The sequence below is a fragment of the Anser cygnoides genome, chromosome 2 (genome assembly GCF_040182565.1).
Source record: "Anser cygnoides isolate HZ-2024a breed goose chromosome 2, Taihu_goose_T2T_genome, whole genome shotgun sequence".
Lineage (NCBI taxonomy): Eukaryota > Metazoa > Chordata > Aves > Anseriformes > Anatidae > Anser > Anser cygnoides.
Window position 1 is genome coordinate 25,976,913 of NC_089874.1, and position 123,161 is coordinate 26,100,073.

Genomic DNA, 123,161 nt, shown 5'->3' on the forward strand with positions numbered 1-123,161 from the left:
GCTGAAATTCTTTGTGGCTGAAAATAAAGAGATTAAGGCAGTTACCTCAAAAGAAGGTGCAATTTATACAAGGCACAATAGTGTTCCTAAGAGACTGAAAGGAGCTTCTATGGCCTCTGCCCTGGTCTTCTCCCCAAGTCCTCCAGAATGCTCTACAGCCTGCCCATCAGGAAACCCTGCAAGAATAAAACCTTAGGTTTTAGGTTAAATTCCTGTCTGACACTGGTTGGATAAGGGATTCAAACCCAAGCCTCTGATATTTCACTGAGTATCCTAGAAAAGGGACCTTAGACTTTGAACTATGTTTTTATGCAAGAAAAGAAAGAGCGTGTGCAGCAGCCGCACAACAGAAGACTGCAGCTGCCTCTGACATGGTGGGGATGGAGCCCAGCCCATCAAGTCAGCTCTTGCTAAGCCCTTTATTTGGCCACAAGCAGAAGAATATCAGCCTCTCGGATCCCTGCCAGGATGAGACACCACCTGGGTGTCACCTTGTCCGGGACATGTTGTATCTGACCAGGCACTGACATCAAGAAATAAGCTGAGATGGAGCAGTTCTCGACTTTGGGGCTTCAGTTCCCACATTTTCCTCAACAACCTCTTTATATCCCAGGTCCACTTTTGCATTTGACCTTAAGATATTTCCAAGTGATAAAGAGGATTAGTCCATTTCTCAAACATGTATCCCAGAGTCATGCTGTTAAAAGACAGTCGTCCTCTTCAGCTAAAAAGTGTTTAAACAGAACTGCAACTTCTGAAAAGGGCTGCTGTTTCTACCCCAGTCCACAAGCTCCAATAAATGCAGGTGGTGTTTCCCAAATGACAGTGCCAAGCATCTAGAAATATTTCAGAGGGACACTCTGGGTTGCTGCTCTATCAGCACCACTGAAATTCACAGCCCGAGGGAAGGGACGGGGGCAGTGTCCGCAGTTAGCATGCCTTGTGTTCCCCAGGGAGCACCAAAGCCTTAGCAGCCTCCTGGGGCTCAGCAAGCAGCCCTAGCCCTAGCCAAAATCCTGGCGGTGTTAGGCCAGCATGCCCCTGGCATTGCCTCCTCCTCAGGGCTGAGTCACAGGACAGGGTTAGGCTGAGGGATTCATTGAAGTAAGGTGGGGTTTGTTTCTGAGGTCAAGAACCAGAAACAGACTGGTAGGAGCACTACAGCTGACTGCTTCCATCGCAAGTCCAGGGCTGAGAGAAAAATCAGTAAGAAAACCAAATCTTGACTAGTTTTGCCAGCATGTTCCCTTTCTGAAATGGGGATAAAGCACACTCCTGAAACTTTCTAACCAAATGCCGACGTAATTTCATGCAAATAGCCTGCTACCCTCACAAAAGCTATTCAGGTAGCGCAATGTCTTACAGGACACCCAGCAGCAGATTGTCTCAGCTAGGCACGCTTTTGACAGCAGCTCCTTATGCAGCCAACTGAGCCATAAAAACTGCTGCGGATGAATGACATCAGTGCAACTTGCAGGCTTCCTTCACATGAAAACCTCAGCGTAAGGAAATGATTTCAGAGACAACTAAACTCTGCTAGTCATAATTAGTAAATAGTAGGTTCCATTACACTTATTGGTGTATGCAACTAATTCACAGTAATTAACAGAATGATGTGACAGGACAAGCTCTTATTTTTCCAAAAAAAAAGATTTTATTAACAATACTTATGGATTCATATTAGAAAACACTGTAGGTGAAATTAATCAAAATTCAGACGTGGCTCAAGTATAAAACATACAAGAAGGTGCAATAATATCACCACAGGCATAATGTAACAAAATAAATGCAATAGTTCCTCAAAATAGGGATTGCACGAGATTTGCAGAAGCTTCTGTTTTTCTCTTTTAACAGCCGCCACATAAACACAAATAACAAGACCCTCATAACGTAAGCAGTGTGGCCCCGTAAAAAAATCAATAGAAATATGCTGATTTATTCCTTAAGAGGATCTGGAGCACAACATAGTTGAAATTTCAAATGTCATGAAAAAGCAATGGCTACGTTTTCATTTTAATATCCACGTAGCTTATTCATTGCCTTTGTCAGAGTACTTGTCAAAGTATCCCTATTCCCAATTTTCTTCCATGGGATGAACCAGACTTAAAGTTTATACTTCCACCATTATGAAAGCTTCTGAAAGCTTTGACTACCAAAGTGACTGTGAAGGCTAGTCTACTGAAATGATAGTGCCAAAGTATGTAAAATGGCAGGGCTACTAGCCTCTGAATACTCTTGTGAAAAATTCCTTTTCTTTAGCAAGCAGAATATGCCAAAAAAAAAAAAATCCACTGCAGAGATTTAGCTTTGCATTCTCCTTAGTTATACTAAGAGACAATCGATTTTTTCAAATCTTAATTAATTTGTAACTGCTGAAATATTCTCCCAAGGCAGTAGTAACATTCCCCCATAAAAACATGGAAATCTAAATACGTGGCTTTACCAAAGTATTACTGTGAATACAACAGAGTAGAAGAACCAAACCTAGGTTCATTCTGCTTCTATTAAATGCAGTCCTTTATAAAAAGTAAGTTGGAAAAAAATGCAGTTCTGAAAGACAGAACTACATGTCAACGTATAAAACAGTGTGGAAACTATGTTACAAAAGAGGAAAGTGGAGTCAAGAAAGTGTTTCAAACATTCAAGTGCGCATTTAGGTTTAAGACTTCAGGTTACGTGTCTGAGGCTTTTTAATCAGTTTTCTCATCATCTTTCTGCGGAATACATCTGTTGTCTTTTTCATGGTTGGTTTCTGACTCCCTGCTAAGAAAATAAAGAAAGTAGTTAGTGAAGCAGTATGACAAAATTGTTACTACTGTTCATTTTTTGGATTTATTTATTTATTTATTGTATTGTGCTGTTAAACCTGTTCACCTGATAATAACAGCCATGTCAGAAACTGCAAAATGTATTCTCAACACCCTATTCTCACACATTGCAAGGTTTAGAATGCCTCCATTTTGGCACTGGGCCCCTGTTTTGCTGTTCTTTTTCCTGTTCTAGCTGCCCTGTGGTAACACCAGAATGGGATTAAACACCTTTCTAAATTGGGGAAAAAAAAAAAATAAAATAAAATAAAACAAACAAAAAAACCACCACCAACAACAAACTATTACTACATTTCTTTGGGCAAAAACAGGGCAAAGTCTAAAATATAACCAGTGCTTGTGGGGGGTGAAAATGTAAAATAATTTGGGTTCCTGCACTGAATGACGTTTCACACAGATGCTGTGGAGCGGTCAAAGGCAGCAGTCGGGTTATTTCCAGAAGAGCTTATGCAACTGTTTTCTTTTCTCCTATAATCTTCTAAAATGAAATTAATCAGATAGTTTTTCTCTCCTAAAGCTATAGATCAATGTAAACAGCAGCTGCATGTTTGCACAAGGAAGGTTAACTGATCTCATCTTTAGACTCAAGAAGGTAACAGGAAAGATACTGGGGAGGGGAACTATAGGAGCAGGAGAGAAGTGGATAAAGTTGCCTTAAAGATTTGGTTAATGTTGCTGTACACTCCCAAGCTATACAAATTAATATGTATAGCTCAGCATTAATTAGTACTAATTATGGCCTCAACTATGACCTTTGGGTGACCACGCCTTCCTGAATTTTGAAATACCCAAGTTAGTGAAAAAGCTTATAACCGATCCTCTGGGCTTTGCAATCTGTTGCACCAGGAATGAGGTGGATAACATTTTTTTAATGTCTTTCCTCCATAAGGAGAGGGAGCGAGGGAGAACCCCCAGAGCAAACCTGGCTGGGTGTGTGCAGGATGCTGAAGAGGCATTTTCCTGCCTCCTCTCTCTTTGCACGCTTAGGCTGGAGCCTGGCCCTGCCATTCCCCAGGTAGTAATAGGTGCAAATTAGGTAATCGCTGGCATCTCTGATAGACCTAGCACGCTATTAAAGCCTGCCTTGTAACGCCAGAATGGCAGAGACACACTCAGACTTGTCAACCACAGAAATATTACTGCCATGAGTAACTGGCAGACAGCATTTTCAGTTCTGAGGACTGTGCTCAGGGTAAAACCCCTGCCCTGCTGGAGCTCCATGGCCACTAGCTTCAACAGCCATGGATTTCAAAGCCCAGAACTAGAGGATCTTCTCCTGACTTAAGCCTTCTACACATCTTAAATACAGCAATACTTGGACACTGTAAATATCTCATGTTTAAAAAAGAGCTGGGATTGGTGTTTTATTTTTTTCTAAGGCTAGATATGTGCTAGATACAGCCTTAATTTTTTTTCCCCACTAGTATCATTTTTTAAATATTGTGCTCTGTCTGCTTGACTGCTCTGGGAAACAACATATAATTATGCTTTTCTCTCTGTTGTTGATTTACATATCAAATTAATTAAACTAGAGTATTAAGACTTGTAATAGCTGGTATGAACATATTACTGCAGGTAAAAGCACAACTGTTTTGACTTAAAAGCACAACCAGCAGCTGATCTGAATAAACCAATATAAAAAAAAAAAAAAAGTCAATCATCTTTCCCAGCCCTTCCCCCCACACAGAAACAGTTGATTCAGCACAAGTGATGAAGCAGGAATCTTTAGTAATGGGAATGGGAAATGGGAACGGGAAATGGGAACAGGCAGCAGGGAATCGAGAGGATGGTGACTGCTGAAAATGCTAAGAAAAAAAAAAAAAAGTAAATTGATTTCACATCTCATTTTAATCCTACTTTAAAGTATCCAGAAGAAAGTGAGACCTTAGTTTTCTCACTGGTACTGACCAGTTTAAAGACTGATACCTTGTGTGGTCTAGTAAATTAATTAGTCTTTTTGAGAACCTTTCTCCACATCTCATTCAACAATGGTTTAATGACCTCACATCATACTTTTCTTGTCAGAAGGATTTAGTGTTGCATCTCAGTTTTCCCTTCCTTTGAAAATACTGAATTCCAAATTCCAAAAAGCATACATTTATAAAAAAAGAAAAAAACAACAAGGTGAGTAAAAGAACACTCCGGACACCTGTTACTGAGATCTGGATTGGTTTATCTGCTTTCGTCTGATAAAATACAAAAAAAGAAAAAAAAAAAACTTACCTTTTCCACAGACATTGTAGCAATCTGTTTCAGTAACAAAGTTATTGGCATTTCCACCACAGCCAGTGTATTTGAACTCCTTACATGATTTACTCTTGGTGTCATAGTAATAGCGAGGCACAGAAGAAGAACACAATCCTTCATCCTTTGGGCTATAGCATAGCAATGGACCAGCTTGAAAAAGGGGAAAAAAGAAATAAAATTTTGCAACTTTTATGCCTGGTATATTAAAATTTACCCCGCAATTAATTTGTTGGCTAAACACCTATTACTCCCATTGAAGTGACACAAGCATTACCAATGACTTCAGAGACTTACTGCATCTTATTCCTGTGAGTTGTGAGTTTGAGAAAGCACCAGACAGTCCCAGAAAATAGGTTTACTAATCCACAAGTGAAATTCATCAGCTTTCCCTACATGCAGTGCTACACATGGGAGAGCTGTGATGTTCACATAGTCTAGACAGCAGGCTGATTCCACATCTATATACAGGAAAATAACAATGATTCCAGTGGAATTACCTCTGTAGATGAGATAGGCACTATTTTGTCTACCCTTGCTATGCTTTTGCCAGCAAACCCTGCCCACTTTCTGCAAAAAGTACAAAAACACTCCATCTTTCTCACAAGAATCATGTTTCATAATGCCTCAGCAAAATCTTCCTTCTGTTGCTGGAGTCCTTTTACCAATTTATTAGATGTTCAACAGAGAAATCAAAAATAATTCAGCATTCACCTAAGAAAATGGTGACAATCTGTCACCAGCCAAAAATAACTTTCTCATCAAGCACTGATGAAGCATAGGCAGCAACAGTTTTGATCCATTCTGGTAGCTCTCTCTTCTTCAAAGATACTGTCAAAGATAAACCAGATGTTAATCTGGTGATTAGGAAAACATTTGCCTATAGTCACCTGCAGATAACTACTCTCTTTCCTCTTTATGGTTCGTACAGAGAGACAGTGGTCAGATGAGGCAAAAAACTTCTATCAGGAGTTGAACTGGCAAGTGCCAAAAATCACAAGCCACCTAACAGCATCTCTCAGGCTTGAATGTATAAAGGCACTGCTCCTATATATTGGGATATCAGTTCCCTGCCCATGGCAGCCACAGTGTCCCAGACACCTGCCCAACACCGATCTCCAACCTTGCTGCCCTTCAGGTTACACAGGCACAGCACTCTGGAAGGAAAGAGACCCGCTGGGTGTTGCTGTGGGCAAATTTAAGGTCACAGTACTACACTAACACAGCATTTTTGTTCTCTCAGTAGCAGGCAGCCGAGACCAGTGACACACAAAAGCCTGCAGAAAATTATAAGCATCTGTTTCCCAGAAGTCTTCAAAAACACTGCTGTACGGGTATCCAGAGGAAAATACCAAATAAAGTATCGTCTTCGTATCGCTTTCAAACCATCTAGTTTATTAAAAACTTGGAACAACCATTACTTTTCTCTGGCAGACAGTGGTCCACACATGACTGCAAATCTCTGAAGTTGTTGCCGTTCCCGTAACAGCCACCATAGATGAACTCCTCACACCTCATCGAGCTCAAGTTAAAGGCGTATCTTTTTAGATGACCTCTGCAAGGTCCTCCGTCAGCCTCCATCCGGCATAATTTGGGCACTTCTGCAACGAAAACAGTTTCACCCTCAGTGAAAGCCGACCCTTTGCGCTCCCCGTCCCGAGCAGCGATGGGTGCAGGTTGACACCAGATGAGACGCTGCTATCCTGGTTGTGGCCAAGTCCCCAAGCCTGCAGTCTTAATAAAGCGGAACAAACTTTGCAGGAGGAATCAGCCGCGTTCATCAGCTGCTAGTTATAAAACTAAATTGTATTTTAAAAAAATAACACGTAAATCCCTCGCGTCTCCTCTGACACAACTCCCTCCGGCCCCTCAGCAGCAGCAGCAGCAGTTACTCGGCTCGGGAGGGGTGGATGTGTGGGGAGGAAGGCTCCGCTCCCTCCAGCCCCCGGCCACCCCGGCGCTGCCCCGCAGCCCCCCGCCGCCCCCCGGGGTGCCGTCGGGCCGTCCCCCGGACTCACTCTTGATGGTCCAGCAGCTCTTCTCGCAGTCGTCGAGGGTGAGGAAGTTGTTGGCGTTGCCGTGGCAGCCCCCGTAGGTGAACTCCTGGCAGCTCTGCGTGTACCTGTCGTAGTACCAGCGCGGCACCAGGGCGCGGCAGGGGCCGTCGTCGGGGGGCAGCAGGCAGGCTCGCTGCTTCTCTGCGGGAGACACGAGCGCCCGGGGCTGAGGCCACCTCGGCGGCGACCCCGGCCCCTCGGCAGCCGCCCCCGGGGCCCGCTCCTTCCCCTACCTGTGAGGCTGCGAGGCGCCAGGGCGGCGCAGGCCAGCGGCAGCAGCAGCGCGGGCAGCGGGAGGCGGCGGCCGGCGGCCATGTCGCGACAGCGGGCGGCGGAGAGAGACGGGCAGACAGACAGAGAGACAGGCGGGCGGACAGACAGACAGACAGACAGACACAGGGCGGCGGGGTCCCGCGAGCGCTCGGCGCTGCCCGGCCCGACGGCAGCGCTTTATATGCGCCCAGACGGCTTCCCCGGGCCGCCTCCCTCCTTGCGCGTGTGGTGGGAGGGGAAGGGCTGATTCAGCGGGGCAGCGGGGCCCCGAGCACCCGGCCGTCACCGGGCGCGGCGGGATGCGCCCCTGCCCCAGCCCCGGCGCCCAGGGACGCCCCCCGACCCGCCTTCGGGGGGGGGCCGGGAAGGAAACAAGGGGGCTGGGGGGGCTGGGGGGGGTGGGGGGGGTGTGGGGGGTGTGGGGGGCCGTCCCCGGGCTGCTCCAGCCGCCGTCGGGGGGCGGCGGGGAGCTGGCCGGGGTCCACGGCTGTGTCCCGATTCCCTCCCCCTGCCGTGCCCCGCACGTTACGGGATGATGCTGGGAGAGGATTTCCTGTTAATCACGGAATCCGGGACGGGGCTCGCAGCCAAGGTCCGCGCTCGGCCCCGCCGCGGCGGCTCCCGGTGGAGGGCGGCAGGGCCCCGGGGGTCCCTCTCCGGGGGGGCCTCCCCCCGCCGGGCCGGGCACGGGCTTAGCCGGTGCCACCGGACACAGCGCCCACGGGTGCCGCTCTTTTAACGCTGCTTTAACTCGTGAATCCCCCCAGAAACGAGGCGCTGTCCTGGAAAACCCGTGGTGCTGAGCGGGTGAAACCCCTGGGTAGGTCAAAAAGAGCTGGATTTCAGGAAATATCGCAGCTGGGGTTATTCTGAAGATTTTTAACCCCAGCAGGCAAGCCGGTGTGATGTGGCAGAGGAAGGGGTGAGCAGCGAGCAGCACGCGTTCCTTCTCTGATCTATGAGAGCCATTACATTAATTAGTGCTTACTCCAGATTTAATACAGTATCAGAGATAAGAGTGCCTGCAAATTAGTCACCGTGCTCTCCGTGGATAGCAAGAAGCTAATCTGATCTCCTGTTAGTCTCCTCTCCCCGCACAGCCACAGTGCTGGACCTCCAGGCGGGCGCTGCCGTGGCCGAGTTGCGATACGGGGCCCTGGAAATCCACGGCCTGCGGGGACAAAGGCACAGTCCTTTGGAGTGTGAGGAGGAGGGCTTCACCGCACCCTGCTTATCTCAGGAACTCACTTTCTCTCAGAGTTTTCCTTATATCATGCGGGATTACCGCCTAGTTTTCGGACAAGATTTTGTTTTCCAGAAAGGCAAGAAAGAGGAGCAAATTCAACCCCCCAAACCTAAGGGGAAGGTCTAAATGGCACCTCTCTCAGTACTCTTTCAGAACTGTTCCTTTTCTCAAAAATCTCCAATTGCCAAAGGATAAGTGCCTGTTTTAGCTCAAAAACAAAAAGAAACACAAAAAAGCACAACAAACAAACAAAACCCTAGTACGCTTTGAGGCTTCACCACAGGACACATCTGCCATGTTTTATATATATAACATACATATATATGTTCTAACATGTCCTCATTTTTTTTTTTGTTAAGCTTATTATGCACAGTGACTGTAATAAAGCTTAGGTGCCTTCAGTAGGAAATTAAATAAATAAAGTGCACGTTTCCTATTTCCAGAGAAACTCAAAAGGGCATCTTTCTAATATTAGGGAACTCTCAAGTGATTTTAATATGACTAGACTAACATCCTTTAGCTTTCACCGGATTCTGTTGGAATTGCAAAAGAAGCCATCGAAATACCACTTTAAACAATAGCAGCAAAATGAATGCTGTCATGCTAATACCGTTTTCCATTTCCTCAGTGAATGCACACACACAAATCAAAGTTTGAACTAAACTCACTTATCCATCAATACCGCAGCACAGTGTAGCATTTACTCAGTTGCTCCTTTGCTGTAGCAGCAATCGGGTTCACTTAGATTAGGAAAGTATTTGTAAAAATATATGAACTAGAGAAACAGTTAATGTAGCGAGTGGTAGAAAGTCCTTTACTAATCGTAGTTAGCAGAGTCAGTAGATAGAGCCGGCAGACAGCTCGCTGTAGGCTTTCCACCACAGGGTTATTGATGGCAAGCTGCAACTTTCCTGTTCCCACTGCCAGCCCCTGTTCCCCTGCGTCCCCTGCAGCCCACCACCCTGTATAGCCACCCCGCAGTGTGGGCAAAGGCTGTGCTGGGGAAGGCCAAACAGCTCCTTCCAGCTGTTTTGGCTGGCACGAGGACCAGCAGCTGCTGGGCTTTGGGCATGCAGCTGCCAGTGGGGGTTGTGGGGGTGTAGAAATTGCCTACCAGCAGCTGGGGATAACAGCCAGAGGGATGGACGGGCAGAGGAACTGATTTAATAGACTGGCTAAAATAAAACAGATACAAACCCTGGCGGTACTATAGGAGCAGCAGTGGAGGAGGAGGAGGTAAATGTTGCACTGCTGGCAGCTGTTTACATCTGGTGGGTGGGGAGAGGACAAAGGAGTGTCCCTATTGCCATAGGCAGAGGTGGAAAGGAGGAAGAACTGCCTGCAGGGGCCTTTGCAGTGCCCCAAACCCAGAAGGATTCATACAGGCCCCATTTTAACAGCTGCATCCAGGCCTGCAGCTTTGTTCAGTGTGAAGGGTCGTGGCTGTGCAGATTCAGCCTCTGCTGGTTTCATAGGAAAGCGGCTGCTAGGATCAGAGATGCCAGGTGCTGTACAAACTGGGTGGAGGGACCAGCCTGTTCAAGAGCAATCCCCCTGTTTGGGGTCTAGACCTCATCGGTATATGAAAGTACAGGAGAATTTCTCAGTTCCTTCTTGTGCTTTCTGAACCCATCAGATCTCTCACAGAGCATCCCCAGTCCTCAGCATCCACCACAGCTGCACAACCCGAGATGCTCTGTGCAGGCCGGGCATGGCAGCCCTCTCACGCAGAGCTGCAGCTCTGCCTTGCAGACAAACCTACCGGCCTGGCCTGGACACCCGACCCGGGAGCAGTTCCTTCCCCTCTCAGCCTTTTAGTCCACTCCACTTTCAGGTTTAATGCACGAATACTGGGGAATGCGCCCAAGCAAAACACCTGCTGCTGCCTCGCCTCCCGGACCAGGAGATGCAGGAGCCCAGGGATGCGGGCGGCATCACCGTGCGGGACGGGAGGAGCGGAGGGAAGGGAGCTCAGCGCTGGGACTGCGCACCCGGCCGCATGAGCCCCCCGGCCGGAGGGGGACACCCTTCCCGGAGCCCTCCCCGTGCACGCAGCCCCGGTGTGAACGCCCCGGCGCCCCGGGAGCGGGGCCGGGCCGGACGGCTGGCCCTAATCCGGTGAAGGGAGGATTAGCCCGGCGGTTTAAAGGCCGGAGCGGCTCGGGGAAGGGGTGCGAGGAGCGGCGGGGAGGAAGCGGCGGCCGCGGAGCAGCGGGACGGGCCGGGACAGCCCGGCGGCACCCTGTGAGTGAGCCCGGGGGCGGGCCGGGGGCGGCCGCCCCATAGCCCCGCCGCCCCATAGCCCCGCCGCCCCGCAGCCCGCCCGGGGGCTCCGGCCCCGGCCGGCCTCGCTGCCCAGCGGTAACCTTTTGTCCTCCCTCCGGGCTTCGGCAGCGTAAACCATGCCGGCCATCAACATCGAGGACCTGAGCGAGAAGGACAAACTGAAAATGGAAGTGGAGCAGCTGCGGAAAGAAGTCAAGCTGGAGAGGCAGCCGGTGAGGCAGCGGCCGCGGGGGGCCCCGGGGCCGGGGGGCGAGGAGCCCGGCACCCCCCGGGAGCGGTGCCCGGGGCAGGTCGGGCGAAGCCGGGCGGTGCGGAGCGGGAGAGCCCGGTCCTGCGAGGGGCAGGGGCGCTGGGGGCCGCTCTGCCCCCGTGTCGCCCCCAGCGACCCCCGGCCGTCGGGAGGCGGCCGCCGCCCCGACGTGCGGCTGGCACCGGGCTCGCAGGGGGAGGCTGCGAGGAGAGGGGGAGGCCCCGAGGGACCGGCACCCGCCGTTCCCGTGGCCTTGGGTGCGGCACGGCACGGCACGGCACGGCACGGCCCCCAGCAATGCGGGGGGAGCAGGAGAAGCAGAGCCCGTCCTCGCCCTGCCCGAGCGAGGGGCAGAGGGCAGAGGGGTGCCGCTGCAGAGCCGCGCTCCGTCCTGCCGTGCCCGGCGGAAAACACCGCGCTCTTCTCCGTCCTCGACGCTTCTTCCCACGGGCGAACTGGTTTTCCAGTGATCTTTGTTGTTATTGTAGTATTTCTGCACGGTTTCTATACGTGGAAGAGCAGAACTGATCTCGCTCCATGATAAAACTTTTTTCTTTTTTTTCTTATTCTGCATTCCAGCAGAAGCAAACTCATCTAAGTAAACACTTCTATTTAGGACTAATGCGCATTTATGTTAGGGGATCAGTGGAATTATTCATGCGAATTAGCTCTAGGTACTTAGCCCAGAAAACAAGAAAGCCACAATTACGTTTTAGGTGCCAGTTAGCTATGAGTGGGTGTACACGTTAGGTGTGGTACGGGTGACAGCTCCAGCAGTGCTGAGGGCCGCACATGCAAGTACTACAGACACCTAGATTATCCCTCAGAGAGTTCCCAAGCAACCGAAATATATGCTGTAGGACGTATAGATTTTGATTTTCATAACAACAATTTTAAAACCCTACCTAAATATTCCAAATAACCCAAAAGACTTTAGGGAAATAGGTATTTTCAAACCATCTGTAGTAAAGCACAGACGATGTCCTCAATTTTACCAATGCTCTATACAAAGTTTCACTGTGAGAATGCAATTTGTGTAGTAGTTGTCTCAGTCCCCTGGTAGCTCCGTTACAGGTGTTACAGGGACATGGAAGTGCAGAACCCACGCTTCGTGTTGCCAAAAGTGCAAATGTTTACCGAAATTCTTCTTGACCTCTTCCTATACCTTTACAGCTACACCATGGCATAAGGTGCCCTGACTCAAAGGAATGGGTTTGCAAGGCACAGCAGAGCAAGGCACAAGTGTAATGGGATTTGCAGGTCCACATTCTTCTCTGCCGTGAGAGAGCTAGAGGTAGTTAGGTCTTATTCCATGCATGGTTTGGTGTGGAATTAACCATGAGTTATTTCTGACAGCTTAGAGCCAGTGATACTGCAAGTAAATTCACCGTTTCTGTTGCCATCATTTTGCCTTTGCAGTAATATACAATTTACAAGGAAGGCAACAAACGGGCCTTAAATTAGAATTTAATGAATTCTAATTTAATTAAGTGCTGACTGACTGCTGTCTGCACAGGGACTGTGGGCAGAAGCAGGGCACATCTGGGAGCGTGTCCTTAGAAATGTCCCACATTCAGGCACCTGAGGACAGTTTCTGCCGCCACAGGGAAGGGAAATGGCAGGAGCGTGTGGTCAGGGATCCTCTGGAGCTGGTGGGACTCGCTTGCGTGCCCTCAGGCTCCACACCCACTGTGGCTGCACCTGATGCATGCGCTGCCTTCTGAGAACAAAAATAAACCTGTTCCTTCTTCACAGGCGGGTGTCTGTGCAGGCCTGCCCCACTGGGTGCTGCTTTGCTGTGAATGGCATGCAACGTGTCACGTGTGTTATGCCCTTTCTTAACGCGGAAGGGTATTTTATTAACCGCTGTTTCAATTAACCCCAGGTCACCTGTAAGTACATTCTTTCCTAGCTAGTTCTTGACCACCATTTAAAATGTGTGGTTGCTCCCATAGAACTGCAGGGTGGGGATTTGAGTTGCCACCGAAAAATCATTGTTGGATGTTTTGTTTGAGAAAAACATGTGAAGTTACGTATACTTGGAAAACAGATACCACCACATTGTAGAACTGAGATTTTGCTGTGCCTGAACACGTTGACTATAAGACATGCTGGGGGGAAAAGCATGTGGTCCTCAGCTTAATAAAACTATACTGGCTATTTAAAAAATGTAAGTTTAACTACGAGGCAACTGCTGTTCCAAGCAGCATACACATTTCCAGTGATGCTCATGCCTTCAGTGAGTATCAAGCCGTGAAAAAGTGGAAGGAGGCAGAGTACACACGCTTAGTGCTGGCTCTGTGGTCAGATCACCTCTGTTCAATGGGCAGGTAAATAGGGAAAGATGCGAATTCACCGTGGCGCGGCTGGGATGCGCCCCACCAGCTCTGGCCATAGCCCTGCCATGTGTTTGTTCCCCGCTCCAGGTGTCCAAGTGCTCCGAGGAGATCAAGAACTACATCGAGGAGCGGTCGGGCGAGGACCCGCTGGTGAAGGGCGTCCCGGAGGACAAGAACCCCTTCAAGGAGAAAGGAGGCTGTGTCATCGCCTGAGGCTGCCGGTCCCCAGCTCCGCCGCTCCTTGTCCTCCACGCTCAGGAGCAGATCTTCTTCTCTCTCTCTTTTTTTTTTTTTTCTTTCTTTTTCGTACAAAAAAATAAATAAATCTGAAAGCAGCCTAGCTCGCCTCGCTCCCTCCGCACGGCCGGGTCCTTTCGCTTTCGCCACCTGTTTACCGGGGGCACGCCGGTCGGCACTAAAAAAACCTGCCTGCCCCTCGACGGCCTGCCCCGGCCGGGCAGGGGAGCCTGCGGGGGGCCGAGCCGAGCCGTGCCGGGGCGGTGCAGGGCCCCCCGCAGCAGGCAGCGGCCCTCCGCGGGGCGGAGCGGGGCAGGCGGCGGCGGCCATGGCGCTGCGGGGCTGCGGGCGTTGGGCGCTCCGGGCCTCGGCCCTGCGCGGCGGCGGCTCCGGGCGGCGGCACCGCGGGCACGGCACCGACACGCCGCAGCACGGCGCCTTGCGGGCGGCCCTCAGGAAGGTACCGGGGGCGGCGAGGGGCACGGCCGGTGCCGCGGCCCCCTCCGGACGGAGCTTCCCCCCCCCCTCGCCCCGGGCCGCCGTCAGGGGCGGGCGGCGGCAGCGCGGAGGCTTCCTCGGCTGAGCGCCCGGGGGCCCGGCTGCCGCCCGCCGGAGGGACGGGGGGAAGGGAGGAGGGAAGGGAGGAGGGAAGGGAGGAGAGCGGGCAGGGCACGAAACGGCAGCCCGGGACGGGACATGGAGGCTCCGTGCCCCCACTGCTGTGTTCGGGAATGCCGAGTGCCGGGACAGAGCCCGTTTGCCACGGTGGTGTTTCTAGAGGGGTGCTAAGGGGAGTAAGAGTTAGTTTTCTTGTGAAATTAAGTCAGGGATCGAGGGGAAAGGAGGCACGTTGGGTAAGGGGAAATGGGAGTTGAATGCCAAATGCAGCTCTGGAAGTGGTGGTGGCACTGGTGAACTCTGTTTGTTCCCAACAGTGAGGACACTGACACCTGCAGAAGGCCAAAGTGTGATGAAGCACACCTGTCAAAGTTAGATAATTAGGTGCATTTATTTATTTTATTTATTTATTTGGTAGAAAGTGCTGTGTTGGGGCAGACGGGGAGGGCTTGCTGGGGGAAGTCAGATGGGATGGGATGGGATGGGATGGGACGGGACGAGCTGCATGTATGTGAGAAATCTGCCTGTGAACTATGGTGAGTGAAGTGCTGAAGTTCAGTACCTACCACAAGGAGTAAGCACCATTATCATAATAACAGCCATATGCAAGCAAGCCTGATGTGCGCTCAGAGGTGGGCATGATGAAGTGTAAGGGGTTGTCCCTGATGTGCCTGGAGATAAACTTTCAGCTCCTGCCGGGTCTTGCTCCGTAGCTTTTTAAAAACAGGGCACGCTGGATTGCCTGATGTCAGCTCCCTGTGACTTGGGAGCTGTGCTGTTATGAATTTGATGGAAGCTTTTAAAAATGACATGAAGAATCTTACACTTTCATGGATAAATTGATCATTTTTCAACTTTCTCCTCTTTCCCAGTGCACTGTGGAGAAAAAATAGTGCGGCTACTTCTGATTCATGCGATTCTTACTTCAGATTTCTCTTTCTTTTGAACTGACTTTCATACTTCCAGTGTTGAAACAGGATATTGCAAAGGCCATTTAATTCATGAAGCTTTCTATGACTAAAACTAGGCCTCTCGGCCTTGAACTTTTGCAGTTGTCTGTTCATTTTCTGTATAATACAAAGAAACCTGGTGCACAACCAGTCTGCTCCCTAACAAATTAGTTTCATTAATCTAAACTCCTGGACCTTGTTCAAAGCAGGAATAAGCTGGCAGAGGAAGGATCAGTAAAAATGTTGCAAGTGAATCCTGTCACCTGGATGCCGAGTACAGGCTTGTGTTGCAAATACCACAGCGTCAGGCTTGTGCTGAGGCTGTCTGTCTGTCTGTCTGTCAGTCAGCAGAGTCACCTGCCTTCCTGTGACCTGTGTCACTCAGCTGTACCTCTTCTTTTGCTGTGGTCTTCCTGCATGTGCAGGGAGGACAGCAAATACCGCTCATCGTTGCACTTTGCCTTATCTCAGATCCGTGGCATTCCGAAATAGAAGGAGGCCAAGGCTTTAGTGAAGGCAGTCGTCTAGATCTGGGGGGTTTGGAAGGTCCTCTTTTGTCAGGAAAGGATTAAGCTGCACATTTTGCATCTCAGGCGTTGGCAACTTGGCGGTCGGATGAAAACGGGGAGGAAAAGTGGCAGCATTGGTATCTGCTGGTGTGAGGTTTGCTGCTCTGTCATGTGCTACAAATACGTGGACTTTTTTTTTTCGCATGCTTTTATTTTATGGCTGTCCACAAGTTTCTTGGGGTGCAGCTAACGGTATGCCCTGCCCTTCTGGGTTTAGTGCAGAGAACTGCAGAGCAGGCTGAGAGGGAAGCTGATGCTGCGTCACTGCATGCGTGCCCATGATGCACGTATTGGAAAAAAACTTACAATCAGCATCGTAAAACCAGTTTCATCCTTGTCCTGTATTTTACAAAGTGGTTATATAACCCTTATTTCAGTTTTTGTCTGATCATATAGGGAAAAAAACCACCACACTAGTTTATGTCAAATCCAGTCTAATGTTGTTTACCCCAAAGCTTCTAGCAATCAGTGTTTATTTTGGCTTAAGTTAAACCTGTCCCCTGTGAATTTAAGATAAACTGAAAAGTAAACTCTTTGGGAGAGGATGACCACTCAGGATCTGTAATGCATTTTAAATTTAATGGTTATGTAATTTGGGCCACTCTTTCCACTAGACAAATCCAGATGCAACTACCAGAGAAATTAAAGAAATGAGCAGTGCAATTCCATTAGTGAGAACTGTTATTTTTTTGTCTCAATTTATTTTATTTTATTTTTTAATCTATTGAATTAATGTATTTTAAATGATCTGTACTTTTCCAATTGTTCTGAGCAGGATGAGGAAGAGACTCCTGTAATTCCAGGGAGCTGTTTTTAGCAAGGGTATTGAAATAACCTTGTGAGTGGTTTCCTTTACTACTTTATAGGTCACCACCCTTCCTCTTGGAAATTGAAAATGTAACTTTTCCTTACCTTGTTGAACAATGCTTACAGTGCACTGGTATCCTACAGTTTAGTGCAGTAATATAATATAACTGGCTTGAAGTAAAAAGGTTTAAGCTACTTTAGGTGTATGCATAACTGTGCATATATGTATATGATATGTGCATGCACATATCCATTTTTGTTTTCCTCTGGCATTAGTAGTAAGAAGCTTTGGGAAATAGGTTTGAAAAGGATTGACATATATTTCGAATGAGGTGCATCTAATATAAATGAGATTTCATTTTGCATCTGGTGCTGGCTTGGTCTATTTACGCTGTGTTACATGTCTGTAGGATAAGAGGGATTCAGGTGAAAGTGAGACTTCACCAAAGGGCACCATTGGCCTTATTAGCCACACTTGGGTTGTATGTCTGGCCCAAGTCATTAACAGCATCATGAGCTTCTGTCCGTTAATACAGATATTTTTACAGGAATTAAGGCCTCTTCATATTAGAACATGCAAGAGCTGAATTAAATATTGATTTTCACTATAACTTCCTAGTAAAATTGCAGTAAACTTTATAATTTTTGTAAAATCATATGTCTACTTCTGACATTCTACAAAATACTGAAGAGTATTGGATGGAGTTGGCTTGTTCATCTTTTATAGCAGATCACAAAAATACAGTAAGGAACAGCCAGGTAGTTTGCTGCTGGTATTACAAATAAATCACTTAAAATTACTTTCTCACTAAATTGAGAGGGAGAAAAGGAGAGAAGAAAGACACAAAAGAAGCTGCAAAATACCTGACTGGGACCTCTAATTTTAAAACACTATTTATCATGCATTTGAGGTAGAAGGTTAAGCAAGGAGACAGTTAAAAATGTGACATTAGTAAGCCTCACAGCTTTTGCACTGAGTGCCCTTCTATCCAAGGCAAACAATATGGAGCCCCAGATTCTGGGGTCTTTGCAGTAGCCTGTGTCATCTTGTGCCGGACAGAAACATGTTGTAAACATTTTGGGGATAGATCCCTTGCTGGTATAAATAAACACAGAAATATCATTCCCTCCTGCCAAGAATTTTTGGCTGAAATTTAACAGAGAGGAAATTTTCGCAATTGATTTTTGTCGCTATCGGAAGGGGCAGCTGGGATATGCCAGTGCGATAAGAGGTACCACCGACGCATTCAGGAGTGCCATACCAAAGAGTTGGTTTTAAATCAGAGTTTGGGAGAATAAGAGAAGGAAAACACGAGCTTCAGCACAGTCGAGCAGATCCTGAAGAAAGCTTTTTCCAATCACCAGAAGAATGTCTTTTAATATACAAATACTTCATTGTGTAGCAAAAATGCAGTAAAGGCAGTTTAATAAGCAACGTGTTTACTTGTTGCACAGTGCCAGAGCAGTGCGTGCATGTGAGATTGCAGTTGCTTTGTCCCCCTCAACATAATTCGTGTGAGAACAAATTTCCACTGCGTATACTTAGTCCTCAATGAGCATCTTCTAGCAGGAGAACTGGGCCTGAGGGATATTTTTGTGGTTCAACTCCAGCTATTATTATCCTGTATTGTTGTCACACCAGATTGGAGTAGGCAATGCAGGTATGCACTTCAGACAACTAAAATCCTGTCTTAATAAGCAGTTTATGACTGAGCAAATGTCTGTGTTTTACATAGGTTGTGCCATGACCATTCAGAAAGTAGAACCTTGTTTAAATCTTTTTAGGTCCCATTTGCGTGGAAATGTGTGATTAAATCTCTTCCCCCTGCCCTGTGGGCACACTGATGAACATAGCAGCTCCCAGCCAGGTATCATAGTGCTCTGAAAGCCGTTCTTTCAGCTTGTGTTGTTCTGGACTTTGACTTTCTGGCAGATTTTTTTTTCCTGTTAAGGCTCAAAGGGAGTGTGAAAACCTGCCTCTGGCTCCAGTCCCTGAAGATCAAGTTTGATAGGTGAGCACTGATGGATTATGCGAGGACACTTCCAAGATACTTGGTGTGCTGCTTAAAGTTACTTTCTGTCCTACAGCCAGGCTTGTGCATCTAGTCAACAATTGTTGTATTACCAACCTACTTTAAGAACAAACGATCTCAGGTCACTTGCTGTGATGACATCTCCTGAGGTTTGTGTTCCCTCAGATGGGTTTCGATGATTAGTTTTTAACTTCTCATAAAAAATTAGAGCCTTAGTTAGTCTGTAAGAGTAAGTCAGGGCAAGCTTAATGATTTTAAGTATTTCCAGAAATATCATTTTAGCTGCAATCTGCCATTTTATGTACTGCAGGCTTCAAAATATGCCATGTAAACTTGAGGTTGGGCAAACTAGTACGGGTGGCATGCTGTATTCCTGAAAGTGCCAGAAACATCTGAAATGACAAGGTACAGACAGTTATGCTGGGCTTTGAGGAGAAGGAAGCAATGGGGAAGCCAAACTGTCCAACCTGAAGCTGCTCTTGGTGGATGGTCTGCTCCTGGGAACCTGGGGAGAGTAAGCTTGATGAAAGCTAAAGGACTGAAAGGCTGGAGTGTGGTAGGAGAGGTGCTCTGATGCGCCCTTGACCACACCTGCTGGTCTTTGGTCTCCGGCACACTGCAGAACCAACAGGATTTTGTCAGGAGTCCTCTTCCTCCTCTGCCAGCACCCCCAAAACTGGCTGTGGGCAGGAGGCTGGATTGGAGCAGTGCTACAGTGTTTGAGAGGGAGCTTCTCAGGCAGATTTGGTGGGGTCACAAGTGTTGCTGTTAGGAGTTTGCAGTGGGATGGGCACTAGGATGTATGTCATGATTGCATTTTCAAAGACAGAAGTGAAAATCAGGAACACCTCCCTTATTCTTGAGAAGAAACCAACCTTCCCAAGGGTAAGCTGTAGATCACCTCATCTGGAGAGAAATGTGGAATGTTTTATTTCAATTTAGCTTTATCCCAGCCACAAAGCAAACGATAAATGGAAAGTAGATGGAACAGGCACACGCTGAGTAAAAATGTTTCCCATGGTGCTGGAGCAATGTGGTAAGTAGATTCTGTGTAAGCTTCTTGTGGTTGAGACGACAGTCCAAACCTCTTGTTGATGAATCAGTATTAAGAACTAGCAGTCCTTCAAGTGAGGTCAGCTGTTTTAATCTGTGAGGATACCCCAGCTCAGCTGATACGGTGATGAGCATAGTTTAAGTGCCAGCACATTTATAAAATGGCATAAGTTGTGAGTCTCTGGTGGGTTTCCATTATTTCCATCTGCAATTTGGCATGTGCGGAGCCATGCTTTGAATAGCTCCACAGAACACTTTTCTTCTTTGATGCAAGATTAAGAGAAGGTAAAGGCAAAAGGGGAGTTAGTATCAGTTCTGAATATATTCTCTTTTATCTAAGGATTCATGATGTGGGTCACCTGGGTGCAGTCAGTAAACCTTGTTATGCCCAGGGCTGTTTCTCTGGGTGCAGGTGTAACAGCACAGATACTTCTGCCTGAACGTGGCCCAGTGATGCACTAAGAAGTCCTGGAAGTACTACAGGAGATGCTGCTCACCACTTCTGGTCCTGACTGATGAAGAAGCACCATGAACACCTGGAAGCTCTGCTAATGGAGGTCTCCTGAAGAAGGAAGTCCGTCAGTCTGGACAAACTGTATAGCCAGCCAGCACTTCATACAGTGTTGCTCAAAACAACCAGTCTCTCCAAGAGCTACCCAGTTTTCACATTGCACTTCTACCTAGGTACAGCGTTAAGTTCTGGGCCCTGTCATGGGGAGCAGTGTGGGTGGCAAAGATGGATAAAATCCAGGGGTACACCTCTTTCAGGTTGGAACCCATCGTTGGAAACCCACATTTTCATGATGTCCTAATGCTTTTCAGTGGAGAGGTGGCCTGATAATGTGTTTTGTTCATGCAGGGGTGTAATCCAGAGCCAAATATGAATAATCACAGTTCTTAGGAACAGCATTTGTGGTCACTGTGGCTGAGTCTGAATCTAGTCAAGTGCTGGCTGTTTGGAGGTGGAAAAGGGAGTTTCTTTGATCTAGTTTTTCACCATAATGATACCACATGTGCACAAAAAGTCCCTCTGACTGAAAGAGAGGGAACAAAAATGAGCTTTATGCATTCACATTAATAACTATGTAAGTCGCAGGGATAGCACAGCAGTGGGTTTGGAACAAGTAGCTGTATGGATAAAAGTTCTGATATTTTAAGTATTCTCCTCAAATCTTCTTGTGTTTCATAACCAAGAAACTCTGTTTCTGCTAAGTAGAGTTCCATTTTCAAAACTCAGAGATTCAGAGAAGCCTGACTTGTCTCTGGCTGTGGACAGACATGAGGAAAATACTGTGGCAGTAATGAGGAAAAAGCATTATTCTCTGCCCAGGTAGAAATTATATTTTTATATGCCTCTCCTTGGATGCTATACATGATTATGTTTTTGTATACAGGGTATATATGTCCATGAATATCATGGAACTGGAAGTGTGAATATATTGTCTAGATCCCTGGGAGAGTTTACAGTTTTTGCAAAAAGGTCATGGTAAAAAGGAACATAATTTATTGTCCGAGAAGAACACAGAGTCCATCATAGCTTAAACCCGATGATGCTGAGTATCAGGGGTAAGAAATGCTCCTTTTGATGGCATATTGCATTGCCCATTATGTTGAATGATGGTTGAATGGAGGATGGAGCAGATGCTACAAATGAGACAGAGGAATAAATTAAATAAATAAATAAATAAAACCTGAATGGGTTCAAAGGAAAGAAGTTGAGAAATTCGCTGGAACATACACACATAAGCACTTTCCTGATCTCAGGAGGTTTTGCAGATGTATTCCTTTTCCTACTTTTGCTGGAGAACAGGATTCAGCATGGTAGTTGCAGGTCTTGGAGTCCAGAAAGGGAGGCAATTTTGAGATCCTCCCATTTTCTACCATATTGCTGAATAAGGTTGTTGGAGTGTTGTGGTTGGGAGTATGCAGGGACTGCAAAAACTCTCAGGTGTGTGCAGGAGGGGTTTGTCAGTGTGCGCGTCCTTTTGGGTTGGGGAAGGACACAAGGAAGGAGGAGGGTCAGCTAGGATCATGTAGGTTCCTCCCCAGCTAGAGCTGGTCTTTCAGCATCTTATTCTTCAGGAGAGGTTAAGCTGGACTGGGCTCCCAGGTTTTAGACTGGACCTTTCAATTTCTTCACAGGGTGACAGCATGTGCCAGGGTTACAAAAGCTACCTTCTCCATACAGGGTAGAGGGATAGCACTGCTCAGCCCTGCACTCCTTGGAGGACTCGTAGGCTTTTAAGTTTTAGGTAAGCAGTGGCAAAAGCTTTATGGTTGTTTCAGGGTTGATTTTTGTTGTTGATTTAGTTATTTATTTATTTGCCTCCTGAACTAAAAACTGTAGCCAGATGTGTCGAACCAAAAGATCTGCAGTATTCAAATTTCTGAAACAATAATCAGCTTTGCTTTATGTATTATGTATGCGGTAGGGAATTGTATCACAGTGAAAGCGAAGAAATGCAGTGATTTAAACAGAAGTGTGTCCAATTACAGCCAAATGAATAGAGCAGAAGAAATTGCATTATACTCATAATGTTCTTGCTTTTTTTGCTGGAAATAAAATAGATAGGGACAGGTATGTTTTATTATATAATAAAATGCTGCCAAGTCTTATGTTATAGGGCTTTTCCCTCTGCTGATTTTTTTTCCCTTTGGGAAAGGGAAAATTTAATTTAGTAGCAATTTGTTCCTGTATTGGCTGATCTCTGCAGTCTTTAGTACCCAGTGCTGTAGCAGATTGCATGATTCCTTGTTGCCTGTGGCATGGCTTAATTGAAGGTACAAAAAGGAATTACAGTGCTATAATTAATCAAGTTTAAACACGTCTCCCCATTTCTGTCTTACGTTTTCGAGCACTCAGGATTTTTTTCTGCTTTCCTTTTCTCTGAGTCTACTGAGTATTGGTTTTGAACCCGCTGGATGTCCTCTGGAAGCTGAGCTCTGGCCACAGCTATGTCTAAAGGCAGAGGAGAAGGGCGAACGTGAGCCAGGCCTGTTCACCCTCACTGTGCCGTAACGGACCAAAAGTAAAAGTATCCTAACATACCTGAGGTGCTAGCAATGACGTGTTATCTGCCCTTTTCAACCACCTTCACAGCAATGAGCTGGAGTGACTTTTTCTCCTTAACTTTTAATGTCTTGAGCTCAAATGCTGCCCATTGGGAAGGGGAAAAGGGGAAAGCTGAATGATCTGAAGTGTGTGTACTTATGATTAAATGTACCCACATGCACAGGAGGGGGTATATATAACGTGTCTGATGAGCGTGATTGATGTGCTGTTTTATTCTGTCAAGCACTTGGTACATCTACAGGCAGAATAAAAGCGAAGCAACGCAGGCCACAGACAGCACGGTGAGCAGAATCGCAGGCCCAGCGCAGGGGCTGCGGTGTGGGCCTAACCTTGGCTCTGTGCACTGACACCAAGTCGGGTGGTTCCACTAGCAGGGGTCAAACCAGTGAAGTGTTTAAACGTCTATGGAAGGCTTTTTAGATAAGGAATTAAATATATATACGCACAGTCTATATGGCTTGGCTTTCCTTTTCCTTCTCAGTGGTATCTTCTGGCTCGTTTCAAGGGTTGTTTTCATCCAGCGTTTTTTTTCTCGCCTGGCTGATCACATCTTGTCCTGCAGATGTCATTCAGAACGGTTGGTTCTGCACATGAAACGCGCAGAAAGCTGCGGAGACCAAACTGAACTGAAAGGCCAAGACATCATGGTATGGGCCTTTAGACCCTCCCAGGTCTGGATGTTTTCAGGGGGTGGCTGTTGGCGGACGTCCTGCCTGGTGTATGAATGTCTGGCACGTTCTTCAAAGTTGGTGGATAAAGTACAAAGTTTTGAGAGCAACTTTCCTGCCTTCCCTTTCAAAGTTGTCCTCCAGCCACTCATTTCTTGCTCACAATTGTTCATTTAGTGTTCAAAAAGCTGCTGATAAGAACAGCCCATCCTGCTGTTTACTACAGCTTATTTTTGCAGGGTTTCTGTTTGATTACTTTTTAGGTCATGAATTTCAGTCTGTGCATCTCTCCTTTATTGAATGTGCTTGTTGTTTTATCAGTGAGCTTGTTTACGAGGGCTAAATCAGTCACATTTCATATTAGGCATGTAAATCCTCGACTATAATGGGGCGGGGGGGGGGGGAGGTGTAACAAAAAGAGAAGGAAAATAAAACAGTGATGAAACTTGGGGGAATTTCTTAATTTCTTTCCTTTAAGTTCAGTAAAGGCTTTTTAAAAGGATGTGGATATGTATGGTAATTCCTCGTTTATTTTTGTTTTTGACAAGGGGAAAACAAGATTGAAAATTCTAAGTACAATAATTAAATGTCCTGAAAAAATATTTTTAGGAATTATAGAGAAAAATACAGAAAGAAATCAAAGCATTCTTTTTTAAACATTTATGTGAATGTTTAAACCACTCCCTCTAGATTCATTGCTAGTGCCTGTAAAGTTTTGGGTTAGATGGATACTTAATTACTGTGTTTTTTTCCTGCTCTTTCCCCCATACTCTTTGCTACACTTATGTCATGATTTAATATCTTGGTGATGGCTTGAAAGTATTCTGAAAGACTTTAAAAGTAACTGCCTTCTAAATTATAATTTTAGAACTTGTTGGTTTTGGGTTTGTAAAATGAGTCATGCTGCTTAAAAAAGCTGAAGTCAGAATTGCTTCATTTTTGTTCTTTATTTTAATTATCTAGCTATTCTGCTTCTAGGACTTTTTTTTTTTTTTTTAAATCCAAGTGTTTTTCACAGGGTCATGAAACGGATGGCTGCATTTAAATTGAACTTTTCCAGTTCAACCCTGTATTATTGTGGAAAACATTTTCTTGGTTTGTTCCCAGCAAGAGTCTGATGGTAGCTCCGAGTACAGAAATTTCCATGTTGCTGTTGAGGCCTGGTCCCAAATCCCATACTCAAATAGGGCAAATTCTTCAGTGACAACTCTATAGGCAGTCATTTGCTTGGATGTTAAATTGTACATTTAGCTGAATAGCCCAGTGTGAATACAGAGTAAGATCTGCAGATTGTATTTGAATGCCAGGTCTCCCATGATGTGAGCACAAGGGAGTCTGGCCTTCTTCCACATGCAAGGAGGGGGAAGTATTTTGGCAGCCTCTAGGACTAGTACCACCTTGACAGGACCACTTGTATAGTGGTGGGTTACTTTTTACGTAGGTCTCCTAGGTAAGTACTGAGATACACCAAGAAAAACATGTACATTTTTATAAGACAGGGAGTGTGGGCCAGAGGCTGAGAGAGAAATCCCATAGTTTTGGGTGGCTAGCCCCATTATTTCAATCAGTGATTTAAAAAAAAAATAAAAAAAATCCCCAGATAAAAGTCCTGCAAAACTTCCTGGAAATCTTCAGTGAATCAGCCTGTACTGGTTGTGTATCCTGAAAGAGGAAGCGGTAGGTTGCAGCCTTGCTGTTGAGATTACTTCAAACCTCAGACAGACTCGTAATATTGGATTTTGTTTTACCAGAAGAAAGTGCACTAAATAAGTTGGTGTGAGCAGGCAAGGCTCACACCGCAGGGAATGATTTCTGCCCGCTGTACGGTTCAGTCGTCTGTTGTGTGATGGGGTTATTTGTAACCTCCTGTGGTCTGCTACATCCCACCCAGCCTCTGCTTCTGCATCTGATCTTGTCAGAGACCGAGTGATGGCCTCTTCCTTCTGGGCACCGACCACCACAGACCCAGGCTCATCATGTCCAGGTTGGGTGATCCAGGCCCCCTGGCAGCTCATAGCTCCTGCCGTGTTCAGGAAGAAGACAAACAGCAGCTATTAAACTGGAAAGCACGTTCTGGTGCTGCTGTTGCATCCTATAGTTAATTTACGTGGGCTTGCTCTGGTAGCACATATGGGCACCGCGGTGGATTTGGCTGCCTCAACTCTTTGAGTTCTTAGTTGTGGGAAAATACTGCCTGTCCTCACACCAGCATCTGTACCGTGCTGCGTTGTCTTGCAGTGCAGTCATTGCCGCCAGAGGTTATGAATAAAATTACCAGGAGAAATGTCTTATCGTGTGCTGTTCATTATTTTCATTAATTATTGCTGGTGTCAAAGGCAAAGGTCTCTCTAGTCTGTTAACTCCTTTCTTTCAAGTCAGTGTTTTGCTAATTGTCCTGATATAATCAAGGAAGAAATGTCATTAGCGGTTTCTTATTTGTTTTTGTTGTTATTTTTGTTGCTTTAAAGATCCCATTAATTGTGTTATCTTTAGTTGTTATATTAATAGAGCTCAGTTCAATTACTATAGCTTGATTTAAAAGAAAAAATGCTCCTCTTAACCTGGTATGATATGACACCCCTACATCCGTTTAATTTTCTTGATAGAAAAGTATCTTTTCTCAAACTTGTGCTTCGCTAGTAAGACAGTCTAATTTCAGCTTAGGTATAAATCACATGAAGCTGTAGTAAAAATTTCTATCCCTTTGTAAGAATTCAGATTAATGGTTGTTGGTTTTTTTTGCAAGATTAAGGCCATACATCATCCTGTTTAACAGTGTGCTGAAATATTGTACTAGCACTGTACAGTATTGTAAGGGACAGATATGAGAAACTGTGTGTTGAAATGTTACGGTCTTTAATTTCTAATTTGAATTGCTTGACAGAAGGTAAACTCACTGGTGAATGATGGAAAAAAATCTTCAATTGCTGTAAAGGACATTTGTATACACTCTTAGTATCCAAATTAATTAAACTACAGTTTTCACCTTTGTAGAAATAGCATGTTTTGGAACACGTGGAGAATTTAGTGACAATCGCTAATGTTTCTGCTGGTACAGTATCGGCACAAAATACTGAGCACTACGTGAAGGAAAATCCCCAGATGTGTGGTTTTGTTTCTTTTCTCATTTAAATAGTACAGTAACTTCCAGGGGTAAATAATGAAAGCATGCAACTATCTGGCAGTATTCTGGGAAGATATTTTCATTACTCTGTTTTAAACAGAGACCAGAATAATCAAGAACAGAAAATTCAAATTTCTGTCTTCCCCCTCAGCCCTCCCAGCTCCATTTCCCCTTTCCTGAGCAGGAAGCTACAGGTGTTGTTTTCACAAAGCTTTGTAAAGACTGCATTAAATAAAAAACACTTTTATTTTTCTTACTGTCATTCAGCATGAAATGAACCTGTTGTCTTGATCAGTTTCCGACTGGGCAAATAGCCAGTGTTTTTTAAAATAAATCATGGTTGATTCCACCCACAGTAGTGATCATAGTAGTGATGCAGACTAAACCAAGGCTGAATTCTTTAGTTTTACATCTTTATGGGTTGAATGAAGCAGCCTAAAAAAACACCAGTCCTATACATGAGAATTACCATGTCCTCACAGTCAGGAAAATAACAGAATTTATGTTGTGGTTTACTTTACTTTATCAGCAGGCTGAAAAGATACATGGCTCCTAAATAGATGTTAAATCCCAAAAGCCACTAAAATTTGGCCAGCTAGATTAAGTAAAAAGATTTCCTTTGTGGTTGGTAATATCTGGTGGACAGCATTTATGGCATGCAGTGTCAAGATATTTCTACAGAGAGGAGTTTTAGATCTTACTGTAGTCAGTATCCAAGTGATGCATGTCTGAATGTCACCGCCCATGGTTTCCACATTTCTCCTGATAAAGCATATAAAATTAAACAGACCTGGTGCTTGGCTTCTGCCAAAAGTTTGTTTCTGTGTATTTGTCAAACATGGCATGTATAACTTATGATTTAGTTTAAGGCGCCTGCAGCAGTTAGTGCTTGCTTCTGAAAGCTGTCTGCACTGAAAAAATGTAGGTTAATTCAAAATTAATTGCTTAACATTTAAATTGATTAAAGCTTGAAATATTTCTCCGAGGGCATAGCTATGACATTTTGGCAAAATCCAAAGGAAGGGGCAAGTCAAATGGCTAGGTATGCAGAGTGTTTGACCTACATCCAAATACAACCATTTTAACAATGTTTTTAGCACATGTTCTGTGAGTGCACGGGTTCCTCTGGTCATTCCTGATTTGACCCTATAAAACCTCTCTCTGTTTCAGTATATGAAGGGGTGATAATATCCAATAATCAGTACTAAAGCATTAGCTGGCTGACCAGCACTGCAGTTCTCCAGCAATGTGGTTAACGTTGTATGTGGTAGCACAACAGGAGAGGTTCTCCAAATCCCATCCACAGTCTCTGATTGCCCCATGGCTTCCTCCTTCCCTCAGATTCAGTGTAAATTACCTGAGGATGTGTGTTTTCTGGAGCCTTATTTTAATGAATATTACTTTTAAAGGAATGAGTTTTCTCGCCTGAAAGTAGGTTAGTTTGTTTAAAGTCTTATTTATGATTGTAAATAGCACGTGTAATTTTTGTGAGCAATTTGTGTCTAGAGTATAAAAGCTTTTGACAGAACCTGATTCACTGCTTTTCAAAAATGCGGTTACAAGTGGATGGTCGAGTGGCTAAGAAATGACTGTGAATGTTGGTATCTGGACTGTGATGTTCATTTTTTCTTGAACTAGGGGACCCAAACCATTTACAATTTGTGCAGCGAGGTTGTCTTCATCTTTTTGTTGTGTCGTGCGAGGTAGATCTTGTTTTACTAGACGTGACAAACTTTACCTGGTAATAATTAAACTCTGGCTCTGTCAGGCAACTTGAGTTCTGCTCAAAGGCACAGAAGCGAGCAGTTTATAATCTGCAGGAATGATGTAAAAGAACTTCTCTAATGCCTTAGTCATTCTTCTGACTCCATTGAACTTCAAAGGTAGCTTTGTGTGTAGACTGTGAAACGCTTGGCCCAGTACCAGCCATAACAAACACAAAATGATGTTAGTATATTCACTGCAGACTTTTGCCAAGTTCCATCAAAACACAGGGGTAACTTTCTGTACAGGCTTCATAACGACTTTGAGGGACTTCCCTGGATGTTATCAAATCAGCATTACTGGATGATATTACAAAGAGTACAACCAAAAGCTGCTTCACAGCCCTCCATGTGAAGGGTCCGCACACTAAAATCTGAACATTTAGGATATGGCAATACAGACGGCTGAACGTGGGCTGTCCTAGGTAGTGTCCTGCTGAGTATTTTGTTAGCGTTGGTCATGAGGCCTATGTTATTCAGTATAAAAGAGGGAGAGAGAGGTTGTAATTACCGAACAAGTTGAACACTCAGTGTATATGCTTCTCAGAATTTGGTAAGAGAAGTGCAAAAGTAATTTCATGTTACCAACAGTGAAGTATCCTTATTTCTGCGGCCAACTGGGAAGCAGAAAGCAGCCATATAAGGGCTGAAATTCTCCGAAGAATGTGCAATAAATAGGCAGCTGAGAAGAGCACTCCACAGGGTCTCATAAGCACAGCACTTCAAGAGGAAGAGGGATCTATTTCCAGCTTAAGGAATAGTTAGCACCACAGGACTTGTTTATTTAGTGTGGGGAAAAGACAAAAAGTTATTAAAATAATAAATTCTCTCTTTGTAAAACAGCATAGCAGTAAAATTGCGTTCATGGGCTAGAGACATCATATTGGGGATTGGTGTATGGTTTGGTTTGGGGAACATGGGTGACTGTTTTGTTCTGCTTTTGGACGCCCTTGTGCATGCTGACCCAGGTGTGTAGAGCACTCAGAGGCCCAGCAGAAGCACGTGCCAACCCCCAGCTTGGCTTGTGGAGGTAGGCAGAGGTGGGCCCCTGTGCCACTAACACCTTTTGAGAACTACTGGAAACGCTTCTGCCTTGTGACCAGTTGGTGGGCAAGAGGAGTCATGCCATGCCGTAGGGGACTGTGAGGCATAGAGCGCCATGCAACAGTTCTTCCAGGCCTTAGAGCTCGCCTGCAAGACTGCAGGTTACACATTTGGCTCCCTTTTCATGGCCATGAAAATCTGGGTCTTCATGGGATAAAACATCCAACCCTTGTGCTCTGAAACCCCCAAGTGTTCCTGAACATACTGGCCATGTGCTCCAGATGTGTTTTGTTCGCAACAGCTTGAAGGAAAGACAGCAGCCTGAATAGAGCAAGTGCAGTAGCCCAGCAGCTTAGGGTATTGACATATGGAAAGTATGCAGCAGTAGCCCAGCTGAGAGTTGCCAGCCTTGGTGTTGAGAGTTGTCCAATTTCCAGTCTTGAGAATGCCATAAAATCTGGAAGAAGGCCAGATTTTTCCAGTGTATGTGTTGTCAGACACTGTTGCAGACTGGACACAAGGGCCTTGAAGAACTCCAATGCCCCTGAGAGCATTTCAGGCAAAGGGAAGGGAGCTGAAGCCCGTTGTAATTGTTTGTCTTGTGTGCCCTGTGTGGTTGTCATGAAAAAGGCCATCAACCCTCTGTGTCAGGGTCCCTCTGAGGACAATACAGGTTTCTATTCCTGTCACATTTTAGAAGCAGTACCGAAAAAGGTAACAAATGTTGAGAGACAATTGTCATTTTCGTAGGTCTTGGATAGGCTTAAACCAGCCCCGATGGCTTCCTGTTGCAATAGGTCCAATTGCTAAAAGAACTACTTATATTTACCCCATTGCATCTGTGGTAATTGTTGTGAGTGGGTGGAGAATAAGGGCATCCAACAGAAAGTAAACAAATTGTTGTGCTTTCAAAATGTTCTCTGCACATTTTTTTGCTTTTTAAATTATTTAGACAAAAGTAGTCAAAGGTGTTTCAGCAGGAATGTCTAACTTTTAATTTATTTTTCAAATCTAGATCATCGACAGGGAGATTAATCCCTTTGTGGACAAATGGGAAGAAGAAGGACAGTTCCCAGCACATAAAGTATTTAAAACCCTGGGACAGGCTGGATTCCTTGGTGTGGATAAGCCAACAGGTAGGAGAGTGTACAGCTCCTGAGTATTCATGCTGACGGGGATAGACGCATTGCACCATCTCAGATAGCTTTTGCCAAAGAATGAAAAATGTACTTTTATTCCCAAGTCACAGGCATGCTGCTTACCAACTATGCAGATACAGAAAAAGACGTTGCTAAGTGCTCGTTGATATTCTCCTAAATATAAATGTTTAAAAAAATTAGTAATTGTTATTTTAAAGCCAGTGAAATAAATGTCACTTCAATTCTCAACATACAAGCTGTCTAGTGACTTCACTTTCTTCTGGATCAGGACGCATGGAATAATCTCAGTCTTCATGAAAGAAATCACAGTCTGAGTGCATTGAAAGTGCTGTAAGATTTGGCCTGTTACTTAAATTTAACTTGTAACATCTACATCATTGTAATGTATTATGTCTCACCATGAAGATGAGGTTTGTTTGGGTTTTAGACTATTATATCCTAAACTGTCCTTGAAGTGCACTATTCCAGACAGCAGCATGTACAGAACAAGAAGCTGATGATAACCTGTCAAAGAACAAGGTTCACATTGCTGTTCCTATATTTGTGAGGAAAAAGTCAAGAAGTCTAGAGGCATAGTTGGTATTTCAACTCTTCAGCTAAAATACATGTTGCAAGTTTTTTCATTTGCAAGCAATGCAATATATATTTTTTTCAAGTACTACTGATAAATGTGCCTGTCAGAATTCTGGTTTTTCCCCCCTTTTTTATTCATGGTTTGAAAGTCTAAAACAAAAACAAGTTTGCATCCTGAAGTGGCAATGTTTGAACAGTTAACTGCAAATAATCATAGAATGGCTTGGGTTAGAAGGGACCTTAAAGACCATTCGGTTCCAACCCTCCTGCCATAGGCAGGGATGTCAACCACTAGATCAGGTTGGCCAAGGCCCCATCCAACCTGGCCTTGATCAGAGCAGCTCACACAACCTTAGCTATGCCACACCACATCATTATGTTGCTAAGGGACAGGGTTTGAACTGTGGAAAAAATTATGCCTTTTTACCAGTTACTTTCAGAGGAAATTTTTCTTCTTGAAATGAACTTTCATATTTTTATACGTTCCAACTTGGAAGATTTTTCTCTAGCTGTTCAGCCACTGGAGCTCGCAGAACTGGTTAGCTGTGATCATCTGACAAATCCAATTAGGTCTGAGCTGGTACTTTTCTACAAAAATGCTGACAGTTTGAGATTACATTTAAGATTTATTTAAAGGACAAATAGGATTATTGGAGGAAGGAGAAGAATAACACCTCCACCTTCTGCTATAATTGTTTGATAGGCATATCTGAAATATGTCTCAGTGGGGTCTGCTTCAGACTGCTAATATCCATGTTGATTGTAGTAACGCCGCCTTGCATTGCTGACAGATTACAGCTCTGTCTTTGTTGTTATATGCATCTCAGGACATGCAGAGGCCTCCTCTGGGGTAAGGAACCTCAACTGCCAAGCATGCTGTGCATAAAACATTGTAGAGGTAGGAACTTTGTATAATACTCACAAAATAGCTAGAACAAGAAATAAATTGAATAAAATCTAGTGAAGAAGGAGCATGCAAACGCAAAGATGGGCACGGAAGGCTGACTGCACTGACTACACTTGTTATACTTGTGGTTAAAAATATTTTATCCTTGGTTTTGACACTAGGTGTTAATCAAATTTGTTGGGTCTCTGCAGCTGCATTTTAACAAAACTTTTGAAAAACTGGATAAATTTCTCAGCGACATTTGGTCCATCTCACTTCATCTTCTGGAGCAAGATACTGTTATGTACAAAAAATGTGCCAGCTCCTGCGAGATGCTGCTTTTGCTGTGTTCAGCGGTGCAACAGGATGACCTCAGATCCAGCTTTGCTCTGTAATTGTACAATAACATTGGGCACATCCTGAAAGTCGTGAAACTCTTGGGAAGATAAGTGAAACAGTCAGATGGGTAACAACACAGTCTCAATGTAACTTACTTTGGCAAAGCATGAAATTCTTCATCATTTTTTGAAGTGCTTATGCTTGCTGTATGACCGGTGTGTACTAGTAGCAGTAATTTAAAAAGGAAAAAAAAAGAAAGAAAAAAAGTAAGAAAAAGATCTTTTATACCCTGCCCAGCCACTTCTGCCATTTAAGAGATCTTAAGAGATTTGAGGAAGCAAAGAGTAGCCGAGAGTTTGGGTGGGATGTCAGGTGAGGTCTGGAGGAGGGAGATTAATTGGTTGGAGGAGAGCATTTGAGCCATGTGAGTAACAACCTGCCCTACTTTCCCTTTCCAGCACAAACCAAAATTACCATTTTCCTGCTGCATCCCTCCAAACCCAGATCATAATGCACTGGTGAAGAAGCCTAACTTTTTCAAATGAATAAATTTAGTAGCAGCTGCACTTTTGAAATAAAACATTTTCTGAATTTATTTTCCAAGGTCCTTCTGTCAAGTAAATTTTTTATTTATTTATTTATTTTGCTGTATAATTAATTTTGAAGCTTTCTGATTGGGCAGGAACGGTTCACAAACTTGTTTTGCTTAGATAGAAGGAAACATCTGCTGGACTTCCGGATTGCTGAAACTGGACTGGTTCCCGTGTAAACACCATGCCATTCGTGAACAATGAGCTGCTAAACGGGAGGCAGGTTTCTAAAAGAACATGCCTTGCATGTGTCCCTTATCGTTGGAAACTTTCTCTGTGTGGAGAACTGATTTGGGGCACGGTTTGCATTGCAAGGGCTCCATCAGTTCCCACCAGATGCAGTTGTGGACTACAAACTTGTCCATGTTTTTCCTGTATGCCTTTTCACAGTTGTTAATGCTTAGAGTAATATTTGCTGTAGTACAATAGTTCAAGATGTTAGTTGCAGGGGTTATGTAAACACTAGGCAAGGCCAAGCTGTACATATATAATTGGAGAGCCCTGAGGATGAACAGTGCATTTAACTTACTGTCTGGTCAGTCCTCGGCCAGAGGAAGATTATTTTCTTTGAATCATTTCTCTGCTCTAGTATTATTTACATGACTCAAAAATAGGGCATACACCTTTTTTTTTTTTTTCCCCTTGGAAAATATGTGTTATTCTGCTACATTAGGAAATTCTTCCTACTTGTGAAATAAATGGCAAAAAAGTGAATGTTATTTATTAATAAGAAGTGTCTTTTTGGTCTGTGCAAAAAGCGTTTTACAGAATTGCTCAGTTCAGCCTGAAGTATTTAGTTTGAGGGGGGAAAAAAAAAAACATCTCCTTATACTTTTTACTGTTCATTTATGCTTACTGTGTGTTTCTCCTCAAGTTATAAAGTGTCTGGGCTGTCGAGGTACTGACAGTCCCAAAACTCAAGACAGAAAATATTAGGGTAAGGAGCAAAAATATTTTAAACAGTCTTGGTAATTGGCCATTGGTGACTTTGCTAAGGGAAGCAGGCAAGACATATTTTTTGGAGTATTTTGTGTGCAGATCAGATGAAATGTTGGAGTAAAAGCTGAAACCATCCACACGGTCCTTTGTAATCGTATGGTTTATGAATCAACGCCTTGGTTGTTACTAAATTTTAGGATGCGTTGCCAAAGACAGGCTCAAAATTTGCTGTTATGTGCTTGCATAACTCTACATGTCCATGTGGATGACTGAAAGTTTTTTTTTATCAGCTGATGCAAAAGTGCAGGAATCCTCCTGTAAAGGCTCAGGGAAAGCAAAGGGGAAGGAGAAAGAGGTTTGCGAGAGGGCTGTGTCCTTCTGTCCTGCTTCTACATATAGCATCACATTGAGATGTGAGCGATAATGATGCCTGCTCTGGGTATTTCACTAGCAGTTTCACTGGCAGTCCTGTAGGAATATTGAGTAGAACGTGTTTGTATGCACAAATGATTATGACAGTATGTCCAAATAGTAGTTTTCATTTATCCCTGTCAAACAATTAGCAGTGCACTTGCAGAAATACATTCTTAAACATATCAGTCAGGATAGAACGGTGTAAGACTTCCCACAGAGGAGAAAGTATAGTTTTACACTATCTCCTCTCCGTACTGCTGGGATATATGCCAGATCTGGGACTGGATAAAGTAATAAGCAGTATGTTCTTGTCACCTGAGACAGATAAGCGTCTGATGGAACAAAACACATTTCGAATGATTGATTGCTTTGCAGTTGGAAAACGATGCAATGTCTTGCGGTACGAAAGCCTGTTTATTGCACGTTTGTGTGTTAAATGGGGGAATATAGATCTGTGCTATCCTCTGAAGTTAATTCTGCTATTTTCTTCACAAATATACATTTCTCTTGTAAGAGGAGACCATACGAGAGTTTGGTAGTGGAAAGTCACCTTCAAAGTGCGGGGGGGAGTTCACTCTCTTTTTCTCCTGCCTGTAACACTAAGCCTTATTATTATTTGGAATTAGCAAAAGAAGGACCTTGGAGGAACAGTGAAGTCTGTCACTGGAAAGGGATTTAGTAGTTCTGATTAAATGGGGTTTTATGATTTCACAGAGAGTAAATGGAGTAAATGTAAGAAACTTCTGAGGTGTATCTATGGATAGAAGCTAATAGGGATAGAGCTGCCAGAAGAGAAGTCTTTGCCCCCCCCCCCCCCCCCCCCCCAAACTCAGGAGTGGAGCAGCTACAGTGCTTGTGGGTTTAAGCATAGCCAGCTGAACTGACCATCTGATCTTTTTCTTGCCTACAAACGAATGCAACTGGATGTTAATAATAGCCGTGCTGTGGAGGTTTGGGAGTGTGAGGGCGTTGTGCTACGTGTTAAGATGCCCGTGAACCAGTAAATGAGAGCTCTGAAATATTTATCAGTTACAAGGTACACCTGTTCTGCAATCAGAAAAGAGCCTCAAAATAGCCTTTGAAAAACAATAGACTAAAATGAGTCACCGCTTTATTTGAATTGAATTGCTGACAAAATTAGTGATGGATGGAAGTGGTGTGGAGACCTTAGTCAGATAAGTGTAAGAAATTTCAGGTGCTTATCTGGCCTCCTTAATTTTAAGGAAAACATTGTTATATGTGTACATATAAATTTTACACGGTGATCCTTTTATTTATTTTCCCTCTCTTGTGAAATGGAAAAGCGTAGGATGAAATGCAGTTGAAAATGGTAGCACGGAGACTGTTTGCTGCACTTCACGGACCAGCATCTACCTGAGCTCTGTTCCTGGTCAGACAAGGGAATGGGTACCTGAATTCCCTTTTTTTTTTTTTCTTTCTTCTTTATCTGTTGTTTTGGTGGTTGTTGGGGGTGCTGACTCTCCGCAGGATTTGGAAGCCTGGATGCCTCATTTTTTGCGGCTGGTTAGGGAGTGCACCAGCACCTCTGGGAATAGCTTGTTCAGCTATTAAGAGCAGTTTTGCAGAAACACCCGGCAGAGAACAGATTTACTGAAGGACAGCAAGTCTTTCTGGAAGAGATAATCTTCCTTTAAGTGTGTTGTTGATAGAGAGATCAGATTAGTTCCTGGGATTCTACTTTTGTACTTGAGATAAAGCATATCCTCACACTTGTGGCTTGAATGCAGGACAAAGCAATACTTCATCCAATTCAGGTATGAACATGCCAGTGCTTTAGGGGCAGACTAGGATTTTTTGAAGCCTGGTACGTGTACCCAGGTGGTTACAGGCTATGTCAAAATGGTATCGGGGGGGACACAAAAAATGTCTCTTTCCTGTAAGAAGCTAGAAGTGTCTAACTGTGATCAAATGCTCAGCTATGCCCCTGCAATTAAGTGCTTGAGCTCCCGATGCTCCGTTCCCCCATGGCAAGCCAGATTTGCTTCTAGGTCTCACAGGCTTCACACAAGCTGACAGATCCCCGTGGTGTCTGGAAGCTGACTCACAGCACTTAGTCTCCGTTTGTATGAGAAGCAGCGAGAAGCAGCTCTCCCCGTGGGTATGGTTCTCCACCTCCCAGCCGAGAAGGGGCCATCAGCACGCTGCCCCGCTCTGCGTAGCGTGCCGGGCTGGGCTCCGGGGCGTGCCAGGCTGTACCTGCAGCAGAGTCCGTCCTTCTCCCTTCTCATTAACTTTACATTAAGTGTGCACCAGCTCGAGTGTGTTGTATGAAAATGAGGCTTGTTAATGAGGTTTCAGGGTTGCATGAAACTATAAACACTAAAATACCAAGTATGTGTATTTGGGGGAGTGCAGTCCAGAAACGCAGACTTAAAAGCTAAAGCTGTGACATTGTGTGAAGGTCACAATGAAAAGGAACCTTAGAGTGGGAACCTTGATTTCCAGAATCTATGAAGAATCTTTTTCCAGAAGCTATGGTCTTATTTACTACGTAGCTGGTTTTGTCTTTTTTTACATGCTGATGCTTCAACCTTCAGCAGAGAGGATTCTTCTCTAGCTAATTCTCTACTCCCTAATGCAGAAGTTGTAGTAATAACAGTTTTCTTATTTCAATGAAGAAGTAAGAAGAGGACCTGTGTACGGCTCGGAGGTCTAGGTGCTGAATCAGGAGCCCAGTCTAATCTGTGGGGAAGGACTAATTGGGCTAATTGGTACTGAATGGGACCAAAAGCCAGATGGCATTTCTCAGCCTAGCATCATGACAAAACAGTGGAAGAAGCAATCGAGATTCCTGTTAGTAACTTGTGATCGTTTATTTGGGGATGTACCTGTTTCAGAAGCTGTGGACCAAACATACTCTAGGTTGGGTTGAATGCTTCAGTTAAATTTTGTAACTTTTTTTTTTTTTTATCTTTGTGAGCTATTTCCTCCTGTTGCTGTGCTTCTAAAGGTCTCTATATACAACTTTGCTTTGAATTTATAGATTTCCATAGAGAATTGCTGGGCTCAGGTGTTTTTGAGCAAACAGGCAAATCTGCTAAAAATCTGTTGTTCTTAATTTTGTGATTGTGAATAGCAAAAGAGTGTACATCAAGGAGAGAAGCTGAATAGATTAAAGAAATATGAAATATTACAACACCTGAAAAGAATATAAGGATTGAGACAGTATCAAGTAAGAGATACCGTTTGGGAGTTCCCATTAAAAGAATTGAGTTTATCCCTGTATTTCAGTGGATCAAATGGCAAAACTGTCACTTGACAAAGCTTGGGCCAATGAATGTGCTTACATTAAAATAACCTTCATCTTAGAAGTTTCTTTAATTTACATGTCACTGTCTTTTCCCAGTCTCAGAAGTTTGACACTAGATTCTTGGCATCTGTCATGTACTGAGATGGAATAACCAGAATGCTTTCTGAAAGGTTTAGATACACCCTTAATGCATTGAGACACGTCAGTACATTGAGTGGGGGGAACTTATCATTGTGAAACCTAGGCTTGATTCACTTTTATCCACTTGCTTTTGCATTATTAACTGCTGGGAGCGAAGGTTGGTTTCTTTCCTGGGACTGAAAGTGGGAAAAATATTGTGAAACAGTCATTCTGAGGTTGACATGGAAAATCTCTGAAGAACTGTTGACTTGTCAACGCTTGCAGATCCCATAGGTCAATAAACAGATCACAAACTTTGAATGACAGCTGGCTTGAGAACATTAACAAGACTGCAGAAAGATTGCATTGTTCTGAGGTAGGTGTTTTTATGCTCAATATTTGAGCAAGATAAGCTGGTGTCCAGCCTGGACAAACCAGAACACGTGTAGCTGAATAGAAGAAATAAGAAGAAAAAAAAACACATACCACCAACAAAAAGCCCAGATATCTCTTTAGTTCTAGTTTTCCTATTCTGATCTAGTTTTTCTAATCCATAGTGACCCAGGTGATGCAAACTCATCATCACATTATTACGGAGGCATCATTAATAATCTAATCCATGGAGATACTGCGTAAGCTCTTAGTCATTCCTGGCAGTGGTAAGGAAGTTCAAAGGTCCACATGCCAGTAAACTTTCTTTTCCTATAAGTGAAAAACAGGACTTGGCATTATCTTTCTCCCTTTCTGACAGGTGGCTAACATTGCATCCACCTTTGTGAATCCTGTCCTTACCCTTGCAAGACAACTGTTGGACTTCCCCTGCTGTAAACTGGACTCGTGGGGACAGTGCTAATCCTTTTTGACATTCATCCCAGCAAGGAGGACAGACCAAGACGCAGGCACAGTCTGCATGTGACTAGCAACTTGCATAAAGGAGAAGTAATGCACACAGCACTTCGTAATACCGTATGCTACATGGTAATCAAAAGATGTCAGAAAAGGATACCGGTACAAATAATTTAGCTCCTTTGCGCTTACTACATAGATAAGGTTAGAGCTGCCTGTTTGCAGCTTCCTAATTTGAAGGAGTGGAACAAGCGAATTTTGGAGGTAAAGATGCAGAGAACTGAGGTTGCAGTAGTTTGTAATCATGCGATAATGTGTGGAATAAATATCACCATTTCACAGCGAACCTGGAAGTGAAGCATACCTAGTTGTGTGACATGGGGCTCATGTTTGTTCTGCTTTGAGGTCTGTTTTGATTTCACTGTTTACCCTCATGTAATACTGTTTTGATTTCATTGTTTGCCCTCAGGTAGTACTGACAGGCACATCAGAGGCTGTATGATACCCCCTAACAAGTGAAGTGGGAAATGAAAAAAATGTTTGCTTGTTTTTCTGAAGTACTTCTAAAATCTATTACATTGGCCTGAAAAATACTTGTAACCTATGCCCTGGTGTATTGGCACAATCATGTTGAAGTTCTTTTATAAGCTTAGCCTTAATAATACACCAATTTGTAGCTTTTAGTTGGTCCAAAGAATCAATCCATTTAACTTCATATTCTCAATTGATTAATTACATTTTAAAAATATACAAATTGTTTTTGAAGTGGAGATAAGTTGACGACAGGAATGAGTGAAGCTTTAAAACTTCAAAACCAGTTCTTCTGACTGGGCAGTCTGACCAGTGCAAGACAACTGCTTGGTGTCTTTGTGGAGAGGCAAGCAGGGATTTCATGCCATCAGAACTTGTGTCTCATTGTCTCCTGTGTGCTACTCAGTTTGAGGATTGTTTGAGTTGTAAGTAGGGTGGGGAAACAGCAGGAGGCTCAGGCATGTGTGAGTGAATGCTTTGTCCAGCTATAATCTGACCTGATATGGAAAAGTAATACTCCTGAATTGTACTTGGTAGTGATAAGCATGATTGTATATATGTTATACATTTATATTATTTGTTGCAGTAAAGTTTGTTGCATTTTATACATTGATTTTTATTTAGAGAGAAGGATTTTTTTTTTTTTTTTTTTTTTACATTTTCTGTTGTTTTAAACCCTCTACAAAACTACAAAGAAATATGAATTTAGTCAGTTCAGGCAGTTTGGTTTTGTCTGGGACTGTTGCTGTTTCATTCAGGGGTATAAACAAAGTGATCAATGTAGTGTTTTAAGTGCTCAGGAATGTATGGGCTTAGCAGTGAGTTCTCACCAGTTCTGATTGACTTTTCTGTCCTAGATTAATTTTCTTCATCTTTTTTTATCGTCTCCAGAGGAATTGTGCCACATTATACCGCTGTTGACAGAAGAACGAGATGTAGATGAGTGTTCAAAACCATGCCAGTGTGATTGCTACCCATACCATTTCCCTATAACATCTGAGAGCAGTGTGTATGTGTTGTCTGTAGCTTTGGGGCTGCATAGGTACAGCAGACGAGTAGCATGGACTCTGCTTCTCCTGCATCACCCTTGCAAGAAGCGGTGTCCCGTTCCCTAGCATTGTGCTGAAATTTGCTCTAAGTGCCGGAATTCAACTCGGTAACATTTCCCAGGAGCTGAGGGGTTGGCAGTGCCTCAGGGCTGACCATGTCCTTGGCCTGCCACCTACTCCTCAAAGCTTTGATCCTGTAGCACAAGATATCCTTTAGCTATCTTGTTTAAGTACGTGCTTAAATGCATTGTCTGGTCTTACTGATTGGGTTCCTACAGGACGGGACACGTTTGTGAACTAGTTGCCACTTGGTGTAAGGTATTCACACTTTAGCTGTTTTTCCTACTATAATCTATAACGTCCAAGGAAAACAATAACAAATGTTTCCTGCAAACTGTAATCCAATATAAAGAGGACAGTGATAAGATATGATAAGCTGATAGCTATTCTTCTCAGAAGCCTGAATAACAGCAAGAGGAAATGATTTGATTTGTTGTTGAGTTTGTCGCATTTTATTTTTGGTGCACGTCACAGGACAAAAAACAAATATAAGCAAATGTGTTTTTTTGAAACTTTAATTTCTTTTTTTGTTTGTTTGTTTGATTTACTTATTTTTTTTTTTAAGGCCTGCTTAGGACAGATGCTGTCTATACATTAAGCCAGAAGCTTAATGTAATAGTATTAGTGGGTTGTGTTTATATGGTCTCCTACTTATTTCACAAGAGTGATCTCAAAATGGAAATGCGCACAGCAAACTTTCAGGGCAAACTGGATCAAGTGTCATTGCAACTCCCCCAGGGGACTGGTGCACAATAAAAACTAGAGATGGGAAAATATCATAATCCCAGGACTCTGTGGAACAGTATAAATATTTAAGGGGTGAAAGGAACACTGAGCAGGACTTCTGGGTTGTGTGTGCAGGGCAGGACAGAGTTTATTACAGCCTTGCCCCTGCCTTGTGGTGCCTGTGAAATCTGAGTAGCTATTTCAGTTATTTTGCTGCTGACTTTGTTGGAGGAGACCTTGGGAGGAGACTCGTCAGAAGTTTATTGGGGCAGAGGTTGAGGAGTGGGCAGGGATAAATGGGTGTTAGGACAAAACAAAGGGAAGAGGCCACAAGAGGGTGCGAAGATTTAACTTTTTTTTTTTTTATTATTCTAGGCGCATTTGGTTTTGTGTTGCTGTTTCAAAGCCACAGTCATCTGGAGGCAATGCAGCTTCACCCTGTTTGAAAAACAGAAAAGAAAAAGTGTTTATCGATTTAAAAAATGAAAAAGAAGGCTGAATTAAAACTTTTATTTTAAATTTTCCAGCTGTCCACTCAAGAAACCCTTGAGATATCTTCATCTTCTTTTTTTTTTTTCAGTAATATAAAAGAACAGTTTTAGAATGCGTAGAATTGCTAAGAAGTGTCTGCTTAAGTGTTGGAGTTGCAGGCCAACTGGAAAGGACACAGGGATTGGGGAAGCGTTCTTCTAAACACCAGAATTGTTTCTATGCTCAAATTGAAAACCACTTTCCTGTTTTACAGAATTAGTTTTGAAATTGGACTTCAATGTCAGTTTTGAATTATTTCTTTTTCTCAAAAAATAGTCCATTTCATCTCACCTACTAATGCATCCAGATAAATTAATGAAGTCAGGGATTCCTAACTCCGGCCAAACTGCTTGGTTGGCTCTGCCCTTCCCTGGGGTTAGCCGTTTTGCAGAGGTTATTATCTTGCAATGTTTTCTGCTTTTGTTGCTAATGTCTCTTCTGTGTTGTCTCTCCAGCAGATATATGGGAGACTAGTTAGGAAAGACAGTACTTCTTGCAGGACAGATGTATTAGCTGGAGGCTGTGCTTGTCTGGTACCTTTCTGCCTTTCCTGTGATAGCCTAAAAGAGCTGCTTCTGAAGGAGTCTCTAATGCAACAGCTATTGTTTCCCGTAAGACCACAAAGCTGCTCTGTGGTCTTGTCTGAGCTGGGAAATGTCTCCAGAGCTGGGAAGCAGCAGCCGCGATGACGGAGGAGCTCTGGAGGAGGACGGGGGTTTTCCCTGGGACGCTGCCGTGAGCGCAGCCACGCACTGGCCAGCACATCTTTTGCATGGCTCTGCTAGGTGGAGGTCAAGTGGAAAACCTTCCTGGTAGGGTGACAGCTGGTAGGGTGGTGGGACAGCAGGGAACTGAAGCAACAAGGTACGTGGACTTTCTGATTTCAGTGAGTGTTTAAGGGCTTTTTCTCCTTAGTGTTCCTAACCACTGCTTCTGTTTGTGTCAGAGCCAGTGTTACACGTTGTCTGATGGAAACAAACCCAGAACTGTAGGAAAACACCTTGAGCAGCATACAGGAAAATCGGTTCACAACCTATTGCAGATGTCTTTCAAGTTCCTTCATGGTGGAATACCTGAACTCTGTTGTCAGCTGACAGTGCATCAATTTCATTTCAGTACCAGAAATCTTTCTGGTGATGGGAGACATGTTTTTGGTAGGACTTTTTCGGCATGGGACCTTTGAAACACTATGACCTGTCTCTGTGCAGTTTCCTTTGGCCTGTGAAGCTAGCACAAAATGTGCACTCCCCCCAAACCTCCAGCATTTACAAATTCACTTTGCTTGCTTCATCTGAACAGGGAAGCAAAGGGCAGAATTAATGGAAAATTTCCTTGAGTGAGTATAACAGGGGCAGATAATTGAGTTTTTATAGCATCATTAAATGGTTTAAAAATCTCCGAAGGTGACTTTAGTGAGAATTTTTTCTGCTCCCTAGTCAGAGGAAATGAATGAGACTGTTACTCTCACCCCTCCCTTTATCATTCAAGAGCTGGGGTCCTTTGGTGGAGCGGAAGCTCCATGAGTAATAAGACTACTGCAAGGAATTGGTGGTGTTGTTCTTTTTTTCCTTTTTATATTATGAATAACTAGTGAAACTCATCCCACAGAATTGTAGAGAGCAAAGTTTAATAGGAATCCAGAAGCTATTACACACTTTATAGATGGTGGGGCCATCCACAGATGCTTTAGGGAGAGCAACTGTATTTCTGATCATCAGCTACTCACTCAGCGGGTGCCAGCACCGTTTCACAGCTTCCTATACTCTCTGTCTACTGGGCGGACCAGAGCTTTGGTCCCAGCAGCAATATTGTAGTCTTACACCAGAGATCCGGACTTTATCTTGTGATGTTTTTCATCTGAGATGCAAGGTGCATCCCTAGTGCTTTGCTTGGACAGCATGGGTATCACTGTGTGGCCGGGGAGGAAGGTGCATGGGGGAGGGTGAAGGGCGTGTTGGCACCAAGCTGGTCCAGAGCCTCTGGGGAGTCAGGTCATCCACCAGATTGTGGCATGGCCGGGGATTTGTGGAAAGAGAAACAGCTTCTGGGGAACTGCTAGAAGGATGAGATCCACTCCAGTCTCAGTTTTGCCAGGAATGAAAAGTGCAGGTACTTAAAGTACTACTAATAATCAGTGGATATTCCAGCTTCTCAGAATCATCCCCCAGCCCAAGATTAATTTTTTTGCTTCCCTCCCTTTTCTTATATTGGGATTACTATGATCATATTTTTTACAGGTCATTACCATTCACATGTTTTCTAAATCCTACCAGCAGTTTTCAGCCGTCTTGGTCTATTTGTGTTTTTCCATTGAGCCTCTTCTCTCTTTCTTGCTGTGTTTTCCCCTCTTAAGAGGACTCAGGTGGGTCCATGTGTTACTGCTCTAACAATTGCAATTTGCCATTTCTCCTTTTTTAACTTCCTTTGGGAGGAGTAAGGGTAATTTTCTTTTTTTGTTCGTGATAAACCGATGAATTTCTGGGCATAAGTGGAGGAAAAAAGTTTTGTTTTTTTTTTTTTTATGATCAGATATTCTTGGCATTGCTAAAAATGTTAAGGTCCTGAAGGCTGAGGAAATTGAATCTTTTTTTTGTCATCTACTTGGTATGGATTTACTCTGCAAAGCCAGTGCCATTTCAGAGAAATTTAGAAAGATGGACTTTGCTTCATCAGGAAAGCTTATTAAAGATTAAATTGTATATTTTCTCCTCAAGCTAGTAACACGCTGTGGTTTTTTCACCTGTTCTTTTGTTTGTTCTTGCTCAGTAACCTTTACAGAAATTTTATTTTGGAAGATAAATAGAATATCTTACTCATTCAGCATTCTAATAGGGATTTGCTTTCCAGGCCTCTCTTCTCATAGCCGAGCAGTTCAGGCTAAATCCTGCTATCATGGAAGTCCATGTTTACAAAAGAGAACAAAAAGCCTCTGATTCCATTTTATTTGATTCTTGTTTGTTTGTTTTAGGTAGAATGCTGACTTTTTTTCCCTTTTATTTTAAAGGAAGGCAGATGAACGGGCAGCAGCATGGGAGCAGTTTGCTCTTCTGTGGCAGACAGCAAGAAGCCATTAGCTGAGCTGTCGCCTGCAGCAAGTCAGGAAATTCTTTCCAGTGTGTCCAGATGCTTCCTGCACACAGCGCTGGTGTCATACTTGGCACGTGGTTAAAAATAAATAAAGTCACACTCGGACTGCTTTTTATTTTGTGTTTTGCCCAGTCCTGTGGCACTAGGGAGGCCTTGCTGATTGGCCAGTGTTGCTGTGCATGGGGTTGTTTTGAAGAACGGAAAGGAGCTGCATAAAATATGATCATGTCTAGCTGTTGAAAGCCTTTCATGTTTGTTTTTTTTTTTTATCTGCCTTTCTGTATGTGTCCTGCCTTGCTAAAAAGATAGTTAAGGCAGCTGAAGCTTGTAGCAGTGCAGCACTCAAGGGGGGGGGGGGGAGTAAATGTTGGTATCTTTGCGTTCTGTGTTGGATTTGAGCTGACCCTCATACATCCTCTGAGCACTTTGTGGACTGCATTTTGTAGTTGTACAAACTGGACGTCCTGTCTTGTGCTTGTAAAACCTCGTGCTTGTGGACACTTGGACCTGTAAAAGAAACCAGGATGCTACATTTCGGCAGGTCTTTCCTGGGCTTCCAGTCACCACACTGATGAGATGTCAGGATAAACCAGATAAACTCTCAAAAGGAAAAGCAGTTGTCTATGCCCTCTCCTTATCTTCTTCCAAACACAGTTTTGGGAATCCTGTCCCCTGTCTCTGTCCAAGTTTTAGTTGGATATCATCAGGTTCCATAATCCCAGAGGAGGATATGAAACAAGAAGAATGCAGGATGAAACAACTACCAGGAGGAAAACACTTAAAGTAGAAGTCATTTCAGCAGGAAATGTCCTATTCCGTCCAGCAAGCTTACTTTGGAACTATGATCATGATGCTTATATCTTTGTTTCTGACTTTATTCCGTGCTACTGAGAATCCAGTTTCTTCTTTCCTTGAATATTGTCTGAGAGGTATATGTTTTGGTCTTTGAAAACTTTGTCTGCAATTACAAAATGCCTGCAAAGGTGTTTTGAGATCTGCAGGCTACTTCTTTTAAAACTGAAGAAACCCTCAGCATTAGAGATGCCCACTGAACATGTCCATGCAAACTGATGTGCAGAAGAACTGACTCGACCCATAGACTCGCTGCACTGTGTAACCTCCAAGCAACTCCAGGTATTTCAGAGCAGCATCTGTCTGTGATAAACCAGAATTTGGGCCTTTGTGTGGTTTGTATGGTGCTGCCCTCTCAGTTAGGGAAAGGAGGGGAAATCTTTCAGTTAGAGGAGGGGATGGCACAGAATGGAATGGTGTGAATCAGACTTTCTCCAAGGATAATTTTCAAGCAGGTGTCTGCCGTGTAATACATATAAATGTATAGAATTCCAGAATCTTCCGTCTGATCTTGCTAAAGCTTTAACCGGTTTTAATTGTTCCCATGTTTCAAGTGACTTGAAAACAATCTGAGATTCCAAAACTAAACCCATGAGATGATTAGACTTGGAGATTTTACTTTTGCAGTGACTATAGCGTAGTTCTTTGTACGTGGTTACTGCATGATGTGGCATCAGGAGACAGCATCAGATCTTTTGTCCTACTTCCAAGCTATCTGGGACTCAGGATGAGCACTGTGAGTGCAGCTGCCCTGCATGGCTTTAAAATGTCTTGCCTGGATTTGGGGTAGGTTTTTGTTGCTTGTTGTAGTATGGATCTTCTTGCACACGTGGATTTATTGAGGAGAAGCTAAATAGAGAGTGGGCATATTGACATGGCTGCTAGTTTTGGAAAGCAACCACTGCCTCTTTGCCTGCTGCTCCTTCAAGCATCCATGAGGCCAGATGGAGGGAACCAAAGGTGGAAACTTGGGGTGTCCTGGTTTGTAGGTGTAGCAGCACATGTGAAGGGTGGTGGTCTCTGACACTCTCTAACATCCCCTTTGCTGTCTTTTGAATGAAAATGCTAATAGTGCTTAAAGGGGAAAATTAGTTCATATTTAAATAAAATTCCCCCTTCCTTTCAGTATTTTATGGGTTCAATGGGTTGTAGTGAGCTATGTTATGTAAATGCCTCCACATGCTGAATGATCTCATTTTCCATGTGGGAGTATAGAATAAACTTCAGAACACAAAAGATTACAAGGAAAGGTGACATTAATTATACAAAATTACCATCAGAAGGCAGATTATTATACAGAACATTCTTTTTGACATTGTGAAACAGTTTTTAATTTAATATTAAGTTTAATCTGACAACACTCAAAAATAACCACAAATCTCTGCAGTTTAATTTCTGACAAGGGAATATCCTTAAAGTTAGTTATTAAAGCATACTAATGTTTTTTGGGGGAAAGGATTTAAAGTCTAAGGTCTAGTGAATAATAATAAAGAAGGGCTTAATTGAAATCAGTAATTTTTAGTCATAACATAGCTCAGTAAGAAAAGATGAAGTGGAACAACACCTGGGTTCTTCTCAGTCCCAAATACCTACTAGCTGTGAAGTAGTTAAGACATTTGACATGAGAATGCAAACATAAAAGTTTGAAAAAAACTGGGTTGACATTTAGTTGGTACGGTGTTTAAAAAGAAAGAAGAAAAATTAATATAGAAAATTAGAGAAATTGAAACTTAATGTAGATAGCAGACACCGATTTCTCAGAGGCCATGGTTGCAAAATGCCTGCAGTAAATCAAGCACTGGTGAGGTAAGGCTCGTGTTTTGCAATTATCACTGACTTTTGCGATGTACAAGCCCTTACAGGATTCCTTTTTATCACAAATCAATGCCAGGGAAATACTGGCTTATTTTAAAAGGAAAAAAAAAATAAAAACAATCCAAGAGCTACACTTAGAGAGTTATTAAAGTGCGATGGAAACTTTCATATGGTTATGATTATTTTTGCTTATGTCTACAGGCTGCCACTAAGAGCAGGGCTCGTGGTGCTGGCAGGCTGGAGATTCCCCCCTGCAGCTGGTTGTTGGCCCAAGCCAGCCGTGGGAGGAGGCAGGGTGACGGGGAGCTGAAATGCAGAGGTGGCAAAGGCAGCTGGACCCTGGCATTAGGAGTCTGCGTAGCTGTGATGAATGTGGGGGAGAGAGAAAATTCCTGATCGGGATGGTTTGTGATCAGAACAACTTGGGGGGATTACTGTACTCCAAGATGTGAAAGATGCCAGCAGATGAACCATGCAGAGAAGTGCTTACCTCCAGTATCCCACTGTGTGCCCCCTCAGCTTCCCCTCTCCCTCCCCATTTTTGTCTGTGGTGTTTTTCAGTCACATTTTGTTGTTGGGAGAGGGGTTAATTTCAGTGAGATGGGGCATGTTCTCAAAACATATTAAAAAATGTTCTTACTGCTGAGGCATCAGGCTGTGAAATCACTTGGCAGTGGTGTTTTTATTTCATCTGACCCTGGGGAATCTGAAGGAGACCACAAATGCATTTTTAATGATCAGCTGCAATTTTATTTATAAGTAATGAATTGTAACTGATCGGGGCTTCATTTGGGGTGTAGAAAACAACAATATGAAGTCATTCTGAAGTGCAGGGCTAGATGAAAATATCCATGTTCGACATAGGAAAGCAGAATCAAAGCGTTGAGTTTTTCTGGGTGAGATGTGTGTCGCAACCTGCTCTGCAAGGGGCATAGGCTTGAGGGATTGTTGCTAAGCTTGTTTTCAAGACGGCGCTCTGGGAAGACCGTATGTCAGCATCATATCTTGTTCTTACAGCAGTGCTTTAAGTGCTCAGGCTGCTGGCTGAAGCTCTCTGATAATGGAAGATAGCTTCTGTATTGTTTGCCCGTACCTTTTTATCTGCTTAGGGGTTAATATCACCTTTGTTTAAATAATCTCTGGGCAAGATAAACTCTCAGAGGCCTGAGTGCTGGGTATTGTCATTTTCCTGTTGAACATTAGTGAGAGCTGGGCATGTATTTTCAATTTTAATTTCTTGAAAATTGACTTCGTGATTGCAAGAAGGAAGCGATGTGATAAACATTGTGCTTCCTCTGTGGTGACTTCCTTAGCACATCTTTCCTTGCTGGCTGCTATCAAAGCCTTCAGCTACTTCAAACGGCCTTAAAGCAAGTAACTACATTAGTTGGACTGCCCTAAGTGCTTAGCTGCTGGGGGTCTTTCTCCCTGAACGGTCACACTGGCCACAGTGCAGAGTAAGGGAAGGACGAGACAGGTGGCAAATCCTGCTCACAGTGGTTTTAAAGGCAGCATCCTCATTTGCTTCAATGAGTCCTGGATTAAAAAGCAGGAAGCATATCTTGTGTAGCTGAGGGAGCCGTCTGCATGTGCCAGCTCTGGAGAAGGTCTTTGGAAGGGAGTAGGTCACCAAAAAATGCTGCCGGGAAGCTGTGATGTGTTTTACCTTGGTTTCCTAAGAAACGCTCTTATGTTATTAAGTGCTCAGTTTCCTTTAATACTTTTGGATGTTACCGAGCTTAAACAGATTAATTCAAGGTCCCAGGGATAACCAGATCCTGAATGTCCGAAGAAGTCATTAATGGGTGAGAGGAGCAAGGTGAGAACAAATGCCCCAGTGAGAGAAACATGACGTTGTGAGCTGAAGTTGCCTGCTCCCTTGGCCAGATACCTGTCTTTGCTGCTTTCTTGAGCATATTGGTGTGCATCTGAGAGTATGTGGATGGATACCCACAGGTTGGTGCGAACACAGCACCTGGATCTCTGCGTTTTGGACAGGGTTTCCCTTGACACGATGGCGGGGGATAGTACAATCTAATTCTTTTGCTGTGTTACCAGGCATAGTAATGATCATCGCCGATGCCATAAATATTTATGGAAAAAAATTTCATCCCCTCTTTCCACTTTCAGTGACAGTTTTTATCCTCGTTGTTTCACTGCTCACTGTCAAATTACCCGTTTGATTCATTTTTCGTCATATATACTCACCGCTCTGCGCTTGTGGGCTACTCTAATATTGCATATATTCAGGTTATTGGGAGAATTATTGTGTTATTTTTGGAGGAGTGCTTTTTACTGTATATTGTGCACATTGTTAATACAGTGTTTCTATATTGCTTTGGGACAGTATGTTATTATTGTCAAATGTGCTTTTTCTGTGTTGGTTCCACAGCAGCAATGCTTTTTTGATATTTTAGAAAAGGTTTCACTGGTTAGTGTTTTTGTTTTTGTTTCCCCCCCCCCCCCCCGGCAAGGAAATCTTTATAAAGATATTTGCAGTAGTTGTGCTTTACACATTATTAATACATTTATACATATTTTACAAAGCCCAAATATGTTAAAATAAAATTAAGGGTCAAGCAGGAGCCCACAGATCCAATTAATGTGTTCCAGTAAATGCCCTTAAACCCTCTGTGCAGTGGGAACGGGGCACAGAAAACCTCTCCTGATACTTATTTCCACTTATTGCTTCAATATTTAATTATCATGGCTTAGTTGCTGTAATTCTCAGTGAGTTTTTGAAAGACTTAATTTGAAACTAATTGGACTAATGCACCGACCGTTAATTACGCAGGCCTGCAGATGGAGGAACGGTGGGAAGTCAGTCTTTGTGGAGACATTGCAGGTCAAGGCCGAAGCTGAAGTATGTCTGAGTAAAATCAGGCAAATCTCTCCACCTTCCTCTGAACCCCTTTGCGGGCATCTGCAACAGGGGAAGATGTGGGTGCCATGACAGCCTTGGTGCTGGGCTTGGCGCTTGTCCTACAAGGAGAACTGAGGTAGGCCTCAGTGGTGGTGCTCAGTCATGTTCTCTGTAACGTGAGCCACAGTGGCGAGACAGGTTTATATATACGTGTGTGTGTATATATATATCCCAATGTTATGTTGAGACATTTGTACACGTTTTCCAAGCTTTAAATAAGCATTATTGGACATTTTTAATTTTAATGTAAATTTGAAAGGGGAAGACAATCACATTGCTTGTGAAACATCATCTTTTTTACCTGATGCCCTTTCCTGACAGGTTTTACATGTGTGGGTGATCTGTGGGGGAGGCCTTATTTCTTTGCAGGAGCAGGGTGCTTTTTCTTTGGCTAGTGAAGGTACTGCTGGTTGGAGAAGTTTGTCTTCAAGAAGTTAATCAGCTCATGAAATTTCAGTGAAGCATTACAGGCTCTTGAATTTTGCATTCTCTCTGCTGGGCAGCTGGACATTACTGTAAATTTGCAATAAATGTGTCACTGAAAATTGAGAACTTGCCAGCTTGGTTACAGTGAGGAAGTTTACTCATGCTCTATCATTCGTGCAGTTTTGTGTGAGCATTTCCTATGCTATCTCAAAGAGCATTATATTAAGAGCATACACCTGAGTCTCTTTGTGGGCTCAGGAAAAGATGTGAAGGGGAGGCTCAGATTTCTCACTTTTAGAAGAATAAAAAGTAAAATTATGATTTTTTTAAAAATATGTTTTCCAAAATAATGCCTTTTTTTTTTTTTTTTTTAATCTGCATAGTTGGTTCTCGCATGTGTTGTTAGTCTGAAGTCTTACTCTTTAGGGAGCATTCAGAGGTGGGATTTGTGGGCAGGGGAGGTGCTGCTGCAGCATGGTGTGCAAATCCCACCTGGCTCACCGTTCCCCCTCTTCCCTGGGGCATTGCCAGAGAGCAAAACGTTTTCCCCACCTCAGGAGAGGATGGAGGAAGCAGAACTGTCTCCAGAAATAAGGGTGGCTATTTTCATGTTTCTTGCAGGAGCTGGTGGCTGAAGAACTCAAATCCACGGTAGAAAGGGTGACTGCAGTTTCTGTTTCGGATTCAGAAGAAGAAACAGCATGAGTGTTTATTTGCAGTAAAATCAGTTATCGGATCTCCATGCATCAGCTGCTCCAATTGCTAAGTAGCAATTGAGGATACTCCTAAGTGAGGTGTCTTGTAGTTTATTATCTGTAGTTAATATAGTATAAATTACTGACTAGGAAGGCTGTGTTTCATGTGATTAAGAGCACAGAAACAAAGGAGTGCTTTTCCTGGCACGTGCTACTTTCTAGTGGCAATAAAAAGAACCTAGGTCTGATTTCAGTCTTTTAACTTAGTCAGCTTAATTTCTTATGCTTTAGTTTTTCACAAATAAAAAAAAAAAATTACTGATTTTTTTTTTACATGTTGCCAGAGCCGAGTACATTTTTTAATACTCTTATGTACTTTGTGATCTTGATTTCAAACTTTTTTTTTTATAAACCATCTTTCCATGAGCAAAAGATACATTTTCAAAAGCTGTTCTTCTTTGACTGTTGGGATAACTTTGCTGTGGTGCTGGACTGCTTCTGCCAGCAAAAGACCTCTAAGTTCAGCATGTAGCACCAACTTTTATGCAAGTGAGAGCAGTATTTCATCCCCTCTTTATTTTTATTTTTCTCTATGCTGTAAGGCTGCTGTCTGCAGCTCTTTACTATGCATACTGCGAGTCATCACCATAGTTAGTAGTGAAAACTCAAAAAAGAGGAAATCGACCTTTCGTGAGTTTCGGATAATTTTCATCTGCAGCTCCAGACCCAAATCCAAAATCAACCGTATTAACTGGATCCTATTTTACCAACACTGAGAGGGATTTGGGATAGCAGCTCTTGTTTGGGCATGTCTTGGCCTGAAAGTTTATGGCAAACTAAAATGAGTTCAGGGAAGAAAGGAAGAAAGATCAAAGGGCTGATTTGTAGGAGCAGTTACGGAGCTCAATAGCTGAGGTAGGGAGTGATAAGAGGCTTGTGATTAGTGTATGTGTGTCAGGCATAAACGGGAAGGGGGAGCCATTTAGGACAGAGGAGGAAAAACTGCTAGCAGGGTAAACTGTGAGATTGTCACTTACTCGCCAAAAATTGTAACTGTTGGTGACATACCAGCTGTATTAAATGGCAGGAGATTAAATAGGCAGTTGGGACTCACTCTTCTTGAGCTTATGGGATTCTTTAATTTCTTCAATTCTTTAATTCAAATTTAGTGGCAACTAGGGAACTGCTTGAGTATGTCATCCAACTTCATGTTAATATGGGTAATTAAGTTCCGTGCAGTAATCCAATAATCAACTTCCATACTTGTGAATAAATTAGAGAAGTAGATTTGGGCCTGTGACCTTTGGATCTCTGTAGGTCGCTTCCAAGATGAATGCAGAAAGTTGGTGAGGACAGCAGATTTCTCTGGATAGTCATTGGAAAACGTTGTATCCCTGAAGGAAGGGGTAAAAAGCAATGAGAGACAGTTGAGATATTGTATGTATCTGTATATGCTTTAAAAGACACCAGACTGGAGTTTATACAGAAGAATGGTTGGCATGCTTTTTGGCAAGATTGTTGTAATGGTTAATTACTCTCACTGATGAAAATCTGTGTCTTATTTCAGGGCGTAGTTTTTCTATTTTCAGGATCATGTATTATCTGCCTTCTTCCGAATCATTATATTGGTCATGGGGTTAGGTAGGAATGACCAAGAACTACCATACTGATACCAGAAAGTAACATACCGATGTGCATTTGTTGGCAAGTATTCGAGGGAGTGACGCCACCAGCAAGTATCAGGCCAGATCAGGTAGGTAGCACCATTCGTTTTTGGAGCTGGTGTGGAGCACTAACTTCCCAATGTGTGCTCGTGCCTGATCTGGGCTGAATTTGTGACTGTGGAGTCCTGGCTTCTGCTAGGACTGCTTGTCCTCAGTAGTGCAACTATCTGCGATGCTGTCTAGGTTATGATGCTCTATAATTTTTTATGTTTTTTTTTTCTTTTTTTATTTAGATGACATTTAAATTAATTCTCTACATATTTTTTTCCATGAAACTCAGAAATTACTGTAAAGGTTCTGCCTTTGTTATAACAACAAAATAACAATGCAATGAGTCATTTCAAGTACAGTTTTTATAACTTAGTGTAGGAAAAGCAGTGAGTAACGGTAAAAGCAGGCAATTCTATAGTTAACTTACCTATGAAGTATGTAAGTAAAAATTCAATAAATGAATATTCCTAAATATATACAAACTACTTTTGCATTTAATACATCTGTAGAGTTCCTTGGCTTTATTTGCACATCCTCAACTCTGTGTTTGTTTAATCATCAGCAAAAGCATCTTTTTTATTGGTACATACAGATACAAATGTCTTTTTTCAGTGAACAGTGTCACAGCGTAAGTAATGAAAAGTGAATGTTAGATTGGTACTAATAACAGACAGTTTACCTTCAGAATCTCCATAAATTTGTTCAGAGAAGGTGTTTATTAAACAATTTCTAATACATATTTAGAAGTCTGTTCTCAATTAGCAGGCAGGCAGAAAGTCAATTTATGACTGAATTATTTGCGATAAACATTTCAATTACATATATAACTTCATATAACTATATAACTTCAGGTGTAAATACTCAGTTAAATCTCTTGTGAATTTCTTTAAAATATTTTTTTCTCTTTTCTCTTTGTCCTCTTTTTTCTTTTTTCTTTCATTTTTTCCTTTTTTCTTTTTTTTTTCTCTTTCAGTTTTTTAAAAAATGTGTTCTGTTTCTGTGTAAGAGAAACCCGTCTCAGGGTATCGTTGAAAATAGTGGAAAATGTGAAGTCATTTATCACAACATTAATGAGAAAGTAATCTCAACTGTAAGCAAAAAAAGATAAAGAAGGAAACATCAGTCTTCTCATAACTCCTCTGTGACAGCTTGTTCAGACACAATTAAGTTGGACAGTATACGGGATGGGAAGACTTTTAAAGTACTCTTTACGGAACAACCACCAAAAGTTCTAAAAACTGGTATGATTTTGCTCATGCCTTTTGCTATTCTGTCATCTGAAAGACCCAAGTAGGGTCATTTGCCACTTTTTAGTAACAGTTATTTCTTAACTTGTCCAGTTGCATTCGGGCAGTTGTGATTCTGTGAGGGATGGGGGAATAATGGGAGTTAAATTATGCTTAGGCTGAAATAGTGGCAGCACTGCTGAAAGCAGAACGGTGTGACAGTCACCATTGCTCCAGGAGTCTGAACCTGTCTGCCTGCTGTCTTCTGCTTGCAGAAGGTGCAGTGGTTCATACATGCGTAAGGTTTTATTTACCAAGAGGGATCTCCAGTAACAGCATATACCAAATCAGCCATGAGGATTCATATTTCCTTCCACCCCTTGCTTCTTTGAATTAGGTTTAAAAATAAAATACAAAAAGCAGGACACTTCCTTCTCTGTTGTTTTTTGTAATGGAGAGCATCACTCCACCCATCTGTCTGCCTTCCTTCCCCATGCACTTCCCTGAAATGAATCCTCCATTGTTTTCCTTAATTAATGACATTCTTCCCAGGCTCAGGTTGGTGGGTTTTTTTTTGGTCGGCTGTTTTTTTTTTGAGCATGTGACTTTTTCAATATTGTGGCAAAATCCTGTAATTCTTGTATCAAGAGACTTACCTGTTATACTCCTGTTGGATTTGCAGCATCTACTTTGCCATAGAGACCATAACCTGCACAAAAATTTAAATGGCAGGCAAAAGTACCTTTTCCTAAGTTACTTTCTCCTTCCTTGCCATCCACTTCCATGCCTTTTATCAGTTTTGTGGATCATGCTATCGTCACTAAGGTCTTTTTGTGTGTTTTTTTTTTTTTTCCTTTTTTTTTTCTAAGTAGCAAGATGTTTTAAAAGAAAGTCAATGGTATATTACTTTCCAAAGGCTTTATTGCCTCACGGGCCATTTATTTAAAAGGCACGCAAAATGCTGCTCTTCTTATGCAAGGAAATGAAAAAATGAAGGTAGGTGATTGTGTAAATGAGGGAAAAGAGGTATGGGTGTTTGGTCCCTTTCGTTCAAACGGGGTTTTCTCAGCAGGAGTGACCTGATAACAGGTAGCACCCTGCATTTCCAAGGTGGAGCCTGACCGTCAACAGCAAGGCAGCGTGGGGAGCCAAAGGCTTTTCGCTCAGCAGAGCACAGCGCTGGGCTCTTGTTGGCCTCAGTTAGAGATGAGATTAAAAAGAAAAAAAAAAGGGGGAGTCAACAGAGAAACATTAGGGATAACAAAATTCCAGTATGATTAGTTTTTATATAACCTTGTTGTTGTACATTCTTCGTTGCTGGCGGGATGAAGAGAGGGGGCTCCTGATCCAGCTGTAAAATCTGGATGAATTTGTTTGGTGTGGTTTTTTTCCCCCGTCTTTTCTGTGTTCGTAATCAAAACAATGAGATCAGCAATGTCCATTCATCTTGGTAGGGCATTCAAAAAGCATCCCAAGTGTGATTAAAAAAAAAATAAAGAGAAATGTTCAGTTGCATAAGGAACAGGGTTGGTGGTGCATAGTGCCCCGAGCTGAGTTTACGCTGAGGGAAACCTGTTGACAAGGGAAAAATTAGGGAGAGGTTTCATTCCAGGTCAGCATGGGGAACACAAACCAGAGGGTAGGATTTGTCTGAAGATTGATCCTAGCTCAGGGAAGTCAGCATAGAAGGACACACTGAGAGATGGAAAACAACTGAAAGAAAAATAAAAATTATGTCAAGATGTCATGTTTGCTTTATCCATACTTGATCTCTAATAAGATTAACCAGTTTCTTAAAGTTCTTCATTCCTATATAATACAGTTTTTAGTTATTATTTGCTCTAAGCTATTAAGCCTTAATTTTTCTGGAAGCTGACAGGCTGCACGCAGCCTTTCAAGTTGCAGGGCTGGATTAAGCAGGACTCCAACTGTACCAACCACTCCAACACAAAATCAGAGCAAGCCAAACCTTGCAGAGTGAATTGCAATTAAATTGCAAGTGGGAGACATTTTCTAGTGGTAAAACATTAGACAGGGTACCCTCAGTCTGCAGCAGCAGAGCTCCAAAACACAGGAATTTCCCTAAAATGGTAACAGTTTAGGATTTATTTATTTTATTGGTTTTGTTTTGCTTTGCTAGTTTTTCTCTTTATGGCAATATTCCTAACACATAAGAAGAATCTGCACAATAAGGAAACGGATGTAATTATTTTGTGTAAACCTCCCTTAAACACAGAGGATAGTGGCTTTGTTTGGTTTGAAAGTGTAATTGCTAAGGTCTGTGTTTTAGCCTGCTCTTTAGGTAAGTTTGTATTTGGCGCATTTTTCATGTCTTGCTTTAATTACTTCTCGGTTTAGTCCATCCTTTATCAACGTTATGCTGAAATTTAGAGCTACTCTAAAATTAGGTACAGACACAATGTGAGAGGGATTTCAAACAAGAAGTAAAAGACTCTTCGCTGATACTTGATGTTGTAAGAAAAGCAGAGCAAATCTGTAGCTTAGTCATTGCAGTTACCATGTTTGCATAAATGTGAACAGAAGAAATGAGCCACTGTTTGTTTTTTTTGTTTGTTTGTTTGCTTGGTTGGTTGGTTTTTGTATCTTGATTTTCTGAAGTAAGAAGATGAGATAATTCTTGTTTGACTTGTTTTATGTCCCCTGACTTGAAGTGCTGAGGCTGTAGCCTAGGGGTTACTTTGATCTTTTCGAGAAATGAAAGAAAAAAAGCCTTTATTTATTTATTTATTTATTTGTTTATTTTGAATGGAAAGAGAGCTTCAGCTTTACATTTGAGGAATAGCTCATGTAATTTTTTATTGTTTCAGTGGAGTATAGCATGGTCTCAAACCTTACTGCTAATTTTGAGGCCATTCAGTATTCAAAGAACAGTGTTTTTGTTCTTTCCTCAACTATTTTAAATGTGGAGTGAGAGCTGAGTGTAAATTGATGGTTTTGGTGTGGGCTTCCTCATTCTTCGTGGTTCAGTGTAACGATGTAGTTGCGAGGAAGGAGGCACAACCACTGCTTCTTTGCTCGCTGTTTAATTTAGAGTTGCTCAATGTGAGAGTTCCTAATGCTGAGAAAAGCTGTAAACTGGCTTTTTGTTAAGCATAATGAATTAGCAAATAGTTGTAGTCTGTAAAAGGAGAGAAAACATGATAACAGTGCAGTTTGCTCAATATCTTGAAGCTTACAAGTTTTAATGCATTTGTTATAATTCCATGTAGGACGTGGCAGAAGCTTCAGAGTGGATCACCGATTAAAACCTGTGGCTGCTTATGTATCATGTTGCTGCTTCTGCACCTAACTCTGGATTTTATTATGCTAATGCTGCTGAAAAAGCTGCTTCACAGATTCAAGCAACTTGATACGGCTCTTGGGCAATTTATGAAGACAGTCTAGACTCCACCAGGCTAAAGGTGCACGGAGATTTTGAAGGTTTCCCTGTGGGTGTGAGATAAGAGTTCTGTGGAAACGTGCCTGTGAGCTGGAGACAATCCAGCACAGCTGTCTGGGCATCTGTGGCCTCAACCAAGCGATAGGGTAGAGCGAGCGATGCGGCCGTCCCAGCACCTCAGCTTGAAGCCACGTTGGAAGGTCCAGCAGCAGTGGCCTCCCTGCACATCAGTTCAGCCCAGCACGTAACTACGGTGTCTCTGAAATACCTGAAAGCTTATCACCAGCTTTTTGGAGATCTGGCTTACAAGGAAAATACTTTTTTCTTTCTTTTTTTTTTTTTTTTTGACAGAAATAGTGGCTAGGAGGCCATGGGCATGGAAAGCAAAGGCTGCATGAGCAGCCTCAGTGGCTACGCAGTGAGCTGTGCAACCATGCTAAAATGTGGCAATAAAAATGTGATAATAAAATCCCGCTCGGCTCACTCTGTTACAGCCCTGTTCTGCTCAGCGGGGTCTCCAGGCTACAGAAGCCTGTTTTGTTAATGCTGGCTGGCTGGAGACATTTGAAAAATCAGACAAATATTTGTGAGGCCATTGGATATGTTTCTAAAATAGCGCCTCCAAAAATTTTGGCATGGAGATCTTCCAAGATGGAAAGAGATGTACCTCTCATGCCAAAAAGCCTTAATGTATTAACGTAATTTTATAATTGCGTGTTCTGTTTCTGGAGACGCTTACACCTACGTACCGATAAATTGACTGGAGTTTTTTATTTCAGATGTTTCACTGACTTATTTAGAAACAGTACACACAACACTGTAATCAGCTCATGGTATCTGATGGATGGTTGCCAAACATAGCACGTTTTTAAAATTGTTTTCAATTAGATGGATCTAATGGAAAGTGCATGGTACAACACAAACTTTAAAGAATAATAATAATATGTAGTCTTGACAAGTGCATTTTCCTTCATGAAAAGCTACCTTTCCCTTCTCCATCCATGCCAGTTTCCATCTGCTTGTGGATGTGTGGGAGAGCTGAGGGATGGCTCCGGAGCATTTGTCTCCTCAGGAGAAGGCGGCTGCAGCCTCAATGGTAATTGTCTTCTGCTGTGAAGGGAAGGTGTGTTGTTGGCAAGATCATTGAGCCATGAAGATAACTCAGTTATTTGGCATCACTTCTGAGACTGTTTTTCAAATATCTCTTGCAATAATTTCCTAATTTCTGGGAAAAAGGACTTCTTTTTTTTTCCATGCTTGTAAACTCTTTGCTCCTTTTATTTTAGAATGTGAATACTTTAAATCTCAGTTTTAGAGCCATCCTATGAGTATATACAATGCAATATATGTTTTGATTTTAATATATTTCAGCAGAATTATTCAGCATATGCAATAAAATAAAATTGCAAATTTCTTTGCAAGTTTACCATGTGACCACATATTTAAGGTATTGTTTTCCTGAAGAATACATCTATTGCTTTGTTACTCTACTGTGATATTTTAAGAATGCAGATTTAAATATGATTTGTTGTGTAGCTGCTTTTAAAAAAACAAAACGGTAGAGGTGAACAGCCATCCTCTGGCATTCTGGGAGCTCCTGAGCAGCAGCTGAATGCATGAACATCTCTGTTCTAGTTCCTGAATGATTTGTAAGTTTTAAAGATAGTATTGACGATTAGGAGAGGTTTGACTTTCGCTGCAAGAGCTTATACAGTCAGCAGCACAAATGCACTTTCCTATAGTCTTTAATTGCCTTGGGCTAAACCTATTTTCTATTTTCGTTGTAAAAAATTTAAAAAAAGAGATCAATAATCTGAATAAATGTTAATTTTTTGGAGCATAGCACAGAGGATTATGGAATGCTCATAGAAATAATAAAATATTTTGAGTAGAAAGTTCTGAAGAAAACAGTCTTGGATGGAGAACTTGATTTCTGGCATGCTCTGCACTATACCGGCAGTCCTTGCACTTGTGGCCAGTACCCCATGTAAGACACACCCTCCAATTTCAAGGTAAATAATAGGAAATAGTGATGTAGCATTTTTCATGTTGGAGACTGAAGTTCAAGTTAGAATCCTGTTGTGTTAGCATTTTTACAAACAGAGAGGGATGATCCAGTTTATGATATAACATGTCTGACATCATAAGAGAAAAGATGTACACAAAGTCAGAGGCAGAAATAAGAACTAAACTGGGGGGGGGAGGAATAAGAATACAACGTCATATTATAAAAAAAAAATCTGAACTTTGTCATTTTTCTTTGACTTTTTTATTTTTTTTCCAGTCTGAGGTCGAACTCGTGATGTTTCCTCATAAAATGAAGACAGGCTTTTTGTCTTAGAGAGCAAACCGCAGCCTATTGCCCAGAAATAGGGGTGCTCTTGTATTGTTTTGTTTTTGCTAGCTCAAAGCAATTTTAAATCCAATCAGATTTCACAAACTCAACAAAGCAGGGAACAGGTTCTCCATTGCTCTCTGCCACATTTGTGTCACCCCTGTGGATGCAGATGTTGCCAGCTGAAGAGAATTTTGGCTGGTAATACTTGCAAACGAGGAAATTACTTAATGACAGTGAAGCACGCTTATACCTGTCGCAATAGTTTGTAGATGGCTCTTTAATAATTTGTTCGCAGTGACAGTGCTAGAAGTATGTTGATCTACAATGTGACATGTTTTGGGATGGCAGGGGATTATTATTTTTTTTTTCCAGTAACTGGTCCAGTTTCTTGAGGACTTTGGGGAACAGCCACTGGAAAACCACTTGGTCCTGTACTCCTGTGCTGATAGAAGTCCTGTGGAAGTCTCCGCAGTGTACTTCTGTTTTGAGGCCTGAGCTGCTGAACTTCTGCTTGCTAGTCTGGCTCCAGAGAATGTCTGAACTTCATTGTATTAGTACACATATTTCTAAAGCCTTGTTTTGCTAGAGGTTTTTTTTTTTTTTTGAAAAAAAAAACAGCATTTCTCAAATTTTTCTCTGCCCTCCTTCTAAATCTCAGTTTATAACCCCCTGTGGAGACTGCAAGTTTTGGAACTTGTGATCTAGTAAAATCTTTGGATGTGACATTGTGAGCTAACTGGCTAAGTTTTCCAATACAGCTTTCCAACAAGCTATTTATCAGCTTGAACTTGAATAAAAGCTCTTGTAGGAAAGAACGTTAAACAGTTTTCAGCTGCTAAATAGTCAACCTTGGTATTAAGTCTTGGCAGAGAAATTTTAATAAGTAGTAAATTTAGTAAATCCGTTTAATCCCTGGCTTATATATTATTGCTTTTCAGTTTAATTTTTTATGTAGAATACAGAATACAGAATGAGCTCTGGATCTTTAGAATATTGGCTGTGTGTCCTGCTGCCTTGAAGAAGTGAAAGTAAATTAGTCTGCTTTTGTGGTCAGAGGGTTTGCTACAAAACTGAGTACTGTTTCTTTTGATTTCAGATCTTGACAGCTTTTCATCAAGCACCTAAAAACTTCTTACAACCATATGTACTTGTATTCAGTCCTGTCACTCCCCTTGTCTCTCCTTTGGGTTTGAACTGGAGTTCTTTGGGGTCTGTGTGCTGTCTGTTGTTAAATCTGTTCCCATTTCTTTGACCCATTCACCTACAGGATGTTGAATTTCTGTACGTTACTGTATGTTACCGAGTCTGAAGGCACATCTCAGTGACTCTGAGGGCTGATTCACGGTGGCGTCAGTCGGACTGGAGTGGACACGCACAGTGTCAAAGGATGTTGATGCAACATTTGCCTGTTTGTCAGAAGGGTGTCAACCTCCAAGTTGGAGAGGAGCAATATTCCTTGCTGGATGAGCCTGACTCAGAGAATTAAACTTCGCATCCACAAGAACAGCTTAAACTAGGTGAACACACAGCATGTCGGAGCAGTGTATGTGCTCAGCGTGTGCAAGGAGCTTGGCAGCAGTTGCTGATTGTCTGACCCAAGCAGCAGGGAGGTGATATATTCTTGAAACCAAGGTTATGGTTTGTTTATGAGCTTGCCCAAATAGAAACCCCATGAGAAGTAGCATGAACTTTGCCATCAAAGCTTAGGAAGTGTGGTATTCAACCAATACACCTCCCGATTTCATTTGTCCATGTGTTTATTTCCAATTTTCTTTGTGCTGTGGTGTTTAGTTGTACTGAGATTTTCAAACATATAATAGTTGAGATCTGTACGTTTTAACCTTAAAAAAAAAGTAGGATGGTTTAAGTAGGCGTTTGTGGAATTGGTGTTGGGTTGGAGCTGAGAGGGAAAAATAATCAGCTTATAAATCGGCAGAAGACAACTGGGGAATCTGTGAGCAGTGATTGCATCAAGTTTTTCTCTGAGTTAGAGGTGATGCAACAGCTGTTGTTTAGGACAGTATGCAATCTTGGATTTTCTTTTTTGTCTCTCTCTGTTGGTGTTCCTTGTGTTGCCATGTTTCATATCATCAGTATTCTGCAGCTTAGCCTTTCCTTCCTCATAATGTTGTTTATATACAATCTGGGGGGGATTTTTGTGATTTCTGGAGAGCTCTGGTATCCTTCTGAGTTTGAAGATACAGGCAGAAGTGATTGCTGGCTCACAGAGCAGTTAGTCTTGCTGCATGTCCATTTAGAAAATAAAGCAAGCTTATAAATTTGTGAGGGAGATCCTCATTAGCTTGTGCAGCAGCTGTCAAGCAGTGATTTAAAATCTGTTGCTCTGGCTTTCCAAAGCAGTGTCCTAGACAGCTTTGTACCCTCTTTAAATGTGCTCACACCCCCTAGCTAGGCCCAGGCCAGGCCAGCTAGGCCCAGGCCTGCTCAGTGGCTTGTTCTGTTTGCTTGTTAATATAAGGGGTTTCTTATATTTACACTCTGAGAAAATTTTCTACTGTATTTTCCAGTGTAGCTTTGTCTTATCTAAAACAGCAATAGACAGATCTGATCACCTTATCCATCTCAGTGAATTTGGTTTCTGAATTGGCAGCAAGGATGACTTGCACATTAATGAGTGTTGTAGGAATACACGATTTGCATTGTCAGTGGCTCAGGGGCTGTCCTGATGCTGCTAACCATGTGTGTTTGAAAAGGAATGAGCAGCCAGTCCATATCTTTTTTTTTTTTTTTTTCCAAGCAATATTGGATCACAAGACTAACATTACCAACTAAAACTTTAGCTCCCAAGTCCTTATCTGCCTTGGATTTTTTGGATAAACTAATGAGCATCTGTGAGAGATCAAGTACTTTTTGTGGTAGATCACCAAAAAAAATTGTAGAGCACCATAATCCGTCCTCCTTTAGGACAATTTTTTGGTCAAACTGAGGGAGTTTGACCCATCTGACTGAGCTAATCTGCCAAGGGGAACTTTGCATCTGATACAAGGCTTTTTATTTGTTTCTTTATCTGTTTGTTTGTTTGTTTGTTTGTTTTTCCCCATGGATTGATCCAGTTGAAATAGCCAAAAAACGTGTGTGTTGATCTCAACAAAGCTGAAATGCATTCACAGTGTTTCTGTTACGTGAAATAAGAGGTTTTATTCAGTACATCCAGCAGAAGCAAATAAGGCTCAAAAAGTATCTTCCAGTCTTGATCAGCCTAGACTTTTCAGGATGGGTTCATGGGAAATTGAACACCATGGAGAGCACACCTTTGGCAATTCTTTAAATTACCTTTATGTGAAGAAGAGAAAGGGAATTACGGTAGGATTTATATACTGTCCTGTCTGATTACATTTGCAGTTGTGTAACCTCAGGGCTCTTCGTAGTATTCTGGAGTTGAAATTTTTGAATGATATTTGTGACAGGTGAGTAGGGTTTGAACACTTACATTTTTCTTCTGTTGATTCAAAATCATAGGCTGTGATGAAAACTGGCAATTAACTCTGTCATCTTGGTGTCAGATGTAGGATTCTCTCAGACCTGTCTTCAGGATGGGAGGTGATTCATGTTTTGTTTGTCTTTCTAGTCGCTAGAAATAAGAGCATGTGTTGTGTTTTTCTGTTGGTGGTGGTTGTTTGCACTGAGGTAGGTGGCAACAGTAGAAATAATACTACATGATCCACTTTGGTATAGATACACCTTGTGTGAACTTTGGAAGCTGTGTAAGCAAAGAAATTATATTGGCAGTGAAGATCCAGCTACCCATATGACTGTACTGTGTTTTCATCCTTGCTTTTTTTCAGGCTTGCTCACATTCTTAAAACACTCTGAAGATTCCCCTTCCCCGCCATTTCTCCTTGATGCAACTCACTTATAGATCCTTTTCACCTCAGATACAGTCTAACTGACAGCTACTAGGTGGGGTTCAGAAGCAGTTTCCAAATAGAAACACTAGTAAGCTCTTACAAAATTTGGACTAGAGCCTTCGAGCCTGTTTCATCGTTGAACAGTCATATTTGAATAGGGAGCTTGTAGCTGAACAGGGGACAAGAAACCTTTTGGTCTCCACTAAAATAAAATGATCATGTGGAAGTCCTCAGCTTCTCCTTTGCTTTTGTAGGTCCTTTTTCTTAGACATTCTTCATGTTTTACTATTTTCTCCGCTGATCTTCTCAGCAGTGTTTCTCTTTTCATGTGGTGCAGCTGAAGATCAGGTACTCCTGCTTTTTTATTTGTATTTTTGGATATTATCTTTGTTGTCTGCCTACATTCATATGTATAGGTCCTGATACCCTAAATTATTAGATTTACTGGAAGAATATATATCTGTATCATTTAAAAAACACATTTATTTAAACTCACTATTTTTTGGGCTCCCACTCCACTGGAAGTGTTACGATCTTCACAGGGTAGAAATAAACTGCTTGATATAAAATAAGGAGCTTTTTTTCCTCAGGTTAAAATAACGTGTGGTGATGGTTAGCAGAAGAGCACAAGGTAGTACACAGACCTTGGTGTGGTGGGTCCACTTTGGCCAGCAGCCAGACCCCCACCCAGCCACTGGCTCCTTCTCCCTCCTCAACAGGACAGGGGAGGAAACCCGAAGGAAAGGCTCAGGTGTTGACAGGAGGACAGGGAGATCACTCACCAGTTACCATCACGGGTGAAGCAGACCTGGCTTGGGGAAAATTATTCCAATTAATTGCCAACTAAAAAGGAGGATTTGTGTCGTGAGGAAAAAGAAGACAAATTGAAATAACACCTTTACCCCCCATCACTCCCTTTTCCCCTAGCTCAGCTCCAGTCCTTCATCCCAGCTCCTCTATGTCCTCCCCAGTCCCAGTCTGCTGCTCCTTCCTCCCTATACATCTCCCCTGCTCCAATGCAGCTCCCTCCCATGGGCTGCAGTGCAGAATTTTTATTTATTTGTGTGTTCACGTGTGCTTGCTTTGGGTTTTATAATTCAATTTCTTTGTGTAAGAACCTGAAATCAAACAATGGACAAGATAGCAGATGAATCTGATTAACAGCTGGAAGTTGTGCTATTGTCAGCAGAACAGCAACAATTTGAACATAGCGGAGCTGCCTTTTTCTACCTGTTTTGAATTATAAACATGTCAGTGCCATTAGACTTCGTGCTTGGTTTTGCTTGGCTTTGTTCTTTCAATATTTCTCACAAAATAAAAATGGAAATGTAACCAAACAATTCTCTCAATGTCACTCATCTCAATTTAAAGTTAAATGAAATATTTACCCTAGAAATGTTTTACATGTGAATATTTGCATATAACAAAAACAATCAAATCTGAAATTGGTTTGGTTCCTTTTAACTGTTTTTCCACCAAAAATTATGTTGGGCATGCTGTTTGCTTTTCTGAATGAAAATTAGATCAACCTAGTAGCATTACACCATTGGGCAGATACTTGCAGGAGGTGTTTTGTTGATGGAAGTGGCGAACACAACCTTCCTGCATACGAACAGTACAAATTATGTTTACAGAATTAAACACTCTTTCTGTGAAATGTTCACCGGCATATCTTCAGGAGGTGGAAATGAGAACGGTCTGCTGGTTTTGTCTTGGTCTGAGGTGAATTTGTGCTGGAGGAAGCTGAGTGCTGCTGGGCATCTCCGTGTTGGTGATCATGGCATGGATATATGCGACATGGGGTGGCAGGGATCGTGCCTGCCTTCCTTTCCGCAGCAGCTTCAAAAGTGGTGTTTCCCACAGTCATCCATCAAACCACTTGCGTTTCTCCATGAAACCCTTTTCTGCTTGGCTTCTGGAGCAGAACTAACGCAAAGTTCGGTGTTGCCTCCTCCACAGGGTTCCTACAGTTTGCTTCTTCCTTCCTGCCTGTCTGCAGCTGTGGTTGTTTCTTGTGTTATCTATCCCCAGATTAAAAAGTATTTGGAGCGTGCACCATCTCTTTGCTAGGGCTTCCCCTTCCAGCTTCTCAGCATCTGAGGCTTTGTTCTCTTTCTTCTCTCTGGTAGGAAAATCCTTGAATATCATGACTTTGAGAACTGCTCTTTTACAGCATTTTGTTTTTAAATTGTACTACTTAGTAACTGCTCTCAAATGAGAGTAACTTAAGTCTATTATATCATTATTTATAATGCATTATGGTACAAACAAGGGATGTATGTATGGTGCATACTTGCACAAAGCGGTCCCCCTTAGGTTCGGTTGTGTGCGTAACATTCCTCTGGTGAAGTTGTTCTGGGTAAATCATGAAACTAAAGTTTTGATTTGTGAATGTAATTAACAGACAGGAGTGCAAATGTTTGGTAGGCAAAACAAAAGACAAAATTAATAACAGCTGCAGTTTGGCAATAAAGAGACAGACTATTTAAAAAAAAAAAAATCAAGTGGAAAGCATTTGTCCAGTACCAAAACTGAGGTTATCTGTTATTACTCTGATGCTTTTCCTGTTTGCTGAATGTTTTCATATTTAAAATGTACTTTATAACACCCAAGTTTTCCAGTCCACCCCTCATTTTCCAGTGCTGAGGGTAGTGCACAGTTACAAGTTTTCATGTAGTTTCAGGAGGAAACTACATTGGGATTATATATTATGCTAAAGATGTTCCCGTTACTGTCGTTTGACTGTACTGCTTCAGCTCCCAGTAGGAATTTAAATGTTGTCTGTGTCTTTAAGAAACATGTTTTATTTTCAGATAAAATTGTTGAAAAGTAGCCATTTTGTAATTCTGACAATCCAGACCATTTGGACAGACCTAGGGAGAAACGTTACTTGAAAACTACACTTAGCTCTTAGTCCATTCCATTTGTGCTTTTCCTTCTCTCTGTAGAAAAAAAAAAAAAAAAAAAAAAAGGCACAAAGACAGTCTCTGTGAGTTTAGGAAAAAGATGATAGAATACAAAACCCTCTGTTTTTATGCACTGTGGTGTTTTGATTTATAATTAATGGTGTTTTTGGAAAATGTCAAAGGTCAGTAGAGGGGTGAGCTCAGATAGTGCTTGATGTGAGCAGGCAAGGACGGAAGATGGTCATCTGCCCCGTATTGGGTGTGGGGGTAGGGAGATTATATCTATTTATTTGACATTTTCTTAGCTGGTCTTCAAATGAGTAAAAAGATGAAAATGCTTCCTTATCTAACGTTATCTAATCACAACTACTCAGTCAACTAACGATGTCAAGCAGGAGGCTATTTCTCACCATATTTCCTCTGGAATAAAAACTATTTAATACAGTTAGAAATTAGCTCATCCATCATAGAAACACAACGCTTTTCTGTGTTTCGCTGTGTGGGGGTTTATCAGTGCTGGGCTTAGGAAGGAGGTGAAGAATAATATCCTCTTTAATTGAATTTGTGGAATGGAATGTAGGGAGGAAGAACGCCCTGGGCCCTGGGCCATCAACCTTGCGTTAATGAAAAAAGCTTTAATGACTGCGACGACCAGGTGCCAGGATATGAAGTATGCATATTTGGTATTGTGCTTCTGTCTAACGTTGATTTTTGAGCTACAGGGCAACTTCACGTGTGGACACCATGTGCATGCAGTCTTGTTTGGCGCTGACTTGACTGCTCAGTGTGAGAAAGATGAGTTCCACTTGAGTGCTGTGAGCGATGAGAGCACACAGAGAGGGGTTATCATGGAGAAACAGAAGCACGTCTTACTTTGTGATGATTTGTTCATGTGCCCTTGCCGTTAGAAAGAGTGACTTTTCCTACTGATGCCATTCTGAGCAGCACTTTGCTTTTCTTGCTGTTTCTGGTAAAAGTAATGATGCTGCTTAACATGTCCGGGGTGACCTGATGTGCACAGGGGTAATTAGAGCAGATGTAATTTTAAATTCAGGTTTTGTAAAGAGTAGCGTGATGTCACTTTTCTGAAATGAAAGCTGATAAAATCAAATATTTAAAAGTTAGCAGTAAAATTGCAGTTGGCAAATCCTTGCAGTAGCAATACTTTTTTTTTCTTCTCACTTATGCCAGCTTATAACATCAGTGTGTTCATTTGTTTTTTCCACCGAATATATAATATCCAAGTGATAGATGTGTTTTTTCCCCAGAATATGGCGGCATGGGCTTGGACTTCTCGTATAACATTGCAGTGGCGGAAGAGCTGGGAAGTATCCGCTGTGGAGGTATTCCTATGGCTATCGGGGTGCAAGCTGGCATGGCTACTCCTGCTCTAACAAGGTAATTTCCAGAATGTTTCGTTTAACCTAAACACCGCAGTTTGTGTGTTTAAGCCTAAAACCTGTCCTTTTATTATGTAATAAAAAGCAAACCACGTTTAATATTAAATGATGTGTTTCCAAACATAGAACTGCGGTGCCACAACCAATTAAAACAATCTTAATTCCAGAATCCCACTGTTCATGTTTGTGGCTTTTTTTTTTCTTAGCCAGGTATCCCCGTGCAGTCATCCTCTAAGGCTGCATTTAGTTGTACTAATTAGGATGACTCTAATTCTGTTTTATAATTTACTGGCTTTTTTTGCAGCTTCTCAGGGTGCTCCTTGCCAACTTTGACTTTTCAAAAATAATGATCAGGATTGGTGTAAGACCTGCTAAAATTTTATCACCTGTATCATGCTGCTTAAGTACTCCCATTCCAGGCAATTACTCATCTTTCTTTTTCTCATTTGCTTGCGTCAGTGTTCACCTTTTATGACTTGCTATCACTCAGGCTCCTACACCTTTTGAAGCTGATTTTTCTTTTTTTTTTTTTTTTTTTCATTTTTTTCTTCTTTCCCTCAATAAAAGTGGCAGTTAACAGCTTCTCCGTATTCATTTAGTAGCTTCACAGACATTCTGCATCAGAACAGCAGCTTGCAAAACTAGAGGGAGGTGACACACCGGTCTAGCAGTTTGTCCCTGGGACATGGCTACACCTAAAAACTCTGGAAGGTGGTGGTGGGGATTACATTCAGATAATGGAGATGAAGTCAGAAATTTTTCTGCACAAAACAGGTATACAAGAGGGGAGTATTTGCACAGAAGAGCATTTTAGTGTTTGTTGTTTTTGTTTGTTTGTTTGTTATCATTCTGAATGAAAATGTCTGTAAATCCAACTGTAGAGCCTGGAATTCGGACTCCATCCCCATTACATCCACCCGTCCATCCATTCTTGTTCTGGCTATGTGTGACTTTGGAGGTCTCAGCCATGGGAAATCTTCCTAATAGTTTTTTTCTCCTTTGTGTAATGCACTAAAATCGTACTGAAAGCATGGAGATCATTTTGTCTGTTGCAACAGTAGCTTATTTATAGTCCAACAGAGAATAAAACTAGTGTTTTAAAAGACCTCCAAGAATACTATCTTGCCCCCATGATAGCCTGTTATTCCCAGGGTTTTAAAAAAATCTGTGGGTAAACAAAGACAGAATTTTATTCCATTGCAGGAATTTTTGGCTTTATGCTGCTCAGTTCTGCTTCAGTAAAGCAATGAAACTATGTACAGTTGTGCTAGTAAAATACTAAAGAGGATGCTCTCAGAAAGTGAATGTGAAAATGTTATTAACATGATGACATTTGTAACTGAATTGCCATCTGTATTAGCAAACTCACCATTTCCTCCACCGTTAAGTCAGTGTCGTCCTACTGTAAGAAGTAAAAGTGAAACTTGGTATTAAAAAGAGAATGCTGGCTGCTACAGGAAGTTTTGCACTGGTGCAGCTTCACTTCATGCAGTATAGGGAGGGGGTTGATTGCTTTCCCTGGGTGATGCATTTAAATTGCGTTCACCACCTGGACGGTTTCTTTAAAGCTATCTCTGTACTTTGGTGGTCCCAAACAAGTTTGAAGAGTTAATCCAAATTCTGCATCTTAACTAAGCATCGTGATACATGATGCATTAATGATGCATCAAGTAAATAGTAATACAGGAATCAAATATCATCCCCTATAAAGCTTTAAAATGAAGTCTGAAGCCCTTTGGTGGCTTTCCTAAATCTGTGTTTTATTCAGCTTTCAACTACGTACGAGTGCACCTGGGAGCTGACTCAGTGAATGTGATGTGTCAGGAAGATACACTGCCGACATAAATTACAGATGTTTCCTCAATTAGGTATATAGACAGTGCGGTAGTTTGAATGGATGGATGCACGTATGCGTATGCACACACACATACAACTCTTTACATTTTCAAACTTTAGAAAAATAAAGTCTTAAAATATCAAAAGTTAGGATGCTTCCTGGTGCTATTCCTTCTACTTCCATGGGTTTCTTGCTCCAATGAGAGGCTGTTGCAAAGCTTAGATTGCAAAGATCTTTGAGATATTCAGTTAAATGAGAAGTACATTGTAGTAACAGTTTTAACGATATAAACTACAAAGAGAATAGTGATTTAGAAAATGTTGCTCATATCTGTTTGCCTGTTCACGGTCATACCCCCTTTCACTTCATTCTTCATGTGGTTTTTTTCTGACAACCTTCAGAAAGTTAAATGCATGGTCATACTTGGAAGCAACCCTGAAGATTTTGATTTATATGCACTTCTATTGTGCAGACAAATACAGAGGAAAATAGTTGTGCTTTGCTGAAAGATGCCCAGACTGCTCCATTTTTTTTTCCAGATTCCTCTAAGTGAAGCAGTAGCACTTGTAAATTTGAGAACAAAATGCAAAATATTCTGTCAACAGTGACCTGACCTATGATGTGTCTGGTTCTGAACATAACTCTCTGTCAGATCTTTCAAATACATTCCAGATATAATACCTTGCTTGCTTTCATGCTTACAAGTAGAGTGGAGAAAGCAGCTCTCAGCTCAGGCAGTGAATGAAATACATTTTCCTGTGCTTTTAAACAGACCTGTGGTGATCCCTAGTGATACCAGATCAGCATAAAGACCTTTTATCTCACCAGTAGGCATTAAACTTTGCTTGATTTTTCTTTCTTTTTATTTATTGGAAGACACTAAGAATAGCGATGATATTTTGATGAAGTGCTTTTCTATTTCATCAGCTTATTCATTGCAGATTCTTTCTCCATGCTGAACAGTGTCATATCTGAGAATTAATATATATATATATATAAAATAAGATTTTATTGTCTCTTTTCCTGTTTGCTGTAAGGGAGACAAGTTGCAGCTGATGATCAGAACAGCAGCTTTGAAAAGCAGGATCATCCACTTAATCAGCTGGGAAAACAGTGAAAATCAGAAAGGTGATTTGAGAGCCATGGGCATAGTGTAAAGGCAACAGTTTTGTGCTCCTTCAGAAATAGTGTCACCTGTCTCTCATTTGGTACTTAATCTGTCAGCATGCCACTTCTTGTCCTGAGCTATAATGAAGACTGTTTCAGGTGAATTGCGTAGAAACAAATAAAGGTTCGGTTAGCTGAGGAGCCTGAAAGAGGAGATCTGAATTATTTGTACCACCCACACTTGTTCTCTGTTTTTCCAGGTCTTTTTTCCAGTGCCCTTCTGGGTGCAGCACTGTAAGCAAATTCCTTCCGTCTCTGGAGCTGGCACGGGCCAGAAGCTGCGTGCCCATAGCTGTGCCTGCACTGATAAGCCTGGTGGAAAATCAGAAGTTGTCCACACTTGGGCTCAAACATCTAGTCTGGCCAGATCAATACAGGCACAGTGGGGCAGTATCAAGCAGCTGCTTCTGAGCTAATTGTTCTTAAAACAGCTTCACGCTGGTACCGTACCTTTGAGGGTTCTCCAGCTCCTTATGATGGCCTGGCCATGCTGTCTGGTGGGCAACCTTGAGGTCTCCAGAGCTGGTGTGGTGGCACCACATGGTAGCCCTTAAAAATAGCATTGTCTGAAAAGGATAATCTTTAATTTGACTCCCGTTTTACAATACCTGCACTTCAGTGCAAAATGCATTCTTAAATAAATAGAAGATTGACGTAATTGTTCTTAACCAGAACCCTTCAGGTAGTCAAGAGGGACTTCTCATCTGTATTCTTTGCAGAATGTTGCTGTGCCGCAAACTGAGCAATTTATTTCATAAAATCTTCAAATAACTGAAGCTTAAAGGCTTGATAAAAACAGGGAGCCAGAACACTTTTCTTATTGCTTTTTTTTTCTTCTGATGTCTTTCACAAAAAGTAAATAAGTTTTTCTAAATGTGGTATTTTAAAACTTGCATGTCTTCTTATCTTGACGGAAACAGGGACTCACAGAGAGAAAGCTGATTGCAGTGTGGATTCTTTTAAAGCGAGGTTATGCAAATTACTGATCGTAAGGAAGCTTCCATGCTACCCAAGGGTGCTTGCTGCTGTTCGTGAAGTGTTTTTTTTGCCATGCCTTTAAGAAGAATTTCTTCCCTTTTGTTTTTTTTTTTTTCCGTATACACTGAGGACCCAGAGTGCTGCTAAGCTGGGACTAGACCTCAAATGGTAGGATGCCTATGCAGGATTACCCTGAAGCAAAAGCATTCCACATGGCTCATGTCTACTGCATTATTAATAGTTTGAATCTGGGGGCACAACAGAAGGGGAATTGGGACAAATTCACTTCTTGCTAGTATGTAAGAAGGAAAGAGATGGTAGGCAAGAGTGAATCCCTTCTTTGGGTAAAGGAAATCATCTTTATATTCCTGGGAAGTCCATGATCAAATTGATGTGTTGTCTTTGACATACTGTAGAGCATTGCATAGATCATCTGAAAACTTTGTTTGGTAAGTAGTTTTTTTAAAGTTGTTGCACTGTCAAGGTCTGGCTTCAGCCCTTTTGCATTGATGTGCATCAGGATCAGCGTTTTCTCTCACAGCCGTTCTTGAAATGAGCATTTAGAAAACCTCTTGTCTTCAGGGATAGTATTATATTCCCTTTTAAGTGGTCCAGAGGCCCAGATGAGATTTAGGAGTAGGCTATATTTCTTGAATATGTTAGCTCCAGTGCAAGAAAGCCTGAGTTGATCAAATGCTGAGAGCAGTATTAGAACTGCCTGCATTTGCTCATATTCAAAATTTCAATTATCACTTAATAGTGTATCATATAATGTCAGTTCCACTCAGAACCTCCCTTACTAATTTAATTAATTCACTTCAGCTCAGCATTTTTCTCCCAGAAGCATAGGAAACAAAAGTGAGTAAGATCTGTAGCTTTAACAAGATGATTAGCAGCCCAATTATGTCAGAACAGTGATGTGCAGTAGACATACTTTCATTCATATTCATATTTTCATGCAATGGAGCAATATAACCTGTCAGAAACCATATTTTTATATGTATTTGAGATTAATAGAACTGACTGCTATTTTCTAATTGGCAGAGCACTTAAACAAAACAATGTGGATCAAGGAAATGTTCTTACATCTGTATTTCACCATAATTTTTTAACTTTTTACCCGCAATTTACAAGGTTGTATATCACTGTCATTTTTGTGTCTGTATTCATCACATTCCACCAATGTAGCTTACCAAGCAAGAGCAGGAGCAAGAAAGGATGGACCACTCCCATGCAGCTCTTAGTTTCACCCGTGGGACTTCTCTTTTACCCAACATCGGCAAGGAGCTCTAGTTTATTGACTGTAGACTCTGACTATAGATTCTGTGTGTGCTTATCTATAGGCATGCACATTCATGAAAATGTATTTTAGAGGGATGCTAAGGCTGCAGAGTTAATGACATGGGAACGTGTGCTTTGGAATATGGCCCCAGAACGTAAAGCAGGCATAATCTGGTCTGTCTTGAGCCAGAGCAAGGTCTCTTTGCAAACAGTGTCGTCTAATGCTGGAGCTATTAAACTGGAAAGAAGTGGGTATTGCATTTATGCAAACATGATATCTTTCTGGGATGTGTTTAAAAAGGGTAGAATTGTACAGAAACAACATATTTCTAATGCGGAAGCTAGCCATTTGCTGGGCTGCACATCCTTCATGCAAAGCATGAGCTTCTGAAGATAGCATTGCCAGATTATTATTTTTTTAATTGCAAAATAAGTTCTCCAGCCTCATTTTTGGGAAGAGCTGAACTGTTTTCTGGAACTTAAAACAAGCAAACAAAGCTATCAAACGCAAAACATTATTCTGAGGAAAGTTCTTGTCATGAAAATCCTCTGTTGAAATAACTAAAGTTTGGCAAAGTTTTAGGCATCTGTAAGCGTTGCCAGAAATCCCTAATAGGCAATGCTGCTGGCTCCTCTCAGAATCTAAGTTTTTTTCCTGTTGTGCCTTTTTTTTTTTTTTAAGCGTGTGTGGTCTAAGGAGCGTTCAGCTGGCTGTACTTGATCATATCCTAAGGAAAAAAAATACACTGCAAAACAGACCAGGGGGGATTTTTTTCCAGTATTCTTGGAGAAGAAGGAGTAAACACTCCAATCTCACTTCTTGTATTTATTTGGGATTGCAGCTCTGATTGTTATCAGCAGGGACAGGGCGAGGAGCTGAGTTCCCCGTGTGTACAAAGCGAACGTGTCTGACAGCTCCCACACCAGTCTCTGGCCTTCTCATGTTCTTTGGCTGTTTTGTGGCAGAGTGAAAGCAGAGAGAAAGGGTCAGCCTTAGGTAAAGTGGCATTGCTCCTTTGGAAGTAGGGTGACAGTATTTTAACAAGAGAGCCCAGCTAACTGTAGCCTGCTCAGGCAGCTGGTGAGCCTAAGGAGATGAGTGGAAATGCTGACCTGAGAAGCCTCTTAGAGGGGACTGAGGAGAAACTTTACTTTAATGGATTTCTGCTCATAGAAAATAGGTCTCACAACACAAGGACTTCTTGCTGGGACAGGAGAGGTTCAAGAACAAGACCATGAGCTCACCATTCAAGCTGCAAGACCAAACCAGTAGAAGTAGATTAAGAAAAAATCAACCATGAAATGAGATGGAGCACACTTTGAATGGGCATAGGCAGCTAAACTTTAGGAAAAAAATCTTGTTTGGGGAAGGAATCACTGTTGCTGGGAGCCTTATTAATAAATAAAACCCTGTTACACAGTAGCCCTCGAGCTCCTTTGCTGGCATCCCTCTGGGGAGGAGGGACTTCCCTGGGGGAGAGCAGGCTGACCCTCAGCAGCCTCTTCTACCTTTTGGAGGGGAAAGGACGAAGGGAAGACAGGCATTGCTTCTCTAATGGTCTGATAGAACTGTCTTTCTGCAGACAGTTTACCCTTGCTCTTCCTCCCTCAAGGGTGCCTCCTCCTTTCTCCCAGGGACTGGGACTCAGCAGCCCCCTCTGGTCCCCAGGGGAGCTTTTGGTACCCCTGGCATCTCGCCAAAGAAATAGCAGTCCTCAGAGCAACTGCAGCTTTTCTGAGGCCTGTGGCATGTCGAAGAGATGTCTGGTCCTCCTTGTCTGGGGAGCGCTGTGGCCTGCATGTGCTGGGCGAGCAGCTGGTGGCCCTGAGCATTGGCTTTAGGTGTTTTAAAAGTGGGTGTTCATTAGTGATAATTAAATTAGGTTCCTCTGGGTAAAGGTTTTATCAAATACACCTAGCATTCCTTTTCCATCTGCTGACAGATTTGGCTAGGAAAGGCCACTGTTTTGACAAGAAACGCTGTAGTTCTCTATTTCTCACTCCTTTTGAAACTGACTGGAATCATAGTCTAAATAAAATGTGCATAGCACATATTAATTAATAATATGTCCAAGTGTCTTTTTTTTTTGTTGTTGTAAAATGTCATCAACAGATCGTTGTTTCCCTTATTATTTTGGTGGGGACTACAAGAATGGCTGTGAACAAGCAATAATGCATTTGACTGTATTACTTAAATGCAGATGTGGGATATAAATATAATGTACAGATATTTGCAGAGGGTGGCTATCACACGTCATAACTTTTCAGCCACCACTAAAACCAAGCAAAGAGATGGTGCAAAAGTTAGAAGATACGCAGAGAGGAGATCCTCCATCCTGGCTGGCTGCAGGCCAGCACGGGAGCATTGTGATTCTTGTAGGGCCTACGTTTGTTTAGATCTGATAGCTCATAAAGTAGCAGTCGTAAAAATCAGATTGAGGACATCTGAACCACACATTTCTCTGGCAGTAAGATGCTGGAATAGTTGGAAAAGCCTTGTTTAAAATGACTGTGGCTGCGCTTCCAGTGACGACTTTGATTCATGGCTTTAGACAAAGTCTTTTCTGTCTTTGGCTTCAGGATAGATTTCACCTAGTCATGGACAAATTGATCACTGTCTGGGTAGAACAAAACTCATACGTATCTTGTAAACGAACTTTATCTTCAAAAGCTTTTAATATTCTATCTTTTCATTATATTGCTGCAGGTTTGGTTCTGATGATTTGAGAAAACAGTTCCTCGCACCAACTATAGCTGGAGATTTTGTGGCTTGCTTGGGAATCAGTGAAGCTGGAGCTGGGTCAGATGTTGCAAGTAAGTTAACCTAGCAGATTGCCAATTTTAGACAGTCTGGCATTTTAATGGAAAGAATCTGGTTTCACTGACCCTTCCCCTTGCCACTAGCGCACATAAGAAATACAAAGGGCAGTTTGGCATCGTGAAGGCAAAGAAGTAATATTTCAGGAGCAATAACACATACATCTGATGCCTCCAAAAGCAATCAAATTGAATGTGTTTTTCAATGAATACATAGACATAATGTCAGTGAGTAAATAGATATGGGCTGAGCACAGCAGATTAATGTGCAGCTGCCAAGCTGACCCTAGATTTCTCCTAATGTTTTCATCCTTCTGCTTCTGTTACCTCCCCTGTTCTGACTGAGCTCACCACTTGGCAGGGCGCACTCCTGCACCTCCTGTAGTTGCACAGCCACCGTCAGTTGTGCAAACCTGTAGACGTATGTGATATGGTGTGTGGCCTGTTCAAATGTACAAAACTTGCACTTCCTTAAAACAGATGTCCTCACTGAATGTGGACAAATTGCAGAGCAAGTCCCTTCTGAAAATGATGGCATCACACTTTTGCAATAAGTTCCTCCTGCTCATTCTTACCTCACCTCAGCCCCTTCAGTCATTTCTGCACAGTGAAAATGTCTCTGAATTGGCAATTATTTTATTTAGAGCTAACGAAGAATTTGCCATGTCAAATGTATGAGTTTAGTTATTTAGATACTTTGCATGAAATTATTTTTCTTGTTTCAGTACAAGAATGTTTAAAAACACGGACAAATGAAACTACCATTCTGAAGTGCCTGAGGCAGTAGTTAATTTGAACAGCTGCATTACAACAGATTTTGTAGTCTCATCTAACTGTGGATTGTGGGCATCGAGGTAAAAGAAAATGACAAGAAACCACTTCAGAGGTTTTGTTATTTGGAAGCAGGATGGCTAAGCTGAACACACCACATGCTTACAAATTATAGACGTCTTCTTCCTGCAGACAAAATCACTGAGTGATCAACAAAACTGATTCCTATGTCCATTTCCTCGATCGAACTCATGTTTCTTTCTCAAGACAAATAGATAATTTTTCAGTATTAGACCAAAGGTGCAGCAAGCACTTTTCAAGGGAGTTAATGGGGATAATGAAATAAAGGGACTAAATTTCTTGCACAATCCAGTATCATTTTCCTTTCTAGTTAACTGATTTTGTTCGTAAGAAAATTCTATCATTTTTATAGGCTTGTTTTCCATTAAAGTAATCTGAAGTTTGAGGTTTTCTGATGTAGGAAACACAACATCATTTATTTGAGCTAATGTCTCTCTAGTTTAATTACCTGATTATCAAAACTTTCCAAATATGATTGTAATTTTTGGACGTAGTGTTCCAGATAATAAGTAACATAAATATTCTTTCAGTTGCATGTTGCTTATCATCTAGCTTAATTGGCATGACACACTTGGATTAATACAGTTAAAGAAAAATTTGGAATGGACTAGGATTTATCTGATGAACTCATACTGTCAGTGCCACAGTAAGACAGACTGCAGGATGAAAAGATGATGCTTTTTAGCTGTCATGGAACATCTGATCCTTGCTATAAATCCAGAAACCAGCATGCAATGCTTCTAAAGGGTAACTAAATGGGCCACTTAGGCCTGAGGAGCACTAGCTTATCTTCTCACTAGCACTGCTTTGCATGTCTCAAGGATCATCATCTCCAGGCAGCCTAGCTTTAAACTATGTAAAACTATGCTTTAAACCATGTAAAACTGTACTTGTTATTCTCTTTGGTTTCTCATGTTGTTATTGGGATGTTTTTCTCCCTTAAATAAAAAAAAAAGTAGCACTAAAGTAAAGCGACTGTTCACACATGAAGCTTGGTGACGTGCTCCTGTGCTGGGAGCTGGTGTATTTTAAACTGAAGAATGGCACAGAGTAGGCATCTGTCGCAGTTTCTTCTGCCGGGTCCAAAGTTACTGAAACTAGTGAAAACACAGAAGAAAAAGATTTTTCTCTACATGAGAATCAAAAGGTACCTGCAGTTAATTTTTTCAAAATTCAACAGAATAAAAAGGACTGTGTATTATACTCTTACATAAATTACAAGTCAATTTAAAGGAGGAACTGCCTGCTTTCAAATGTAGTCATTGTATTGTGTACATAATATTGACAACATACAACAAAACTAGCACAAAGCTTGAAAAGCAGAACAGTACAGAACAGTCAGGGTAGGAAGTCTTTACTCTAATTTCAGGGTTCATGGTACCACAAAGCATAAACATGCATCAGTTCTTTGTCTCTTTCTATCTCACCGTTATTCCTTAATTTATATGATGTTTTGCTGATAATCTTTGCAGGTATGTTAGAGCACATCATGGAAGAGACTTTGTCTGTGTTTGAGTTAAGTCTTGCAGACACCTGCACCAAGTAATCTCTTTCATGTCTGCCTCTTCAACATAGATATCTTGCCCCGTTTCCTCTCAGTGGAATTCAGTGTTCCAGCTTTTCTGAGTTTAGGTCATCTTTCTTGAGCATAAAAGGCCAGAATTGTACATGGTGTCTGTAATGCCACAAATGCTTTTCCAGCTCTAATAGAAATATATTCGGTTACACAGCAATTTTCCGGCTTGTGAACTGTGATTAACTATGCAGATCATATTCATTACTGGTTTTCTACTGAGATATTTTAAAATGCAGCAGTAATTCTTATTACTTGTGCCTAAGTGCTTGTACTTGCCATGTTGTCTTTGAAAACTCATGGTCGTTCCTTTCTTTCTGCCCGATACCTCAGTTGTCTGTGTTGGTGAAGTCTCCCAGGTTTGCGATACCAACAAATTTAGTTGGTGTATTCCTGCTCTTCTTCTAAAGGTCATTAAAGGAAACATGCAATAGGTTTCATCCAAAGGCTGATATCCAAGCTCCAGTAGTGCCCTCCCTGCACGTCAGCACTTCCTCCTTTAATGCAACCTGATGTAATTTCCCCTTTGCCTATTTCCTTACCCACATTTCCACTTTTGTCCTAATTTTCAGCTTTACATAAAATCTAACTCATAGTTGCCTAATAACATAATATTTTAGTTTGCTTGGGTCCAACAGGACCTGTTTTCTTTTCCAATTTTCTCTAGAAAATCCACTTTTGTAATAATTGTATCAGGTAGGTTTGAAATAAGGTGTCACCTGTAAATTGAATTCTCTTTTGTTTCCAAGTGTATTCTGAGGCTGTGAAGATTACTATGACGAACAACATCTGTTTTAACTAATTTTAATTTTGTACGGTCCTTCCTGTAGATGTCTTCCTTTGTCAGCTATATTGGGAATCTTTTTGTAATTGCATGCAAAATATTTCTTTAGTTTTGAGGCATCCTCAGCATGCCTCATGCTATTTCTCATCCTCTTTTTCTTTTGTAGCTGAAGCCTTTTTGTTTACTGCCTTAATCTTTTTGGATTTTGTTGTTTTTCATCTGCAAGATTTATCTCAGTTTGACCTATGGCAGTTCTTACCTTCTGACCTCCAGATTGTGGCTTACTTTGATGATTAATCTCCTTACTTTCCTGTTTTATGAAGCAATTATTCATTCAGTTAGACTTGAAGCTATTACGTGCAAGTTTTTTCCCCCCTTTTTTTTTTCTGTGCTGATGATGTAAATTCCAGATATATGTTTTCATTTTTGACATAAAGGATATGTGTTGCCTACCTGTGATCACAAGTTTGACCTTCAGAGTTGAAGCCAACCTTGCCTTTTGTCAAATCTATTTAGATGCATGGCTAGAGACAACAGCACACTGGAGAAGAAAACTTGATTCTCAAATATGGTGTGATTTGAATGGTGAAATAACCAGCTCTGGTTGCTTAGCTGGCGCTAGCTGCTTCATAAGCATTTCAATGATGTCAAGTACCTTGTTGTCTTTCCTAGAAGGGACCCACACAGCATACTTTGTAAACTTTTGAGATGTAGACACCACACGACCAGTGATGTGGGCCTGCCAAAAATGAGTTATGGAGCACCCCCTCTGGGAAATGTAGACTTTTTCCGGGGCCATGCTCCATCAGGGAGAATAATTATAGTCAAATACGACAAAGGATCTTAATAGCCATATCACTGAGACTGAGTCCACTTGACTTTAGTAAATTGTTAAGTAAGTTTTCAAAGCCTGTCATATTTTATATTTAAAGTTTACTTATTGACTTGGTCGTCTTTCCTTAATTAAGGTTGAAGATACTAAATTCTTCATAAGTTGATTTTAAATGGTCATTTTTCAAGTACTTGAAGCAAACTGTCAACCATCACACTTGAGAATACTTGAACATTCCCATTAGTAAGGCATTTGTTCTTTAATCTCTGTTTGGGAAGTTAGTCTCTTGTGACGCCATGCTTGCAAATACTGTTTATATTTGTGATTGCGTTGTAGTACTCAGAGTTCTTCTGCAGGCCTTCCAGGCAACCTCAATTTAATCTTTTTAGTAGCTGTACCATAACAAAGGGATGTGTGATGTAAATCACTATGTGTTCTACCACCCTTTTACGCTAGTCGTGCCATGTTTCTTATTCCTGCTCTTTTGTGTCCTTCGCGTATTGTTTAGTCTCCATGTATATGACTGTCCAGAGTCTGTGTCATATATTAACAGCATCAGTACTTCAGATTCCTTCACTTTGTTGGCCTTCATTATTATTCAGATTCCACGTCAAGTCCTTTGGACAGATTTGGCATACCCCTTTCATTAAATGAATAGCGAGATTGCTGCTGGTTTTATTCACATTGGTTGTTGAACAGCTCTCGCTGTTCATCGTTACACTCTTGTAAGTTCATTTATCTATAGCTATATCTGCAAATTCCTTCTCTGACACTATCACACAATTTTCTCCCACCATTTTTTCCCATTTCTCCACTAACAAATCTTTCAGCCATGCTGACCTCATCCACAGGTAGCCACGAGGTTTATCCTGCAAATGAAGATCAGGCTTGTGGTTTTGATTTGTTTTGAGTTTACAGGCTCTGGGAAGAAGGTTCATGTGCAGATTGAGGTGGGTGTGTATGAAGGTATAACCAGCTGACTTTATTGTGGTTGCTCACTCCACTTTGTGTCTGACTTCTACCCTTCAAGTCTGCTGCCTCAGTAGGTGGGCTGTAATGCACTTTATAGTCATTAGATTTACAAGTGTTACTGGGGGTGTGCTTGGGTTCTTTCATACCATCACCAACTTAAAGCTAGATACCTGTTAGAGAGCCTTCTTAGCTGGGGTTTCAGTAGAAGAAATTAAATTTCAGGGGAGATAAGCCAGCTCTTTGGAAATTCTGCTGGAGTGTAAGTAGTAACTAATGATTCATTCCTGCTGTCTGTTGCATCCAGGGCTGCTTGCAGTGATGTGAACACTCATGAATGAAAATAGCATTGGGTTTTTTTATGCCTTGGGGTAGAAGTAGCAGGTGTTTAGAACTCCTTCATGTACAGACAACCTTAAGATTTAAACTTTGCCTTCTAAAAGCTTACTATCTTTGAATTTATTACGCCATTCTGACCTACAGCATGCAGGAAGTGCATGTATATATATCCTTATGCATACACAGATATTGAGGCTTGTGTTTGTTTAAGTTGGGTCTCTGAAATTAATGGCCTCCTCGGTGACTAACGTACACAGTGACAGAAATGCGTAATAGATCACCTCAGACTGAAATAGTTCTGGCCTGAGTTTTTGGCAACCAAATTTACTTACAGAGAGCTTTCCGCTTTCATCCACTGGGATGAAGACTCCACCTAAAGGAGGGTGAGAGAAGTGGTCTGGTTTCCCTGGCTTGTCTTCAAAGAGAGTTGTCCAGGTGGGTCTGCCTTTTCCCGCCTGGAAGGCTTAGAGGGCTTGGAGGGCACGAAGTGAAGGGGGTGAGTGTTGACCGTCTGTCTGAGAGCAAGGGAGTGACTCAGCAAGTCATGCAGGGACCAGCTTATCCTTCCTTCACAAGAATAACCATTTCCTATGTTTTGAAATAGATATCAAGACAACAGCTGTGAAGAAAGGCGATGAATATGTCATAAATGGTGGTAAGATGTGGACAACATCTGGGTGCCAGGCGGACTGGATGTGCCTGCTGGCAAATACGAGTGAAGGACCTCCTCATCGAAATAAATCTCTCATATGTCTGCCAATGGATCTACATGGTAATAACAAAGAACTTTTTTTCTTCTAATTTGGTTTTGTTGGTGTTTTTGTGTGTGCATGATACAAGAAAGTAAGGTGTTTAAGATAAAGGACTACACCCATAAATGCTCTTCTGAATTAAATGTTTCATTGTCATACTAAGTTGATTCTGAAATGCATTTGTACCCACACTTCCACAAAAAAAAAAGTAGGGGAAAAAAGCAAATGAGAAGGAAATCGAACATTTCACAGACTTCAGTTTGGGATTCCCAAGCCATTTTATGTGGAGAGTTATTTTTCCCCAAAATAAATTTAGAAAACCTGTTCAGAGACATTCGCATGGGAGTATTTCATAACCTTCTGTGAGAATGAATCGACAAGTTAAATCACTGCCAAGGAGAAAATTAATGCCTTAAATAAATCATTAAAAATAGAGCCATTTTTTTAATTACAACATCCGATGTCTTTTAGTTTTGAAGAAGTTCCACAAAACTTTTATTTTGGTTTTCTGTCCAGAAAAGACTTGAAGTTCCAAATAGTCCTCAAAACAAATAACATATTATTCAATTTCCATAGATCTTTGCTACATATGAACGATATGTAAAGTGTTCTCAAATTATATTTCCCAAATAGTTTTAAACTGTAGTTTGGGTGAGGACAGTGAAGAAATACATCCTGACCTAAGAGGTATAAGTTTCAGTGTCCACATGGGGTCTGTTCCTGAGTAGTCTGCAGATGCTGTGGCAGTATTTTATTGTATGCTTAAAGGACATCATTAAAAGAGGATAAAGTTAAGGTTACGTTGACAGAAACATTTTACAGTGAATTTTCTGGCTATTGAAATTTAAATTTGAATAGCTTTAACACCTTTGAAAGGTTTTAAACCTTTTTGGCTTCCAACATCCTTGAAAAACACAAAATAAATGAGGGTATCCCTAACTGCATTAATTGAGTTTTCTAATTTCTAGAAAATAGTCTTTCTCTTTTAAAAAGATCTAGTGATTCTTAGGAAGTTCTAATCTTTAAACTGGCATGATAAATATGATGATGGGTGACAAGAAAATATTAAAACGTGTGGCATTTTTGTTCATTCAATTTGGAGTATATTTTGCATGAAATACATGTCATTATCAGCATTTAACATGTAGGGAAGTCACCTAGGTAGTGAAGTGAATGTCTATGTGTTTACTTCAGGGTTCAGACTGAGAACGAAATCTCAGGTCTCCAGTGTTGCAAAAGAGTGATTAGAGCACCTTAGAGCTTCTTACAAGTGAATTTGAATACAGAGTAAGTCAAGGAAGGAAGCAAGGTGCTTTGGGAATTAAGCTAGTGGGTTGTGAGGTTCTAAACAACTGCTTATGCAAAACCGGCTTTGAATGGAAGTTCTCAGAAGACTCAGCTGATTCACCTGTTGATTTTGGCCAATAAGTGATGAATGAATGTGGTAATTCAGAGCCAGAATCTCCCAGAATTTCCCGATGACCTTACTTATCAGTCATCTGCATAAAGTTTCCCTTGAGTTTTCTTTTTCATGAAAAAGTCAGAGTGCAAATGCAATACTGCTTCTCTGAAGTCAGTTCTCCAGAAATACCAAAGCAGCCAACCCGCTATTACAGGTGGATCAAATATTCACAAATTGACTCAGAGGTTTTCAGGTACTTTGCTAATTCAACAAAGACCTGTGAATCATTGTAGCTTTATGGGGGGTTATTGTTAGGCCACGCAACCTATACACAAGCCTGCTTTACCTGTGGTAGACATATTTCGAAAAATAAAAAAAAAATTGCTAGAGTCACATGAAGTTGATGTACAGATATGTAGAAATCTTCCTAGAAATATAAACTGTAGACCTCCAAGTGTTTTTCTGTGTGATAGATACAGATATGGACCTCCAGAAGGGTCATTGTACCCTGACTGGTGGCCTTTTGAAGTATTGAGATGGCTGATTGTGCTCAGTGGGTGGAATTTCACATCAGAAATGAAATTTTTCAGGGAAACAAAGAGGAAAAGTATGAAAAAGGCTGCCATTTGACACAGATGTGAGCAGGAAGCTCAAGCTGCTATGTTACATCCTAAGGATGTGTATCTGCCAAAGATCACACTCTTTACAGGGCAGCAGACCAAGACTGTACAGGAAGTGTCTAGAGGACATCGCAGAAGGATGCACTATCAAGCATCTATAGGTGTAGGTATGTCAAAACTCAAGAACAAGTGCAGTGGAGAAGGCGTGTGTTATGTCTGACTAACTGCTGCAGTCTCCAGGCTGTGTGGCAGGGCATTGAAGAGATCCGTGGTGCAATGGTAACTCATTTCTTGCTAGCAGCTGGGAGGAGATGGGAGTCCAGCGTTTTTCACAAAAACCTAATTGTTTCATACATGCAGAAAGTGAGGTAAGGAAAAAAATGACAAGTATGAAACAAATTATTAGCTTCAACAACCAGTAATTATTAGAGATATAAAGTGGGATTTGCTTCCTCTGATTTTAGGTTTGTGCAGGGTCTACTCTGGGTTGAAGAAAATCATGGCCTTGATTTGACAAACATTTCTGAATACCTCTCTTATAAAGGGAATTTTGATAACTGTGGTTAGGTAGGTGTAGACTCCTCGTACTAATGATGTCTTAAAAAAAAGAAGTCAATTTCTCATGTGATGAAAGAGAATCTAGCACAGTATAAAGTGTCTGTGCGTAAGATATATAGACAAATGGCTTGCAGCCCCAGTCTGGGACATAGTTGTGCACTGGTTTGTCCTGTGAGTCATGAGATAGTACTTGGATAAATTGCAAAGAGGAGATAATAAAGAGAAGAGCATCCAGGAAAGGAGAAAGAACATGTTTCTCAAGTTGCAATTTAAAATGTGTCTCTTTCCACTTGTAATGGCACTAAATGGTGGCAGGAGAGAGCGACTCCCTTTCTCCCAAGATAGAATAAAGGAACTAAAAAGAGATTGTCAGAAGTTCTGGAGGAGTGGGAGAAAGTGAAAAATCAAGAAACAGTTCTGGAAAGAACTGCCCATGAAGAGATAGAGTAATCCATCTCAGTGATATTGGCAGAAGTAGTACAAATGGCTCTGCTAGAGTGATTTTTAGTAAGGCAGGCACTTGGCCTTGCTAGACTGAGATATGTGTGTTATTAGATAGCTTGTCGTTTATTTAATGACAAAGTCTGGGAATTATTTGGGCAAATGATTTCTACTGCTGCTGATAATTTTAAGTATATAGTACTTCTCTGAAGAGAATTAAAATAATTAAAGGAAGTAAAGGAAGATTTTGATGTCCGTATTTTAGAGAGATGATTATGTATCAGTGTCTTCAAAAAAGAGAGAATGCAAAGCATAGCATATGCTAGCAACAGACACTACGTGAGACTGACGGAGATTGGCCTCTTTCTGAATGAGAAAGAAGAATCTCAGAGCAAGTGAAACTGGTAAGGCTCAACAAAGGAGGCAATGCTGCTAGATTCAGGAAACTTGAACACACCGCCCAATCTGTAAGAAGTATGGATGGAAGTCTTTAACATGTTTAGCAACTCTAACCAGACCTGTAAGAGCTTCTTCAGCAGTTGTTACCTTATGTGAGCCTGGGGAAGCACTCAGTAGGACTGATTTAGCAGTACAAAGAACTGCAGTAGTTGCACTTCATCTAGCAGAGTCCTTAGTTAACATCCCAGTAACAAAAGCAGAAAGTGCATCTTCACATGGGCAAGGAGCAATGATTACATAAAAGACAGCTGGAAGCAGACCAAAGACATGATCTCTGAAACTCTCAAAGAAACCAAGCAGTGATATTCCAACAGGAAAAGATGTTCCAGAAATCATTTGGGCCTGTAGATAGTTTCAGTGTGTGTTTGTTTAACTCTGATTTTAATACAGAAACAAACCACAAATGCTTTTCTGGCGTGACTGGGTGCAAATTGCTGGATAGTTTTCAATCCAAAAGTCAAGGATTTTTATACAGATGTTCCAGTTTTCTTCCTCCATTGAACAGCTATCAAAGGAAATATTCGTAACACATTATCTGTTTATAGATTGGCCGATGGAGTAGTCTTGAGTGGAAGGTCTGGAAGTCGATGTGGATATTCTTCTGAGAGCAGACTTGGCATTTGGAAATAGTGTCAGTATTTCATCTCTGCTTTGCTGAGAGATGAAACTTTCCATAATCTTATTCAGTGCTGCCAGAGAGGATGAATTTGAAGGAAATGACTGCAAACTCCTTCTGCCTCCAAAACCAAAGTAATTTTCACATGGCTGAAGGCCTCCTGTCACCAGGAGCTTGAGAGGCCTGTTTTAATTCAGAAAGAGGTGTGGAAGCCAAGGAAGTACAGAGAGGGACCACAACATTTTGTGCAGTGACCAACTCTTATTAAGCTGTGTTAGAGAGTAGTATAGGATAGTAAAAAATAGAATGAAGAGGAAAAAAAAATACCAGAATCCCACTCTGTCACAAAATTGGTTAGAATAGCATGTCTGTGGATAGCAAAATGTTTGCTTTTCTGTCAAACCCATAGAAACTGATCTGAAGAATGTTTCTTCTACCCATGTTGACTTGGCAGATGTAATCGGCATGTTTTGCACAAGTCCTCATATCTACCTGTTGGCCTCAGTTTGCCTCTGAAGCATTCTTGATTTCCATGCAGAATTTTCATGTGTTAAACCCAGAAAAACAAGGAGATAAAGGCTGAAGACTTAAAGGGAAATAACACAAAAATCACTGATGTCTGTCTAATTCTTATGGCACAGCGGTAAGCCGTGCTTGCATCTAAACAATAACAAGGAAGAACTTGTGGGGAAAAAAAAAATCTCGCTGGGAAATAAAACAGGAAGGATTCCTTCCTGGTGTGATTACATAGCTGAAGTGGCCAAACCTGAAGCAGTTTTGAGATCTGGATAGAGATTGCAACAGGATTTCCCTACAGGAATCAGTCATCTCCAACAGACAGCTGCACATTGGGTCAGAATCTATGCTGTATAGGGAAGTCAGTGGGAAAGCATACCCTCTTCACAAGGATGTCAACATAAAAACTTCAAGGAATGAATCACGACCCTTATAAACCCTTCTGTGACTCTTTAAATGCACTAAATAGTCTTTGTATGCCATCATAAAATACATAGTCTTAACAAAATTTTGAGTTGATACAGAATTGTTGGATGCTTGTATTTATAAATTGGAGTCTAACCTTTTTATTACTAGGAGAGAGTGATAAGATTTGATTATAAACCCTTTCTTCTACAGGTACCAGAAGAGATCAGAATGGGTTAGAAAGGGAGGGATAAATGTGGAAGAAAAGAAGGAAAAGAATTTCCATGAGTAGAAATTCTCTAGTTGCAGCTTAATATATAATTCTGTTTTCTGCCATTATTAAACATTTATTTACTATTTCACTGTAGTGCAGGCACTCAGCAAATACTGCTAAATTGAATTCCAACACTTTATTATAATGCACTAAAAATCAAACATAAGCGAATAAATATTGTATGTTTTCCAGACGTACATGAAGTAAGATTACTACTAGTAAACAATTAATATTTGGGAACATAAGGAAAATTAAGACCTTTAAAATTGCAATGTCTGATTTTCTAGTCAAATAAAGTGGAGAAAATTCTTAAAAATGGGATGAGCCAACTTTATTATTAAATTCCAGATTAATATCATGTTTTTCTTCAGGCATTCACATTGCTAAGAAGATAGACAAACTGGGCATGAGGTCATCGGACACAGCTCAGATCTTTTTTGAAGACGTAAGAGTCCCCTGCAAAAACCTCATCGGTGAGGAAGGAATGGGTTTTACATATCAGATGTTGCAATTCCAAGAAGAGCGGCTGTGGGGAGTAGCCACTGGTAAGTCATCGTTCGTGTTGCTGGGGCCTGGCAGGAGCACAGGGGTCACCCTTACTGCATGACTAATAGCACTTTCCTTTTATTGCAAATTATGACCTCTTACAATCTGTTTTTGAAATCTGTCATAGCCTGAATACAGACAACCTTCCCTTTTAGTAGGAAAGCTTGAAACAGAAAGAAAATATTTTGTGAGGTATCACAGAGCCTGTTTTTGATTTTCTTCTTTCTTTCAGTCTGTTCTGCTGATAAGAAAAAACAGCATCATGTTATGCTGGCTACAGATGTAGTAAAAGGGTATAAAAATACTGGCATGAAATAGAAGAATGGTGACTTTTCCTGTAGTGCAGTAAGCAATGATGTTTATCTTTATCCTAGATTTTAGATAATTAATTTAGTGGCTGTGTAAATACAGGATTTAATAGCTTTGTTTTTACAGATCTGTTTTGTCTCAATACACATCGGACGTACATGATACAACACCAAATTCGTTTCCCTGAAGATCTGCTGCTACAGAGTTTCTGTTACTCTCAACTCAGGCCATACCCAAGTCCACATGTTTGAGATAGACAGATTCTGGATATTCCAGATAACCAGATCCAAGTCTGGATTGTGTATCTTCAGCCTTCTAACCTTCCCCTTACCCCATAGCATTTGATTCTTTAACTTAAATGTAATGTGGTTCACTATGAGAAGATTGAAGATTGGTCCTCTTTAAATTTCAGGTTTGTGTAAATAATCTCCTCAGACCTGTACTTCTGTGCATACACTGCCTGTTCCTGTCTTGGTGTGGCTGGAGAATGGGGAATTGTACAGGGTGATTTTCTGATTCAGTGACCAAATTTTAAAAAAAAAAAAAATCACTCCCTGTTATGGGTTGATCCCAGACCAAAAATTTTGGAGTTCAAATGCTTAAAACACCTTTGGTTTGAGCCAATGTTTTTAGTTCAGTCTGAGATAAATGGTACATGTGAGGGCTGTTGTAGCAAAGAGTAGGAGGCCAGGCTTGCACAGGGATGACGCTGCAGACTCTGACAAGGATGAGATGCCCTGTACTGCTTCTGCTTTTGCAGTGTTCACAACATTCATGGGATGGAGATGAAATGAGTTCGGATCATTCCACATGAAGTCTCTAGGCCTAATACTAAAAGCATGAATTGGGAATTGCCTTACCAAGGACAGTGCTGTAACCAGGGGCTCCAGGTTTTGAGAGCAGTTGGCCTCTCTCCTCTCCTTGTTTTTAAAAGGTGAATAGTCCCGTGAGCCTGTGCCTGTCCTCCTCACTTACATAAGGGCCCCAAGCACCAGGCAGTCAGGGTGTAATTGCCTGCGAGCTGCAGGTGCATGTTCGCCATGGCCTCCGCAGGCCGGGTGGCCTTGGCTCTGCCGGCAGCACTGTGCCGGAGGCCTGGAGCCTGTGCTGAAGAGCTGCTTGCACAAAGCCATCACCATTCAAGCCTTGGATGCTGGCGTACACTGCAGGCACAGTGCATGTTCAGGTGGCAGTCATGGAGAGCCACATGATTCCAGTCTGAAGGGGTCTCTGGTGATCCCCTCATCGTGCCTCCTGGTGAAAGCAAGGCTGATTTCAAAGCTTGATCACTTTGTTCACGGCCTCGAACAGGCAAGTTTTGAAAATCCTGAGGAAAAGAGTATTCCTGCCTAGGCAGAAATGTGACAGATCCAGTGAACAGAGTAGTTTAAAGCAGTTTTCGGTCCTTGGGGGTAGATAGTACAGTAGTAGCCTTGGTGTAGGAGTGTTTATGCCTCCAAGGTGACCGACCTGTATTTCTGGTGCCCACCATCAGAAGTCCCTCAAGTATCTGACCTCAGATTTCTTTGCTTATCACAAACATATATTTTCCAAAGCTTGGGATTAATCTAAAGGAGTCAGAAAATCAGGCAGTTTGGCAGGAGGCTGTTTTTCTGCAGACATATTTTACCATCTAATTTCTCTGTGAGCTTCATCAACATAAAAAGAAGTCTTTCACTAATCAATGACAGTGCTATCAAACAGCAGTTACCATGTCACGTTAGGAGAGCTTATGAACAGAACAGAAGAATTCGCCCCACTGAAATCTTTGTGGGATTTTTTTTAATTTATGTAGATCTACTGTGCCTTGTGCTAATTACCTTCGAGCTGTAGGTAATTCGAGCTGTAGGAGAGCTGTATTTCACCTCTCCTCATACGCGTGGCTGGTCACCACAAGCCCTGCTGCAGCAAACAAGTGAGAGTCCCTTCCTCCTCAAAGCAAAAAGCCACTTCTGAAACATAACCAAAGTTTACACAGACCGTAAGGGCTCGATTAAGCATTCGTATGCTCAGTTTGGAGTCTGTGTTAAACAAAACGATCATAAACGCCAGGTTGCAGTGACATTCCCGGGGCAGCAGAGTCGTGTTAGTCATGCCCCGGGCGAGAGTGATGCGTGGTGACAGCATCAAAACACAAAGCCCAGCAGGTGAGATCACTTGTGTTCAAAACCACCGGCAGCTTGGTGCTCTCCAGCTTTGCACAACACCCTGGCAGCCCATGCACTCGTTCAGGAAGCGGGACACCAGGTTCCAATTTGCCTTGTTGCCAGAATGACGATGAGCAATCTGGGAAGGGCATCTTCGGTCCCTGCTGCCACCAAGGGAGATGCAGCTCCATCCTACAGTGTCTTTGCTAGGAAGGAACCAGGCCATGCTGTGCCCTCTGGGTCATTTTTGCTTTTATCCACTGACGATCTGACGTAAAATGCTTTGAAGAGCACTGGAAGCAGGAACAAGGCTTAGGTCTCTTGTCACATTACAAAATTCAGAAGAAACCAGTTGTAGTAAATGAGAGAGTTTGTCAGAGTAACTGATGTTCAGAAGAGAGCCGTTTGCCTGATGGATGTGGTTTGTTACACCACAATGTTACAGGCACTGCTAGCTTCCAGTCCTACAAAGAGTTTTGCATTGGTGCAACCACAAGTGTTTTGCTGAAGGCTCAAGTATTCAAGACTATGTGCATGCCTTCAGTAATTTCATGATTAGGTCTGCGTGTGTTCGTCCAAGTCCTCATTTCTGGCCCTCAGAAGGACATTCCTGTGCCTTCCCAATTCACGACCATTCATGTGACACTGAAAATTATGTTTGTTTTTTTCTGAACACTTCAAGGGCTGCTCTTAGCTTGCTTGCTTCAACTGCTTCCTAAAACTTGACAGAGGCAGTTCAATGCCACTGCAATTCTTTTCTTTCTTTCCTTCCTTTTTTCTTTTGTTGTTGGTGGTGGGTTTTGGGGGGCGTTGTTTTTTTGTTTTTCCTTTTATAAAGTTTTTTTTAGTATGAAATATAATATGGTTTAGCCTTCTCTTTGTTTACTGGTTATCTTCATTGTGGCCAAGTATTAGAATGTGTGTGGGGAGTTTTCTTCCTTCTCATTCTTCTTTCTCTCTTTCTCTCTTTCTCTCTCTCTCTCTCTTTCCTTCTCTCTTTCTCTCTCTTCTCTCTCTTTTTTTTTTTTTCTTATTTCCTTTTAAAATATTTTTTCAGTGAAAGAAATTTAAAACAGATGGAAAATGAATTACCTGGAAGGCTTTTTATTTTTATCAAGCCTATGTTTTTCAAGAATTTTACTTTGCAAAATTTGGTCACAGGTGTGCTCTTTTCTTCCAAGTGGCATGTTACCAAAGCCGTTGTTAAAAGTCATTGCCTTTCCTGCTTCATTAAAGGGGAAGAGCTGCCACAAACCTCTCCCGTGTTGTGACACTCAGCAAACACCATCACTTTGAGGACCTGTTGCCCTGACCACAGGAAGGGAATGTTACTATGGCAAAAAGCAAACAGTTTTCCTGTGAATTGCTTCACTTGGAGGCCAAGAGGGAGTTCAGCATGTGTGTGAGAGAGCAGAATGGCACTTCTCTAATGACTTCTATCTGCTCCTGTAGCCTGAGTTTTATGAGCACCATTGAGTCACGGCAGGATGACAGATCCTTTTGCATGGGCAACCCACGTCCGTAAGAGACAGATTGTTTAGCTCAGTAGAGAGGGATCAGTGACCGCGTAAGAAAAATGTTTTAGTTTCCTTTTTTTGTTGGGTGGAGAAATAGCAAGGCAAAGTGTGTTTACAGTGAGCAGAAGTTTCAAGTGGGAAAATGTAAGTTGGATGGAAGTACGAAGAAAAGATTGTTCTGCATCTGGCAACTGCAAGAGCTTTCACAATGCTCTGCTATCTGGTAGACAGCATGGTCCCTATCCTGCCCCTGAGTGACATTTCCTGCGTGTGCTGTCAGTCAGACAGCCTGAGGCCAGGTTTGCCTGAGGATGGGAAGAACATTGTATGACAAAAGAGGAAACAAACACGCCAGTACAGTAAAAGGATGAAAGTTTAGAGAGAAAATGAATTTCACTGGTGATAATGTCATTTCTCTATATTTATCATGCAACTGGCAAAGTGTTTTGTGCTATTATGTTGTAATGGGCTGCTGGCAGTCGTGGTATTCATGACATGCTGTGTTTCATTGCTGTTTGCTTCACAGTCAAGCTTTGCCATTTCAGAGCTACGCTTATAGCTCTAAATACCTGTCCTGAGAAAATCTCCTTTCTTTATTTTTGTGTGCAAATGGCAGTTCCTGGAATAAGCAGAAGGGCAGTGATGACAGCCAAGGAAACAAGGGAGGATGGGTTAGCTGAGACGTGGGGCAGGAAGGAGGCAGTGAAGCAGAGAAGTAAGCACGGTGAGAACAACCCTCCCGTGCTTCCTGCTCCCAGCCCTGGTGCGTGGTGACAGCCTGAGCAGAGATGGACCAAAACCCCATCGTGATCTTCAGCCCTTTTGCAGCTAGGACTGACGCAGGTGCTGTTCTGCTCCTTCCCACCCAGTCCTGCAGCTGCTTTGCCATTTCCCATCTGGATGCTGGCAACCAAATGAGCCATGCTGGAGCACCTTGCCCTGACAGACCTATTCAAGCCTAATCCCATGCCCTTATTCCTCCCACCTCTCTTCTGCTGTCCTAGCACTGGCACGTACTGTTTGGTTTCCCTCCCAGCAGCACAGCCTCAGCTCCATGCTTCCCGGTTTGGGGTATGGAGCAAGAGGTGCCTGGACGCTTCTTGCTTTTTCTGTAGCATCTCTCCAAGCTGGAGACCATAGGTAAACAAGCAAAAAAGCTGTTAGCATCATACATCTTACAGCATTGTGTTACGTGGTCTTTTGGGAAAACGGGGGTGTTCCTTTTGTAAAAGAAATGTAGCTGGAGAGAGCGATTTATTTTCCTGTCCAGAAAACCAACATTAGAGTGGCAGCACAGAATTTACACAGAAGAAAACAAGACTTTACTATATATGTTTTTGTTTGTTTGTTTGTTTTTCGAAATAAACAATGTGGATAGTTGTTTAAGAAAGGGGGGAGAATATTAAGGGAATGAGAAAAGGCGTTCACCTCATGGGATGTGGTGGGGACAGGATGCAAAAAGCAGTGCTGTGTGGAAGAGCTAGTAAATGACCATGGTGGGAAGCAAAGTCTGCATATGAGAACAGTATAGGGATGTATATGAGGATATATGAGAGCAGTATAGGGATGAAATTTAAGTAGAGGTGGTCTCAATATTGATGCAAAAAAGAAGAATGGAAGCACACCGGGCTCCTGTGAGGAATTTGCATGTGGGTACCTCCAGGAGCCATGGCAGGTGGGAAAAGGGATTTTGTAGTAGTCCAAGGCCTGGCTGAATTTTGCATTTCAGATACAGATTTTTGTTTTTCAGTTTCTAAAGGTGTGTGGATGTGGATACGCATATTTTCAAAAGAGAAAATGTGGTACTTATCAAACAGATGGGTTTGTAAGCTCTCTCTCTACTCTCCCTACTGCTTGCCACAATGACATGGGCCCACGTTTGCCAAACAAAATTCCCCACAAATTCGGCACCTGCTGTTGTCCTAGCAAAGCTGCGACAGACTGAAAGCCGATCCCATCACTTCAAGGCTGGTTTGTCTTGGAAAGAAAACACTCTTCCTTTTTCTTGTTTGAAACAGGGTCGCTCTAAGGTTGGTCAGAAAAGAAAAAATGCAGCAAACTAGTTCACTTACTTCAAAGCAGTCTCTCCCATCTCTCTCACCTGTTTTCCAGCCGTGTCCTATTTTGATTCTGCTTCCATTAGAAGCACAGCTTAGGATTCACTAAAAGGGGCTGTGAAGCTTCATATTTTCTCCTTCCTTTCTTTATTGGGATTGGATCATGGAATGTAATCAGAGTCCGTTCACTTTCCTTGATCTCTAAATAGATTTCTGCCTTCTTCCTTGAAAGCTTCCCTGAATTTACATTTCTAGAGCATTGCTCAATGTGCACACTGCCTGCCTTCAGATTTTATTTTGGGATTATTTCTGCTGTTCAGGACACAGGTAGCATGGAAAGCAGGAGTTCCACAAGCTTGTGGTACAGCCCCAGATGGCATATTAAGGGTAAGGGTTACATGCTTGTTATTATGTACTGCTCTCTGTGACTTTGCTGCATTCCTCCCACTCCCCTTCATTCTCCTCTGAGTTTGGCAGTTCGGGACTCAGGTGGAATAAGGATAAGGAATCTGTTTTCAAAGGTACAAGGGAATGCCAGACTTTTTTAGGAGTTGAAATTCTGCACCCCAAACTGAGCATATGGAATAATTTACTTCAGGAAACCTAATGTATTGTTTGTAAAAATGTATCGTTTGTATTGGGAAAAAAAATTGTTTTCAACAGGAAGGAAAAAAACAGATCTGGGTAAAGCTATGTCTCGTTCTGTGCTTTGCTTCGCGCAGTCCTGACACCGCTGGAAACAATAATACAAGAAACCATTGAGTACACTCGCCAGCGAAAGGTGTTTGACCGGTCCGTGCTGCACAACCAAGTCGTGCATTTCCGCCTGGCAGAGCTGGCCACCGAACTGGAGCTGCTGCGCTCGCTGCTGTACCGCACTGTTGGTGAGCGCCCACATCTGCCCTCCCAGACGTGTTTTTTCTAATGCAAAGAGCATTGGCAGGCTGAAGGAATATGGGGAGATGGTTGCCAGGCAGTGGTCAATAAGTGCCCGTGTGTAACTGTGCTTTTTTCATCATTTTTTAGCTCTCTATGTGGAAGGCAATGATGTGACCAAGTTTGCTTCCATGGCTAAGCTAAAGGCCGGTCGTCTGGCCCGTGAAGTGACTGACAGCTGTCTGCAGTTTTGGGGAGGAATGGGATTCACCAGTGAGGTGCTGGTGAGCAGGTTTTACAGGTAAGCGAGTGAGTGGTGAATGTAGGAGGTTTCTTCACTGCAATTTTCCCTCTTAAATACCCTGCTAAAAGATCACACACCGGAAAGGCCACCAGCTCCTGGCTGATGACTGTCCCACTGCACAGCCTTTCACTGATTTACGTTGGAGCTCTGACTGCAGTCCTTGACCATGCCACAAAATGGCACCCCCTGTCCCATTGACGTGGGGGTGACTGGTGTCGGGAAGTAGGCTGGCTCTTCCTTTGCCAACAGTTGGCCAAACTACAACTATGGGGTTTGAACTACCCACAGGTTAGCTTGAATTTCAGGCAAAGAAAGTAAACTCCGTGTTTTCCCTGATGGTCCTCGGGCATGTGCTAGGCAGTATGACAATGAAAAGAGGCGAGGCCTACCAACAAGTGATTTTTTTTTTCCTTTGCTCTGTGCTTATAAGCTTGATTACAGGAACAGAACTAAAACAAAGCAGTAGCTTTTCTCCTAACTCTGAGGGACCAGTGAAAATCAACTTCATGTTTTTTTCCATATTTCCACCCTAAACGTGTGTCTGAAACTGGAGTTCAGCACTGGACTCCTGTGGTGAGCTCCTGCTTCACTGCAGACAGAGGGACTGGTCCTGCCCACGGACCTGCAGCAGTTTCTGAGAGCAATCTCCATGCGATTAGTCATACTAGGTACCTTGTGAGACATCTGAGAGAAGTAGCTGCTTCCCGCAAGTTTTTAGATCATTAAAACAGCCTTTTTTTGCAAATTAAATAAGCCCCATGCCAGGGCCTTGAAATTTTGCAGTGTATCTACTTCTACAGCAAAATTCCCTCTAAGCAAATAGTTTTCCTGGCAGCCGTGCTGGCCTCATGTCCTATATTGTGTTGGAGGACCAAAATGGAACTTAGATTTTGTTCTAAGAGCAGATCTCAGTTCAGCCCTCATAATGCAATACCTATTTAATGGTTGGAAAAATTAGTGGTTCAGTTAGTTCAGAGCTTTAGCAAAGGCATCTGTGTAAAGTGAGAACAGAACATGTTGAAAAAATACTGAAAAAAGCGTATTTCTTTATAATAGATTGATTTGTTTGGAGTAATGAGAGCTTCTCCCCAAAAAAGTAGAAACAGAGTGTTGAAGAGTGGCATGTAAACATATCAGTGATTTCACGGCAGGTCTCTTCTGTACTTCTCTATCCAGTACAGCAGAGGAAGAGATACCTTCTGATGTTTGACTCCTGTCCTTTACTGGTTGATGGGATAGGGGTGGGGGACATGTACACCAAACACCGAAGTCAGGCCTTGATGCCCAACCCATATAGTATTGTTTATAGGGTATAACACTATAGGTAACACAGACACTTTCCCTTCCAGCAAATGGAGTGACTCAGCTCTCTGTTCTCCAGTATGCTTCTCTGCATTGTTCACCCTGCCCTGGATGGCAAAGTTGCGGGACAGGGTTCATCAGAAGTAGGAGTTAGTCTTTCCACTTTTAATAGCATTTCACGAACAAGAATGCCATTGTGGTAAATCAGAGAGATTGTTAACCTTTTTTGACTTAAGGATACCTGAAAGGTAAGGACTGCTGTGTGGTGGTGGTTTTAAGCCAGCTGTCAATAGGATGTTTTTTCTTAGTTACCTCTTTCACCACCTGTTCATTAGCAGCTAATGGTCCTCAGTGATGGAGGTGCTGAAAGCTATTGTGGTAGGCACTTTGGATAAAGTGAATACTTGTCCTGAAGCATTTGCTATCAATGTAGAAATGTGTAGACATTAAGCCATGTACATGTACATGTATATTATTGCTAATTGTGGACACGGTTTTTCTGCATGAATTCCAGAATGGTTTCTAAGCACATCAGTACAGTCACATTTTCCCTGAGAAGAACTCCAGAGTATTTCCTATTGGTATCAACTGTGTCTGCTGGCTAAAGAAACCTTTCTTTCTGCCTCTAAAACAAACAGTTTTAAATAGGGCTAAAAGTGGTGTGTTATATATATAGTCTAAATTTTTCTGTGAATCAGTAAAATTCCCTCATTGAGTAACCATAAGCACCAGGAAGGGAGAAGTAAAGTATTACCTAAATAAACAATTACAGGTTCAATTTAGAATCCTGTTAATCTGTAACGATAAGCAAAGCAGCGACTTTCCTAAAGCTGTTCTTTTTTTTTTGTATGGCAGTCTGAGTAACCATTCACGTCACTGTGGTGTTTGTAAAGTAGCATGCGGGAATTATAATAACTGCACAGTGTGATATCCAGTCACAATGTACAAAGATTTTTGCAGCATAATACTTACCAAGATTCCAAGGAAATGTTAGTCTCTGACACGTCAGGCTGTTTCTATTCAAAGAGTACACGGCATAATGCATGGTTAGTGCATTAAGTCTTTGAACTTAAGTTACTGGTGTTAGTAGGAAGACACTAAACAGACCCAGCACAACACTTTGCCAAAAGACTTTATTCACATCAGTCCATTTTAATCATTAGCCTTTTAAACTTTGTCGAACAACTGTCTTTTCTAAAGTATTACACTCTAGAATGTGTAGTTGAAGATAACTGTTTCACCATGTACGTACCTATAATGGGCTGATTTTATATACTTAAATGTTTCATTTTCAGTTGTAGGGATTCTGAAGAGAATGGGTTTGAAAAAAGTTTTGAGCTCAAATATCAAAGAGTTTAACAGAAACATATACACCAGTAAGAGTGGACTTTCCAGACTTCAGCCTACTAGCCTGGTTCTGCAGGAGAGAGCCAGACTGGAGTTGCATTTCTTTTTCTCTCCCGTACATTAAATGCCTTAAAGACATCATGACTTGGGAAAAATCAGTTATTGAACAAACCTACCGTCTATATGAAAGCCCCAGGTTGTGAGAGACCAGAGGGAGAGAAACTTTCAGAAGCAAGTATATTGCATTTATTTCAGGCTTCATAACATGACTTTTTTTAAAAAAATTCAGCTAGTGATCTATATATTTGAATAATAATTGTATACACTTCTATTGAGATATGAAGAATGTGTTGACTGGAGATCTTAAAAAAGTGTTGGGGAGTTGTTTGTTTGTTTAATTTAAGATCTTTTTAAAGTACTAAACACTGTGTCTATCTGCTGCCAGTGCTTACAGGTTTTACTCTTGTGGGGGTGTGATGGGGAAAATACTAAGATTTCTTTCCTCGGTGCATTGTGAAAGACTAAAGAAAGCAATAATAAAGAATCTTGATGGACTGTTCATGTGAAATAGATGAAGTGCACATAGCTGCAGAAGAAAAAGGATTCTTTTTTTCCCCAACTGCCACCTAAGTATTGCAATATGAAGTTTTATTTGTAATTAAGAATAGTTGAAAATCAAACTTCTATATAGTTTTTAAGTGGAGTATCTTTTGACTAAGGAATGCATTTCCTTATAAATCATTTTTATATTCCTTAAATGTTTAAAAAGTCAATTGAAATACCTTAATCGGTTTCATTTTGTATAGTCTTTCATTCTTTATAAAGCATGTCTAAACTAGAATGAGTCTAGACTATTGGGTTTTTAAATCAGTCTGTGTCGTTATCACAATTTATGGTTGTACCAGACAAAAACAAAACCCATCGAGGTCTGCTGACAAAAATCTGCTTTGAAGTCAGTAGCTAACTGTTGGGACAAGACTTAATAACTGTTTCTCAGTGATCTGTGAAAACAAATACATAGTTTCAGGCTTTTTCTGCAGAGGTCTTGTAAGAGATCTAGCTGAGTCTGGAGGTGGAAGAGATCACGCAATATTACACATGAGGATACATCAGTACATTTTGTGGAAAAAAGTCTTGCCAGTAATACAATTGTAACACAGTGTGTGTGTGTGTGTGTGTGTGTGGGGGGGGGGGGAATTGTTAACCTTCTGTAATCAGGTGGAATTTGTGCTGAAAGGAGGCAGCATTCAAATAGCCTTCTTGGAAGCAGTGATGGTTTGAAGCGCATAGATCTTGAGAAGGATTTAGCAAAGTGCAGTACCAATGGTCTCCTTGCCAAGAAATCAGGGAGCAGCATCCCCGAGGAACTGCTGCCATGAAGTCAGGCTGATAGTGAAAAACAGAACTGGAGTAACCAAAACCCCCACTCTCACAGGTGCTCACTTTCTTCCCCATGTCAAAACGGCACCAGCAACTCCAAGAGGCCCACCAGAAAAGGGGAAGAAAAAAAGACTTCATTCATTTTTGCAGAGCTTTAAAATTATGTGGAGACATCTGCACTGAAGGTAGTGCAACAGCTTCCTCTCAGGGTGTTTGCAAACAGAAAGGGCTTTTTAGATCCTACCGCCGTATGGCTTTTGAGAGGAGAACGTAACTCAGAGTGGCTTCCTGAGCAGGCAGAGCTTCTTGGTTGTAGGCAGAAAATGGTGGTAGGATGCACAACTGTACAACACTACAGTTTTACTGGTTTGGGGCTAGAGACAGATTTAGTGTGTGGTGTTAGCTGTGGTCATAGCACCTGTGTAGCATATTACTAGCTTAGAAGCTGTATTTGTGGTCACTGTGAGATCGGTACCTGTCCCTACTTCATTTTCTTATCCTGAAAACCAGCCCTGATTTCCAGGATTACTGGCACCAAAAAGTTTATAAACAAGGTGATGGGCACAGCTTGGGTAGTGCAAAACCACAGCTGAATCTGTGGATGCAGAAGAATAAACGACAGCCAAAAGAGGGAAGTTAAAACTCAACTATTGTAAGACTTATGCTACTGAGATTGGACTGAGACACACAACTCAGCAACGCATTCAGGCTGTAAGACAGAGGGTCCCCCTACGGATGCATTCCCAAAGAAGATTCTGTGTTAGATAACTGTGGAGACAGGAAACTTCATTTGACAATGTGGACGGCCCTTTTTGTCCCCTTTGCTGCCTAACTAGAGATTATTGGTAACATGGACTGAGGTTGGTGGGTGGGAAGGGCTCCTCACCTTCCCTCTGAAGTACATTTTTTTTTAGTTAGCATTGAGGTAATCTTTTTTTTTTTTTTTAATCTGTCTCTCGCTGATGTGTCAGGTGTGGGGGATTTCTTGACTGAGAGGAAACTCCTTGCTGGGACTGTTTGTTTGTTTGTTTTGAGGGGATGCATTGAGGGGCACAGAATGCAATGGCTGTCTTTTCCTGGGGCAAACTGCTTGGGCTTTCTGATCCTCCACTCCTGCTCTCCAAGGAGAACGGCATTCAACAGCATCCCTCAAAATTACACCTTTTGTAACTGCTGAGTATGTTTTGAGCTAGTTCCTTACCATCCTTGATAAGGGTGAAGCCACTGCAGGTCAGTGCTCACCTCTGCAGAGTTGGAGGTAGTTCAGGGCATGCAGTTCTGCCATGGAGGCAATGACAGGCAGCAGAGGACTCAAAGCAAAGCATCGCAGTTTCAGAACAAAAGCATTCCAGGGGAAGCCTGCCTGACACAATACAATTATAATATTTATATCTATTAAAATATTTATATGCTGTATTAATAGTGAATTACTGATACAATATTAACAATCAAAAGATTTACTTACAATAAATAGCTTACATACAAGCTTACATTACCATGTCATCTTTCCCAGCTTCCTCATCGGGTTCCTGGCAGAGTAGTTAGTCCTGTGGTTTTGTTTTCTTACATTGAGAGCGTGTCTTTTTTCCCAGAAGAGGGCTGCTAGATTAACATAATTTGAATCTTTTGTCATCTCGGTCCTCGTAAACTAGGTAAAACCTTCTGTCCCGTCTCCATGGGGGAGAAGTTCAGGAGGAAATATTCCTCATCTCACCCACAGAGACAAAAATATAATTACCAGCAATTCTGTAAAGACAGACACAAACACACACACACACGCAATCATGTGAAAGGTTCCTTTTTTAAAATACATTTATATAATATCTATCTAATAATAAAAAATATCTGTCGCACAACACCAAAGCCAGATCTTACTACTGCCTATTTATAACTTGATATAAGCAAACCACGTGTCCAGGACTCCTACTGCAAATGGAGGATTTTTATCTGCATCACGGAAGAATTTTGAGGATTACTTGCTTACTGTTGCAATGATGCTATGAAGATGCAAAGCACTGGCAGAGGCTTTCTATAGCCTGAAAAAACAGATAGCACCACAGCACAAAGAACAACTAACCTGCTGTTGTTCCAGCTCTGTTGTCTTTACCAAAACCCATAGGAAGGTGGGGAATTTTCAGGATATTGAACTAATAAGAAGAGGTAGTATAACAAAATTTTGTTTGTTATGCTTTGTTTTCTTCTCCCTAAAGAGGAACAGAAGTTTGTGAAGACAATTGCTTGAAGTGCAGTAGTTTGCATTCTGGCTAGCCAAGGGAACTTAAGCAATACCATCAGGGATGACTTGGCAATATAAATGGTGGTTTTCAAATGAGTCCAGTTAGAAATATCAAATCAAAAGTAAATAAGCTTAGAGCAGCTATTCATTTTTTAAACAGAGAAGCATCGTACTAACAAAGATTTAAACTAAAGGCATGCTGGCTCTCACATAGCCATTAGGGAGACCAGAGTGTTTTGTTTTTTTTTTTCAGTGCAGAACCTTCTGTATAAAAAAGTACCATCCTCATACAATTCTACACTACCTTATGGATTTATCAATACTTCTTTTACCACAGAGTCAAGCAAAGCAAAGTTCTGCAACATGTTTTGCTGCTACCCCTGCAAAAAAAATCCCTAAAATTCAGTTAAAGTTTTGGCAAAGGACCAGCAGGGATGTTGCAGGAAGTATCACAGACCGGCTCACCAGGAGGAGGTAGTGGATGAGGTGTTCTGCAAACAACTGGCAGAAATACGTAGTACATACGCACTTGGGAAGAGCTTGTGATGGTTTACTTGCGATTCCAAAGTGATGGCACCTTCTGCATGGACGCTGCATGAGCTCTGGCTGGGCTTAAGCAGTGGCAGTTGTATGCTAGGAGAAGTTTTCACTCATTTGAAGAGGAAAATATAGTGTTATGCCAAGTTAAGGTTACTTTTGAAAGAATCTGAAAACTGGACGTGCTAAATGATATCTAAAGCCTCCTGATTTTGAACTGGCAACATCCCTGTGCACAGAGGGTATTCATGGTGCTGACACATTTGTCCACACCGTGTATGTACTTCTACAAACAAGGGGATTCAATGTAGTAAAAGCAGCTTTGTAATAAATGCAGAGGAATACATGGGCATGTACAGTTCTGCACCTGTTCCATCAGTATAGGATGCAAATGTTTAAATCTTTTTCTTTATATTTCTACAGGGACTTGAGATTAATGTCAATAGGAGGTGGTACTGATGAAACCATGCTTTCTATTATATGCAAATTTATGGAAACTCTTCCAAGCAAGTAACGTCTTCACTCTACCTCAAAAATCAAAGAGCATGGATTTTACTGCATACTGAAGGCAACGCTTTTCAAGGGTGAAATAAATAAAAAAAGGAACAGTACTTTTTCCAGCAAAATACATGTATCAATATCATGATACATGTTCACCAATACAAAATTCACACTGATGGGAAACAGTCTGAAAGCGTGTGGCCTACTGCAAGATTTTTTTCTGGTTTTGGTGAATTGCGGCTTTGAAGCCTCTCGTGATCCACACTAAGCACCCAGAAATCTTCACAGAATCATAGAATCTCATCTTCTTTAATCAAGGTATAGCTACATTTAAGAGCATCTAAGCCACCAATTAAAAAACATAACTTCCATATGGGTACAGCTATAATTTCAGTAGTAGCGTAATCTAATTACACTGTAACTTTGCTTTCAAGATCAATTAATTAAGTCAAAAAATATTCCCAGTCACGTTCAAGTACTGGAACAATGATTTTGTTCTCAATTACCACTGCCTTCCATATATTTAAGTTTCAGCACATAAATATCAAAATGAGTTCCTTCAGCAAAAGCAAGTCAAAAATCACAAGCCTCCTGATCCAATGGTGGCATAAAATTGTCGTCTTCATTACCTTCACACTGACTTGTACTACTTTCTGGCATACATGTTCAGTGGTGGGAGTAGGGGTTGATTTTTAGTTTTAGAATTCTACAAACAACCGTTTAATTGTATCAGAAATTTTGAGACCTAGAGTTTTTTGTGCAATTATGAATGAAAAAATATTAAAAATAAACACACTGTGAAAATTGTGTACTTATTTAAATAAGATTGTAAAATGTATATGCCACACTCTGAAGTGTAATGAATATTACACTATTAAAATAACTAAAACTATTTTCAAAATTTGTGTGATTTGTTACACAAAAAAATCTCACTGAAATACACATCTCCTATGATGAGCATCAGTTCTTCATATGATCTTTAAACCTCATTCTTTACATTTACTTGCTTATCAGCCATACCTTCAAAAACATCAGTAACTCTCCTAAAACAGCCATTTGAGTCAGAAGAGACATTATGTCTTACTAAGAAAAAAAAAGCTTCAGTGGAATTGTCCTTGTAACCAAGTGGGTGTGAGTAAGCATTTTCTAGGGAATCTCCAAGACACTGTAAGATTAATAGACCGATAGTCAGAAGATTGTGTTGTATTTCCTTCCACCTGGAAGTAATCCATATAGTTGCTAGGTAGAATCTAAGTTACATTAAATTGAGAAACAATATATATTGTGTAAAAATTTCATACAGAGGATCTCAAAACCAATAAATAAGTGCAGTATTCTCATTCAACCCCTAGTAACTGCAACAAGTACAGTCAGTGCTACTAGAACTTTTCTAGTATACACTCTATATTTTATTCTATATGACCGTGCCATAGCATCCTGAAGTTTTGCCAACTATTTGTGAATTCCAAAGACTTTCAGCATAATACTCTTGTACCAGAAAAGACAGCTCCAGAGGAAAATTCTAAGGCTGCAGTGCATGGTTCCCACCAACTGCCATGCCTCTTCTCTTCATGAAATACTCTCATAGCAGGATTTCAGTTCAGATTTTAAACTGAAAATTGACCTTTTAGGAAGACAAGGGAAAACCACTACAACCTGTATTTGCTCTAAAAGTAAAATAATGTGACAATATAGATGTCACAGTCTTTAAATGAAGAAACAAAGGAAGGCATAGGTTTACAATTTTTCCCTATTCCTCCTCCCTCAGCCCCACCCCACCACTGAAGAAAGAAGCAAGAGAGGAAGGAAAGGAGGAAGAGAGACCCTATTTTATATGAATTTCCTTTTTACCTGGTTTGAATTTTATAACAAAAATCCTGTTGGTTTTACACATGAACTGAAAGACAGGTAAGAGGTGGGTTTCTTTTTTTTTTTTTTTTTTTTTTACCAGTGTGCTCTGTCAAGGGAAACCATAGCATATTCTTCAGAACAAACAGAACATCTATCAGCTGCGTAACTACTTGCATCCACCTATTTTCTACTTTATATTAGGTAGATAAAAACTATTTCAATTTATTGGTAAGACAGATCAATTAGTAAGGGGAAAAAAAGTCTAGAAAGAGCCAGAAAAGAAAAAAAAAGCTGATGTGAGATAAAGCTTAAATGTATTTCCAAAAGATGACCAACTATCACAGGAGTGCAGTTCTCAAACGGTTATGTCAATAATTATTACTCATTAGACACCTTACACTCCACTCTTTCATTAAAATTATACAAGTGCTTCAAGCTTTGATGGCATACTATATCCTATCGACTGTCTTGGGGAATACTACATTTGTTTAGCAAGCCTAGCAATTCTCATATAAAGAAGATGCATGGTACTGGCATTAATATTTCAATGCTCTCTTACTTGTAGAAGTTTTGTAGACCTTTTAACAGTCAAAGATTAAATAGGCTAGGAACAGTTGCATTTTAGTTACTTTTATATAAATATTCAGATTGTGTGATTTAGATGTAATACTTCTGTTCAATATGAAAACTAACATGAAAAAAACGTAGCATACACCTCCATTTATTTTAATAGCACACAACACACAAGTCTAGCCCCTTAAATGCAGTACCATCTCCAAAGAACACTGGTATTCTACAGCAGAAAAGTATGTATACAAACAACAATAATAATACTCCAGGGCATTTTATTTGTTAGAACATAATTAAGTTATTAATCGCAACGTTATACAGTATTTCTAGAAAAGTCATTCAAAATTAGATACAGTTTTCATATCTAGAAAACTATTTTTTTTGAACTCTGAACTCAGCAATGTAATAGCTTCAACTATTAGAAACCATGTGGTGAGCTAAAGCTAAGTGTTAAAAGTAAAAAAAAAAAAAAAATGACAGCACCTCCAACAGGTGCATCATAATATACTTCAATACAAAATTAAAAATACTCAACCTCATATTTCAGACATGCAGTGTAGATTAGGGACTCATCACTGACGGAAAAGTAAAGAAACTAATGGTAAAAGTTCTAGTGATTCAATGGAATCGTTACGTTTTGGATATTTTAAATATAAAAGGAAGCACTTGTACTGTGTCCATATCTGCTTAAAAGAACAGATGTGCAAGCATTATTGGTCACATTTAAATGAAAAATCCAGTTTTAAGTAAGTTCTCTGCAAAATGAAAAGTTTAAGCTATTTAAACATGTAGACTAATAAACCTATCCATCTGGGCATCGCAAAAATAATTTGAGGAGGGTATCACTATTATTTTTGTTACCTCAGGCCAGCCTTTTAAAAAAAAACACAGATAGAACCAATTCAGAAAGATCCATGTATTGTTCACGCTTTTGCAACCTAAAAATTAGTACATGCCTGAAACTGGAGCTCTAATTTAGAGCATGGTCCAGAATGAAAAACAAAATGTAAGAGAAAGCCTAGTAATTCTGCAAATACTTCACATCTGAATAGTCCTTGTTTGGGGGGATTCTTTCATTTTTTTGTTTTTAAATCAATTCTAAAAACTTTTTTCCTAAAAAAGCAACACAGAATGCTAGCAGTTTCTGCGTGTTTACAAATAATTCCCCAAAAACTGGGGATAGTGGGAGAAATTCTGATACATTAAGAAAACTATATATAACATTGCATTAAGTATTAATGCAGTTTACAACAATTTCATTGTGTTTTATCAACAGAATGTGCCAGTTCAGATCAACGTCTTCATTAATTAAGACTTCTATGGTTGAAATTACACGATTTAAACTGAAGATAACATGCATCACCTCAGTTTAATAATCCAGTATATTACAAAAAAAACAAACAATGAAAAGAGCATCATGTAGCATAAGAGTTTTGTCTGGCTCCCTCTGGAGAGTGTTCTCAGTCTGCCCATAGTTGCACCTAGCAGCCCACCTGTAGAGTCAAAATCATTATCCTACGTTTAAACAACAACAAAAAAAGAGAGAAAAAAAAGAAAAAATGTTACTCTGAGAAAGCAGATTGACCACAAAGCTTAAGTATATATATTTTTTTCTTCTCTCAAATCTTCCAAAACTGAAAGTATTTCATAGGTAGTTTCTGAAAATTAACCAGGAAAAAACTTCTGCTGATTAATTTATCCAGAGATATTTTTTTTTTTGCTTAAAGATTGCTTTTACATGTGGAAAAAACAAAGCATTTGACTTATTTCTCGCTTCCTTCTTCTAAAACACAATTAAACATAGGACTGCCTTTTTGATAATACTGTACATTTGCTGATTCAAAACAAATAGTTGTATCTGAAGTACGAAAACCTTGGATGTTCTTTGGAAATACTGCACTCGCGCAACTATATGAACAGCAATATCGCTGCTGAATTGGTCACGTTTTACAGCCAGCAATAAGCTGTCAACATTTCCATAGAATGTTCTTGTATGTAGTATGAACATTTATATGCCACTAACTTCTCAATCCCGCCCCATTTTTAAAGACAGTTAGTGACTAAACACTTACCATTTCTGATAACATTTTGTTTTGGTTTTTAACTTCTGTTCCAATTTCAATAGAAAGCTATTAAAAAAAAAGGGGGGGGGGGTGTTAAATATGAGTAAACGGTTATACATAAATTAGAGAAGCTACTCTAAAATAGGTGATATCACTAATGTTTTCCCAGGTAAAATGTGGAAGAAATACCTGGTGCTTTTGAAAAACAAACACAAGTTATAAAAATAACAAGAACAGCAATCCGTCAATAATCCTCAGGAAAGTAAATATTTATCATTTGACTAAGTGAGTTTAGAGGGTCACAGAAAGTACTCAATGCATCTCCTCCCCTTTTCTCCTTTAACAGGGAATTCCTTATCAGAATTACTGTATCGACTTGAAAAAAAATGAGATCCAGTCAAGTGAGTAGCAATTATCCACATCCTGGAACAACTGTTACAACTCTTGGCACAGAGGACCAAGAGCACTCTCTTCGACAGTGTTGCTGGAATTGAACCTGTAACCTGCTGATGCATGTCTTTTGATAAGCTGCTATACTGTAATTGCAATTTTCTTCCGTGAAAATGTCTATTCCTTCTCCGTTTGTGCCACGAAGCAACGATGGCACAGCAGCACAAGAAGGCAGCAAGTCAGTCTGTCCACAGACTGTAGCCATGGTCAGCAAGGGCTGGTGATCACCCGGCAAGTTGACAACAACGACACAGGTCCAAGGTCAAGCCAAAAAGTCAAGTCTGCAGGTCAGGGTCAGAACCAGGGAGGTACAAGACCAGGCACGGACAGAGCTGCAGCACAGCTGTTGCTGTAGCAAAGACGGGGGCCAGACAGCAGAACCTCAGCTCGCAGCAGCTCCCCAGTGAAGCAGGGGTAGCCCTCCTCAGGCCCCAGTGCCTTGGATTAGCCAAACTCCGCGTGTTTTTGTGGCACAACCGCAATCCCATGATTTCTTACTGCCACTTTTCACTGCCACCTATAATCAAGTCACCAGTCCACCTAATTTAATTCAGCGTGACAATATGACTGTAATTAAATACTTACTGATTTAATGGCACTGACTTTAGTACGCAGACTTTCCGTTAACCTTTCATTTTCTTCTTCGTACACGCTGTATCCACTGTTGGTATAGCCGTAATTACCCGACGGTGCTCCATCACCTATAAATACAACAGCCAGCAGTTACAGACAGAAAACACCACTGCAGCAAGTGCCCTTCACATGTGAAAAAGCACTCTTGGCATTTAACAATGCATTTCCTTAATCAAAATGAAGCAATCAGGAAGAGGCGCTGCATGCTCCCGAGAAATAGATTCAACCTTTTTCAAGCACAGAAGTCATCTTTCCAATATGCAAATCAAACTAGGGAAGACTGAGGAACGACTGCACTTTAGTACCATAATTTTTTTCCTGAGAAAATGTTTTCAGATGGCTTTTATGGAAATCAATCTAGGTGTTACATGGAGATGTGAAAAGCAGCGCTGAGGTCACTACATAGAGCAGTAAGCCTAATTCAAAATAAGAAAGTTGAGATCGTTCTCTAACAAAGAATAACAAAGACAACATTTGATCACACCTGCCGCTGAAGGACAGAGCATACTCTGAACCTTACACGTGTTTCTCTACAAACAAGACCTTAGACCAGAGGCCAGGCCTCTAAGCAGAGGAGCACACTGCCACTTCTGTCAGCAGTCTGCAATTCTCTCACTCCTGCCTTTGCTTTCTGGAGCTTCAGGACAGTTATCCAGACATCAGACTCTGCAGAGAAAGCAGAGCAGAAGGGAACTGAGATCAGTCTCCTCAGCTCCACGTACTCCCTTCCTCCAGCCTCTCCTGAAGGCCTCTGACAGGCACCAGCTGGACAGCAGCACTGGGACAGCAGCTAAAAGGCTGTGTTCAAGCCAGACAAAGATCAGCCCAAATATAAGATCTGAAACCACAGAACAGACAAGCAAACAGAAAAGAACTAGTAAAAGCTTTATCATAAAGATCCTACTAGATTAATTCCACCAGCAGTCCGGTTATAACTAATTGGTATTTACGCACGAAGTCAGAAAGCCACAGTATGTGTCTGAGAACCTGTGGTTAATTCCTCTTCGATGCACTTTAAGGATTTTTGTGTTTGGATGCTGATTTTCTTTTAGAGAAAAAACGAGAGAAAAGAGACACACGAATGACATTCACAGATAAAGCTATGTCTCAATTGGTTTCACTGTGTGCTTTGCATACATGGTATTAAAATTTGTAAAAGAAAGAATTTTTGATAACAGATATCATTTTATATCAAGCCATAAAGCCGCTCACAATTACATTTTTTTTAGCTTGCACTTGTAAAGAGTTTTTTAAATTTTATTCTGTAAGTTAAGCTAATGACAAACGTACAGTAAGGCTCGGCAAAATGTGCGTTTATACATCATCAATCACAGTGAGAGCTGAGGGCTTTTGCCCCCTAAGTCATAAGTACTGATGTCAGTTACAGAAAGTTGGCTAAAATTACATCATTTAATATGGCCAGGGTTGTTCCCACTGTTTTGTTTTACAAATGCATCTAATACAGTACTTCCTACCAAGTGATAAGCAATTCTGAATACATTTTTAAGTTAATATACCATGTAGCTTCAGGCCACAATACTGTAATTGGATGGTTCTGACATAGATGGCAACATAGCAGATGTGAACTACTTGTCCCAAAGCTTTCGAACAGGCACGGCTACTTCTGTATATGAAATAAAAGGACTGTGTAGAAGGCTGGCTACTACTGCCTAAAGGAAGGACAGAAACTCCGACATGGCAGCTCTGCGGACTGTCTTGCAGTACCACGCATTGATAGTTCATGCACTGTAATATAATCTCAGGCTAAAAAAATAGAAGTACCAGGTAGCTGGAGTCAAAGGCAGAAGTACTCGTGCCCAAATTCTACTTCCAGCTCATTAACTAAAATAAAAGGTAACTGCAGACTGACAGTTGAAGTGTCAGGGCAAAGCAGCAGATCTTACTGCACAGACGTTTAAGTCTTCTGCTTGACCTTCCAACAGATTTTTGAAGAAGAAGTACTTTTGGGATACCCCTTAAGGCACTGATTGCCAGAGACCTGCTAGAAGAAGGTGCATTCTTTCCCTCAAGCTCTTTCCAAAACCTTCCATGGCTTCACTCTTTCAGAAACACCCTCACAAGCTGGACGGCCTTCAGCCCCAGTTCACACCCAAGAACGAGCTGTTAGTTTAACAAGAGCAAGATCTGAAGGCCCGAGTGTTCACAAACACCCACCTTCTTACGGTAAACACCCCAACACTCTCTTGATCTACTAAGAAGCGTACCCAAGATTTGCTTTACTTTGTAAAGATACTATCAGACAACACAAATAGGAAATGGAAAGTAAATCTAGAGTAGCACTACTGACACACCTGCTTTAGGTATATGGCATTTGTCAGCCCCTAAATATTCACTGAACACACCCCCTTCTAGGGCCAGATCTCGGCCAGAAGCTTCCCAGGCACGAACACACGACACGACCTAAGCTTCACCGTGTGGGCCCAGAACCTGCAAGCCCTTCAAACGCCCCGCAGGAGCCCAACCCTCCCCTCCAGCCACCAACGGGGCTGCCGGCCGGGGAGCGAGGCCTCAGCTTCCACCAACACCCGGCAGGAGCTCTGCAGGGACCCCCTCCACCTTCCCACCTGGCTATATTTTGGGGTAAACTGACATCCATTTTTTTTCGGTTGGTTGGGGTTTTTTGACCCAAACATATCGGGAAAATATAGAGAAGGACCAAAACTAAATCAAACCACCAAGAATTCGGAAAGGGCTTGCGTGAGGAGCGACAAACCCGCCCGCCCACGGAGACCCGGCCCAACAAACACCCAGATGCCGCCACCGGGCCGCGGCATATCGCGCTATGTCGCGACATGTCGAGGGTTGTCGCGGCCCGCAGGGGCCTCGGCCCCCCCCGCCGCCGCCCGGGCCGGCCGCTCTTACCCAGCCCCGCGCGCCTCATGGCTGCGCCCGGAGCTGCCGAGGGAGGAGGAGGAGGAGGAGGAGGAGGAGGAGGAGGACGGGGAGCAGCCGGGTCTCGGCGCGGCGGCCGCCGCCCGCCTCATTCACCCGGGCAGCGCCACGACAGCGCCCGGCGCCGCGCGGCCCGCTGGGCGCCGCGGGGGCCGCTGGGAAATGGAGTCCTCGTCGTGCCGCTGAGGGGAGGCCCGGCCCCAGCACAACCGGCCCCCCTCAGAGCCTGGCAGCACTCACAGCTTCGAAAGAATAAAGTGTGTTAAATGCAGCCTGCCGTGAATGTATTCAGTGCGTCACCTATTAAAGCATGCTTTGGTGTTGGAGGGAAAAACAAACATGTTGCCTGCTGTAAATGCATTCACCTATTAAAGCAGGCGTTGGACTTGAAGAGGAAAACGAACAAATGTGGGCCTTTGCCTGCTACAACATTATCACTGTCTTCAATAAAACGATAACGTACTGATGGGCTTGTGAAACAGTCACAAAAATAAATTTCAATGCTGAATGGAGTTCTGTTTACTTATTTTGTTTACCACACAGGCGTGCTACTGCAGTGTACAGCCATACAGCAGCTCAAACTGGGAAGCTGCAGATCCTGTTATTACAGGATTACATTGCCAATTACAACAAGCTACCATACCATCAGCTCACGCATTGATTTGGGCTGTTTGTGTGCTCGTAGGACTTGGGAAGCCTGGTATTGGACCAACACTTGTTTGTATTGTACAAGCTGTATAAACTCGTCCCAAAGCTCCTGCTTCAATGAGATTGCAATGTAACAGGGGTCTGTAGGCAAGTAGAGCTGCAGAAGGAAGAATAAAACTACACTTGTCGATATGAAGCCTTATGCCCTTCTGCTGATGCCTTTGTAATTGCCGTAAGACAGCCCATGCATCCTTTCGCAGAGGACAGAAACAGAGCTAATTACACCGTTTCTTTTCTCTCCACTTGTCAATGTGAATTAAGACGTTAATCAGTATCAGCCCAACTTTAAAATAATTGTTGAGAAGCTGTTCATTTATGTGCTCTTTAGGCACATTTGGATGCCCACATCTCAAACAGCACTGTAAAGAGTAAAATGAGTGTTAATACTTGTTAATCTAAATAGTTTATCAAAAACTTCAGCTAAGGCATTAGTTGCATGTACGAAGTTGAAGAAAATGCAAAGGAGAAGTAACAAACTGCAAACCTGTCCTTCATGTTCCACAGCATGAAGCAAATATCTACCGATTTTTGTCTGGAGCTCAGCAGTTCTTACTGGAGTTTGCAAACTGCTGTCACTTATGAATTGAGACTCGGTTTACTTCAGCTCATGGAAATACATCAGTTGTCTGAAGAAAGGGAAAAGTACTGTCACTAGATTAAAGATTCTGTTCATGATAAAACCACCTGAAGTTCACAAATGGGCTCATTTCCTAACTTTGCCAGGACAAAGAGATCGCTTGAAGAATTTAAATGTTTAAAACAGCAAAATTGAGATGTTGTAAAATTTATGGAAACTGAGCAAATTCTGATAAGAGTTTCTTCATGAATGCTACAAATTTGAACTAGGGCTCTCTTAGGAACAATATCCTCTTCAAACACAATTATTGATTTATTGTTATGGTGACAGTATTTGCAGTAATCATTCAGAACCAGAGGGCTACCCCAAACTGCATGGGGTGTCCCACATGTCCTACCAACTGGAACCTTTTCTTAGTGCTCCCATTTGTTGGTTCTCTTTACTCTCTCTGATTAAACCAGATGCACACATTTACAAAGCAAATAGCCCATATATTTTATTAGTAGATTACTCTATGACTCTATCACAAAAGCAATAAAAAGAAAAAATAAAAAAAAAAAGAAGGAAGCTGTCTGAAAAGATCTTGTATAGTCAAACTTCCAATACACAGGTGAAAGCCTGGGAATCTTATTAACATGATAATAATAATGACAATATTATCATTGAATTATTAAATAAGTAACCAAAATGTCAGTGTTCTTACATGTTTGATAAACAGGTTTGCACAGTCATCATAATTAACACTCTACTTTCAACAGTTATAGGTTGTGAAAACAACCTAACAAGTTAGTCATCATTAGAGAGTTGAAAAGCTGATATTGCACTATATTATGTTAGTATCAAATATTTCAATGACTGTTTTGTTAAGTTGTAAGCTGTAATTATTTTTTTAAAATCTGCTACTTACAGCTTGATCCATTATGCAATTAAGTAATAAGTGATGAGACATTTCTGAATAAAACTATTGTATTAACCATGTGGTAACAAAACTAGATCACAAAATAATTAGGATTCAGTGTCTTCAGAAAGGAGTAAAGAGCATTTTTCATCAGTATCCTTTTTCACATCATATCCTGATTTATTCTAATGGTATTTAGGAACTGAGAGCCCTCAAAATGCTTCTGTTAAAACAAACTTGGTTCAATCAGTCAGGTGTCTCCTCCTGTAAAACCAGCATTGAACTTGGGATATCATCAGCTGTATTCTTCCTGGTTGTAGTCTTCAAATACTGCCATCATGAATAAAGAAGATGCCGGGTGAAACCACACCTTTCTTAAGACCTTAAATGTTTGCAGGAGGCTTATCAGAACTGTTGCTGTTGCTGCCTAGAATGTCAAGCAAAGAATTAATCATGTAAATCACAATTAGAATAGTATGTGCAATTGTTATTGAAGCTCTTTAATGATGAGAACATAAGTAAATCACTGCAAATACAGACAAACCTCTCAGTTTCATCCATCACAATGATTCAAAACTTTATTAAATGCTGTCAAAGAAAACTATGTCTGTTTCTGGTCTTAATGCACTTCCATCAAAGGCAGCAACTTCTTTCTGGTTTAAGCTCTGGAGTCACCTTTTCTCGTTGTGTTTTCAAACTGTGTTCTAGGGTCTTTACATGACAACCTTTACCAAGTGTCTGCCAAAATAGCCTTTTATTGCTTTTACAAGATATTAAAAGGACAAGATTTAGCCTTTGGGAACTCCTGTTATCTTTGATAAAACTGCATTGCTGGGAATCAGGGGAGCTTCTTGAACATACAGAACTGTACTCATCCATGCCTGGGCCTTTCCATACAAAGGTTCAAAAGACCATTAAGACTTTGTACCCATAAAGAACTTCTGTCTCATAGCTTTGTACATGTATATCATTACATGTTGACAAGCCATCTAAACTCATGATAAGATTTTACAACTCACTAAATATGCTTAGAACAAAATTTACAATGTGCATTTATATATATTCGTGGCCGTAATGTGTATCACATTATTTTTTTTGCTCATGATTTCAGTATTGTCTCATTTTTTCCAGTCATAGTGAAATGTTATCCTCAGGGAAGCCTCAGGGAGATGGCTGGCCATGCACGGCTCAGCAGCAAATCACCAGCTGAGGGAAGGAGAGGCAATATCCATCATCCTGGGTAGCATCAGCAGAAAATATCTGTGATTGAAGAAAATATTTAAAGGAAGAAAATGTAGTCTTTTTCTTCTTTACGACCCAATTTTTTTTTTTGACTAACAGTGAGGGCTTCTTTCTCCTCATTTTGATATAAGCTATGTTTGGGAAGTATTGAGCTTTATATTTGCTCATGGGTAATAACATTTAAATATGATTATTGTTTACTTAATTGTTGCTAAATAGCGTGATTCTGTTTATTCTTTCCTTTAGTTACTTCTTAGTAGCACAAGCTCTCGATCTCTTCTTTGATTCAGCAGGGAACACACTCACATATCTCTGCTGCATTTTTATAGATTTCTTGTCAGTGCTGTTCAATTGCATCAGAACAGAGAAGGAAGGCTATGGACCCAACTGCTGGTCTCCCTCCTGAATTTCATTAGTGAGGGCAAGAATCAAAATTTACTGAGGTCATAGAGAATTTTTGTATTGACTTTGGATCAGGCTATAAATTTTTGTTAAAATAACAACTCCACTGATTCTTTGTCTTCCAAGTAGCATATGTGTAATCTATGAATAATTCTAGTCATGATTTCTTTCTCTCATATTAAGGTACCATTTCTGATGTCAGCTTTGACTGGGTAATAATATCAGCTGAATGAGTGATAAGAATTCAGAGCCATTGCAGTAGCCTGAACATTAATAACCGTAATGTCTAAAGAGGAGGACTAATACATTTAAAATAAAAAGTGGAAGTCAAAGTAATTTTTCATTTCAGTAAAACAAATGTGTGGGATGACTGGAGCATACAGTTCCAATGCTTCATAAGATGCAATTAAACAGTAATTTGATGATTAGAGTTCTGTTTGTTTTGACCTTTCAGACATGTGGCAAAGGCTTTCACCAGTCAAAACAGAGAATTCAATGAAAACAGAGAGTTTAAGCACAACAAATTTCTGGGAGGGGAGAGCTATTTTGCAGACCTGTATCTAGGCAGAGCATTTTCCTACAGCACACTTCTGAAGATAAATGAGGTAGGCATCATAGTTTTTTCCTTGTCCAGAAAGGCAAAAATGAGAATGTGAATCAAGATTCATGGATTCTGAGCTAGCTTTGTGCTAGCTTTGTGCTTGGCCACCAGAGAGATACTTGAAAAAAAATAAAAACATTGTGTACTCCCTTAATTCTCTTTAGTTTCCTCATAGGTCAAAAAATCATGCACAAAACGATTTGTTTGATGACTAATTAGAGGAATTAATGCCTGAACATAAATCTGCAAAAGCTCTTGTAAGTCCATTGTTTTCCAGAAAGACCGTCACAAAGAAATTAGCCATTCAAAGCCCCTTTTTAACGGTCATTTTCTTAGATTGTTGCATGGATCACAACAGCAGGGCTGCTTACATGTACTGGAGCATGGTGCTAACAGGACTTTCTGGCTTCCTGTACTGCAATGGCTCTTTCAGAGTTTCCTTGTGTATTTCTGTATAGCATTATGTTGTGCCACAAGAACATATACTGAAAAATTTCTGTTTCTATTATTTCTCAAGATACAGTGTAGCAACTGGGAAGAAGGTCTAACATAGTAATCTATAAAGAAGCATTATGCACTTCTAAGAAAAAGCTCTTTTAATTTATAGAAAACTTGAGGGCCTGATCTAGTTCTTAATGAAGTCAGCAAAAAAAAAAAAAACCTTCAATTTTTATGGCATAGGATCAAAAACTGAAGTAACTACAGTGCAGGAAGGAGCATTAATTACAGGGTAGAAAAGATCATTATATTTCAGAATTAAAAGCTGTAAGTTCTTTTCATGGCTTCTTGTAAATATAGTTGAAAGCAAACTTAGACTATGTTTTATGGTACACCATGAAGAAAGATTTCCGCTCTCACAGCACATTCACCAACAGAAGAAACATTATTTGCTTGAAAATGACAAGAAAAATCAGTAGTTCACTTGTATAAGAAAAAAAAAAAAAAGTGGTATATGAGCTAGAATTAAATGACAGTCTACAAATGTTTTTCACTGTATAGACACAAGCCATAACCCTAAACCCCATAACTGAACAATAGCCAAAATCTTTTGTCCCTTTGGGGGTCATGTTAGGCAAAAAGTCTGGAGAACTGGCTGCAGGATAAAAAAGGTTTCTACCCCATTTACCCACAGTTCAAGTTCACCAAGCCTGCATCCTGTTGTGGATGTCTTGAGGTCCAACAGGTCAGACCCAATGATGAGCTGCTCCTTGGTTCAAGGCCCACCAGCAGTGCTCTTGCAGAGTGCATCCCGGCTTATTGCTCAAAGTCTGCCAGGCTGCTTTTACATCTTTTCTCTCCGAGTGCTGGCCTTGACCTGCTGGAACTCTCTGCCCTACTGTTTGACTTGTGACAAATTAAGCAGTAATCTTATTTAACACATTTTCTTTCCCTTTTGTGCATTGCCGAAGAGGCTTTTTTTTCAGCTTATCCTGATGCTCAGATGGCCACCATCCCCTTAAATAATTGCCATCTTTAGTTCTGCACAACCAGTAAAGATGGGTTGGTATTTTTGAGTCCTTTTGCCAAGGAAATCTAATGTTTCAGTTGAATCCTCTTACCCAATTCCAACTCTTTTCTGAGATCCCAAATGAGGAGAAAGGCTCAGGTTGATGGTTTCTACAGAGTAACTTTCCCCAGAATGGTTTGGGAAAGATGGAACATTATATGCAAGCTAACTCTTCCCAGAGTGATGCTCTTGAGATGACTTCATATGCTACGTGATAATTCAAATTAATTATACTTTACTTGGAAACTCAAAGTTAAGATGCTTTAACTCAAAGTTAAAATTAGTTTATTACAGGAACACTAAGTGTCCATATACCCCACTGGTATAAAAGAAAATGTAGGCATTTTGCACGTCTGAATTTCATGTTCATGAATCTTCATTTACAAGGAACAGTTTCTTTAAATAAGATTATTAGGCTAATCTCATTTATTAAAAATAAAAGCTGTTATTCAATAAGGTTGTCACTGAAGTGATGCATTACGTATATATTTAAAGGCTATGCTTTAGTAATCATGTTATCTGTCTTCATGATCCTCTGGTGACATTTATTATATTTCCCTAGAGCACTCTGTATTAGTATCTGTCAAAGAGAAAATTTCACACCAAAATTTAAATAGTATATTCCAGTATAGACAAATGTTGTTACTGTTTTTTACTGCTTAGTTTGACAACTTTAGTGTCCTCTCATGGCAAAATATGTTTGGGGATGGGTGGCATTCCCTGGAGGAAGATACTCTAAGAAGATCAGGATATCCTGCATTTGGTTACGGAAACTCAAGAAATGTCTGCATAAAATAATCGTCTGTAATCTCAGAAGCTGTATGTACACTTTCATTTTGGGGTTCTCCAGAGGCTTTCTCAATTAGGACACTGCAGCCTGGAGTACTCTGTATGTGTGTATTTACACTGCAGGTTCTTTAAATGGTCAAACCCAGGATATATCCAACAACCTCTGCCTGTCTCTTTGACTGCATCGTGCCAACTCCATAACTCAACTCGCTGCCTTCGTAAGAGCATCATTTGCATCAGACTTCTCGGCTTCTGTGGTTACATGCATATTCACAGTCATTTCTAAGCACTGACAGGGAGCAGGCCTTTTCTGTAAGCCAGGAAAGTGGGGGCAGAGGGGTCCTCTACATGTGCTGGGTCTTCCAGGCATCTCTGTCCAGATCCGTAGTGATGAAGCAGATTCAGGTGCTTGGGTGAGTATATACACCTGTATGTCTACTAGTTTTACAGAAGAATGACTTGAAGTAGCAGGCTTGCTGGCAGGCTTTTGGCTCCGCATGGGTGGCATGAGCAGAGCCGCAGGTAAGAAGACAGGGAGTACTTTCTTCCCTAAGGTGTTTCTTTTGACGAGGCATGCAGGTTGTGGCACAAGGCCAGCATTAAGGGGAAATATTACAGGCTTGGTGGGGTGCTCATGCTATTGAGCAGTGGTGTTCCAGGAAAGGACACTGTAGAATACAGGTCAGTGTGCCCATGGCCAGGCATACTCCAGGTCTCCCTCCTCCATATAAATGAGGTATTCTCCTAATGCTTCAGAGAGCATGGCCATTTCTTAACAGGATACACAGTTATGGATCTAGTTTCAAGAGTTCCTCTGGTAGCTCCCTGCTGAAAAGTGTAGACCACTGCCTGTAGTGTAGACCAGTCAGTGGTATAAACTTCAGACCATATTCCTCCTTTGTGGGTCATCACTGACAACAGTAAGGGCAAGGATGATCCTGGACATGTGATTCTGTTTTAGGAAACGAAATTTTCTGTATCTGTACAACTCGTGACCAATTACAATGTGAATGACTGCCTATTCCTTCAGTATTTTTCTAGACATTCTAGTTCATAAGAAGTTAATGATAGAAAAAAGTCTGGCAAGGACAGCAAAAACAGACAGCAAGCAAGGCAGGTCCGAAGCACCTGGCGCTAGTGCCTGGGATGTGCTTGGCAGCTGCAGATCGGCTCTTCCTGTGCCAAAGCTCCACCTGGAGAGGCACTGGACATACTGCAGGTGTGCAGGTGAACTGATAGAAGTCTAAGGTGCCTGGCATGTGCTGTGTGTGTTCAGGTTTAACATACCTGTGCACTTGACAGACTGGATCTACCACTGTCAGATCTGAGTCATTATCTTTATGAGACAAAGGAAACCTGAAAGACAGGAAGGAGATCCTCAGCCAAGTTCCAGAGAAGAATCTCAGTGACTTGCTGGGAGAACAGGTCTAGATCTAATTTTACCTTTGCACTTCCTAACGTGGTCACAGAGAGCATAGGCTCACACACTACCACGTGGAGAAAGAGCAGTCTTTTCCCATTATGTCTGGTAGATGCTGGTTCAGAAACAGTGGCTGGGAAGTGGTATGCAGGATGGAGAACGACAATATTGAATTATAAACTTGCAAAGTAAATGAAGGGAATGGAGCCAAATTTTTAACACCTCTGCTTCTCTGTTTCTCTGTCACTAAAACATGGATTTCTTGCCATGGATATTAAAAGGCCTATTCAATAATTTTTATTAATATACTCTAAGATCTTGAAATGCAGCATACTTAAGGAAAGAAAGTATAATTCAAAGTCAGTGGAAGAAGAATGTCCACTATTTATATTACAGTAGAATCAAACGGACTAATCCATCATGTAAATTATATGCAGAGACTTGATACCTCCTCCAAAATCTGTGGGAGAAGAATGATCTTTTTTTTTTGCATTACGATAGAGTCGTATGAGATGGTCCATCTTGTAAATTATATACAAAGGCAATTATACTTCTCCCAGATACCTTAAAACCCTTATGAATCCTATAGTATATTATTAGTCATTTTGAGCATTATGTTTCTGGCACATTTTACTGATGAACATGCCATTTGAAGGAAAAAAAAAAGATACTTAATAAAAATATATTAATATATTAATATATTAATATATTAATATATTAATATATAAAACATTCAATTTTTTGAATAAAGTGAGAAAACTGATTAGAAATATTTTACATCTTGGTCAAATAAGCTATATGTTATGATGGTGCTGCCTTGGATTTTCTGGTTTTATGAAAAAAAAATACAGAATGTGCAGACAGGTGTGCAAAATCCTGTTCACTCATATCAGCAAACAACTATATGTAAAGAGCTTTCATGTTGAATGTCATGATCTATAATGGATTAAATACTAGCTTTCTACATACACTTGCACTGCTGGTAATGAGAGTGTATTCTAGGAATCACATAATCTTATGGCACAAAATTCCATATCAAATATTATGAAGAAATATTTAATAAATACCACCCTTTAACAGATTCAACAGATTCAACTTATGTATATATATGTATATGTCTGTATATTTATTTATATATATATATAAATAGACAAAGACAGCTGTCTTTGGGAGCAGCCTGGCTAGGAGACAGTTGTTCTCCCAGTACAGCTGGGCAAGGCTCCTCCACTGGGGAACTGAGGTAGAAAAGAGAGAGAGACCTGTTTAGGCTGGAAGAAAATATGTGGAGAGGCAGAAGTAACTTAAAGCCTTGTATATGAGATAGCCATTATAGCCATACAATTACAAAAGAAAGGAGGTTATGCTGTGTGGAGATGTGCAAAGGGAGCTGAGATACTCAAATTTCTCTCTCTGCCAGATCTGAAAAAGAACCTGGCAGAAAGCATTGAATCCTTGCTGGACATTCACAGGGTATAAGGGATGTGAATATCAGCCAACTTCAAATGAGAGTATAAACCTTTGTTGTGCACTTCTGCCACCTATAAACTAAGATGTTCATTATATGGTTTGGTACAGCTTAACTTCAAGATTCTTCAATGAACTGTTTTATATAAAACTGCACAGGTTTTCAGGAGTATCATGCAAACTTTGATAACAGTAAGTTCTAGCCAAGTTTCTAAACATGGCATAACTGTTCATCTTCTGTCTTTTAAGAACTTAGTTTTCATAGAAATCTGGAGAATACAAACTTAGAGATAAAAAAAAAAAATGTTTACATGTACTGTGAAGTCAGCAAAACAATTTAAACTTACTGGGAGACCGTAGCACACTGGTGGATACAGTTTTATTTCATGGAATACAAATGAGGATTGTAAATGACATTTAAGAAGGGAATATGAAAAGATTGTTTTCTTCCCAGAGATGAATTATGAGTAGGTTTGTACTGAGTTGCAGGATATCATTATTATTTTTACATCAGTAATGCCTTTCTAACCTCAATTAGCAAGGGACCAGAAGCCATGCTATGAATCTTTCACTGAAATGCAGTTGTCAGCTATGTAAATGACTTTATAAATGTGTCCTGAAAATGGAATTGGTTTATGCAAATTAACCTGAGCCACAGTTTGCAAGATGAGAAGTATAAGAAATGATGGAATAAACTCAGTGGTGCTGGGAAGCATCGTTGGATTCCACCTGAAGGGAAGAGCGTCACTTGGAGAATCAGCTGTAAGTTCTACCAGAGGGAGGAAAGGAGCCATAGCTAACATTTTCAGAAGTACATTAGGTGGAGGTCATCTATCCAGCTAGCCCTCTCACTTGTAACAGTCACTTTTCCTTCTTAGATTGTTTCCTTCCATGTAAAAAGAACCGTGATTTAAATATATGCTGACCACCTCTACTAAAAGTGGAAATAGATTTAAAATAGAAAGATTGGTATTTTATACCCTTTAATGGTAGCTGGCTCTTAAAAAGGCTTGGAAAAAAATATAGGTACCATTGAAACCATTCACTGTGAATTATTTTAATGCTGGCAGCCTGACAAAAAGAAATAGAAATCTCATGCTTTCACAAGTCCCTAGTATTTGCTAATTTATTTGGTATTTTGCCCATTATATTGAAGACTCATCATGAGCTCCTGCTCTGACTTTGCTTTAGTCATTGATTAATGATGTCTCACGTATTGTCATGTGAGAGATTATTAATCAATGTCTTTAGTAGACTTAATTCAGTAGAATCTGCAAGTGCTGATCCTTAGTCTTTATTTTGTCTGTGTTTATACAACTCGGGTGGAATTCCTGACCCAAGAGATATTAACGGAAGTGCCAATATTTACCTTAAACAAGGCAGAATTTCGATCCTGAAATCTGAATGAAAAGCTGAGAGAGGATCAGAAGGCCCAGAAAGCTATCTAATGTAAAACAGATTCAGGTGTTAAGTTTTGTCATGTGCATATATATTAGTATAGGTTAAAATCATAAAATCATTAAAGTTGGAAAAGGCCTCCAAGATCATCTGGTCCAACCATCCCCTACCACCAATGTCACCCACTAAACCACGTCCCTAAGCACCACGTCCAGCCTTCCTTAAACACCCCCGGGGATGGTGACTCTCCAACCTCCCTGGGCAACCCGTTCCAATGCGCAACTGAAATATACACCTATATAACTAAAATATACACCTTCCTCAATTCTAATAGCTATCATTTTCTTCCTTAAAAAACAAATACCCTGTCCTAACTGCTTTCTTGAGGGTACTACTGATTCTTTTAAATCAATTGATTCAAGTATATTGGGGGGGTGTTGTTTGTTTTTTTGTTTTTTAGTTATGTTTTATGTCAAGATAAATGAAAATAGTAAACCATGGTGATTTTAGAAGTTGACAATTACAGTAGCTTCCCCAAAAATGTAAGGCCAATGCCAGTTAATAAGCTATTCTTATTTTTTGTACTAACATGTTTATTTTCTGACTTCATTCTTTGCATTTTCATGAAATTGCTAGTGCACTGTTAAAAAGGTAGGTCATGTTGAGGCATCCTTTATCTTCAGCCTTGAAAGTTCTCAGATAAACTGAGGTGCTACACCAAGTGCCCAAATTTACTTTTAGTTTTAAATTTTCTGTAATTATCAAAATTCTTTATTAACGATTAATTTAAAATCTTCCACGTGAAAGGCTTAAAAGCTAATCTGTGCAACTAAAATACAGACCACTTTCAGATGAAGTAAAATGAAAGACTGACAGCGTCACGGGAGAAATCAACTTCATAGTTAGCTTGTAGATTAAGGCTTGTGTGGGTGATGTGGTGTGATATGCCCTACTCTGCGATTTGAATTTTGACTTCTAACAGCTGTGTGAAGCTG

General features: G+C 41.3%; 4 protein-coding genes across 9 annotated transcripts; 2 read left to right on the forward strand and 2 right to left on the reverse strand.

The window, feature by feature from the left end:
* Positions 1-1,631: 1,631 nt before the first annotated feature.
* TFPI2 (tissue factor pathway inhibitor 2) lies at positions 1,632-7,671 on the reverse strand. 2 transcript variants are annotated; one of them, XM_048054479.2, is made up of 5 exons: positions 7,363-7,671; positions 7,091-7,270; positions 6,494-6,673; positions 5,052-5,225; positions 1,632-2,760 (listed from the first exon to the last, which is right to left on the reverse strand). In XM_048054479.2, the coding sequence occupies exons 1-5, from the start codon at positions 7,442-7,444 to the stop codon at positions 2,660-2,662; spliced, it is 717 nt and encodes a 238-aa protein (XP_047910436.1). In that variant the 5' UTR covers positions 7,445-7,671; the 3' UTR covers positions 1,632-2,659. The 2 variants fall into 2 exon arrangements, with proteins under 2 accessions (XP_047910436.1, XP_047910435.1); XM_048054478.2 differs by having other exon boundaries at positions 1,632-2,763; positions 7,363-7,656.
* A 3,031-nt stretch (positions 7,672-10,702) lies between these two features.
* LOC106039641 (guanine nucleotide-binding protein G(I)/G(S)/G(O) subunit gamma-11) lies at positions 10,703-13,863 on the forward strand. Its single transcript, XM_048054480.2, has 3 exons — positions 10,703-10,892; positions 11,043-11,146; positions 13,611-13,863. The coding sequence occupies exons 2-3, from the start codon at positions 11,051-11,053 to the stop codon at positions 13,734-13,736; spliced, it is 222 nt and encodes a 73-aa protein (XP_047910437.1). The 5' UTR covers positions 10,703-10,892; positions 11,043-11,050; the 3' UTR covers positions 13,737-13,863.
* Positions 13,864-13,947: 84 nt separating this feature from the next.
* On the forward strand, positions 13,948-110,885 carry LOC106039669 (probable acyl-CoA dehydrogenase 6). Of its 5 annotated transcripts, none has more exons than XR_010829125.1 (11): positions 13,962-14,220; positions 30,478-30,598; positions 68,018-68,147; positions 76,120-76,226; positions 82,183-82,350; positions 87,993-88,166; positions 94,920-95,081; positions 95,224-95,374; positions 102,603-102,998; positions 104,449-104,588; positions 107,511-110,885. XR_010829125.1 is itself a non-coding variant. In XM_048054472.2 (10 exons), exons 3-10 carry the CDS (start codon positions 32,069-32,071, stop codon positions 96,824-96,826), a joined length of 1,017 nt encoding a protein of 338 aa, XP_047910429.2. In that variant the 5' UTR covers positions 14,702-14,762; positions 30,478-30,598; positions 32,023-32,068; the 3' UTR covers positions 96,827-102,596. The 5 variants fall into 5 exon arrangements, 3 of the variants coding, with proteins under 3 accessions (XP_066847831.1, XP_066847832.1, XP_047910429.2); XR_010829126.1 differs by lacking the exon at positions 107,511-110,885 and adding an exon at positions 105,135-105,627 and having other exon boundaries at positions 104,449-104,534; XM_048054472.2 differs by lacking the exons at positions 13,962-14,220; positions 102,603-102,998; positions 104,449-104,588; positions 107,511-110,885 and adding exons at positions 14,702-14,762; positions 32,023-32,093; positions 96,727-102,596.
* Positions 105,237-111,301, reverse strand: BET1 (Bet1 golgi vesicular membrane trafficking protein). The gene is made up of 4 exons (XM_048054474.2): positions 111,131-111,301; positions 108,200-108,315; positions 107,174-107,230; positions 105,237-106,616 (listed from the first exon to the last, which is right to left on the reverse strand). The coding sequence occupies exons 1-4, from the start codon at positions 111,147-111,149 to the stop codon at positions 106,461-106,463; spliced, it is 348 nt and encodes a 115-aa protein (XP_047910431.1). The 5' UTR covers positions 111,150-111,301; the 3' UTR covers positions 105,237-106,460.
* Between the last annotated feature and the right edge of the window lie 11,860 nt (positions 111,302-123,161).

Coding starts and splice junctions, on each gene's coding strand:
- TFPI2 (XM_048054478.2), bottom strand. CDS start 7,444: ATGGCCGCCGGCCGCCGCCTCCCGCTGCCCGCGCTGCTGCTGCCGCTG. Junction 7,271..7,362: donor GGCGCCTCGCAGCCTCACAG/GTAGGGGAAGGA, acceptor TGTCTCCCGCAG/AGAAGCAGCGAGCCTGCCTG. Junction 5,226..6,493: donor CCACTGTCTGCCAGAGAAAA/GTAATGGTTGTT, acceptor CCCTTTTTCAAG/CTGGTCCATTGCTATGCTAT.
- LOC106039641 (XM_048054480.2), top strand. CDS start 11,051: ATGCCGGCCATCAACATCGAGGACCTGAGCGAGAAGGACAAACTGAAA. Junction 11,147..13,610: donor TCAAGCTGGAGAGGCAGCCG/GTGAGGCAGCGG, acceptor TCCCCGCTCCAG/GTGTCCAAGTGCTCCGAGGA.
- LOC106039669 (XM_066991730.1), top strand. CDS start 14,089: ATGGCGCTGCGGGGCTGCGGGCGTTGGGCGCTCCGGGCCTCGGCCCTG. Junction 14,221..30,477: donor TGCGGGCGGCCCTCAGGAAG/GTACCGGGGGCG, acceptor TTTCAAATCTAG/ATCATCGACAGGGAGATTAA. Junction 68,148..76,119: donor GCTACTCCTGCTCTAACAAG/GTAATTTCCAGA, acceptor ATATTGCTGCAG/GTTTGGTTCTGATGATTTGA.
- BET1 (XM_048054474.2), bottom strand. Junction 107,231..108,199: donor AAGTCAGTGCCATTAAATCA/GTAAGTATTTAA, acceptor TTTTTTTAATAG/CTTTCTATTGAAATTGGAAC. Junction 106,617..107,173: donor ACAAAATGTTATCAGAAATG/GTAAGTGTTTAG, acceptor GTTTAAACGTAG/GATAATGATTTTGACTCTAC.